We start from the raw sequence: 123,504 nt of genomic DNA on the forward strand, positions 1-123,504 counted from the left end.
TCATCTCTAGAAATTTGGCCGAGTTTATTAGCCGACCTAAAGCCTGACAATCCAGGGTGGGGACCGGGATGCAGAGACTCAGTCTAAAACGCCTCTCTGCAGTTTCCTTAGAGCCGCCGCCCCCCTCAGACCACATAGAGACTGTGTCTGCCCCTCGAACATATAAATCAAATAAATCAGAAGTTAACAGAAGAGGAGTTATTCATAAAAACTTAATAAAAATTAAGACCACTCCTCTTATTGAACAGAAAAACAGAACTGTCAAATGTGGACTATTAAATATTAGGTCCCTTTCATCTAAATCTTTGTTAGTAAATGATTTGATAACTGATCACCAAATTGACCTACTTTATCTTACTGAAACCTGGTTACAGCAGGATGAATATGTCAGTCTGAATGAATCAACCCCCCTCAGTCATAAAAATTATCATGTTCCTCGAAGCACAGGTTGAGGTGGAGGAGTAGCTGCAATCTTCCACTCAAACTTATTATTAAACTTTGTATCGTCTCTCGCATCCAAACTGGAAAACACAAAAACCAGTTCTACTTGTCATTGTGTACCGTCCACCTGTCCCTTACTCAGAGTTTTTAACTGAATTCCCTGACTTTCTGTCTGATTTAGTGCTTAGATCAGATAAAGTCATTATAGTGGGAGATTTTAACATTCATGTAGATGTTGAAAATAACGGCCTCAGCATTGCATTTAATTCTATATTAGATTCAATTGGTTTCATTCAAAATGTTAATAAACCCACCCACTGTTTCAATCACACCCTTGATCTTGTTCTGACCTGGCATCGAAATTGAACATCTAATAGTTTTTCCCCCAAATCCTGTTTTGTCAGATCATTCTTTAATAACTTTTGAATTTAAAATGATGGATCATGCAGCGTTTGGAAGAAAATTCCACTACAGCAGATGTTTATCCGACAACACTGTTAATAAATTTAAGAAAATGATTCCATCTTTATTTACATCTATGCCAAGTATAAACATAGTGGAGGGCAGTTGCTTCAATCCCACTCCCTACCAAATTGATCATGTTGTTGACAGCGCTGTAACCTCACTGCGTGAAATGCTTGATTCTGTAGCCCCTCTGAAAAAGAAGTTAGTGAATCAGAGAAGACTAGCCCCATGGTATAATTTACATATTCGTACCTTAAAGCAGGCATCACGAAGGCTGGAAAGGAAGTGGCGTTCCACAAACTTAGAGGAAATTTTTCTAGCCTGGAAAAACAGTCTACTAACATATAAAAAATCTCTCCGTAAAGCCAGAACTGCATACTATTCATCACTAATCGAGGAAAATAAGAACAATCCCAGGTTTCTTTTCAGCACTGTAGCCAGGCTGACAAAAAGTCACAGCTCTGTTGAGCCCAGTGTTCCCTTAGCTCTCAGCAGTGATGAATTTATGAGTTTCTTTACAAATAAAATCACAACTATTAGAGATAAAATTCAGCAGATGCTTCCTATACCTGCAATAAATGAATCTTCTACTACAGTAGCTCTTGAATCATCTGTAGGACCTCAGTTATGTTTAGACTGCTTCTCTCCCATAGATCTCTCTGAATTTACATCAGTAGTTGCTTCATCGAAATCATCAACGTGTCTCTTAGACCCCATCCCGACTAGACTGCTTAAAGACACCCTGCCATTAATCAACTCATCTTTATTGGACTTGGTAAATTTATCTCTAGTATCAGGCTACGTACCACAGGCCTTTAAGACTGCAGTAATCAAACCTTTACTCAAAAAGCCTAGTCTTGATCCAGGAGTCTTGGCTAATTATAGACCAATATCCAACCTGCCATTTATTTCTAAAATCCTAGAAAAAGCTGTTGCTAAGCAGCTATCAGACCACTTACACAGGAATGAACTATTTGAAGATTTTCAATCAGGATTTAGAGCACATCATAGTACAGAAACAGCACTGTTGAAAGTTACCAACGATCTTCTCTTAGCCTCAGATAATGGACTTGTTTCAATACTTGTCCTCCTAGACCTTAGTGCAGCATTCGACACCATTGACCACAACATCTTATTACAGAGACTGGAGCATGTGATTGGTATCAGAGGAACAGCGTTAAAGTGGTTCCAATCCTATTTATCGGACAGATTCCAGTTTGTTCATGTCCATGATGAACCTTCCACACGAACAAAAGTTAGTTATGGAGTTCCACAAGGCTCCGTGCTAGGACCGATTCTGTTCACCCTGTACATGCTTCCTTTAGGATATGTCATTAGGAAGCACTCTATTAATTACCACTGCTATGCAGATGACACTCAGTTATATCTATCTATTAAACCTGTTAACACAAACCAGTTAACCAGACTTCAAGCCTGTCTAACTGACATAAAGGCCTGGATGACCAGTAACTTTTTACTTTTAAACTCGGAGAAAACAGAAGTCATTATATTTGGGCCAAAAAATCTCAGAAATGACTTTTCTCAAATAATAGCTACTCTAGATGGCATAACCCTGGCCTCTAGCACTACTGTAAAAAACCTTGGAGTTATTTTTGACCAGGACATGTCCTTTAACTCACACATAAAACAAATCTCTAGAACTGCATTCTTTCACCTGCGCAACATTTCCAAAATTAGGAACATCCGGTCTCAAAATGATGCAGAAAAACTAGTCCATGCATTTGTTACCTCAAGGCTAGATTACTGTAACTCATTACTATCTGGATGTCCCAATATCTCCATAAAAAGCCTCCAATTAATCCAGAATGCCGCAGCCAGAGTCCTGACAGGAACTAGCAGGAGAGATCATATTTCTCCTATATTGGCTTCTCTTCATTGGCTCCCTGTAAAATATAGAATAGAATTTAAAATCCTTCTTCTCACATACAAATCCCTTCATAATCAAGCTCCTTCATACCTTAAAGATCTCATAGTACCATATTATCCCAATCGACCACTTCGCTCTCAGAGTGCAGGTCTACTTGTGGTTCCCAGAGTTTCCAAAAGCAGAATGGGAGGCAGAGCCTTTAGTTATCAAGCTCCTCTCTTATGGAACCAGCTCCCAGCCTGGGTTCAGGAGGCAGACACTCTCTGTACTTTTAAGGCTAGACTTAAAACCTTCCTCTTTGACAAAGCGTATAGTTAGGGCTGGCTTCAGGCAACCCTGAACCATCCCTTAGTTAGTATGCTGCTATAGGCCTAGACTGCCCGAGGACCATCGGTGCACTGAGCTCCCCTACCCTAACCCCCTTCTCTCCCACCTCATGTATATTCCACCAATGAATCTTACTAACCTTGTGCTCTCTCTCTCCCCTAGTTTGTGCTCTCTCCCTCCTCTCTCTCTCTCTCTCTGTACCTTCTGCAGGTGTCCCTGGTCCTGGAGCTGTATATTGGTGATGTGCAGTTACTGGCCCCACCAACCTGCAGTGTCTATTTGTTGTTTATTGTTGCTGTTCTTTCTCTCTGCTCTATCCACTCACCCCAACCGATCGAGGCAGATGGCCGCCCAAACTGAGCCCGGTTCTGCTGGAGGTTTTTTCTTCCGTTAAAGGGAGTTTTTTCCTCTCCACTGTCACCAAGTGCTTGCTCATAAGGGAATTGTTGGGTTTTTAGTTTTAGTTTTTGTAAAGTGCCTTGAGATGATTTGTATTGTGATTTGGCGCTATACAAATAAAATTGAATTGAATTGAATTGAAAAAGAAGAATAAGCCAAGTGACTACAAATACAACTGTATTAGCTAGCTCAATATGACCTCCGTGGGCTATCCCTGTGACATTTATGGACACTCCAACCCATTTATGTTGCTAACCAGTGGCCATGAAAGTGAGGGATGTGCTGAGAAAGCTTCCAAAGACAGGACGCTGGCGAAATGTGAACATTATAACCCGTTTTTGTGTGATGATAGCTATGTTAACACACTTGCTAATAGAGGGAAACTGTTCATGTCGCCCGCAAGCTGGCTCAGCCTGAACAAAATTACTGCACTACGAGGCGAGAACTACTAGCCATCGTGGAGTTCACATCAGTACCGGCAGTACCTTCTCAGGTGGCCTTTCAAAGTGCGTACCAACCACAGCAGCCTGCGGTGGCTGTCTAAAATGAAAGAGCCCGAAGGACAATTAGCTATGTTGGTTCTAATCAAACATTTAAACAGAGACTTTCTTTTCTTTGTTCTAGGTTGAGCTCGTGACTGTTAGGAGATACAAACTTGTTGCTATCTCCGGCTGCAGCCACGAGCCCGCTCAGAACACTTTAATTTATATCTGGAGGTGGTTACATGGGTTCCAGGCACCGTCTCACTTTACACAACAGGGGAAAGTTGAAACATAGGTTGACTTCAAAGTTCATACAGAGTTCACATCCATATCTTTACATGTCTTGGTGATTTGCACAGAAAAACAGAGAACATCCTTGACTGTGATATGCCTGGTTGCACCCTTTACATAAATCTATCTGCAAAATGACAATTCTCATAACACAGTCAGCGATTTACAATGCCCTTATTCTAACATTTCCCTCCTGTTTGTCATTTTCACCATAGTATCAGAGTTTTCCATCTTCCTTTTGGGATTTTCTGGAAACTCGTCATTATGACTAAACAAGATTTGGAGAAGCAAGGCTCTGTGAGGGGTTGGGCGAAAACCTTCTGTAAAGGAAAAATTCCCAACCGGCCCCCAGGCTCCTGGGCGACCACCTCTGGTCCTCTATCAGAGCACAAACAGTTACACATAATCAATATTTACACAACCTGTTCATCATCGTCTTCATCAGAGTGGTCCATGGCTATGAGGAGAGGGTACAGCTGATCCACCTGTTTCTCCACCGGGCCCAACGCTCGCTGTATTAGGCGTTCGACCAGGGAGCGAATACAGGGGATACAGCAACACCCACACAAAACTAAAACAGCACAGAACACTGCTACAGAGGTCAGAACTGAAACCACCAAAGCTTTGTATTTCCCAAACACAGTTAACCATCGGTCCCATATTGAGGTGTCCACTCCTGAATGTTCTTTCATTTTCTTACTCAATGTCCTTAATCCTTCAACCACCTCAGACAGTTCTCCTCCAGGAGCTGTGTTATTCGGGATAAACGTGCAACACATGTCACCGAACATGGCACATACCCCGCCCTTCTCTGCCAGGAGCATGTCCACAGCCAACCTGTTTTGGAAGGTCATCAGTGAGGTGGCCTGTAGTTGATCACGTACTGCTATGAATCCTTTTGTGGTGTAATTTGCCAACCTCTGAACATTGTAATGCACATAGTTGATACGGTCCACATTCTTATTTATGGTGCTCCACCAGAACAAAAAGGACTCAAACCCCGCTGCTACTTGATCTACTAACTTATACTCATCAGGTACCCCCCTTGGAACTCCGATAGCATCAATATATGTGGAATCTGGCCCTGGAATGTTGATGCTTCTTTTTGTGAACCAGTCACGATTAGCTTCAAGATAGGCATGTACAAAAGAGGCGTCATTATATTCAAGTACAACTGCAGGCAACATTAAATTAATCAATGCACATATTCCTGATGCGTTCCGTGGAAAAACATCATAGATGCTCTTACCTCCGCACCATAACCATAAATCTCCCCTAGGCACCAATAGATGACTGGGGACAGTTATGTTATGTATTTCATTGCACCAGTGGGCACTTACATTCCCCACTTGATTAATACCTGTTAACCTTATACATGTAAAGTTCTGTTGGGCCACTTGAGAATTGAAGAGGGGGGCGCTTTTGGTTCTCTGTGTGACAGGAAAAACATTATCCCAGCTGGAACAAGTTGATGAAGAACTGGAACTTTGTAGAAGCTCTAAAGTACAATTTCCCATATGTGGTGCAGCTGCTACTCTAAGGAGTGGCCGTGAACCCATGCAAACCACGCAGTCACCCTTGGTTGTATTTGCTGCTTCCTCTGCCAACAATAACCAGTTATTTGTACTCTGGCTCACTCCAGTCATTACGTGAAGCCAATCATCAGTAGTCATGTTATTTAGGCTCCGTACTTGGATTCCTTTTCTTTTTGTTGTGGGGCTCACTTGTGGCTCTATGAGGTTAGTAATAGTGCGATTTTCAGCACATATGATAAGAGTAAACCAAGGGTCTGTGCCAGCTGCATGGGCCCACAGCCTAAATCCCCAACAATCCCCTTGTTCTCCTGCACCTTGAGTTTTTACTCCTGGGGGCCACAATGACTTTGTTGTAAGGTTAACCATTAAACTGAGGCCATCATTTGTCGTTGTCAACTTAAATAATTGTTTTTGATGTTTAGCATACCGTGTGGTGCCCCATGATGGGGTCCATCGATTACCCTGATCGGCCACTAGGGTCGACCAGCTTGTGTCCTGTGGATCATTTGTCAGATACCAATAATAAGCCCTATACTGCTCCCCCTTTGAACCTGTTTTTGTGTTCACTAGGGCGTGGAATGGAATTGTAATTACAGCTGAGCTATTCAACGGTAAGCATACCTGTATGCCGAATTGATAACCCCTTTGTTTGGAGCAAGTGGTTTTTACAGTCACCTCTGTGCTTGCATAACAGACAATACTTAGTGTCCCTAGACACAGAATCAGCCGATGGAGAGCCATAGCTGGGAGTAAGGATCAGATGGTCTCTTCAGCAGCCAAGGGTTTTGATACCGGCTGACTTCCACCTTACTCGGCTCCTAGTGGCTGTAGTATCTTGCAGTGGCTCTGGTGAATCCACGTAGGTCTCTCCTGAATCTTCACTGCAGTGGGAGTGGTCAGGATCACTGTGTAGGGCCCCTCCCACTTGGGAGTGGACCAGGTCTTCCTCTTGATGACCTTTATCAGGACTTGGTCACCAGGTTTGACTCTCTGCACCTGTGGAGACAAAACATCTCTTGGCAGATTATTTGCACTCATGACTTCTCTGGTTTGCAACATCTTGCTCATCCATTCAGCTAAAGTAGTTTCTCCTTGAGGTTTTTCACACACATTTTCACAAATGGGAAGTGTAAAAGGTCTTCCATAAAGGATTTCAAATGGGGTCAGGCCTCTGTCTGTTGGCGTGACCCTCATATACATTTTCACCAGGGGGAGACATTCCACCCATGTCCTTCCCGTTTGCTCCATAGTTTTCCTCAGTCTCATCTTTATAGTGCCATTAGTTCTTTCTACCAGGCCTGCACTTTGGGGATGGTATGAACAGTGGTTTTTCAATTCAAACCCCAGATGTTTAGACATCTGCGTAACTACTTCATTTACAAAATGTGGACCATTATCACTGTAGACTCGCTGTGGGATTCCATGATCCGGGATTATACATTTACACAGCGCTTTGGCCACTGTTAGTGCATCAGCACTTTTGCTGGGCACAATCTCAACCCACTTAGAGTATGCATCTATCAAAACAAGACAATACTTGTATGTCTGACATTGTGACAACTCTATGAAATCCATATGAATAACTTGGAATGGATAGTCCGGATTGGGGAATCTCCCTCTCTTTGGTCTGAGATTTCCCTGTGGGTTATGCTTACAGCAAGTCAAACAGGATTTACAAAAATTTTTTGAGTAGTTATTAAAACCTGGTGCATGAAAATACTTCTCCACTGCATATACCATCCCTCCTGTCGACACATGGCAAGGCCCATGCGTCAAAATAGCTGCCGTATGATAGAGACTTCTAGGCAGGCAAAGTTTGTCTTTAATCTTAAAAAGATCTTGCTCAATTATGGCTCCTCCTTTGAGCCAAAGTTGCTGTTCAGCCGGTGGAGCTCTTTTCTGCATGTCTGAAAGTACTTCATGATCTATAGGCTGTTTCACTTCTTCCATGAGGTAAAGGTTACATTTTCCAAACTGTCCCTGCGCCGCTGCTTTTGCTATAGCATCCGCTCTATTGTTTCCTTCAGAGATTGGATCTAATTTCCTCGTATGTGCGGCACATTTACAGACCGCAAGTTGTTTTGGTAACATGACAGCGCGTAATAACTCCTGCAAGAGTGGAGCATGTCTAACTGACTGTCCTCCAGCTGTCTTCATTCCTCTGCGAGCCCATTGTGCAGCAAAGAAATGAAGAGTTGAAAAAGCATACTGGCTGTCTGTATAAATTGTAACACTCTTCCCCTCTGCTAGCCTACATGCTTGCGTTAAGGCTATTATTTCTGCAGCCTGTGCTGAGAAATGTGAAGGAAGTTGACCTGCTGCACAGACATCCTGTTGTGACACTACTGCGAACCCACACATATTTTCTCCTTTGTCATTTTTAAAACAAGAACCATCTACAAACCACACGTCCCCTTCAGCTAAGGCTACATCTTTTAAATCACTACGGGGTTTACATGTCTCCTCAGTGTTTGTAATACAACAGTGTGGTGTGCCTTCCTCAGCTGTGGGTAATAATGTAGATGGATTGAGTGCAGAGCATCTTTTTATAGTCAAATGTGGCTGGGACATTAGGAGCGCCATGACTGACAGATGTCTAGCCGGTGACAAAAATGACATTTTAGTTTCTGTCAGAAGTAAGTCAACTGAGTGTGGGACTAGCAATGTAAGTGAATGGAAAAGTATTACTTCTGCGGAGGCTTGCACTGCCATTGCAGCGGCACACACAGCTCTGACACAGGCAGGCAAAGCACAAGCCACAGGATCCAGCCTCTTAGAATAATAGGCTACTGGCTTCTGCTTCCCTCCTGACAACTGAGTTAGCACCGAAGTCATGAACTTCCCTTTACAATCCACAGTTTGAACAAAGGGTTTACTATAATCTGGGAGACTCAAGACAGGTGTGGTCACTAACTGTTCTTTTAATTCACAGAAAGCCTTCTCACCTTCTGGAGTCCACTTTATTTCCTGCTTCATGGCCATCGGTGTTTCATAAATCAAGTCTAACAGTGGTTGTGTTACTTGAGCATAATGTGGAATCCACTGTCGACAGTAGTTACACAGTCCTAAGAATTGCATCATCTGTTGCTTAGTGATAGGCTTACAAGCTTGTTGAATAGCTGCTTTCCTGGATTCAGTCAGGGCTCTGCCTTCTGGTGTTAATTTATGACCCAGGAATACAACTTCAGAAGTAGCCCACTGTAGCTTTTTTGGAGATGCTTTGTTACCTGTTCTTTCTAAATGTTTGAACAGTGCTATCGCCGTGTCTTTGTTATGCTGCTGAGTGTCTGATGTAATTAAAATATCATCCACATAGGTCAAAATTTGGCTATGTGAGGGCACATGGAATGTAGATAAGCAATTTTCCAATTCTGATACAAATATAGTAGGGCTATCAACATAACCCTGTGGCAACCTGGTGTAGGTGAGTTTCTTTCCCTCAAAGGTGAACCCAAACCATCCCTGTGAGTCCGGATGTACTGGGATAGAGAAAAAAGCATTACTAAGATCCACAACCGTGAACCACTTCATCTCAGGTTTTATATGGTTCAACAAAGTGTGAGGATCTGGGACACATGGGGCCCTACTTTCAACTGCTTTATTTACTTCCCTTAAGTCTTGAATCATCCTCCAACTCCTCCCATCAGCTTTTTTCACTGGGAATATTGGGGTGTTACACTGAGCCTCTGGTGCCCTCACCAGGATCCCTGCATCAAGCATCTCTTGTACCACAGGCCTGATTCCCTGAAGGGCGTCTGGTTTAAGGGGATACTGCTTTATCCTAGGTCTATAATCAGATTTGGCCTTAATAATAACTTCTGGAGCTGTAGTCATTAGGCCTACATCAGTTTTGCTTCGAGACCAGAAACTGTCAGGCACCTCAGCCAAACACGGATCTAACTCCTCCAGAAGTAACACTCATTCTCGGTCATCCTCCCCCATGTGAGCACGGGGAGTGGCCGTCACAACCCAATTTAAGTTTTTGTAAAAACAGCTTCCCACACTGTTACTAAACCAGCCTCCTTCTTCTTCATGCCAATCACAAATACTCTCAGCTTTATTCAAAAACTGCTTTAACTCCTCCCAGTGCATGTCATTCGTCTTAGACACTGACAAGTGAGGATTAGGTGACCATCCCATCAAGAGGCGCTTAGCTTCTGGAGGAAGACTAACAGAGCAGACTGCCTTTCCTTTCCTATCAGTATAAAGGGTCTTAAGTGTTATTCTCTGTGGCCCTAACTTCTCAAACTTCCGTACATAGTCAAAATCTGGACCTGGGGTGTGTTTATAATAGAGGGTGACATGCATCTGCTCTGGGGAGAGGCTTTCTGTGTGTGGTGGTTGAGGATCAGGCAGCAGGCGCAGGAGCTGCTCTCCTGTGCGTCCAGGGTCAGGCATGGGCAGATCTAGGGACCACCAGTAATGTGGTGCCCCTTGTTTCAGCACTACATAAGAGGGGATCTCCTCCCCCGGGCCTATGGCTGCCATCCCGTTTGTAGTAGGTACTAGAGATATTTTTAACTTACTCAACAGATCTCTGCCCAATAAATTCACAGGACAGTTAGGACACAAAACTGCCATTACCTTTTCCTGAAAGCCAGATGCCTCATCCTCAATCACAAAACTTTGGGAGAAACTGCAAGGGGTGACCTGTCCATTTGCTGATTTCACAAAAATATTTTTATCACCTCTTGTCACGCCAGGAACTTTATCCCTCAAGACTGTTCTGTCTGCTCCTGTGTCACACAAAAACTTTATTTTCACTCCATTAATTTTTAGCATTCTAATGGGCATTACCTTATTCCCTTCTGAATTATAATAAGTGTCTACAATTTCTTCAAGGTCCAGCATTTCATCTACAGTAGGGCCTAGTCATGCTTGGGGGTTAAAGGGTCCTGGTCTCCTATACTCTTCTGATCGTCTGCCTTCATCTCTCCCTGAGCTCTGGTTCTGCTCATCACAATCACGGGCAAAGTGTCCTGGTCTACCGCAATTATAGCATACATCATCCTTCCATTTCCTATTTCCAAAACCTCTTCCTGAGCTCCCTCTACCTCTGCCTCTTCCTCTGAATCCTCTCCTGTTGTACTGTGAAGGACCTCCTCCTCCCCTGTCACCCATGACATCCAGTAGTGCAAACACGGCAGCTTTTGATTGTTGTTCTGATTTATGCTTCTGTAAGTCTTGGGCATGCTGTGCATAATTCATTATTTGAGTCACTCCATCTGTGGGTGTATTAATATTTAGCTTTCGGATGTGGTGAGTGATGGACGGAAGAAACCCACTCAGCAAGGCCTGTTTCAGTTGTTGCTGATAGGGGGAAGCGACAGTGTCAGAGGGATCCAAACCACTGTTTGCTTTAAACACTTCCTCTAGCCGTCCTCTATAGTCCTGCACATCCTCACCTTCTTTCTGTTTACATTGGGCAATAGCTTGGTAATCAGGAGGTTTAACAAATGCATTTTTTACTCTATCTGTCAGTAATGCAACTTGGTTGTCTAAAACTGGATCTCCGGGGGCCAAAACCTCCCCCCCTGGAGTCCGCCCTGTATATCCTCCCCTCACTCCTCCATATCTGTGTCCTAAAGCTTTCCTGCACACTGAGTCAATCTCCTGCCCGTCCAAATTGTAAGTTTGTCTAAGTTGTTGCAGATTTACAATCCATTGACGAACATTAGCGAAGGGGTCCCCTAGCCCTTTTACTGCATCCTCTAGCTCCTTACAAGACCACGGTCTCCTTACCAGGAGAAGGGGCCTATTATCATTCCCTACTCCAAAATGAGGGTTAGGCACCTCTATGGCTGGAAAGATGCTGGCTGGGTCAGTCAATGGTGGCCAGGGCGGCGGATCAGGACGGGGCCCCATCCTTGACCCATCACCCTGGAGGTCCCTAAACGGACTTAATTTTGACATAGCCTCTGCCAGTCCTTGGACCTCATCACTTAAAGGACCATACAGATTTCCTGATCTGGTGTGACTAGGACTGATTAGAGCAGGTCCAGCCATAGGAGGCGGGGCCGCAGCTGTCCTCGCTGCCCCCATCACAGGTGCGGCAGCCGCAGCCGCTGCAGCAGCCATAGCAGCCGCAGCCGCTGCTTCTTCTTGTTGAATTAACGCTTGTGGACGCCCTACAAAATCAGCTGGGTCCTCTTGGAGGGCTGCTATGAGGGACTTTTTATCTCTTCTCTTCTGCCTTCTCTTCTCAGCTTGCTCTTGCCACTTTACTGCCTCAATGAGCTGCAATTTAAATTTATCAATTTTCTTAGGTTCTACTATGGCCATTTCTGCTTTTAACTGAGTTACCAATTTATCGCATGCGCAGGTTTCCAATTTTCCAGGAAACTCATACTTTTTCTTCCATTCCCCTAAATATCTCGCTGATCCGGGAGAATAAGTGTTCATAAATTTAGGATCCCCCATTAATTGGGGTTTACTGTTCCCCTTTCCCATAGTTGCAACTTTGGCACAAGCAAACGATCAGTCACAACAGCGCGGGGATCGTCCACTGTATCAAGCTTCTACAGGTACTAATTACCTGCGGATACAGCCGTCCACCACACTCAACTTCTCAATTTTTACTTGTGCCCAACAAAATACACAGTTTTAATAGGTAGTGACACTGCTCTATTCAGCCGACAATAGTCCGTCAACTACCATCAGTCACACGCTCTCATTCACTCACACGCTCTCATTCACTCACACGCTCTCATTCACTCACACGTGTTTCAGTATCCCTGATACTTTCTTTTCGTCCCTGACGAATAGCGCTTTTACTTTTCAAGTGTCCCTGACACTACTATGTCCCTGACATAGGTTTCGTCCCTGACGAACTTACAGCTGCTTTCTAGTGTCCCTGACACTGCTATGTCCCTGACATAGGTTTCGTCCCTGACGAACTTACAGCTGCTTTCTAGTGTCCCTGACACTGCTATGTCCCTGACATAGGTTTCGTCCCTGACGAACTCTGCAGCTGCTTTCTAGTGTCCCTGACACTGCTATGTCCCAGACATAGAAGTCAACGCAGCTCACCTATTTCTGCAGAAACGTCTCTTGTCCGGCCTCCGTCAAGCAGCAGAAGTGAAGAGGATCTTTTCAGGCGAGTAGACACCGACCTCCCGTCGAATTCACGAGGGTGGATTTTCCTCGATCCCCTATGGGACCGACTGCGCGCAGTTTTCCAGCGTCCTCGTCCTCCTCTTCACCGTTGATGCTGTATTGGAAACCGGGCGGAAACACCAATAAATGTTGGTTCTAATCAAACATTTAAACAGAGACTTTCTTTTCTTTGTTCTAGGTTGAGCTCGTGACTGTTAGGAGATACAAACTTGTTGCTATCTCCGGCTGCAGCCACGAGCCCGCTCAGAACACTTTAATTTATATCTGGAGGTGGTTACATGGGTTCCAGGCACCGTCTCACTTTACACAACAGGGGAAAGTTGAAACATAGGTTGACTTCAAAGTTCATACAGAGTTCACATCCATATCTTTACATGTCTTGGTGATTTGCACAGAAAAACAGAGAACATCCTTGACTGTGATATGCCTGGTTGCACCCTTTACATAAATCTATCTGCAAAATGACAATTCTCATAACACAGTCAGCGATTTACAATGCCCTTATTCTAACAAGCTAGATAGCTTTAGAGGCTTGCCAAGTATGACTTCGAAATCATTCACCGTCCTGGTCGCACGCACACTAATGCAGATGATCTCTCCCGAAGACCCTGCCATCAGTCATGCTCTTGTATGGTGCAGGATCCTTCCTCACATCCCGGGAACAAGAGTCCTCAAGCAGTTCAGTGCAAATTGGACACCAGCTCCCTGATGCTGAGTCCAGTGGGGGTAGAGAGAGATGCCCAGCTACTACAGCAGTGAGACCAGTGGGGGTAAGTGGAAACACCCCAACCAATGCAGACATTTTAAAGCTAATTGAGAAAATCTATGTGACAAAAACCACTGAGACGGCACTGTTTCCTGACATCATGAGCCAAATGCATGATGGCGGACATTTTGGTGTGGAAAGTACCTGCCCAATGTAATAAGCCATAATACGCTTCAGGATATAACATATAGCTAATGGTTTTGTAGGGTCATTCATGCATTGGATAAAAACACCATACACTTCACCCAGGGCCACACCACATAGTTTCACACTCTGCCAGGGAAACAGACAGGGATGCCCACTCTCATTACCTCTCTGCCATTTTCATTGAACTGTTAGCAGCAGCAATACAACAAAGCAATCAAATTAACATCAGGAACATCAGGCACTAGCCCTAAACATAAAATTAATTTTTACACAAATTATTTATTACATTTACAGGATCCCTACAATTCACTAGAATAAACTTTCAGAAATATTAATACATCTTCTAAGATTTCAAACTACACAATAAACTAGAAAGGGCAGTTACTGAAGAAATTGCAACGGGATTGCTGACTGCTGAAAAACGCTTGAGCTAAACTACTGGCTTGAGCTATTTAAGCTTCAGCTAGCTTCAGCTTAAATAGCTGAAGCTAGCTCTCTTTTCTTGCTATTTTTTCCCCTGATTTGTGGCGTGTTTTTCTATTCTTTCCCTATGTGGTCAAATCCTGGTGCAAATGTGCACACAGGGAGATCACTTTTATTACTTTAGTGTTCTACTTTCTACTTTTTTCCCAACTTTTTGGGGCCTCCCCAGGGGTCCCATCTGTCTTCAGCCATGGCTTCTGTTGTGGCAAAAAGTACTAGAAGACAAATCTCAGGTTATATATGGCAAGTTTAATAGGCAAAAGCAGCAGAGCATACGATCTGCAGAACAGGTCAATACCGATAGACCCCAGACAAAGGAAATGACCAACTTTTATATCGGCTCAACAGTATTAAGTTACACATCAGAGTCACTCATGTAAATCACGCCGGCATGGCAACATACGTAATATGATTAATGTATCCATAAACTAAACTGACTACCTGTCTTTTCATCTGCTTCCTACTGAAATACAAAGCAGTGTCAAAATCTTTGTTGAATTCACACAGGTCACACTGGGAGGTAGCAGGCATACTGTCTGTTGCATTCACACAGGGAGTTGACAGACGTGATGTCTGTCAAGGTGTAAATTTCCCTCACACATCCCTCATTTTAATTATCATTCTATGATAACCACAGCTAAAAAACAAAAGTAAAAATGATCAGGATTTCTCAAGGCAGAGCAAAATTCACGATGTTTTCTCAGAAATGTTAATTTCTCAAAGATTTTCATAACATTTCGTCATTATTTTCCTAGAAATAATGCTCACTGATGATGTCTTCTTTATGAGAAGGAACTTCCCAATCAGAGATGTGAACAGATACAGGCGAGGCGAGTAATATTTGTATCATGCCAAATCGCAATGCAATCATCTCAAGGTACTTTACAAGAACCAAACAGAAACCCAACAAATCCCTTATGAGCCTTTAAGGGAAGAAAAAAACCTCCAGCAGAACCAGGCTCAGTTTGGGCAGCCTCGACCAATTGGGGTGAGTGGATAGAGAGAGAAAAGAACAGCAACAATAAACAACAAATAGACATTGCAGGTTGGTGGGGCCAGTAACTGCACATCAGCAATATACAGCTCCAGGACCAGGGACCAATATACAGACAGACAGAGAGAGAGAGAGAGAGAGAGAGCACAAACTGTGTAAAGAAACAAGAAAAGCTTTCCATTTTCCAAACATAGCATCAAACCAGCCCCAAATACTGGTGTTAATGTAGTCGGAATGTCTGAAAAGATTCAGTCATACTCCTTGTCAGTCTGGTATTGGTGGGGAACTGCTGAGTGATCTGCTGATCTTGCCATAATTCGTAACTCATTCACATCATTGTTAAAATCACAGTGAAAAGAGGATGCACTTGTGCATGATTCTCCATCGTTGGGCACCAGTTATCGCCTTTGTCACCTTCATGTATTCACTTGTCTTCACGTTTATTGGAGCTTGAAGAACGGGACGCGCCCAATCAGCACTTCTCCCCCCTCACTGAGGTGAAAAATTCAGGTTACCAATTTGACTCTCTGTGCCTTGTTCATCGTCTTCCATGGCAGCTGTTTCCTCGTTTGGTCAGGGTATGTCTGGGTGGGGGTTGTTGTCCGGTGTTGGAATCCTCTTACAGTGACTGGCGTGGACCCACGAAGCACATCCCTCCACCTTTACTGCCATACTCAAAGTCAGCAGCACCTGATGTCGTCTCTGCTTCCACTGTTTCCTCCAGTGGTCCTTGATGAGCACATAGTCACCTGGTTTGAGATCATGCAGTGTGGTATCTGCAGGGCTAGACAGGGCTGCTTCACCTGTCATGTCATTTTCCTGGGAAGATAAAGACCAGCATAATTGTTTGGACTTGTACCCAAATGCTGGACACAAAAAAGGCTTTATTTCTCCTGGGATCACCAGGGCACAGGAAAAGTACAAACCAAGAAACTCTAGCATCCACAACTGGTAACTAGTGTTAAAAAAAGAGGGAAGTCTATATAGGGAGCAAAACAAAAGGCAGAGAAAGAACAGGTGAAAATAATTGAGGTTGATTAATGTAAAGCTGCCGGGGACCAGTACAGCGAAAACAGGAACTTAAATAAAAAATAAAGGTCCCCGGTAGGAAGTCCCAAAAGGGAATCATGATAGGATTAAGTCCTACACTAGGAGGTTTCCAAAAAATGGACTTAGCCCATGTGCATTTTTTTGTTCTTGTACGCATGTAGAATAGCATCAGTGGTAGTGCTTGAATCGATGTCAAACCTGTTTCTTCACAGTATTTTGTTAGTTTGCTCTTGAGTATGCCATTCTGTCGTTTTATTGCACCTGCAATCTGTGGATGTTAAGAGCAATGGTATTTGAAATCAAACCCAAAGTAGTCAGACAAATCTTTCGACACTTTGTTGGCAAACCCAGGACCATTGTCACTTCTGATCCTCTTTGGAATACCCCACCGTACAATGATGTCTCTGATTAGGGCTCTTGCTCCTGTGGATGCATCCTGTTTGGAAGAAGGAAAAACCTCTACCCACTTGCTGAACATGCAGACCATAGTCAAGCAATATTTCTTATCCTGGCATGTAGGCAATTCAATGAAATCAATCATCTAATGTTGAAAAGGACCATCAGGTGGGGGATGGCTTTGGAATGGCATTTTAATGGCACCAGAGGCATTCTGTGCTGCACAGATTATACATCTTCTGCAGTACTCAGCTGCATATGTTGAAAAACCCCTGGTATATCAGTGGGTATTGACATACAGTGGGTACGGAAAGTATTCAGACCCCTTTAAATTTTTCACTCTTTGTGTCATTGTAGCCATTTGCCAAAATCAAAAAAGTTCATTTTATTTCTCATTAATGTACACTCAGCACCCCATCTTGACAGAAAAAAACTGAAATGTAGAAATTTTTGCAAATTTATTTAAAAAAAAAAACTGAAATATCACATGGTCATAAGTATTCAGACCCTTTGCAGTGACACTCATATTTAACTCACATGCTGTCCATTTCTTCTGATCCTCCTTGAGATGGTTCTGCTACTTCATTGGAGTCCAGCTGTGTTTAATTAAACTGATTGGACTTGATTAGGAAAGGCACACACCTGTCTATATAAGACCTTACAGCTCACAGTGCATGTCAGAGCAAATGAGAATCATGAGGTCGAAGGAACTGCCCAAGGAGCTCAGAGACAGAATTGTGGCAAGGCACAGATCTGGCCAAGGTTACAAAAGAATTTCTGCAGCACTCAAGGTTCCTAAGAGCACAGTGGCCTCCATAATCCTCAAATGGAAAAAGTTTGGGACGACCAGAACTCTTCCTAGACCTGGCCGTCCAGCCAAACTGAGCAATCGTGGGAGAAGAGCCTTGGTGAGAGAGGTAAAGAAGAACCCAAAGATCACTGTGGCTGAGCTCCAGAGATGCAGTAGGGAGATGGGAGAAAGTTCCACAAAGTCAACTATCACTGCAGGCGCTTTATGGCAGAGTGGCCCGACGGAAGCCTCTCCTCAGTGCATGAAAGCCCGCATAGAGTTTGCCAAAAAACACATGAAGGACTCCCAGACTATGAGAAATAAGATTCTCTGGTCTGATGAGACCAAGATTGAACTTTTTGGCGTTAATTCTAAGCGGTATGTGTGGAGAAAACCAGGCACTGCTCATCACCTGTCCAATACAATCCCTACAGTGAAACATGGTGGTGGGAGCATCATGTTGTGGGGGTGTTTTTCAGCTGCAGGGACAGGACGACTGGTTGCAACTGAAGGAAAGATGAATGCGGCCAAGTACAGAGATATCCTGGAAGAAAACCTCTTCCAGAGTGCTCAGGCCCTCAGACTGGGCTGAAGGTTCACCTTTCAACAGGACAGTGAACCTAAGCACACAGCTAAAATAACAAAGGAGTGGCTTCGGAACAACTCTGTGACCGTTCTTGACTGGCCCAGCCAGAGCCCTGACCTAAACCCAATTGAGCATCTCTGGAGAGACCTGAAAATGGCTGTCCACCAACGTTCACTATCCAACCTGACAGAACTGGAGAGGATCTGCAAGGAACAATGGCAGAGGATCCCCAAATCCAGGTGTGAAAAACTTGTTGCATCATTCCCAAGAAGACTCATGGCTGTACTAGCTCAAAAGGTGCTTCTACTCAATACTGAGCACAGGGTCTGAATACTTATGACCATGTGATATTTCAGTTTTTCTTTTTTAATAAATTTGCAAAAATTTCTACATTTCTGTTTTTTTCTGTCAAGATGGGGTGCTGAGTGTACATTAATGAGAAATAAAATGAACTTTTTTGATTTTGGCAAATGGCTGCAATGACACAAAGAGTGAAAAATTTAAAGGGGTCTGAATACTTTCCGTACCCACTGTATGTGCACATCCCTCCTTTGGATGCATGATCTTTACAATTTTCGTTGAAATTTCTTTAAGGTTTGAGAGTTGCTAATTCTCAAGAACAAACACAAGTGAGATGAATCATCTCAGGTTTATGGAGAGAAGAATTCTCTGTCCTTCTCCTCAAAATTCAGGTATATATAGCTTGACAGAAAGGGGTGGACCCATATTGGAAAAGACCCCACATGTTTGTTCAGGTGTCCTCTATCTTCAGGCCTTTACCAGCACTAAAACAAATTGTTGGCAGTTATTTACAGGCCTCTAAAACACTAAAACCCTAAAACACTAAAACCATGCATTCTTAAGCCCATCACATTTAAAGTGACCCTTTGATCACCTGTTCCATGCTGTGTATAATTATAATTATGTATTGTGAGGGAAATTTATACATTGAGAGACAAATGTCTACTACCTCCCTTTTGTGTCCTATGTTAATTCAATAAAGACTTTTAACACTGCTTTGTAGTCACAAGAGCGGCCGGAAAGTCAGGGAGACGCTAATTATATTATGTGTGCCATCCTGCCGGCATGATTTACATGTGAGTGACTGATGTGTAAATTAATGCTGTTCAACTGATACAAAAGCTGATCATTTTCTGTGCTCGTGGTCAATCAGTATTGACCCGTCCTGCAGGCCGTATGTTCTGTTGTGACTCTGCTGCTTTGCCCGTTGCCTTGCCTGTTAAATTTGCCATTCTTTGACCTGAGATTTGCCACCAAGTATTTTTTCCACGACATGTATGATTCTTATGTTCTATTGTATTGTTCTGTCAAGATTTCAGGTTCCTTCTGTGAGGTTGTACAGTTCCCTGCTGGTGGTACATTAATACATTACAATGAGTTGTTGTGATCCCACTGTTGCTGTGGTTGACCATGTTGCGGGTCTGATGTTTGCCCATCGGAGTTTGAAGAACCTGTGACACACAGCATCTGGTGTATGTCCCCTTAGTTGTTTTGGCTCCTCAGCCAGTAATCGAATGTAGCTGCTGGTGAGACACTGTTCTTCTTGTTCTTCTTCTGAACTCCCTAGGTACTTGCTGATGCAGCCACCTGGGCCTGGAGAAGCTGTGCTGCTGGTGGAACAGCCATGAGCATATGGAGCAGGCAGGTTCCTATTTCTTGCCCTACATTTCAATTTATCCTTCTTATTTTCCTGAACATCAGACTTTTCTAATTTTACGATTAATCCTGCAGCAGATTTTTTCTTTTACTTCGGCCTCCCTCTACCACTTTTTGGAAAAAAGTGCCAATTTATTCTTTCCTTCTTTGCTTCCATTTTCTTTTTCACTTCCTCTTCTCTTTCTTGTAACAACATTCTACAACCACACATTTACCCCATTTATCTGCCATTATTTTAGCAGGGCCTGGTCTATTCCCCATGTTCCTAGACTCGCTGTGGCTAGTGCTTAAACTTTCCTGGGCTTATAACATACACACAATAAGTTCTTACTCACACTGATCTTTCCATCTCATCGTATGGTCAGATCTTATCACAAAAACACTAACTTTAGATAGTGGTAGATAGTAGTAGTTTCTTTGTATGACACTTTCGTTCCAGCAAAGTACCCCTTATTGTATACACGTTGTTCATTCAAGACACTGAAGAAGTCACTACAAAGCTTATGAAATTATCACCTCATTCATATACCCAATCCATTATGTGGGACACATTCTACTACGGTTCTCACAGACAATAATACCTTACTTCTACAGTACTGTATTAATTTTCATGTTTTTCTCATACGGGTCGTTTCCTTTATAAACCATATGGCTTCCCAATGGAAGACTTACTTTTGTAATCCTCAGCCAGGGTGTTTTTTCGTTGTTTCTTTTTTTCTTTTTCTTTTTTGTTTTTTAGGCTTATTTTTCCATCATCTGGCATCTGTCCCTCAGACACTCAATGGCAGACTACCATGAAGTAATTACAAAAATCATGTGACTACCTTGTCCTTTAAGGCTAACATACACGCACCTAGGGTTTTCTTATTCAACACTTAACAGAGACATACAAAAGAAATGATTCATAACACTGTACTCACTCACCAAAGGAATGGAGCATCCACTGTCCGCCACCCGTTCTGACCTCAGGTGGGATCCAGGGCCCCCCCCCCCATCGCCCCACTTGGTCGCTCTGATCATAACCTTGTTCGTCTGAACTCAGGCACAAAATCGGGCGGGCCAAGGACAGCTTCAAGTGTAAGCTGGAGGAGCGGCTGGAGTGGAACAACACGCGAGACATCTGTAGAGGCCTGAACACCATCTCAGGACATGGACAGAGTGTGCTAGAGGGACAGCTGATGGAGACAGCTTTAATCCTCTGGGTTACTCTCTTGGTTCACACATGACCGGTGAGATTTAAACCAATCACCTGCAAGGATGCAGAAGTTCCTGGACCAATCACATTGTGCCACAGTCATAGGACAAACCAGATAGATTCCCCTGCCCAGCAAGACACAAAAAGACAATACACACAGACACACCCTGAAAAAAGAAAACTGAAAACTGAACCCTGAACTCTCAAAAAACTGAATGGAAATCTGGAACTGAACACCACGAAGATAATGAACTGAACTGAACTGAAAAGAAGAAGAGAACATTATTTGGTGCCCTGTGCGAAGCCCGGAACAAACAAAATTATGGTGTGAAATACATTAAGCCTCTGGGGTCTGAGGGTGTTTTGGGGCTCTGGACAAGTTTTGACATGCCCTGACATTTGTGCTTTTTTCAGTTGCTTTTAAACATATTAATGGCTAAAGTCTGATAACACTGTAATCAGCACAAACTGGGCTACAATAATATGTGAGCAGCAAGTTTATACATGATTGTGTTTTTGAGAAAACAGTGTTTATGCATGGTTAGTGAAAAACTACAATTTTTCAGTCACTGAAATAAGACTATAAAACACATACACACATTGGTTCACAAGACTTTTGAGAACTGCATCCTGTAGCCTAAAGTGTTTGCTTCAAAATGATGTGAAAATCATCTTGTTCACTCATTCACAGAAAACAATACACTGATTTAAATTTTCTAAGACACTTTTTGTTTAGAAAGGAGCTGCAGAGATGAAGGAGGCAACCACTGGGGTGGTGGTGAAGGGAGCAGCCACAGAGGTGGAGGGAGCAGTTGTAGAGGATAAGGTCTAGTGAGGCGCCACAGGGGTGGAGCAAGCAGTTGAGGTGGAGGGAGTGGTGGTAGAGGGAGTAGCTGCAAAGATGTAGCCATGTTGTCAAACCTGTTGTAATACTGGTTGAAGGTATTGGCTCTATCCACATCACCATCCACAGACTGAGAGTTGTTCAGTTTGTAGCCAGTGATGGTCCTTACCCCACTCCACACCTCCCTGTTATTATTGTTCTGCAGCTAATTTTCCAACTTGTTCCTGTACTCCATCTTAGACCCACATTCCACAGCCTCGAGACCCGTTCACGCTCTTCCTGCTTTCTCCCGACTTGGCGTTTATCATACGGAGCAGTTGGGAGAAATGTCATGAATAAACCCTTTACCCACGCATTACTCACACTTCAATCATGTTCCACCTATGACCAATACGCTTAACTTACAATACATACAGTATATACTTAAACCCAAAGTCAGTTGCTGTTCAATTTACTACTAGGTCCCGTTTTTACCCGATCAATTACGCTCTGTTACCATCCTACTTACACTGTAGATACGACCAACAAGGGCATTCCTGCTGTACTTACTCCTACCCTGACGCTCTTTTTTTCATGAAAGCAGCTGCTCTCTGCCATTCAACCATTATTTGCCTACCATTGTCTCGTGCACACCATGGATCGAGCTAAAGGTGTGCTGCTAAATATTGTACTTTTGGAACAAGTCCTTCTCCAACAGAAGACTGCTATTGCTTTTTAGACAGCTGTCCATCTGGCCCTTATAAGGGCTCTTGGACATCGACAGCATGTGCAACATCAGCGTGCTTGCCAACACTAGAAGTACTAACACCTCTCTCTTATGTTTGCCTATGCCTCCTGCGGCATTTTGTGATAACAGATGTGGTTGGTTGATAGGAACTTGGGGGTGTTGTTTGGTCAGCAGTCAAAATCTGAATGAGCAGCAGTGGTCGGCTACCTGTTTTATAAAATGCAGATGGCGTGAGTTAGTCCGCAGTTGGATGTGGTTTGACCGGCAGTTGAGCGGAACGGCTCTGATTGGGCGGTGGCAGGGCGTGATTAGAATGGGAATTAAATGGTATCGGTGCCATGTTAATGAGGGGGTAATTAGCAGTGGTCAGTAAGCGGAAGAGAGTCGGGTGTTAAATGGCAAAGATTGCCACAGGCAGGCAGTGAGATTTTGCCTCCAAACTCACTCCCAACCTCATGCTGTCGCTTCACTTCCGTCCAATTCCTGTTTCACTTCTGTGCTTCCATTCTCGCTCTACTGGTGCTCTCTCTAGGTCTGGAGAAGTTTTTGAGCAGGTTCAAAGACAGCTCCCAGCTATCCTGCTTTTGCTGGCTGACATGATTTTATGTGCAACTGTATATAAGTGTCTGTATGCATGAGTGTATGTGTGTTCCTAATGTTGTCTGTTTTTACCTCTTTTATTGTAGCACCTTGAGATTTGTCTTTCACATGGAAAGTGCATTGTAAATAAAATGCATTATTAGTACTAATGCTAAAGCAGCATTCACACTAAGTCATACTTTCAGCTAGAAAAACCATTCAAATATCAAAATGTTCAGCTTTTTAAGGACATTGCTGTTTCCATTCAGCTTTTTGATATCTTTCATATTTTTTAAGATATTCAGCTTTTTTCAAAATTTTTGTCCCATTGAAATGAATGGAGAGAATGTTCAAATCCTCTTCAACTTTGTCTTCTTTCAGCTTTAACTGTGTCAGCATACTTTCAGCTAGAAACACCATTCAACTTTTAAACGGGTCAGAAGGCATTCAACTATTAGTCTTCTATTCAGCTTTTTGATATCTGTTACGGTTTTTGATTAATCGCAGTTTAGGTTGTATGGGTTTTTTTTTAGCTCTTTTCTGAATTTTACATTGGTGTGTATGGGAGAGAGCTAGAGTGCGTGATGTCATCAGTGACATCATGCACTCTAGCTTTTGCCCTTCAGCTTTTTTTTTATTTTTTTTGTCTGTTTTCTTCTCTTCTTGTGTTAACTTTCAGCTTAACAAACAATTTATATATCAAAGTAGTAGAGATAGGTAATGCTGTTCTCATTTTGATAGGATCTATGGTTTCTCCACTAGGTGGCCAAATCCACAGAGAGTGACTGCTCAATCTCTCAATCTCTCAACAGTTCAACACAAAGCAATAGCAGAACAACAGCTGTCTGTGGTTGGTAATTAAGAATGACTGGCTGCCTAATGCCCACTGCTGTTACATATGGGGACCATTCTCAGTTATTTAGAGCAAGTGACTCTGTGGCTGTTTTAAATGTCAGCCATGATGTCATCTCCCAGCAGGCCATGATTGGACTTTCACAATAAACATCTATAGTCATTAATAGGAAGATATTACATTTTTGTAAAGTATAAGGAACATTCAAAATAAGGTCCTGATTCTAATAAAAGGTCCCAAGAGTCTCCTGCAGGACTTTGTCCTTTCAAGATAAAAGCCCTAAAATAGCATTTTCTCAACAGAAAAGCCCTGAAACAGCAACTCAATATTAAAACGGACGTTGCCTATTGGCATACAGCTTCAGGCACCAAGTGAGGCCGTTTTCAGTATTAGCCATGGTGTCTGCTACCAGGACATGGTGAGACTTTCACAATAAAAGTTTACAGTTATTTACAGGAAGTTAATGCAGTGTTCCAAAGAATAACAAATAATCAAAATTAAAGTTCAGATCTTAAGTCATGGTTACATGAGTCTCCTGCAGCAGGCTGCCTTTTAAAATAAAAGCATTTTTATTTCATGGTTTCAAAAGTGAAGCTAAGAAATGCAAATATTTGCTCTTTTCCAGCACATTTTTCCCTTTCAGCCTTTTTATCACTGCACATCTGTTTATTCTTTATTCATACTACTTCATATTGCTTCATTTCTTCCCTTTTTCAGTCTTTCCTTCCATCTTTTCTTCTTTCTCTAAGAAAACCGTCCTTCAAATATTCGTGATTTGCTTACACAGCCTTCACCTTCTTTATTTTTCAGCAATATTTATTAGTTTTTAAACTATACATTGTTTCTGTCTATAGTCTTTCTACAAGTTCACTTTTTTGCTGATTCATTCTTCCCTTTTTTTCTTTAACTCATATATTTAAATCCTTTAGTTCTTCCTTCGTTCACTACACTGTCTTCTTTCATGTTCGTTTAACACTTCTTTCTTTCTACACCATATGATTCTCTTTTCAGCCTTTTCAGCAATGTTGAATAGTTTTTTATTTAAACAAGTTAAGCTTCCAACTCCAGTTTTACATTTCAGCTTCCAGGATTCCTCAGCATTGCATTTCAGCCTTCAGCTTATTCAGCAATGCATTTCAGCCATTTTCAGCATTGTTGGGCAGCTTCATTCAGCTTTCAGCATTCACACGCATCTTCCGCAGGAAATGCAATTTTCTAGTTATTAATGTACAGTGGGTACGGAAAGTATTCAGACCCCTTTAAATTTTTCACTCTTTGTGTCATTGCAGCCATTTGCCAAAATCAAAAAAGTTCATTTTATTTCTCATTAATGTACACTCAGCACCCCATCTTGACAGAAAAAAAAAACAGAAATGTAGAAATTTTTGCAAATTTATTAAAAAAGAAAAACTGAAATATCACATGGTCATAAGTATTCAGACCCTTTGCAGTGACACTCATATTTAACTCACATGCTGTCCATTTCTTCTGATCCTCCTCGAGATGGTTCTGCTCCTTCATTGGAGTCTAGCTGTGTTTAATTAAACTGATTGGACTTGATTAGGAAAGGCACACACCTGTCTATATAAGACCTTACAGCTCACAGTGCATGTCAGAGCAAATGAGAATCATGAGGTCGAAGGAACTGCCCAAGGAGCTCAGAGACAGAATTGTGGCAAGGCACAGATCTGGCCAAGGTTACAAAAGAATTTCTGCAGCACTCAAGGTTCCTAAGAGCACAGTGGCCTCCATAATCCTCAAATGGAAAAAGTTTGGGACGACCAGAACTCTTCCTAGACCTGGCCCTCCAGCCAAACTGAGCAATCGTGGGAGAAGAGCCTTGGTGAGAGAGGTAAAGAAGAACCCAAAGATCACTGTGGCTGAGCTCCAGAGATGCAGTAGGGCAATGGGAGAAAGTTCCACAAAGTCAACTATCACTGCAGCCCTCCACCAGTCGGGGCTTTATGGCAGAGTGGCCCGACGGAAGCCTCTCTTCAGTGCAAGACACATGAAAGCCCTCATAGAGTTTGCCAAAAAACACATGAAGGACTGCCAGACTATGAGAAATAAGATTCTCTGGTCTGATGAGACCAAGATTGAACTTTTTGGCGTTAATTCTAAGCAGTATGTGTGGAGAAAACCAGGCACTGCTCATCACCTGCCCAATACAATCCCTACAGTGAAACATGGTGATGGGAGCATCATGTTGTGGGGGTGTTTTTCAGCTGCAGGGACAGGACGACTGGTTACAATTGAAGGAAAGATGAATGCGGCCAAGTACAGAGATATCCTGGAAGAAAACCTCTTCCAGAGTGCTCAGGACCTCAGACTGGGCCGAAGGTTCACCTTTCAACAGGACAATGACCCTAAGCACACAGCTAAAATAACAAAGGAGTGGCTTCCTGACAGAACTGGAGAGGATCTGCAAGGAAGAATGGCAGAGGATCCCCAAATCCAGGTGTGAAAAACTTGTTGCATCATTCCCAAGAAGACTCATGGCTGTACTAGCTCAAAAGGGTGCTTCTACTCAATACTGAGCACAGGGTCTGAATACTTATGACCATGTGATATTTCAGTGTTTCTTTTTTAATAAATTTGCAAAAATTTCTACATTTCTGGTTTTTTCTGTCAAGATGGGGTGCTGAGTGTACATTAATGAGAAATAAAATTAACTTTTTTGATTTTGGACAATGGCTGCAATGACACAAAGAGTGAAAAATTTAAAGGGGTCTGAATACTTTCCGTACCCACTGTAGTCAGTGATGCTTTTGACTCTCCTGTCCATGTCAGTGTCAATTTCCTGCTCCTCCAGCAGTACATCCCAGTTGTGCACTCAGAGCAGTCTCTCAATGAATCTCTTGACTCTACTGACCATTTTCTGAAACACCTAGTGGTAATACGAAGCTTCTGCACACAGGGTGGAAGAGGTACAGCCCTTTAAGTCTCTTTCACATTAGCATAGAACAGATCTAATGTCCTTTCTCCACGTTGAGGACAGTCAGTCAAGCATCCATTGCAATTACAGGGGATTTGCATTAATTGTAAATCCCCTGTAATTGCAATGTGTATGCTAGGTCTGTAGCCTAGCAACGGCACCATGGATGACATCACATGCCACTGCAGACGTCGCCTTTGGTGGAATGTAAACAACATAGGAATTTCTATTCCTATGCATGGAATTTCCCTTGGAGCATATTATGGGCGGAAACCAACTGAGACCAGTTCAATGTCTGGACAGCAGACCTTCTCTTTCACAGTTACATTTCAGTGGTTATACCATTTGTGATTGAAAAGAAGGATAACTCCCTCACCTTTCATCCTTCCGCTCATCCTTGGGTCTCTCTCCGCTCGTACAGCTGTGAAGCCAGGTATATCCACACAAGTCCGGTATGTTGTCGTTCAATCAGGACCCAGAAAGCCATATCAAACTGTACTCCCTGTACAGCCACGAGTGCCTCTAGCTCGTCACAGCTGTTAAGTAGTGAGTTAACATTCTCAATGAGCACAGAGGGCTTGTATCTCCACCTTCTGTTGTTCATCTTAGTCTTTAGCTCTAGATCCACAAAACTGTCTTCATAGCATAGTCGGAATTGGGTGTTTTTCTCCATGTCCAATCTTCTCCCCCAGGGCTAACAGTTCCTCTCTAGTGTACCCTACTCTACTTGACCCAGTGCCCATTGTAAGACAAAACAAAGGAAACTACAAAAGGACATAGAGCTACTCAGACTTGCTGCCACTCAAATCAATGCAATTTAGCAGTAAGACCAAGTTATCTGTGTTGTCAAGAGGTGGTAAGGTAAGGTTTTATCTGGCAGGACAGTTGACAAACTGAGAAAATCCAGTCATGTGTGAGGTGAGAGTCACATTTATCATTGCGCATGAGCTGCTTTCAAATGTTATTTTGTGTATTTATTATCTGAGGATTTGGTGTAAGATATGCAGCCTCCCTTAACCCAAAATGTTAATGTCCTTTCAACACAAAAATGTGCTTGGGTGCATCAGAGGGTTAACCCTCTGATGGTATGTGGTTCTGTCTGTTTATTGGTTTAGTGTTTTAGGGTAGAGGGTTGTAAATAACTGCCAACAATTTGTTTCTTTGATGGTAAGAAGGCTGAAGATAGATACCTGAACAAACATGTGGGTCTGTTCAAGATTAGTCCATCCCTCTCTTGTCAAACATATATAACCTGAGTACTGTAACACAAAGTGAGAGAATGCTTACTGAAGTCTTCTCTCCAAGTGCATGAAATTAAACCTGAGATGATTCATCACACATGTGGTTGGTTCTGAGACTTAGCAACTCTCAAACTTAAAGAAATTTCTACCACAATCCACAGGATTCCTGTCAGTGATGGTATCTGAATGATCCATGTTTTGAGCACATTGGGCCTAGGATCATTTGTGAAGGATCTGACACCTGTAGATTAACGGGTAGGATAACTTCTTGTAGGAAAACCCTCACTGTCAGGAGTGATAGATTGAATTGTATTGGGTATGGGATCAGTCTACAAGTATGTTCAAATGTCCTGATTTCTGATGCTGGACTGTTCATGTATTCATTGGATGGTCCTGTTTGGACCAAAGGGGGGAATGTTGTGTATTATCCCAGAAATCTAAAGCCATGGGTAGACTGGGTTATGTGTGTATGTGATTGAAGGCATGTTCATGTAAGTCCCAAAATACTCTACGGGAACAGGTGGGATCAATGGCATGTAATGGCATGTATGTAAGGGATCAATGGCATGCACAGGAAACTAAGTATGGACAGGATGGAGACTTGGCTAAAATAAGTCTTAGAGAAAAGTAAATGTCTACCAAAACTAAAACTAAATACAGGAAAGAGAGCAGAGGAAGCCTGTCCATCTATAGGAGAGAGACATGGGTGGGGCATGGTCCCCTAGCATCTTAAAAAAGGAATGAGGAGAAAATAGTATACAGACATGTCTAAAAGAGGGAAACTAATAATGTAAAAACCTGTGTGACAAACCTGTGTAACCTTAAAATGAAAGAAGATGGTTTAAGGGGGTGGAATCCATCCCTCTGACTGAAAGTATAAAGGTAGAGAGTTTAGGAGAACACGGGCAGTATACCCTGGGGTAGATCATTGTCTGTACTATGGTTTGTGAATAAACACCTGAGGAACCTGGATCCAGTTGTGTCTCTGCTGTTTGTGATCCTATAGAAAAGGATTGCCAGCTATACTTAGGAAAATTGACTCAGTTATAGAATAGTCAGATTGGAGTTTTCACGGAACGCATCAAGGTCGTCAACACACGATAAAATACACTCGGATTTAATTGGGCAAACTAACACACTTGAAATTAAATGTACCCTTCCCGTTGTATGTCAACTATTACTCTGAATACTCACAGTTCTGAAATGCTCTGAATAACACTGTATAAACTGATATTGCACACTGTGGGCCCACACACACACTTAACACCTGCACATTCTCTCAACCCACCCTGGAGCAGGCCTGAATCGTGGCTTGAGTACGTAGTGGCCGAGAAACAGGAAACTGGCCTCTTCACTCTCCTGAGTGTACACAAAAAAAGCAAACAAGGGTACCTGAACGCAGACTAGGTGAGTGTGGCAGGTCACAGATCTCCCAAAGACTGGCACCACGGAAACCCAGAGATGACTGCCATACCTCAGGTGGGTGTAGCGGAACACAGGAATCTTGGAGACTTGAAATGCGGGTGCCAGGAGAGTTGACTCAGGTGAGTGCAGCAGAGTGCAGGGATACATGAGATTGGAGAACACAGATATCAGGAGCGACTAACGTAATGAGCTTATTCAGGCCTGATTTACATAGCTCACTTAGTGAGTCTATGGGATTAGGGGTGGACTGAAACCAACCTGGAAGATAAATTGGAGGTTCCAGTCCAGCTTTTTTTCTCAGACTGATGAAGCCACTTGGATGGGTGGTGAAACATTTTGACCAAAAAACTGAAAGTCCAGATGCCATGACTCAACCTGTCACGAGTTGCGTTGAGATGTTGGGTGGAAGGAGGAGAAGCAGGACCCAAATGCAGGTAACACAAGGCTTTATTAACCCTGGGACTCCAGGGGAGAAAACAAACTAAAATACAAACTAGGGAACGCTCGAAAACTTCATGGGCTCAGTTCACAACAACTAACTAATGCTTTGGCAGGGAACAAAGGAAAGAAGGAGGTATAAATGGGGAGAACACAAAAGGTGATAGAACACAGGTGAACATAATAGGACTAGGTGAAACTAATAAACACTAATTACAAACATAAAGCTGCCAGAGACCAGAACAGGGGAAACAGGAAGACCACACAAAATAAGAGTCCTCTGGCAGGAAGTCCCCAGAGGAACTCGTGACACAACCTCCCTAGCTTCCCCTGGACAACTAGTCTAGGAAGTATGAATACATGTACCCAAGTGAAAAAAATCTCTTAAATCTAAAACTGATCCACTAGAATTCTCTATGAATAATTAATTGTGAAATTATCAGAGTGACATGTATGTGATAATATGTGACAAGTAGAAAGATTGTTTTCCAATAAGATTATAGCCCTCATGAATGTGGTTGATCAGGGTTGGCATCGCACTATCTGTCCTTATAGGATGCAGCCTTGTTAATAAGCAAACATTCAACCCCCACATTGGTTAAGTCAGTGACCATTTGCTCTGTTGTAAAATTCTCACAGGATGAGGTGACGTGACAGGGGAAACATCCTCTCACACTTTTCTTCCCCCATCCTGTGACCACATCCACTGTGTACTTCAAACTACAACATCTCATAACATAACTCCTTTCCCCCTTATATAGTATGGTGGAAGAATTGATCATGCATAACATAGTAGTTTGAATAGAAATTATACGTGTTGATTAATTTTTAAAATACCACTCATGATTATAAGAAATAACATAGTTAACCCTCCTGTTATGTTGTGGGTCACACTGACCCATTTTAAAGTTAAAAAATTTTTTAAAAATAGTTACACGTATTTTTTCAGTATGAAACTTCTTCTGCTTGGCTTAATAAGTGTAATCAACATATAAAATAGAAATGATTAATATCATATATTTCAATTTGCAACCCACCCCCCTTGCATATTACAAAGATACTGTTTGGGTCAATTTGACCTGGCAGTGAAAGTGGAGGCTAAAAGGGTTCAGAAGTGTAAAATACTATGTGTTTCTTTGCAACTGTGAGACATATTTCATCCCAGTTTCACACGCACACACACACACACTTTCCCTATTCTCTTGACCTCATCTGTAAAGTGCGAGAATGCAGGTGTCGTTATGACTTTTGACGGGAACCTTTTCTGTGAGAGGTAAAGAACACCACTGCACTAAATATTGATTGAAATGGTTAGTGATGGAGTTAATAATGAGATATAAACAATGTTTATTGGAATTCTTTGGTTTCTGACACTTTTGGATAAACATGCCCCGGGTCAAATTGACCCAGGAACATCATTGCTGTTCCTGAAAAACGAACATAACAGGAGGGTTAACTTAAGCATAGGGCTTCAAATAAAACCCTAGGTACAACATCTTAAGGTTCCTTAGGCACTTCTTAATTTTTATTCTACTGAAACCATCCCTCTTACATTCTTCCCAAATATACTACCATACTTTTCACTCAGAACGTCCTCATTTACCATTTTTACTCATCAAATAGAATAAATCCCTTTTGTCTAACATTTCTAACTACAATATATCCTGTTTATCATACCAAGTAGTAATGAAAACTGTATTACTAAGAAAGTAACCATGTGTTATAACAGATTAAACATAACACATACATAATCCCCATGAACTATACTTTAACAGTCATTAACCATCCATTTTTATTACACAGGCCACCGTTGGCTTTTCTTCGTTGTAGCCATCTACTCAGTCAAATCACTTTCTGTCCCAAAGTAGTCCCATGGTCGTGACAGAAACCTGTTCCCTTGAGCTTTATCTACTGTTGTGATCTCCTCATCTGGTGGATTAAGCCTGAAGCGTTCCTCAAGTGCTGGTATGTTAAATCCTGAATCATCTGATTACTCCTCCTCGATGTCTGGGTCTTGTAACGGCCACTACTATGTTGTATACCACATTATGTATGCAGCCCTTTAAGAGTTGCTGCCCATCCCCCACCGTGTGCACTGCGGAGGTGTGCCTGAGGAGGAGAGAACGTAGGTAGAAGCTCGGGTATGCTGCCGCCTCCGGAACGCTCTATTCTTTTGCCCTCCTTTTTCTTTACTTTTACTTTATGTTTTGTATTATAATTTTGTGACGCTGAAAAAGGCTGATCATAAAGGGATTGTGCTGAACGCCATTTTTTTTGTCTTGAGCTCTTTTTTCCCCTTGGCTATCCGGCGCTAAGCATCACAATTGGTGCCCGAACATCTAATTTTGGACTCGGATCTTGTCAACATGTTCTATTTGATGACCGACAACTGATTTGGGGTTTTTTTTCAGTGGAACTCTTCAATTTTTGTCTTTTCATGGACTCTATTCGAAGTTTTCTGGAAGTTCCATTCGACGCCTTGTGGTGTGGGGGACGGGAAGATTAGCTTGCTAATGTGCACTTCCACATGGCCGACATGTTCGCTGGGGTGTTGAAATCAGTATTATGACTCTTATTTTGTGCTTTGGGTTGCTCATTTTGGATTCGACCGGGGATTTTGATAAGACTTTGAAAAGTTTATTGCCTGATTGTCATATTTTTCATCCACAGACTCACAATGCTGGCCCAATTTATCGCCCTGGGATATTTTTGTGAAGCTGTCAAATTGCTTTTTCAGTGTACATTCGTTGCTTATGTGGATTTTTGGATCTATTTTCAGCGCCGTTGGGATATTCGAACTGTGAAGGAAAGAGGCCTCCTGGTCTTTTTCTTCTCTGTTTTGAACTGAACTGCCTTATATTGAGCTATTTACAGGTCCTAACTCATGTATAGCGTATTTTTTTATATATACATAATTGTACCAATTATGTATATTGTTCATTGTTCAACTGTGACATTTAAGTAGCATGGTTGTGTGACCTGTTTAATTCTAAATTGTCTTTACTGAAGTGAATATTGTTTATTTGCCTGAAATTGAATTATTCTGTTATACATTTAACATTTTCTACTGTTTTGCATCTGCATTGGCGTCAGAATCTCCCCCCTTGCGAAACCTGAAAGGGTAAGCAACAACAGCAAAGATAGGATAAAAGAAACAGGATTACTCTGAATCAAATTCGTCAGTTTGGCGCCCTTCCCCTCCAGATGTGGGAGGTGCATTAACGAATTCCTCATCGCTAGCTGAGGGTCCTTCATCTGAGGATTCAGGGCTTGTAAGCAGGACTACTGCACTACCCTGGTCGGTGTTACTGTTACTAGTTGAGGAGCTTTGTGCTCCCTCTGGTGAGGCTAGTCTGTTTCTGCGACGCTCCAGCAATCGAGCTGAACGTCTCTTTCCTTGAGGTGAGGCTTGTGAGGCTGTTGAGCTTCGTGTGGTGCCTTCAGCATCCCCTTCAGCCTGCTCCGGTATGAGAAGATGACCCGGCGGGTTTGGCGGTCGGTGCTGAGTACAATGATTACGGTGATACCAGACGTCCTTTCCTTCTACTTTTAGAGCAGTAGGAGTAGTCAAAACAACCTTGAATGGACCCTCTCTATGGGGTTCGTTCCACTGAAGGCTGAACACTCGTATGAAAACCTGGTCACCCACTTGAATCCCCCGTGCATCCACTGGGATTCTATTTTCTCCTTTGCTGTTGGCTTCTTTCACCTGTTGGAAGACAAGTCTGTGGATTTGAGTTAGACCCCTCAGATAATCCCCCAATTCTCTTTCATGCTGTTACAGTGTTGGTCCTTGTATGAGACCACGGTATTGTGGGAATGGCATGGGACGTCACGTAAGCATTTCACACGGGGTTAGGTGAGTTAGTTTGTTAGTTTGAGAGCGCATGTGCATTAGTGCTAAAGGCACTGAATCCACCCATGTTAATCTTCCACTATCAACTATGATTTTACATATTTTAGCTTTAAGTGCACCATGAGCACGCTCCACTGATCCCTGTGACTGTGGGTGATACACACATCCAAACTTCTGTTTGACACCTAGGGTTTTAAACATTTCTTGCATTACTCCTGACACAAAGTGAGGACCATTATCCGATAAGATGGTATCTGGCATCCCAAACCTAGGAAAGACTTCCGTACACAAAAACCTGGCTGCTGCCTTATGATCAGGCCTAGTAGTTGGACACACTTCTATCCATCTGCTAAATCTGCACACAACCACAAAAAGATACCTTTTATTCCTGACTCGATCTATCATATCAACATAGTCCATTATCAAATGCCTAAATGGTCCTTCAGGCACAGGTATATGAGCTATTGAGTAAGTGAACATTTTCCTCACATTGTACTTTGGGCAGTGCTGACACAAAGCTAGCTCCCTGTCAACAATTGGTGTCATGTAGGGTGACCACCACACGACTTTTTTCAACACCTGGGCTCGGGAACAATGATCTGGTTCATGCATCTTTCTAATAGCAAATGGCAACAAAACTAAAGGTAATACAAAGTGACCATGGCTACTTCTCCACAACCCTTCGTGGGAGTGGCTGTTCTGATGGCCCCCCTTTGGACCCATAGTCTCTTTTCTGCCTCAGGTACTGAGTTTTGAGCTTCTATTAGTGAGGTCAAACTAGTTATAGGTGCTGCGTCTTCTTCATACAAAATTGGAGCTTGTATTACACTTTTGGTTGCTTCTTTTGCTACTTTGTCAGCTAGGTTATTTCCTTTTGCTATTAAAGAGCTGTTTGTTTGATGTGCTGGACACTTTACTATGGCTAATTCTTTAGGTAGCTGCATAGTTTGAATCAATTGTGCCACTGCTTCACCATGCACAACAGGTGTGCTATCTGCACGGAAGAAGCCTCGATGTTTCCATATACTGGCATGGATGTGACACACTCCATACCCATATGCACTATCTGTATAGATAGTGGCTGTTTTTCCTGCTGCCATCTGACAGGCTGCAGTGAGAGCTTTTATTTCAGCTAATTGAGCTGAGCATGGCTGATCTAAGCTCATTGATTGTACTGTAACACGTGTGCCTTCTGATTTCAGCTGAACAACACCATAACCTGCATGGGTACCTGCTTCATCCCTTATGCATGATCCATCCACAAACAAAGTTAGCTCTGAAGGGATGGGTTGATTATGCAGATTTTCACATACCTGCATAAATTTATCAGTTTCCTGAATACAATCATGAGGACTTCCTCATTTGGCAGTACCATTCTTGTTGCCAGATTTATTTATTCTGTTATTTCTTTTCCAGACAGCATAGCCTGTCCGTCTGGCTTCAGTGACTACAAACCGTGGACTCGTGAGTAATGCATGCAATTGGTGGGACGTGTACAATTGTCAAAACTGATGGTTTTTTGTAAGCAAATGCTGCAGCTGCTAAACCCTGATAGCAGGATGGCAGTCCTTCTTCTATGTTATCCAACTTTGTACTATAATAAGCTATAGGTTGCTTCCCTGTAAGGGAATCCTGCATTAATACAGCACAGGCATAGCCTTGTCGTTCAGCCACATACAAATGAAATGGTTTGCTTCCCTTTTCAGGACTTGGAATGCTTCTTCAGCCTCTTCAGTCCATTGCAGTGGAGTTGAACGATTTGTTTGTCCAGCTGCACGTATCATGTTTCTCAGTGGGGCTGCTTTAATTGCATAATCACAGATCCAGGGTCTACTGTAGCCAGCCATCCCCAGAAAGGACAACATTTGGCCCACCGCTTTGGGGCCTTGGTTATTGCTTCCACTTGACTGGGTGCAATATGTCTTTTTCCACCGCTTAGTTGGCGTCCTAAATATTCAACTGTTTGTTGGCAGAATTGCAGTTTACTTTTACTGACTTTGTGTCCTCCAGCTGCCAGTGCCTTTAAGACTGCAATGGAGTCTTTTTCACACTGCTCTTTGCTATCTGAGCAAATCAAGATGTCATCAACATACATGAGTGTAGTGGACTGAATGTCCAAAAGCTGGAGGTCTTCTGCTAGCACTTGATTAAATATTGAGGGGGAGTGCACAAACCCTTGGGGTAATCTTTGATAGATATACTGTTGTTCTTGATATGTAAATGCAAACAAATACTGTGAATTTGGATAAACAGGCACACTAAAAAATGCAGAGCACAGGTCAACCACCGTATACCACTTTGCCCTTGGAGGAATGTTGGACAACAATGTATGTGGATCAGGGACTACAGGATTTTCTTCAGCAACTATAGCATTAATTGCTCTTAAATCATGCACTAACCTATAATCATTTGAAGTTGGTTTTCTTATTGGAAAGATTGGAGTGTTGCATGCACTTTTAGTTATGATTAACATTCCTGCTTCTAATAACCCATCAATAATTGGTTTTATTCCTTCTATCGCATCCTGCTTTAGGGGATATTGCTTTTTATGTGGTAATCTTGCTCCTATTTTTATTTGGAATTGGAGAGAAGTTACTGATCTCACTAATCCTACATCCGTTTTGTGTGTTGACCATACTTGTCGTGAGACCTGTTTTAGCAATTTTTCATGTTCTTCTGTTAGAATCAGAATCAGAATCAGAATGAGCTTTATTGCCAAGTGAGTGTGCACACACACACACACAAGGAATTTGTTTTGGTACAGGGGGGGGGGGGGGTACTCCAGTGCAAACAGACATAAATACAAATGCTACAAAGGGTCAAACAGTAAACATAAATGCTACAGAAATGCTACAAAAAACTAAAAGACTAAGAGAAAAATGCACAGATAACCTGAGAAACAGGATGAAAGGGGAACTAATTGGTGTGCAAAGAGCAAGAAGGTGCAAGTGTCATAGTGCAGGTGGTGGAAGGGAATGGTGGAGAGCTACGAGTTTAAGAGTTGGATGGCCTGAGGGAAGAAGCTTCCTTTGTGCCGGGCTGTCTTGATGTTTGGAGCTCTGAAGCGCCGGCCAGACGGTAAGAGCTGGAAGAGGTGGTGACTCGGGTGGGTGGCATCCAGAGTGATTTTCCGAGCTCTTTTTCTCACTCTGGAGGTGAACAGGACTTGGAGGGTGGGTAGGGTAACACCGATGATCTTCTCAGCGGTCCGGACTGTCCTCTGAAGTCTTCGGATGTCTGATTTAGAGGCAGAACTAAACCAGACAGTGATGGAGGAGCACAGGACCGACTCGATGACCGCTGAGTAGAACTGGGTCAGCAGCGTCTGTGGAAGGTTGAACTTCTTCAGCTGGCGCAGGAAGTACAACCTCTGCTGGGCCTTCTTCGTGATGGAGTCGATGTGGAAGTTCCACTTCAGGTCCTGAGAGATGGTGGTGCCCAGGAACCTGAATGACTCCACTAGTGCCACAGTGCTGTTCATAATGGTGAGAGGGGGGTGGGTGGGGGCATTTCTCCTGAAGTCCACAACCATCTCCACTGTTTTGAGCGTGTTTAGCTCCAAGTTGTTGTGACTGCACCAGCGAGCCAGCTGCTCCACCTCCTGTCTGTATGCAGACTCTTCACCGTCCTGGATGAGACCAATGACAGTGGTGTCATCTGCAAACTTCAGGAGTTTCACAGAGGAGTCACAGGAGGTGCAGTCGTTTGTGTAGAGGGAGAAGAGCAGTGGGGAGAGAACACACCCCTGGGGGGCGCCGGTGCTGGTGATGCGGGAGCCAGAAGTAAATTTCCCCATCCTCACTAGCTGTTGCCTATCCGTCAGGAAGCTTGTAATCCACTGACAGGTGGAGTCAGGAACAGAGAGCTGGGAGAGTTTATTCTGGAGGAGTGATGGGATGATGGTGTTGAATGCTGAGCTGAAGTCCACAAACAGAATCCTTACATAAGTCCCTGGTTTGTCCAGATGTTGCAGGATGTAGTGCAGCCCCATATTGACTGCATCATCCACGGACCGATTGGATCGGTAGGCAAACTGCAGGGGGTCCAGGAAGGGTCCAGTGACGTTCTTCAGATGGGCCAACACCAGTCTTTCAAAGGACTTCATGACCACGGATGTCAGAGCCACTGGTCTGTAGTCGTTGAGTCCTGTGATTTTTGGCTTCTTGGGGATGGGAATGATGGTGGAGCGTTTGAAGCATGCAGGGACTTCACACAGCTCCAGTGATCTGTTGAAGATCAGAGAGAAGATGGGAGCCAGCTGGTCAGCACAGGTTCTGAGGCATGATGGTGAAACCCCATCTGGTCCTGGTGCTTTCCTTCTCTTCTGCTTCCTGAAGAGCCGACACACATCGTCCACACTGGTCTGAAGTATCAGAGCGGGGGAGAGGGGGTTGATGGATGGAGGTGTTAATGGTTGCTCTGGAGGACAATCAGAGCGGGTGGGGGGTGATTCAAATCTGCAATAAAACTCATTCAGATCGTTCACCAGCGTTTGATTGCCTATTGAGGAGGAGGATGGAGTCCTATAGTTGGTTATTGTCCTCAGGCCTCTCCACACTGAAGCAGAGTCGTTAGCTGTAAACTGGTTTTCCAGCTTTTTGGAGTAGCTCCTCTTAGCTGCTCTGATCTCCTTATTCAGTGTGTTCCTGGCCTGATTATACAAGACCCGATCACCACTTCTGTAGGCATCTCCTTTGGCTTTACGAAGCTGTCTGAGTTTTCCAGAGAACTAGTAGCATTATTATATTAATTTTGCATAACAATCTTCCTTTTTTTCAGTTCACATGTGCTTTGTGGACTTGGAGAAGGCATTCGACCGGGTCCCTCGCGACATCCTGTGGGAGGTGCTCCAGGAGTATGGGGTCCGGGGCCCTTTGCTGAGGGCTATCCGGTCTCTGTACAAACGGAGCAGGAGCTTGGTTTGCATTGCCGGTAGTAAGCCAGACCTGTTCCCAGTGCATGTTGGACTCCGGCAGTGCTGCCCTTTGTCACCGGTTCTGTTCATTACTTTTATGGATAGAATTTCTAGGCGCAGCCAGGGGCCGGAAGGAGTCCAGTTCGGGGACCACAGGAAATCATCTCTGCTTTTTGCAGATGATGTTGTCCTGTTGGCTCCATCGAGCCAGGGTCTCCAGCATGCGCTGGGGTGGTTTGCAACCGAGTGTGAAGCGGCTGGGATGAGAATCAGCACCTCCAAGTCCGAGGCCATGGTACTCAACCGGAAAAAGGTGGCTTGCCATCTCCAGGCCAGGGGAGAGATCCTGCCTCAGGTGGAGGAGTTTAAGTTTCTCGGGGACTTGTTCACGAGTGAGGGAAGGACAGAACGTGAGATTTACAGACAAATCGGGGCATCGGCAGCAGTAACACGATCGGTGTACTGGTCCATTGTGGTGAAGAAGGCGCTAAGCCGGAAGGTGAAGCTCTCGATTTACCAATCAATCTATGTTCCTACTCTCACCTATGGTCATGAGCTTTGGGTCAAGCTTTGGGTCAAGGACAAGATCATGGATCCAAGTGGCTGAAATGAGCTTCCTCCACAGGGTGGCCGGGCGCTCCCTTAAAGATAGGGTGAAGAGCTCAGTCACCCGGGAGGAGCTCAGAGTAAAGCTGTTGCTCCTCCACATCAAGAGGAGTCAGTTGAGGTGGCTCGGGCATCTGTTTTGGATGCCTCCTGGGTGCCTCCCTGGGGAGGTGTTCCAGGCATGTCCCACCGGGAGGAGGCCCCATGGAAGACCCAGGACACGCTGGAGGGACTATGTCTCCCGGCTTACTTACTTTGTAAATGAATCTTACTTTTTCTGCTATTACCCCATCTGCCTGCTTACTAGTGATTCTAATGAAATGTTTATCTGGTGAAATTTGGATGAACTGACTAAGGCCTCTTTTATCATCGGTCCCAAGTTTTGAGATTCATAGCCTTCTGCTAGGAGCAATGTGACATGAGGTGCTGATTCTGGGACTTGGAACCATGCTTTTAGCTCATTCGGGAGTGTAACTATTGCTGCAGCTCCTTGAGGTTCCAATATGATGTAATCATACTGAATGGCTGAGGTTGTGTGATTCATCAATCCATCCCATTTTTGTCATACAACATGGTGCAGTGGAGTGGGAGAGTTGGCTCTCGTGCCTTTTCATGGTAATGAGTTATGAACAATTTCCAAGTTTCTGTCACGAATCAGGGTTATCAGAAGTATCGGACCAATAATGACGCCCACTCTGGTACTCCAGGTTCAGAGAAATCAGGCTTTATTAAACAAAACTTGAAAAACAAGACACAGGAGAACTAGGGCAGGAAATTAAACAAGAACTAAACTACGGAAACAAAAATACAGAAAACTGGACAGATACAAACAGAAGAGCAAAGGCAAAGGATCTGGGCCACACACACACTGGGGTCACACAGGTCTGTAAGGGTTCAGGGACAAGACAGGGGATTTAGACACCAATAGAGAACACAGAGGACCGGGCATGAACAAAGAACACCGAGAATGCAGGGGAATCACATGAACATGAACAAGACAGGCAAGAACACTTGAACTAAGGGAGTGAACAAGAACAGGGCAGCTAGACACAAAAACCTGAACATAAGAGGAACTAGAAAAACACACAAGACATGGTGAAAAATACTCACAGAAAAAACCAGAAACAACTTAACTTAAACCGGAGAAAACTAAAAGTAGTCCATGATCGAAAATCCAGGCACTGAAAGAAAACAAGCTTAAGGCAGGCAGGTAAGTCAAAAAAAAAAAAAACTCAAACCACGGACATTAGTCTCAAAACGGGCTTTCTCAGCAGAATCACGAGATGATGTGAGACAACCTGGCAAAGACACAGTGACTGAACAAAAGAATATAAAGTGAGGGACAAAACAAGGTACAGGTGAAAACAAAGAAATCAGGTCAAAGTAAAGTGAACCAAAATCAACCAAAACCAGATCCTGCATGATCCTTTCAAAGTAAAGGAAAAAGGACGTCCAAAAAACACACATCATTACAGTTTCCCATTTTTGCTTTAGGAATGAATATTGCGGTGTTATTTTCATCCAGTATACTTGTGCTTCTTCTGTCTTGTCTGCCGTGTCTTGATCCATTATGGGTTCGATCAGTGACATCATAGTGCTCTGACCGTCTTCTGGGAAGAAACTCCCTCTGGTGTACACAGTATTTTTGCTTTCAGTGAGCATAGGATATCTCTTCCTAACAGATTTATTGGTGTGTTTTCTGAATAGAGGAGTGGAGCATAGACAGTTTTTCCTGCAACCTTCATTGGAACCGGTTCTGTCATAGGTATTACTTGGGTTTTCCCAGAGAGGCCAACATTTCAAATCTTTGAAGTAGATAGGGGAAGTTCAGCTCCTTCGTTTCCAATACATGAATATGTTGCTCCTGTGTCCACCATAAATTGATATTGTTGATCTTGAATTGTGATTCCTATGGTTGGTTCACTTTGTGGTTGCATCGTGATGACAGGTGCAATTACTTCCCCTTTAGGCTTCTCTAGGCATCCCTATTGCCACTGTGCTGCAGGGCCCATCCATGGGTTGTTGGAATCCATAGTTCTCATCCATGGGTTCCCTGGACAGTTTCTTTGTAAGTGGCCTAGTTGTCCACATCCCCAACATTGTATCTCTCCTCTCAATGCTGTATAGGCAGTCCTGCTGGAAGCTGTTGTTGTTGCTGTTGGTACTGCATTTGGGGAGGACCCCATCTCCATCTTTCTCTCTGAGGTGGTCCTCCTCTTTGATTAAATCTTCCTCTACCCTGGAGGGGATAACTTGTGTTTCCTCCTTGGTTAAGACGCACATGTACGGGAGCAGCCTGTTGCACAGGTGCGGACATTGGAGGCCCATATGATGGATGCTGTGTGGCAGGTGGTACAGGTGGTTGCAGGTTTCGGTTCTTGTTTAAGTGCTGGTACTGCAACAGTCACTGATGCCTGTGTCTTCACTTTTTCTCTCTTTTTTCTGCTTTGTCAGTTCTCCTATCTGGAGTTGTTTTAGCTTACCAGCTAACATTTTAGTTGTTTCTTTTTTTCTGCTCTGTGTGCTTCCACATAAAGCACAATGTGTTCAGAGAACATTGGCCAGTCCATTTTAATTAATCCAACCACACTGTCTAGTTTCTTTCTTACATCTTCTGGCATGTCTTTCTTCACCATCAGCTTGAAAAGAGATTTAGTTGTTTAATTTACATTCCATTCACTTCCTGTTTCATCCTTCCATTTCCTCTGGAATCCATGAAGAAATTGAGTTGGACTTTCTTCATCTTTCAATGTCTTTTTCCAGCTTTGAGGGATCCATCTTAGATGGGTATTTTTCTCATAGCGCCCGCCATACTTCTGATCTGTAATTTCCAAATGGTACTCCATCATAACGATTGTCTTGGACCACTGCTATCGTGCCTCCCTCTGTCAGGATTTCCATAGTAGTTTGTTTTCCTACTATTTGCATCAGCAGAGCCTTGATGTCTCCCATAGCCGGCGTTATTCCTCCTGTGTTTTCTTCAAAAGCTGTGATCCATTTGTCTGCTCCATCTGTCAGGGCTGGTAAGCGATTTGTCAATCCCACCATATCCATGAAACTCCATGGTACATATCTGGCTGCTTGATTGGGTCCTTTTTGTAATAATGGTGCCATGTACGAAGTTCCTTCTCTCACTTCCAACTCCTGGTCCTCTTCCTCCTCTTCTTCTGAATTTGAGTTTCCTGTCTCTGCTGGGAATTTTATCCTTTTCCCACTTCTCAGAATCATGGGTCTAGTGACTTCTCCTCTTGCTGGCTGAATGTCACCTTTGATGTGTACGCTGAAGTTTTGTGGTGCTTTCTTTGTGTGAGGAATTCTCTGTTGGCTGTTTTCCCTCTGCTCTGCTTCTCTCATTTCCCGCTGCACTATCTCTTGAAGTTCATCAATGTAACGGGCTGCTTCCTCTATGTCCATGGAACCTCTTCTTTTACTTTGTTGGGTTCCCTGTTTAATTATTTTATCCCACTCATTCTCTTTCTCCAGACTCTTCTGTCTGTGGTTGTCTATAGAATCTCTAAGTTGTTCAGCTGATTTCTGATATTTGTTGGAGAAAGGGTTCTCTGGTTTCCAATAGGCCCCATGTTGCCGTCTGTTTCTCTCTGTTTCACACTCCTGTTCTGCTCAGATCCATTAATGGACGTGTTTCTTTAATGTCTATTTTATTTAGATCTGGATACATATGTGATGTAACTTTTCTACTTATTGTCTTCTTTCCCAGGTCTGGCAGCTCTGAGGAAGTGTCATGTCCTGCTTCTGTAGATCTATTTAAGTGCAGTGGAGTAACTTGATCTCCCACTCTCCATTTCTCTCGTGTGTGTGTGTATATTCTTCTGTCATGCATTCTTCTTTTTCTCTTAACTCAACAGTAAAAGTTCCTTCTATACTACCCTCCATTTCTGTTTCTACAGTCAGTGGACATTGTCTAACTTTCCTCCGGGCCTCGTGCGGTGGTTGGGCTTCTGCTTCTGGTGCTGTGGGCTTAATTTTCTCTGCCTCCAGTTCAGGCTTTACTATCTGCTTTTGTGCTCCTTCCATTTTGAAATAACTCAATATTTCTCTCTGTTCTTCATTTTTCAGTCTTTTCTTCTGGTGCCTCTATTATCATTTTTTTTTATCCTTATTTCTCAACTCTGTCTCCACTCTATCACAGTATACCAATTCAAAGGTCCCATCCATAGGCCATTGTGTGCCTCCTGATGTTATTCTGTGCCATCTTCTCATGCACTGTTGAATTTTCCGTCGTCTGGTCAGGTGTTTTAACATAATTAATTCCACCGTTCTTCTTCGTTATCTATTTCATCAATTATATTTTACACTTTCCAACACACCCACTTTACTATTCATTAGTTATTTTAAACTTTATAGTTTATACCTTACCAATTTTTACACATTACGAGCAATAGTATACATTCATTATTAGCAGCTTTTCATAAGCAACCTTTTTACACACTACTCATTTGCAACTTACTCTTTATTTATAATCATCAAGCAGCTTTTTACATATGTATACAAGGCCTTAATTCTACTTCTACTTAGATTTGACACAGAGGTCCATCTATACCCACCTATTCCTGGAGCCTAGCTCTCTTTTGGGTGAACGGCATTGTAGGTCACCAGTCCATCACAGGGCCACATAGAAACAACCTCTCACTCCTATGAGCAATTTAGAGTCACCAATCAACCTGACATACATGTTTTTGGAATCCACGCAAGCACGGGGAAAACATGCAAACTCCACACGGAAAGGCCGGGTTTCAAACCTGGGACCTTCTTGCTGTGAGGCAATGGTGCTAACCTCTCATTCACCGTGCTGTTGTGACACACAAAGAAGTTAGTCTGGACCAGTGTACGTGTGCGAACAGATTTTATTCTGAGTAACTTTCCAAGTATTTCATTCAGTGACATCAGAGGGGCCCTAATACAATATCTCTTTGGCATTCATTTTTTTTAACCTGGAGCTGCTCCCCACTAAACTGTTATAAAACAGGTAGGGAGTGCTACATAAATAAATGAAAAATTACAGAACACAATAGTGACTTGATTTTTGTTAATAGTCACAGGAATTCATGATGCATCCTGCATTAAGTCATGTCTTAAGGCATTGTAAATTCATTAAACATTACTTAGTATATGCGTTGTAAAGTTGTTGCATAGTGTTACCATAAAAGTTTAAGATTTAGCCCTTGATCACTTCAGAATGGAAAAATTTCTCTTCTTTGTTGTGATCAATGGAAGCTGTCCATATAGTCTGGCAGCTGTTAAAGAAAAAGCCACGTACTGGCCCTTTAATGAAAGGACCACCCCATTCATATTCATGGGGGAGAACTGAATTAGATAGACTCAAATAAAAAAATCATACAAAGGCTGACCTGGATATAGAAAAGGATAGACCTTCTTTTACTATATCATTATTTCATTATTATATCATTATTAATATATCCAGTCAGCCCCCGTCTGCTCTCCCGTTGAGCCGCATCTATGTGTCATTGCAGGGACTGAGCTGCTAGCAGCTGCGGCAAGATTGTCAGCAGTAACAGTGACATGGGATTTCAACCTTCAAAATAAAAGCCAAAGCAGTATTCCATTTACTCTTAGGAAACAGTCACTGCATACTATAAAAAGTATAAAAATAGGGTATATTTAATTCGGTGCATTGCGGGTGGAGATACAAACATTTCGCATATATTTTGGAACTTGTTTAAAGCTTAAAATTGAAAGATTTTTTTTAGTGACGGTGCACAGCTTTTATTGGGAGTACACAGTACAGCTGTAGGCGCTTGAAACAAAGAACAACAAGGGACGCAGTGGTATTAATTAATTATACTTGGCTGAAATCAATCTCATTTCCCTTCTTCTGTCACATGGGAAAGAAGGTTAAGGTTTCTTTCCGTTATGTTAATCAATTCACATCTTCCCATATTAACATGAGTTAGAGCCATTAGAAACAAGCATGGAGTTAGCAGCTGTTATTCTGAATAGTCGTAGCGGATGTGAGGGCGTACAGGCACGGTGGAGCTGCTGGTTAGGAACAGGATGCTGTCAGGACGAAAAGACGTACCGAGCTAACGGGGACAAGCCGCAGCAGCATCCTTTGTTTTCTGGAGCTCTTTAACCAGGTAAGGGCTGCTAACTAGCATAGCTGTGATACTGACCTGTTTGCCCGACATGTTTTTAATGGTCGAAACGTTGTTGACACTTGACGTACGCAGGACCTGTTCCTTTCTATTTCAATTTCAGTCGAAAATACGGTTATTGTTCGGCATACTGTCAGACAGGCAGTAGCTAAAGCAAATGTATTCAACGGTCCGTTCCGCTAAAAGGGCCGTGCTAGTGGTGGTCGTGTGTAATGTAAAGAGTAGCTGGAGTTGTTGGTGTATTGTGACAGAGCTAGCTTCCAGCTCAGTAACACAGACGTGATGTGATACATGGTTGTGCTGCTGGAGTCTTGTATGTGGGAGGCTGTGCATTGCATTGCACCACCACCGTGGCATATACGCACGCAGGTGTAGTTTGTGTGTAACCTGCTTATGTTCTGCTTCTTCTAAAGCATGTACGCCCTGCTCTTTTCAACGGGGCACTGCATGATTCGGATGTGTTGTAACAATTGATTGTAACAGTATTCTGATTTTCAGCCGTGATGTAAGTAGTGACTTTTGTGTCCGCTCTCCGTTCATACAATCCAATGTGCATCCTACTTTTATTCGTGACGTGGCAGATTTGGATTTGGTTGTAACAAAGGCTGAGTCTATTATTAAAAGGTTTCACTATTTGTACCAATATGTTATAGTGGTTTTAATACCAAAATGGTATCTGTATTGACATGTTATCATCATCATGTGTTACTTTAAGTGCATACTGGGTTTTAGTGGTTTGGTATGTTTTTAATACAGCAGTGAAATCCCACTAATTGGAGGAGCTGTGGTCCTTCAGTCCAATTGAAATCATAGAGCTTAGAGATTCCAACTATTACTGACCAACATTATGTCACAGCAACAAACCATTCAACCATCCTTCAGTGTTTTTAAAGTTTATAAAACATCAGCCACAGAAGAGTTTTGTTTTGCTGCCACTATTGTGTCAAATTCAGTTCTCCTGTCAGGATTTGTTTGTTCTCTATTGAAACTGTGTTTCAAACAAAGCTCTCTGTGGTGGGTAGGGTTAGATTAAGATGTTGAGGGGGAATGCATCCAAATAGGGAAGCATACTCCAACAAAATGTTTCTGTCCCTAAAAAAAAAATGCAGTGGTGGGAGAACCCACCACCTGGGGAGCGCCAGTGCTGATGGTCCAAGTTCTCGATGTGATGCTCTCCAGCATCACCTGCTGTCTCCTGTCAGTCAGGAAGGTGGTGATCCATTGACAGGTGGAGGCGGGTACTGTAAGATGAGTGAGCTTGTAGTGGAGGATTTCAGGGATGATGGTGCTGAGCTGAAGTCCACAAACAGGATCCTTGCGGATGCCCCTTGGGAGACAAGACAATGCAGGATGTAATGCAGTCCTATGACAGCATCACCCACCAAGCTGTTAGCCTGGAGGGAAACTGTGGGGGGTTCAGTAGGGGGCCTGTGATGTCCTTCAGGTGGCTCTACACCAGTCTTTCAAAGGATTTCATGACCGCAGACGTCAGGGCCACAGCGCTGTCATCATTTAATCCTTTGATGGAGGGCTTCTTGAAGACTGGAATGATGGCACGCAGGCAGTCCATTCACATGGGTGAGTGGTGTGAAGGGACTTTTCAAACCTGCAATAGAAGCTGTTCACATTGTCTGCCAGTCTAAGATTTCTCAGGGTGGGGCGATGGTCTTCTGTAGTTGGTAATGTGCTGCAGCCCTCTCCAGACTGGCACAGTCTCTGGCAGATAAGTTATTTTTTATCCTCTCACTGTAGCTCTTCTTAGCTACCCTGATCTCCCTTGTCAGCTTATTTCTAGACTGTTTGAACAGGGCCCAGTCCCCTCTTCTGTAGGTCTCCTCTTTGGCCTAGTGCATTTTCCTGCAGTTTGGGTGTGAACCATGGTTTATTGCACAGAAGATCTTGGTCTGTACACACATCCTCACAAAAACTGATGTACAGTGAGTTCATTGAGGTTTGTGGCTGCAGCTTCAAATACTTTCCCATCTGTGCAGTCAAAGCAGGCCTGTAACTCCAGCTTTGACTCCACTGTCTATTTTTTCACAGTCCTTACCACAGGCTTAGAGGATTTTAGCTTCTGCCTGTAGGTCGGGATGAGATGAAGCAGACAGTGATCTGAGTGTCCTAAAGCAGCACGGGGAACAGAGCGATAAGTGTCCTTTCAAACTGTGTAACAGTGGTCTAGTGTGTTCGTGTCCCTCATGGGACATTTAATGTGCTGTCTGTATTTGGGAAGTTTGTGGGTGAAGTTTTCTCTGTTAAAATCAACCAGAATGAGGAACAGGCAATCTGGGTGTTGTTTCTCCACATTTGTTACCTGCTCAGCCAGCTGTTGTGTCACTTCAGTGATGCAGACCTGAGGTGGAATGCAAACTCCGACCAGAGTGAACGAGATATATTCTCATGGAGAATAAAATGGTTTGCAGTTTATGAAGAGGGTCTCCAAGTGAGGACTGCATGACTGTGACATTTGTCACCAACCTTCCCTATAAATAGAAGGTATAGGAAGGTATACCCTTGTCTCAGTCTGGTCTTACAGCCCACTACAGCTACCAATGTCAATCCAAAAAAAAAAAAAAGAAATATCAAAACTCTTATTCAGTAATAAGACAAAAATGTGTGTGTTTTGATACTATTTAAAAAAAATTGTAGCCCTTTCTGTAGCGGGAAACTTTGTTTCTGAGGTAGCATTGAACAGTAATGCCCAGCCTCACTCTGACTGGTCAAAGTTTTAATCACCCAAACTGCAACCACATTAATGATAGGTGTGTTTGTGTTGATTTCATTGATCAGTTTCACTGTTAGTGTAGCTGACAAACCAGGAACAAATGGGAGCTTTATTGTTGCATTGATTATTTTCCAATCTCTTCTCTTGTACTTAATGTTTTAAAGGTAGCTCTATTAAATATATATATGTTGATACAGAAAGTGGTTCTGGTAAGCCGGTTCGACTCCCGAGCCGGTCGTCATATATAACCTGCATGTCTTCCCTTATCAAATAAAGGCAAAAACTGCCCAAAAGAAAAAAAGCACAGCATCAGGTATTGTGCAGAACCTGCCTTGATAACACCTACCTCACAGGGCAACAATACTAACCTGCATCAAAAAACTGCTGACCACCAGTGTGTCCAATAAGCCAAATACCACCTGACAGGGATCATTGACCAAAATGTTTGAAAGTACAACTCCAAATGAACATAATTCAAAATAACGTGGAAATTACTCAGGCAATAAAATAATTCATAGCGAAAGATATGCTGCCCCTCAGTACAAGCCTTGGTTTATGGCTATGATTAATATACTGGATAACCAGTACAACATGCCCTTTCATACATATTTTACAACCATGTGGTCAAGCTGGACAGCAGAGTCTCACAGAGCATTTTCTTAATGAAGACTTCGACCTTACACCAGACTTATTTGTCAGTGTTAAGTTGTCATAATAATTATTACATGTTTAGAAGGCTGGACGTTCAACAAATCAGGCAATATACCACTGTGATTGAAGTACTGAAATTAAATTGTTTTTCATATCAATTCATACATCACCTAATTTAGGCCATATAGGCCCATACATTTTTAAATTATCTAATATTGTGTTGGTCATATTTGGTGTTTGTGTTTGTTAAATAATACAAAACAATACAAAAATAACAAGCATGAAATAATTACAGTGCCAACATGATTTATGTGCAGTTAATCACCATAAACTCATCTTCATGTGAACAAATCTTTTTCAGTCTCCAAGCTAGTTTGCTCAGAATATTTTAATTAATTTTTCTAAGGCAGTGTTAGAAGATGCATATTTAATACAAAAGCACTTACTAAAAATAAGGCCAAGTGCCCAAGAAAATGATAGTTAACCGGTTAACTTACTCTTATGGATGAATGTGTTGATTATTGATTAGATGAATGAATTTGTCTATAAAATTGCAGAAAACTGAAAAATACAGTTGTCTGTTGTATGACTACTGTGAGACAGGGAGGTGAGAGGGGTTCCCGGACTAGATGTCAACATGGCTTTGTCTTCCCACCTTTATCTAATTGCGTTTTTTTTATTTATTTTTTTGTAACCAGTAGTGCGATTAGAGTAGGCTGAGGTCAGAAGTGAGCATTTGTGAGCAGCAATATGGTTTCATGCCAAGAAAGAGTACCACAGATGCAATATTTGCTTTGAGAATGCTGATGGAGAAGTACAGAGAAGGCCAGAAGGAGCTGCATTATGTCTTTGTAGATTTGGAAAAGTTCAAGGTGGAGGTGGGACTGCACCAAGGATTGGCTTTGAGCACCTTCTTGTTTGCTGTGGTGATGGAGAGGCTGACAGATGAGGTTAGACAGGAATCTCCGTGTACCTACATTGTCATCTGTAGTGAAAGCAGGGAGTAGTTGGAGGAAAATCTAGAGAGGTCAGAGTGAGGTCAGAAGAGTGTCAGCAAGAATGAAAGGAAAGGTGTACAAGACAGTGGTGAGACCAGCAATGTTGTATGGTTTAGAGACAGTGGCACTGAGAAAAAGACAGGAGGCAGAGCTGGAGGTAGCAGAGCTGAAGATGTTGAGGTTCTCTCTGGGAGTGACGAGGATGGACAGGTTCAGGAATGAGTACATCAAAGGTACAGCTCATGTTAGATGTTTCGGAGAAAAATCCAGGGAAGCCAGATTGAGATGGTTCACAGGAGGGACAGTGAATACATTGGTAAAAGGATGCTAATGTTCGAGCTGCCAGGTAGGAGGCCTAGAGGAAGACCAAAGAGGAGGTTCTTGGATGTAGTGAAGGAGGACATGAGGATAGTTGGTGTGGAGGATACAGAGGACAGGGTTAAATGGAGGCAGATGATTTGCTGTGGCAACCCCTGAAGGGAGCAGCCAAAAGGAAAAGAAGTCACTTTATACAGTGATCCACTAACGGACTAATTCCATTTATCATTATCACAACAGTTATTTGCTCTGATGCTAGCCCATCTCACTCCATCTAAACATCTAGATGTACAGATGTTTATGGCTACTCTGCTTGCCTTACATTGCCCCCTGGGGATAAATTGTTTTTTGTATTGAATTGAATTGAATTGAATTAAGGTGACATTTTCCATGCAGCATTTAATATAAAACAGTACAGAGCTATTTCAGTCAAGCTTAAAGTTTCCTCTTTATTCCCAAGTGACATGTAAAGACGTAAGGTTTATTTTGATTTAGATATATTTTCTTTAAAAAATGAACATGGCAAACATAGTACATTATACAACTGTATTTCAAGTAAATAAAATGTATATATATAATAAATCAATCAATTCAATTCAGTTCAATTCATCTCAAGGCACTTTACAAAATCAAAAAAACCCAACAAATCCCTTAAGAGCAAGCACTTGGCGACAGTGGAGAGGAAAAACTCCCTTTAACAGAAGAAAAAACCTCCAGCACAACTGGGCTCAGTTTGGGCAGCCATCTGCCTCAACCAGTTGGGGTGAGTGGATAGCAACAATAAACAACACACCTCATTATAGCTAATGTGATGCCGCCTCGCACTGAGCGCACTGGTAATATGGAAATAAGCTGAGGTGAGCCTGGTACAGTAGTTCTGTACACGCCCCCGAGACATGACATAAAACGTCAAGCGTCATCGTAGAATTCATTCACTTTTCCTGTGCATTTCGAATATGGCACGTTATGTGGTATGTTTCAGACAGCGATGAAGAGTTCACTTTGTCCTTAAAGGAAAAATGTGACTCAGATAACGAATGTTTGTATCTACATTGTATTGTATTGCACTAATTCCCTCTCAGCCACATTCCCGACTGAAAGGCTCATTATGCGGGTCTTTGTGCTGGTCTTTGTCTTCTAAGATACAGTATTGTTCAAAATAATAGCAGTACAATATGACTAACCAGAATAATCCAGGTTTTTAGTATATTTTTTTATTGCTACATGGCAAACAAGTAGGGGGTGCAGTAGATTCTCAGAAAACAAACAAGACCCAGCATTCATGATATTCATGTTCTTAAGGCTGTGCAATTGGGCAATTAGTTGAAAGGGGTGTGTTCAAAAAAATAGCAGTGTCTGCCGTTGACTGTACAAACTCAAAACTATTTTGTACAAATGTTTTTGTTTCTAGGATTTAGCAATCCTGTGAATCACTAAACTAATATTTAGTCGTATGACCACAGTTTTTTATAACTGCTTCACATCTGTGTGGCATGGAGTTAACCAATTTGTGGCACCTTTCAGCTGTTATTCCACTCCATGATTCTTTAACAACATTCCACAATTCATTTACATTTCTTGGTTTTGCTTCAGAAACAGCATTTTTGATATCACCCCACAAGTTCTCGATTGGATTAAGGTCCGGGGATTGGGCTGGCCACTCCATAACATTAATTTTGTTGGTTTGGAACCAAGACTTTGCTCGTTTACTAGTGTGTTTGGGGTCATTGTCTTGTTGAAACAACCATTTCAAGGGCATGTCCTCTTCAGCATAAGGCAACATGACCTCTTCAAGTATTTTGACATATGCAAACTGATCCATGAACCCTGGTATGCGATAAATAGGCCCAACAACATAGTAGGAGAAACATGCCCATATCATGATGCTTGCACCACCATGCTTCACTGTCTTCACTGTGTACTGTGGCTTGAATTCAGAGTTTGGGGGTCATCTCACAAACTGTCTATGGCCCTTGGACCCAAAAAGAACAATTTTACTCTCATCAATCCACAAAATGTTCCTCCATTTCTCTTTAGGCCAGTTGATGTGTTCTTTGGCAAATTGTAACCTCTTCTGCACATGCCTTTTTTTTTTAACAGAGGGACTTCGCGGGGGATTCTTGAAAATAGATTAGCTTCACACAGACATCTTCTAACTGTCACAGTACTTACAGGTAACTCCAGACTGTCTTTGATCATCCTGGAGCTGATCATTGGCAGAGCCTTTGTCACTCTGGTTATTCTTCCATCCATTTTGATGGTTGTCTTCCGTTTTCTTCTCTCTGGTTTTGCCCTCCATTTTAAGGCATTGGAGATAATTTTAGCTGAACAGCCTATAATTTTTTGCACCTCTTTATAGGTTTTCCCCTCTCCAATCAACTTTTTAATCAAAGTACGTTGTTCTTCTGAACAATGTCTTGAACGACCCATTTTCCTCAGGCTTTCAAATGCATGTTCAACAAGTGCTGGCTTCATCCTTAAATAGGGGCCACCTGATTCACACCTGTTTTTTCACAAAATTGATGACCTCACTGATTGAATGCCACACTGCTATTTTTTTTAATACAACCCTTTCAACTAATTCCTCAATTGCACAGCCTTAAGAGCGTGCATATCATGAATGCTGGGTCTTGTTAGTTTTGTGAGAATCTACTGCACCAACTGGTAACTTGTTTGCCATGTAGCAATAAAAAATATACTAAAAACCTGGATTATTGTGGTTAGTCACATTGTACTGCTATTATTTTGAACAATACTGTAAATCACATGATTATTCATGATCAGACACGCCTTCCTCCAGATGTCTTTTCTAAACAAAAAGTGGACAAGTACAGAGATGAGTCCATTATCTGAGGCTAAGATAAGATCATTGGTGACTTGTAACAGTGTTGTTTGTTTACTATGATGTGCTCTAAATCCCGATTGAAAATCTTCAAATTGTTAATTTCTGTGTGTTTTTACCTTGAGTTCTTTTTCGTCTTTTTTCTTTACTTTTCCAACTTTAGCTTTTACACATTGAACTAAACTAGGGAATTTTAAAATTTTTTATGTGGTTTTTTTCTGTTTCTTTCGAGCCTTTTTGTGTTTGGCTGTAGTGCTGAGCAGAGTGGCTCCTTGTTTGTGTACACACAAGATCAGATGTTACCACTGTTCAGATCCCCAGTGCTGCCTGGTGCAAGGCCTGAGATCCACACTGAACTCCGAAGGAGATGTCGGCATGGATGCAGAGCTAGGGCGAAGATGAGAGCGAAGGAGGAAATTCAAACTCGCTGTCCCATTTGTCATCATGTGGAATGTGCGGTCTGTGGGAAATAGGACCCCTATCAGGACCCCTGGTAGTCCCTGCCCTGGACCCGCTTAAATTTGCGTATCAGCCTCATGCTGCCGTGGTCGACACCGTCATCTACCTGCTGCAATGTGCTCCCTTTTACCTAGATGGTGGTAAGGGCATTGTGAGGATCATGTTCTTTGATTTCTCCAGTGCCTTTAACACCATTCAACCCTTTCTGATGAGTGAGGAGCTGCTAAGGATAGGTGTCAGCTCCTCCCATGTGTCCCCCCAGTTTGTGCAGCTGGGGGGACTCCCTGTTAGATACTGTGATCAATAATGTCGGGACATGACAGGGGGCGGTCCTGCCTCCACTGCTGTTCACTCTGTACACCCCAGATTTCTAGTAGAGCTCTGGATTCTGCCACCTGCAGAAGTTCTCTGACAACTCTGCAGTGGTTGGGTATATTAGAGATGGACAGAAGTCGGAGTACAGGACATTGATTGGAGACTTTGTGCTCCTGAACGTGGGCAAGACGAGGAGCTCATCCTAGACTTGAGGAGGAAGTGGACACCAGTGGAGCCATCACCATCCAGGGCCAGGAGGTGGAAGTAGTCGACCACTACAAGTACCTGGGAATCCACTTGAACAGCAGGCTGGACTGGTAGGACAATAGCAATGCTATGTACAAGAACGGCATAAATAGACTGTGATGAGGTCCTTTAATGTGTGAAGCAAGATGCTGGAGATTTTCTACCACCTGTGGTTGCAAGCGCCCTGTACTTTGCTGTGGTCTTTTGGGGGAACAGCTGTGGTAAAAGGAACATCAGTAGCATTAACAAACTGATCCAGATGGCTGGACGTGTTATCAGCAGTGACTTTGATCCAGTGAGTAAGGAGGACACTGGACAAATTGCTTTCCATCATGGACAATCCTTCACACCCTCTTCACCACACTATGGAGGGGCAGTGGAGCTCATTCTCCAGCAGACTTATCCAGCTCCACTGCTACAGTGAACAGTATAGGCCTTCATTTGTACCGTTTTCAATCCATCTGTAAAACAACTCACACCTTTGCAACAGATAATTCCATCTTGTTCGTGTTTGTTATGGCATGTTATTCACTCATCCCACTTGTTATACATGTATGTATAGTGTGTGTGTGCGCGTGTGTGTATATATATGTATATATATTTATATACTTCTATTTTTCCTTGTGGAGTTAAATATTATACCTTTGTGCTTATAATATTGTATTACATTTATTTTATTTTTATCTATTACTATTTATCTTATTTTGCTATCGAGTGTTTTCTATGTAACTGAGCTATTGTGATCAAGCAATTTCCCTTGTGGATCAAAAAAGTTGAGTAACTCTAAGTGGTTTGATAGTTGCTTAGCAACAGCTTTTACACATTTAGGGGGACAGTCATGGATAGGGAGTCGGACTTGTAACCCAGAAGTTGCAGGTTCGAGTCTCAGGACCGGCCAATGCTCTCTCCACCTCTGCACCTTCAATATCGTGACTGAGGTGAGACCCTTGAGCAAGGTACTGAACCCCCAACTGCTCCCCAGGTGTCGCAGCAATGGCTACCCACTGTGTTTGGGTGCGTTAAATGCAGAGTACTTTTGCAGAGCACAATTCTGAGTATGGGTCACCATACTTGGCCACAAAGTCACTTTCACTTTTTAAGGATTTTAGAAATAAATGGTAGGTTGGATTGGTCTAGGATTAGCCAAGACTCCTGGATCAAGACTAGGCTTTAGTGCAGTCTTAAAGGCCTGTGGTACGTAGCCTGATGCTAGAGATAAAATTACCAAGTCTAATAAAGATGAGTTAATTAATGGCAGGGTGTCTTTTAAGTAGTCTAGTCGGGATGGGGTCTAAGAGACACGTTGATGATTTAGATGAAGCAACTACTGAATTCAGAGAGATCTATGGGAGAGAAGCAGTCTAAACATAACTGAGGTCTTACAGATGATTCAAGAGCTACTGTAGTAGAAGATTCATTTATTGCAGGTATAGTAAGCATCTACTGAATTTTATTTCTAATAGTTGTGATTTTATTTGTAAAGAAACTCATAAAGTCATCACTGCTGAGAGCCAAGGGAACACTGGGCTCAACAGAGCTGTGACCTTTTGTCAGCCTGGCTACAGTGCTGAAAAGAGTGATGTGTGGGTTATTTCAGAATAGTTATTAATCTGGGCCTGTATTAAAGGTGAGGACACATGACTGTAAAAAATTTTTTTTCCACGCCATTATTCTTTGGACATGCAAACATTGTCACCCTCTAACTGAGCAGACGATCACACTATTTATTTGTGAGGAATCTGTCTAGCTCTTGAACATACTTAAGAATATACAGGTCATGCACAATTCTGAAACTGAACATTTCAAAAATGTTTACAGTAATAACTTTCTTTTTTCTTTGTTTGTGCCTTTCATGGATTAGTGTCCATCTTGGCACTGCTTCCCCTCACATTCCTGATATTGTCACACAGGCCGGAAACACACCATGGACCTAACTATCAGACTGCTTCTTACAGCCTATTTTTCTTTCTCCCTCATCCTTTTTAGTAAAGAGGCCTCTCTGTTTTCCTGGTTAAAAAGAAGAAGCATCAGACCAAAAACTAATGCCAATCAAGAAATGTGGAGTAGACATCCATATTACAATACTTATAACATGGTTTTGAACGTGTTTATTGAGCCTGTTTGATTCTGAACATGTCATTACTTGACTGGAGTTTATAAAAATAAAACCTGCCCTCTAATACGGTGATTAAGACAGCAGTATAAATCTTTAAGAAGTGACCTGTGGATCTCTGGTAAACCCATTAGCTCAGGGAGACATCAGCTTAACACTTGTGCTTCTTACCTGAACAAGGTCTTCTTCCTTCCCCACTTCTTCTTTAAAATATTTAAAATGCATTTATCTTGGATTTCTGAAGATTAGTCTTTCAATTCGCATTTTATTTCATCACTTTCGTGGCATCTGGCTTCACAGACTCTCATGTCTGCTGATACATTTTGCATGCCATATGTAACTTTTAGCTTCTTGTGAGTCTGTGGATGTACTGTTGCCATGGGCAACAATGTGTACTGTGATTGCATGTTTTCTCCTTCGCCAAGTTATCAAGTGCTTGATAGCCATGTGGAATTCCAGGAACTGTTCTTGTGGTAAGTCTACCTGTGTGCATCTAGCATGTAGAATCATGCTATTCTCCAGAATTTGATGTTCTTTTGAAAATTTAAGTGTAATGAAACGAGGACACAAATGTCTATTGGAATTGGTCAGTTTGTCTCATATGAGCCAATTATGCAGGTTTGTCATTCCAACAAGACACTACTCATTGTAAATCATCTTTTCATTCATCTAAATAGAATAGATCAAGTGCATCATCAGTCTACTGTGCTGTGTTTATGGTGATAGCATTATTGGTTTGACAATGTTATTGGCTGTCATGAAAATAAACAAGTCTGAGCAGATTTCATGTTTTCAGAAAGACCAGATAATATAACTACATCTATGACTGCCATTGTTCAGCTGTCAAGTTTTTATTTTTTTAAGTCCCATTCATAATCTGACTGGGATTTGTGAAACCAAAATTTGAACCACATGAGATTTTTTTTCAAGAATTCCATTGGCACACCTTGGATTGATGTATGCCCCAGTATTTAATCTAGGCGCTTTTCAAAAAGGGGTAGAGGGAAAAAGTGGGAAAGTAGAGGGAAAGTGTCAAAACACTTGCTTAGTTTACGCAGAACATATCTATTATGTCTGTTATCACAATAAAAATTTAATTGATGGTGATGATAAACTGAGGCATACTTTTCAATTGATAAATGTGTCTGTTCTGCATCTGTGCAATTTGCTTCACAGTCATCCTACACAGTCATGCAACTGAGTTGCATAGAAGATGTGTACGACCAACACGAGGGAAAAGCTGTTGGAAACAAAAAAATAAGCGATTGTAAGGTGACTCAAGACACTGCACAGGACAACAAAATTGTGCTGACTAGAGGTCACACAAATGTGATTTGGGAATGGTTTGGGCTAAACACCAGTACGACATCCATTCGAAAATATGCAGGTCGCTTTGTTGACAAAGACAAGAATGACAAAACAACAAACCTTTTCCTCACTCGAAAAGGTACCCTCCTACTAACATAAAAAACTCTCAAATTGCAGCACTGGCAGCTATGCTTGCTACATTAGGCCTTATTGTTAGTTGACATCCAGCAGCATTTACTTTTGGTCCTGTTTCTTTTGTCAGCCATTATCCAACATGTTAAAAGCTCAAAAAATGCAATACAAGCGCTTTCATCTATGCCTCCACCCATTTTCTAGCTGATCCCAGCTGATATTGGATGAGAGGAAAGGGTACACCCTGAACAGATTGCCAGTCTATCATGTAATTTTATATTTGTATTTCACTGGAAAAGCCTTAAAAAAACCCTTTAGTTCCTAAAGCCACTAAAAGTGGTTTGCTGTGTGTGCAGTGCCAAGATGGAAATATTTTTTTTTACAGCTTTATCTAGAATGTAGTAGAAATGTGGAAGAGCAGCTCTACACACTTTACAAAAACTTTTAACGTGTAGTTTTGCTGCAGAGAAAAGCCATACATAAGCCTAAATCAGGGGTCACCAAACCCTGGTCCTTGAGATCTACTGTCCTGCTTATGTTTTAACTATCCCTGCCCTTCCAGTTTCTGATTGGCTGAACACATCTGATCTAGTTAATCAACAGTGGGTAGGGTAAAGAGAGCTGGAAAGTAAGCAGGGCAGTAGATCTCGAGGACCAGAGTCTGTGGCCTATTAAGCCAGGCTGGCTGCAGAGACAGAACATATACACCATGGTCTAGAATCCAGGCTCTAAAAAGGCTGATAAGTAAAACGCACAGAAAAAGTTTTAATTTAATTTAAAAAAAAAAAAAAAAATTTGCACTGACAAAAATATGACTTCACCTTTCACGGTTCATTTATTTTGGTTTTATGTTATATATATATATATATATATATATATATATATATATATATATATATAGAATATACTGTAGGCTATAGGCTGTCATTTGGGGAGCTTTCATCATTCAAGTATGTATCTTTTAAAATGATCTCCCTCTGTTCTCTACATAATCATTTACAAACCTCACCAATGTTGCCAAAATTTTATTGATGATTTTACAGAGATGCTGTCATGTTTGGATGACCTTGATGTTTTAGCGAAGATTCCAATCTGACTAGACTATAACTGTGTCAAACTTCTTAAGTATAGTTGGCAGTCCTCTCCAATAGGATTACAAACAGAAGAGAAACAACTGAATCCAAGTGCACAGGTGTTTATTCACAGAACACAGTACAGACAAGGTGAGTTATCCCAGGGTATACTAACTGTGTTCTCCCAAGCTCTCTGCCTTTATACTTGTGGTCAGAGGGATGGTTTCCACCCCTTGGACCACCTTCTTTCATTTTATGGTCACCCAGGTTTACCACTATTAGTTTCCCATTTTTAGACATACCTGTGTCTCGCTCTCCCCTCATTCGTTTTTTTTAAGATGCTAGGGGACCATGCCTCACCCATCACTGTCCCCTATAGATGGACGGGCTTCCCCTATTCTCCATTCTTTATTTAGTTGTGGTATACATTTACTATCTCGTACTTATTTTAGGCAAGTCTCAGTCGTGTCCATACTTGGTTTTACGTGCATGCCATTGAGGTCTTACATGCATGCCATTGATCACACCTGTTCCCTTAGATTATTTTGGTCATTTCCTGCTTTTAGCTCCATTCTCTAATATGGCCTTTATATGGACATGTCTTCAATAACATGCACACAGGATATATATTCAGCCTACACATGGCCTTAGATTTCTGGGATAATACACAACAATGCTTTTCAGTCGTCTTCACAGAGTTTAGTTATTACAGGTGATTTAAATGTACACGTGGATAAGGTCTGTGACAGAAATGCCAGAGAACTTTCTGCTTTCCTTGAAACCTACAGCCTTAGTCAGCATGTTAGTGAGCCGACACTCTGGACCTTGTCATCACTAAAGGTGTTAACATTTCAAATGTCACTGTGATTGATGTGGTTTTGTCTGATCATTGCTGATCTGTCCATAATTCCCAAAGATGCAGCTGTAACTCAACTGTCTCTGGACTCTTCTCCGGACTGCACACACAAACTCTGACCTCTAATCCCCGTGAGTCCCTCTCCGCAGTCTCTCAACACACAACCAGGAATTTGGCAGGGCTGGGAGCTTTGTGTGTTGATCTTGCTGAATGATTTCTTTATGCTGTCCAGGGACAGTGTCAACACCAGGTCTCCAGTGGGGTGGGGTGTTCTGCACAGGGATGTTGTTTTGTGCCTTAAAGTGAGCAGAAGTTGTTCAGCTCATTCAGTAGGGAGCTGGTACTGTCGCAGGTCTGCGGTGGGGGCTTGCAGTCTGTAATGGTCTGTATTCCCTGCCACAGGCTCTGGGTGTCTCTGCTGTTTTTGAAACGACGGGCTATCATCCTGGAGTACTGCCTCTTAGCCTCTCTGATGCGGCAGGATAGGTCTTGGTGTCCATTATATCATCAGTGCACATCAGTGGAGATGTAAGTAGTGACAGTATGTAGGTAGTGACAGTCTCTGTGTACTCCTGGAGGTCTGTGGTGGTGTTGTAGGTGGCAGCGTGTTTAACCCTCTGGGGTCTGAGGGGGTTTTTGGGGCCTGGACAAATTTTGACATGCCCTGACATTTGTGCTTTTTTCAGTGTTTTTTAAACATATTAATGTCTAAAGTCTAATAACACTGTAATCAGCACAAAATTGGCTACAATAATATGTGAGCAGCAAGTTTATACAGTATTGTGTTTTTGAGAAAAAAGTGTTTATGCATGGCTAGTGAAAAACTACAATTTTTTACTCACTGAAATAAGACCATAAACACAAACAGAACATTGGTTCACAAGACTTTGGAGACCAGCATGTTGTAGGCTAAAGTGTTTACTTCAGAGTGCTGTGAATGTCATCTTGTTCACACATTCACAGTAAACAATACACTGATTTAAATTTTCTAAGACACTTTTTGTCCAGAAAAGGCCAAGAGGGTGTGTCTGAGGATGAATAGTCATGATTTACCTGAGAACACAAAAGACGCACTGAACGTCCAGACAAAGCCGCGCATAATGAGCCTTTCAGTCAATGTAGATGGGACGAATTAGTGCAGCACAATACAAAACAATGAGGAGCCAAACGATCCTCATTTGAGTTAAAATCAGTGTTTTTACTCTGAGGACAAGCTAAACTATTTGTCTCTGTGTGGAATGTAAGGAGCGCCGCTTCACGTGCGTAACGCGCCATCATCCAAACACGCCGAAAAAGTGAGTAAATTCTATGATGAAGTTTGATATTTTGTGTCATTTCTCGGGGGCGTGCACATATTTACCTGGTTCACCTGAGATTATTTACATGTGAACAGTGGACAGGGTACAAGGCGGGACCGCATTACCTGTAATGAGGTGAGACAGGAAAAAACGGACTTCTCCTTACGTTCATACGGATTAAATAAAAAGTGATGATTTGTTTTTGACTTGAATTGTTTCACTCAAAAGAAAACATTTCAAGCTTTCTAGCCATATAATTCTTATTTTTATGAGCCAAGTATTCGCTGAGATTCTGGTTGTTTTATTTACGCGTCTGTGAAGAGAAATGGCAGAGACAGAAAAGTCAGGGAGCGCACCCTGTCGGCTTTCTTTATTTAAAAAAAGCACAACGTTTTGTTTTTATTATGATGGTATACCACTAAAACTAGACCCTTTACAGATTTGAATGATATACTTCTTTTATCTGTACGATCAGAATTGACGGAGTAATATAAGTTTGTTTCGGCCTTATCAGAAAAAGATGCGTCAAAACGCGCCGGCGCGTGCGTCGACCCCAGAGGGTTAAACATGCTCAAGTCTGTGGTGTTAAAACAATCCTGAAGTGCTTCTGGAGACAGAACTGTTCTGGTACCGGTCTTGGTGTCGTTGGAAGGCAGCTGGCCCTGATGGTATATTTCCTAGGCTGCTTAAGAATTGTGCTGCCCAACTGTGTGAGCCGCTACAGAGGATCTTCAACCTGAATCTACAATTGGGGAGGGTCCCAGTTCTGTGGAAAACATCTTGTATGCCTAAACTTAAGTTGGATGCTCACAAACCACAGACTGAAAAAAAATAAGACTATAAATGAGGGTCTACACAGTCTACACACAGGTAGGGAAATAAGTGGTCCTTTGATCAGAATCATCTTTATTGGCCACGTTTGTGCACAAAAACAAGGAATTTGACTAGTTCACTAAGCTCTTTCTATGTACAAGAATTAAAGTTTTTTTTTAAAGAAGATAGGAGGTTAAAAAGAAGGAAAAAAGAAATTGTTAAAAAAAAGGCTAAAATACAATTTTATTTTTATATAAAATCTATGTAATGTGTGAACTAGTACAATAAGAGTGCAAGGATTTAACTAGAACTGAAGTATAGCTTTGACAGTGGTGTGACATCTTATATGAGGTAGGTACAGATGTGCCAATATGCATGCAGTATTAATGGGGTCGACGAACGCGCCGGCGCGTTTTGATGCATCTTCTCCTGATAACGCTGAAACAAACTTAAATTACTCCGTCAATTTTGATCGTACAGATAAAAGAAATATATCATTCAAATCTGTAAAGGGTCTAGTTTTAGTTGTATACCCTCATAATAACCACAAAACGCTGTGCTTTTGTTAAATACAGAAAGCCGACAGGGTGTGCTCTGTCTTTTCCGTCTCTGTCATCTCTCTTCACAGACATGTAAATAAAACAACCAGTATCTCAGTGAATACTTGTAAACATACTTCATAAAAATAAGAAATATATGGCTAGATAGCTTGAAATCTCCTCTTTTAAATCAAACAATTCAAGTCTGAAACAAATCATCACTTTTTATTTAAAACACATGAACGTAAGGAGAAGTTTTCTCCTGTCTCACCTCATTACAGGTAATGCAATCACGCCTCGTACTCTGTTCACTGTTCATATGGAAATAATCTTAGATGAACCAGGTAAATATGTGCACGCCCCCGAGAAATGACATAAAACGTCGAACTTCATCATAGAATTTGCTCACTTCTTCTGCGCGTTTGGATGATGGCACGTTAGGGCAGGTGAAGAAGTGCTTCTTATATTCCACACAGAGACAAATAGTTTAGTTTGTCCTCAGAGTAAAAACACAATTCAAATGACGAACGTTTGGCTCCGCATTGTATTGTATTGTGCTGCACTAATCCCCTCTCAGCCACATTGACTGAAGGCTCATTATGCATCTTTGTCTGGTCGTTGAGTGCGTCTTTTGTCTTCTCAGATAAATCACATGACTATTCATCCTCAGACACACCTTCTTGCATATGTCTTTTTTAAACAAAAAGTGTCTTAGAAAATTTAAATTAGTGTATTGTTTACTGTGAATGACTGAACAAGGCAAAGGCAAATTTATTTGTATAGCACCTTTCATACACTACGCAATTCAAAGTGCTTTACAAGGCATATAATTACATTAAAAGCTTTGAAAAGAGCATTTAAAAATAAACACATTTAACATAAAATAAATTTAAATCAAGTAAAGTAAATTAAAATAAAACATACAAGCACATTAAGAAAACAAGGATGAACAATTATTCGAAGGCAGCAGTAAACAACAGAGTTTTCAGTCCTGATTTGAATGAGCTGACAGTTTGAGCAGACCTCAGGTGTTCAGGAAGTTTGTTCCACAAGTGAGGAGCATAGTGACTGAATGCTGCTTCACTTTGTTTGGTTCTGGTTCTGGGAACACACAGTAGACCTGTCCCAGATGACCTGAGGGGTCTGGAAACTTCATAGGGAACCAATATATCTTCGATATATTTTGGTCCACAACCATTTAGTGCTTTATAAACTAGCAATAAGATTTTAAAATCTATCCTTTGACTAACGGGAAGCCAGTGTAGTGATCTAAGAACTGGTGTGATATGGTCCAGTTTCTTGGTGTTTGTAAGGACTCTGGCAGAAGCATTCTGGATTAGCTGCAGCTGCCTGATTGACTTTTTGCTAAGACCTGTGAACAAGCCATTACAATAATCTAACCTACTGAAAATAAATGCGTGAACAAGTTTTTCTGCATCTTGTTTAGACAGAAAACCTTTTATTCTAGCAATGTTTTTCAGGTGGTAATAGGAAGATTTAGTGATGGATTTTATGTGGTTGTTAAAATTCAGGTCTGAGTCAATAATTACACCAAGGTTTCTGCCTTGATTTGTAGCTTTCAATGACATGGAGTCAAATTGAGCAATGACCTTTGACCTTTCATTTTTGGGGCCAAAAACAATCACTTCTGTCTTGTCTGTATTGAGCTGGAGAAAATTCTGGCGCATCCATTCTTTGACTTGATTAATACACTCACATAATGAAATTAGAGGACTATAATCATGAGATGATATTGATATATAAAGTTGGGTGTCATCTGCATAGGTATGGTAGTCAATGTTGTAGTATTCCATAATCTGAGCAAGGGGCAGCATGTAGATATTGAATAAGAGAGGACCAAGAATAGACCCCTGAGGAACCCCACATTTCATTTTTGTTCGCTCAGACTCATAGTTACCAAGTGAGACAAAATAGTCTCTATCTTGTAAGTAAGATTTTAACCAATTTAACACTGAGCCAGTAACTCCCACCCACATTTCTAGTCTATCAAGCAGCACATCATGATCAACTGTGTCAAATGCAGCACTGAGATCCAGTAGTACTAAAACAGAGGTTTTGGATTCATCATTATTTAAATGTAAATCATTTAAAATTTTAATAAGTGCAGTCTCGGTGCTGTGGTGTGCGCGAAATCCAGACTGAAGTGCATTAAAAAGATTGTTTTGCACCATAAATCTGTGAATTTGTTGAGAAACTACTTTTTCAATTATTTTTCCCAGAAATGGAAGATTTGATATTGGCCTGTAGTTACTTACTGCTGAAGTATCTAGATTAGGCTTTTTAAGAAGAGGTTTTATAACAGCAGTTTTTAAGGCCTGGGGAAACTGCCCTGACTGAAGAGAACTATTGACAATCTGCAATACATCTGGAGCTAAGCTGTTAAAAACATTTTTAAAAAAATTTGTTGGTAAAATATCAAGGCAGCATGATGTTGATTTTAATTGTAGAAGCGTTTCTGCCAGAGCTCTGTGATCAAGGAGATCAAAATGTTCTAGATTCACTGGAGAACAAGGAGGCACAGGTGATATTGTCATGTTCCTAGGACTGCAGCTAGAGATAGTTTGTCTTATCTTTGATATTTTGTCTGTGAAAAAGGCTGCAAAATCATTGCATGACTTTTTGGACAGCAGTTCAGAAGGAAGAGAGGGTGCTGGGTTTGTGAGTTTGTCTACAACAGAAAACAATGTGCGGGCATTACTGCTGTTTCTATTGATAACCTCTGGAAAAAAATGATTGCCTTGCATTTTTTAGTTTTTGGTTATAGTTGTGAAGACTCTCTTTGTACAAGTCGAAATGTACCTGGAGTTTGGTTTTTCGCCACTTGCGTTCTGCTTGTCTGCATATTCTTTTCTGAAGTTTAACCTCTGTGGCTTTTCTCCAAGGTGACTTTGACTTTTTTCTTGCTGACAATACCTTGGTCCTAATTGGGGCAATGGAATCAATAACAGTCATAACTTTGGAACTGAAACTTCTTACAAGATCATCAACAGGGGCTGATGGCATGGTTGGTGATGGTGCAAAAACCTGAATAATTAATGCACAGCTCTTCTCATTAATATTCCGCTTTTTGACTACCTCTGTTTCACCTATGTTCAAAACAGCAGGGGTGGTTGTTTTAAAAAAAAAAACACAGTAATGGTCAGAAAGAGCAACATTGGTCACCACCACCTCAGAAATATTAAGACCTTTAGAAATTATTAGATCCAATGTGTAGCATTCCCAGCTGAACCAATGCACTTTACTCTCTGATAACTGATGTTTACAAAAGCTTTTATTCCAGGACACCATCGAAATCCACTTTGATTGTAAAACACCGTAAGAGCTGATTGAAAACAGAACGAAACATACACTAATTAGACATTTGCCAACTAAAAATACAAAACATGCATAAATCTTATCTATAATATGTATGCATATGTAATTCAATTATGCTAACAGCCGACTGTTAACTACCTGCTTAGCGTTAGCCCATAACTTCAATTAACCATAAACGTAAATTGTTTATAAGTCACTAAATAAGAATGTGAAAACGATACCTTGTGCGCTTTATCAGACAGGTGCTAGAGAAACCTTTCTAACTTAAGTTATCCAAAATTGAAACTTCATATATTCAGTGTAGCGTACTTCTAATTTCGGCGCGACCGTGTTCACCTTCACCGGAATCGCCGTTTTACTCCCTGTATCCTGGATTTCAAAATAAAGGCATGTGTGATCTAAAACGTACCCAAAAACCAACAAAAATTAAAGTCCACTTTAAATTTGTCCCACATTGAGTCCCTATCATGCCAACATATTTCAATAAAGTGTTCTTCAGTAATATTTGGCTCCATTTAATAATAAAGTCCTTTCTTGAGAAATCTTTCGTGGAGTAGTCTTTGAAGCTACACCGCCCTCTACTGGAGGATGCCAAGATGCCAAGCCAATTCAATGAATGGGGGATTTAATGGTCATTTACAAAGTGTGTGTCCCTTGATGTGTGTTGGATATGTTACATGCTGAGAAAGCCCAAAGTTGTCCAGGATGTTCAACAGTTCATTTGCACTTGCATCATTGAGATTATCAACATGAATGTTAAAGTCACCCACTAAAACAATACAATCAAAATCAATGCATACAATTGATAGTAATTTAGCAAACTGGTCAAAAAAATGTGCATTGTACTTTGGGGGTCTATAAATAGTTACAAATATTGCTCGACAGGAGGATTTGGTATGAAGAGCAACATATTCAAAGGAGTCAAACTTTCCATATGATATGTTTTTGCATTTGAGGCTATCAATAAATAAAATAGCAACTCCACCTCCTTTCTTGTGTATTCTTGTTTCACTCATGAAACTGAAATTTGGAGGGGTTGATTCAATAAGAACTGCAGCATTATTATCTTGTCCTAACCATGTTTCGGTTAAAAACATAAAATCAAGCTTATGCTTAATAATAAAATCATTGATTAAAAATGATTTGCCTACCAAAGACCTGACATTTAAAAGAGCTAAATTTAGTGCCTTAAAAACATTGTTTTCCCCATAAATTTGCAGAATGCGTTGGGTAAGTCTTATTTCTCTGTAGATTTACCAAACTTTTTCTGTTACCTATCAAAACTGGGATTGAAACAGCTATTTGCATATTGGGCCCCGTCTTTTCCTGGAGAGAGCCATGACTAACAGTATTGCAGCCTGGACCCAGTACATATCAGTTAGAGCTTACTGTGCTGTTATCAGGCTGTGGAGACAAAGAATGATTTTGGTGACGGCGTGGAGGAGGGGGTGGTGGATGCTGCAATTGTGATGATTGCAGCAGAGCTTGCTGAGGAATTGGTGGGGCATGCCACTTTGAGGGGCTTCTGGGGGTGAAAATTACACTGGGGGAGGAGGTCAGTTTGGGCCCAGTAGTGATGTGCTTCATCAGGTTGGCAAGGTTCTTGGTGATGGGGAATGGGATGCCCCGGGAAGATGGTGAACTAGGTAGGGTTTGTGGGGTTGTGGGAAGTGAATCCTCACAGGCAGTGTCTGCTAGTGGAGTGGGTGTGGCCTCCTCATCTTTGCTCTGACTTCTCTCCATGTTAGAGCATTCGGGGGGAAGTGTTGGCTTTAGATGTTTTGATGTTTCTTTATTTTTTTTTGGATTCCCATATCTTGTCCTTGGCAAGATATGGGTCACTTGGCAAGAACAAGATACTGTGATATTTCAGTTTTTCTTTTTAATAAATTTGCAAAGATTTCTACATTTCTGTTTTTTTTCTGTCAAGATTGGGTGCTGAGTGTACATTAATGAGAAATAAAATGAACTTTTTTGATTTTGGCAAATGGCTGCAATGACACAAAGAGTGAAAAATTTAAAGGGGTCTGAATACTTTCCGTACCCACTGTATTATCGTAGCCCAGTTTGTGCTGATTACAGTGTTATCAGACTTTAGCCATTAATATGTTTAAAAGCAACTGAAAAAAGCACAAATGTCAGGGCATGTCAAAACTTGTCCAGGGTCCCAAAACCCCCTCAGACCCCAGAGGGTTAAAAATTGCACAGTAGTAATTTCAGCATTATAATATTAAATCATCATCATCAGAGCAACATACTGGGGGAGGAAACTGTCTCTGTGCCAGGTGGTTTTGGTGTACAGTGCTCTGTACCGCATACCGAGGGGAGGAGTCGGAAAAGTTTGTGTCCAGGATGTGAGGGGTCTGCAGAGATGCTCCTTACCTCTTTCCTGACCATGTACTGGTACCAGTCTTGGATGGAGGGAAGATCAGCTTCGATGATCCTCTCTTCAGACCAGTTTGTCCATTATAGTCTGTTACTGTCTAGTACAGTTACAGTGATAGAAGTGCAGAGGACAGACTGTATGATGGCGGTGTATAAGGTGACCAGCAGGTCCTATGGTAGGTTAAATTTCCTGAGCTTCCACAGGAAATACAGACTCTGCTGGGCCTTACAGATGTGGTATATGTGGGTGGTCCATCTCAGATCCGTGGTGCTGAGGATGGTGCGATGGGAGGGATGATGGCATTGAATGCCGAGCTGAAGTCCACAAACAGGATCCTTGCATATCTCCCTGGTGGTCTGTGTGGCCCTCCAAGGATATGTCTCCCCAGACCATCACTGACCCAGCACCAAACAGGTCATGCCCAGTGATGTTACAGACAGCATAATGTTCACCACCGCTTCTCAACACTCATTCACACCTGTCACATGTGTTCAGTGTCAACCTCTGAAGAAAATGGAGAGGCAGTGGTGTACATGCCAATTCTGGTGTTCTTTGGTGAACACCAATCAAGCGGCACAGTGCTTCTGCACCAGATAAACCATTGTTGCAAATGGCAGATTCTGTGGTTGTGATGTAGTCCACAGGTCATATCAGGGAACCTCAATCTTTTTTGCCACCCTTATAGAGGGACTAAACTGTCAGAAACATGAATATGAATAACCTGCTGGAGGATATCCTCTAGGCTCTTGCAGTGCTTTTGTTCTTCTTTGCAAAAAGGAGCAGATACCGGTCCTGATTCTGAGCTGTTGCCCTTTTTAGTCCCCATCTAGCTGTCCTAGTTTAACATCCAGTTTCTTAAGACTGTACTGGGTGGCAGAGCAAACCTTCTTGCTACTGCTTTTGCCTCTCCATTGCACTTGTTGTCACTTTCATTTGCACCAAAGCAGAAGAAATTGATTAAAATTCACTTTTGCTCCCTAAATAGACAGATTGATATGCCTGTAGTTTGACTGACTTGGCGTTTTACTGTGATGATTAAGTGTTAATTTTTAGTTCTTTTGAGCAGTTTAGAGTTGTAGGCACACCATGTAGTGTCTCTCCTTGATTGGCCTGACTGGATAGCTCTGTCAGTCACACTGGTGGAGAGGAAGTTGTACCAGTGTCTCATTCAAACAGAGTTTGGTTCTTTTCACTGCATTCAAAACCAGAGCTGAGACAACAGAATACAACTGCTCTGCATCATGCTGTCCTGAAATTTTGTTTTCTTGCTGTGCCATGGGACAGTGCCATGGGTTGCAGAACCATGCTGTGACCTTCTGTTTGTATATAACACAGCTTAAAAAATACAAAAATTTGACTGATAAATAAGCATCAACTTTAGGGTGTCTTGACTATGATTTGAATCATCCACATTAAGCAGACAGCACTTTTGTGTGTGTTTAGTAGACTGCAAAATAATTAAGGTTTCAGCTGTACTTATTTTCACAAAGACACAAAATGAAAATGTGTCATTTCCTGTAAGGCCAGGGCTTCTTTGCCACAATTTAAGACAGTAACACAAACATCTTCAAAGCTTGTTATTACATTGTACTTTTTTGAGATATTGAGAAATATGTGTGTGTGTGTGTGTGTGTGTGTGTGTGTGTGTGTGTGTGTGTGTTGTGGTTTCATTTTGGAATGTTAACTAGATTCTAGACTTGTTTCACCTTTAAGGACACTCCTATGCAGCAGCTATGCTATTACAATTGATACTAAATGTTAAATATTATTGATTTGACCAATCATTATACTGTGATTCTAAAAACTGCTATTGGATGACTACTCCATAATGTTTTGTCATTTGTGCATCTCTACAGCTGTAACACCCACTGAGAACCTGCAGCACCTAGAAGAGAGGGGGGACAGTTCAATTTCCAACAGCCAGTAGAAAGAGCTTGGAGCATAGAAGGAGTCACTGAATCACAACTGTTGTGCTAACCTGTAGGACATCCGGTAAAATCTTTTTTTAAGTGACAAAAGCATAAATGCTCTTCTTGTCTCTGTTTAGCAACTGATAGTCATTAAAGTATGGGAATTTTCTGTATTTATGGTTGTTAACACAATCAGATAATTATCTCAAAAGAAATGTTTTCATTTGAAATGTTTTTTTTTTTGCAGAGACAGAGTCCTCGGCTTGTTCCTTGTAGTGACTATGATGTTTGAATGAGTTGAATTTTGTAGCTGTAGAAATGGAAACAGAGCAGGCTGATGCTTCTCCAACCGTCTTCCTTAATCCTGTTTATATTTTACAGATTTTTCTCTTTGAATCAAGGTAGCCAATGGTATAAGCACCATATGTGTGAAGGTGTTGAACAAATAAAATGTTAGAGCTCTCTGGTAGACAAACAGTGCCATGGAGACAGTTTTTTGTGACCTCAAATATATCTGTGGCAGGTCTGATATTTCTTGTTACTTATCGGCTGCCATCCCTGATGCTATTTTATTAACTGTGATTTCTACTCTGAAAGTGAGCCTTTTTCACAGCATACATTGTGGCTTGTCCAAGCAGAAAAACAGGTGCAACCCCAAAGCAATCTCATTAGATAGATAGATAGATAGACAGATAGATACTTTATTCATCCCCCATGGGGGAAATTCAGATTGTCCTGCAGCTCTTAACTTCAACATAGATATTTCACGAAAAAATATAAAATTTTAAATATAATTAACAGATAAAGGCACTCAGTTAATAACATAAATAGCATAACTAACATATCAACAATTACTATTAAACAGTCTACTGGCTGTGGGGACATCAACCTTTCAGTTCTGCAGCGCAGTGAGATGGGCCTCCCACTGCAGCTGCTACTCTTTAGTCAGTATATCGTAGAGGGGGTGTTTATTATTGTTCAATATAGAAAGCAGCTTCCTCCACATCTGCTGCTCCACAACAGTTCTTGAAGGGTCCAGGCCGCTGCCTAGCACAGAACTGGCCTTTTTCACCAATTTGTCCAGGCGCCTACAGTCTCTGTCTATTATGCCACTCCCCCAACAGACAGCAGCATAGAACAGTGCACTTGCCATGACAGTGTGCTAGAACATGCACAGCATGTCAATGCAGACACTGTACGAACCGAGTCGTCGCAAGAAGAAGGCCCCTTTCTGCCCTTTTCTGTACACTGCATCCGCATTGGCAGACCACTCCATTTTTTTGTCCAGCACCACCCCCAGGTACTTGAAGGTCTGTACAGTCTCTATCACCTTTCCATCAATGCAGACTGACTGGTGTGGTGCTTTCGATCTCCTAAAATCCTCCACCAGCTCCTTAGTCTTGGTGATGTTCAGGAGAAGATGGTTCTTTTTGCTCCAGTCAGTGAAGGCTTCCACTAGGTCCCTGTACTCCCCCTCCCATCCACCACGCACACATTCCACAACAGCCGTATCATCAGAATACTTCTGAAGGTGGCAAGACTCTGAGTCATACCTAAAGTCCGATGTGTAGACCGTGAACAGAAAAGGAGCAAGAACAGTCCCCTGTGGAGCCCCGGTGCTGCATTCCAGTGTCGCAGAAACACATCTCTCCAGCCTGATATACTGCGGCCTGGATCTCAAATAGTCCATAATACATAACGTCAGGGCCACCCCCATACATAGAAGCTTGTCTCCCAGTATGGGAGGCCGGATAGTATTGAAAGCACTGGAGAAGTCAAAGAACATAATCCTCACATATGAACCAGGCACATCCAGATAGGCATATGCCTGGTGCAGCATGTAAAGCACCGCATCTTCCACTCTCATGTGTTTCTGATAGGCAAACTGAAGGGGATCAAGATCCTCCTCAACCTGCAGCCTCATGCGACAGACAAGAAGCCGCTCCAAGGTCTTCATGATATGGGTCTGTATCCTAGCAATGGCATCATGTATGATGTTGCACGCTGTTGCAGGTGCCGCCTTCGGTGCAATGTAAACAACAATGGCGACTATGTATGTAAACTCCCTTGGCAGATGGTGGAAACCAACTGAGACCAGTTCAATGTCCGGACAGCAGACCCTCTCTTTCACAGTCACGTTTCGGGGGTTAACCCATTTCTGATTGAAAAGTAGGATAACTCCCCCAACTTTCGTCCATCAGCTCGTCCTTGGGTCTCTGTCCGCTCGTACAGCTTAGGTAGGTAGACTAGGTATATCCACACGAGTCTGGTATGTTGTCGTTCAGCCAGGACTCAGAAAGACATATCAAACTGCACCCCCTGTACAGCCTCTGGCTCCTCACAAGCACCTCCAGTTTGCCACACTTGTTATGTAGTGAGTCAACATTCCCCATGAGCACAGAGGGCAGAAAAGGCTTGTATCTCCACCTTGGCAGGTTTTCCTCTTAGCCTTTAGCTTAGCCCCGGCTCTACATCCACAAAACTGTCTCCTCAGCATAGTTAGGATTGGGTGAGTTGCTCTGTGTCCAATCTTCGACAGGGCCAATAATTCCCCTCTAGTGTACACTACTCTACTTGAGCCAGTACACATCGTAAGAAAAAAAAAACATTAGTTGTTCTTGTTGCAGTGAGTGGTTATTCTGTAAGCTGACTCGCTGGAATCTCTCACTAGCACATTGCAATGGAATATAAAGGGCTTCATTATTGGTATTAGTAACATTGACGTCTTACCTGCTTTAACATGTCAGAATGTGTGTTTTGAAGAAGAAAGAATGAAGTTCATCAGTTATTCCTTAGTACCTGTCTTTTGGCAATAATAGACTAACACTGAAATACAAATATTCAATTCAATTCAAAAACTAAAACAAAACCCAACAAATCCCTTATCAGCAAGCACTTGGTGACAGTGGAGAGGAAAAACTCACTGTACAGGTTGATGGGGCCAGTAACTGCACATCAACATTATACAACTGCTTTGGGAGAGGGAAAGCAGTCTCTCAATGAATCCCTTGCCTCTAGTAACCATTTCCTGAAAGACCTGGTGGTAACAGGAAGCTTCTGCACACAAGGTCTATATGTGGGCTGAAGATAGAGTGGATAGAGCCAATACCTTCACTAGAGCCGGGGCAAAGCACATTCAATGGTGGCATATACATGGGGGGTGGGGGGAGGGGATAAGAGGAGAGGAGAGAAGGATAGGAAGAGGAGCAGAGAGGGAGAGAGAGAAGAGGAGAGGGGAGCTCAGTGCACCGATGGAAAGTCCTTGGGCAGTCTAGGCCTATAGCAGCATAACTAACCATAAGCTTTGTCAAAAGGAAGGTTTTAAGTCTAGCCTTAAAAGTACAGAGAGTGTCTGCCTCCTGAACCCAGACTTGGAGCTGGTCAATCTGCCAGCAGTACTTTGCTTCTTCTGCTTAGAATGCTAATACAGGAAATAGAAAGGGCTAGATGGTCTGTGTGTGTGTTTTCTATTGTTTCTTGGCTATATGACTTGAGATGAGACATCTCTGACAGAGATGAGTTACAGCTTAGAAATGCAAACCATACTTGCTTTACAGAAATAAAAGGCAAGTTATAGTCTTACATAGGCAAGAATTAAAATAAAATATAGGCACTACCTGATCATGCCGTATATAGAGATGTTGCACACGCTTTAGATGGTCAGGTCACCATCTGTATTATCTGTATTATTTCTATTGAATATTCAGTGTTAATTTGATTATATGAACGGCTTTATTTAGAAAATGTGGGAAAATGGTGTCTTCCATTAAGTACGGTATGCCCAGGAGAGAGGCTAAAAGGTTTTAAGGAGCCGACTTTGCTCAAGTTGGCAGTCTTTTCCTTAGCTGGTTACATGGCAGGTAACATTTTTATTATACACTCATAACACTCGCTGTTGGAGTACTTCCTTGAGAGTTTTGTGTTTCTTCCTTTGAGAGTTTTGGAGTTTTTTTGCACTCATAAGTTGATGGATTCATAGCTTGTAAATTTTGCTAATTTTTTTATTATTATTTTTTCATATATATTTTGTGACATTGTACATAAATTTCCAATACAATAAATTACACTGTTTATTTGGAGAAAGTAATTTTGCACAGTTCAATGAAGTGACACAGTGAATCAACTGGTCCATATTCACCTGCTGTGAGTGATATGTAAATCTGAGTGTCATCTGCATAGTTATGGTAGGACACATTGTTGCTGCGTGTTAACTGGCCTAATGGAAACATCTGCAGATTGAACAAAAGGGTTCCCAAGATGGACCCGTGGGGAACCCCACATGTCAGGGCCATGTGGTTTGAGACATATTTACCAATTTCAACAAAGTACTTCCTGTCTTCATGATAGGACTTAAACCATTTAACCCTCTGGGGTCGACACACGCGCCGGCGCGTTTTGACGCATCTTTTTTGATAAGGCCGAAGCAAACTTAAATTACTCCGTCAATTCTGATCGTACAGATAAAAGAACTATATCATTCAAATCTGTAAAGGGTCTAGTTTTAGTGGTATACCATCATAATAACAACAAAACGTTGTGCTTTTTTTAAATAAAGAAAGCCGACAGGGTGCGCTCTCGGCCTTTTCTGTCTCTGCCATTTCTCTTCACAAATGCGTAAATAAAACAACCAGAATCTCAGCGAATACTTGGCTCATAAAAACATGAATTATATGGCTAGAAAGCTTGAAATGTTTTCTTTTGAGTGAAACAATTCAAGTCGAAAACAAATTATCACTTTTTATTTCATCCGTATGAACGTAAGGAGAAGTCCGTTTTTTCCTGTCTCACCTCATTACAGGTAATGCGGTCCCGCCTTGTACACTGTTCACTGTTCACATGTAAATAATCTCAGGTGAACCAGGTAAATATGTGCACACCCCCGAGAAATGACATAAAACGTCCAACTTCATCATGGAATTTACTCACTTTTTCTGCGCGTTTGGATGATGGCGCGTCACGGGCGTGAAAAAGCGCTTCTTGTAGAGAACAGAGACAAATAGTTTAGCTTGTCCTCAGAGTAAAAACACTGATTTTTAACTCAAATGAGGATCGTTTGGCTCCTCATTGTTTTGTATTGTGCTGCACTAATCCGTCCCATCTACATTGACTGAAATGCTCATTATGCGCGTCTTTGTCTGGTCGTTCAGTGCGTCTTTTGTGTTCTCAGGTAAATCACATGACTATTCATCCTCAGACACACCCTCTTGCATATGGCCTTTCTGGACAAAAAGTGTCTTAGAAAATTTAAATCAGTGTATTGTTTACTGTGAATGTGTGAACAAGATGACATTCACAGCACTCTGAAGTAAACACTTTATCCTACAACATGCAGGTCTCCAAAGTCTTGTGAACCAATGTTCTGTTTGTGTTTTATGGTCTTATTTCAGTGAGTAGAAATTGGTTTTTCACTAACCATGCATAAACACTTTTTTCTCAAAAACACAATAATGTATAAACTTGCTGCTCACATGTTATTGTAGCCAATTTTGTGCTGATTACAGTGTTATCAGACTTTAGACATTAATATGTTTAAAAGACACTGAAAAAAGCACAAATGTCAGGGCATGTCAAAACTTGTCCAGGGCCCCAAAAGCCCCTTAGACCCCAGAGGGTTAAATGCAGAGCACAGATTCCAAGTATGTGTCACCATCCTTGGCCACAAATCACTTCAAAGTGCTTTACAGAAATAAAAGACAAGTTAAAAATACATAGGCAAGAGTTAAAATAAAATATATGCTGGCATAATAAGCTGCCCAAAAGAGGAGACAGAAGCCACTGGTTCTTTTCTCACAATGCATGGAGGGTTTCACCCCAAATCCAGCATCCTGAGACTGTACATTAAGAGGAAGGAGGCCGAGGACTGTTGAGCGTCAGAGCGTCACCATCCGAGATGAAACAGCAAAGATCCATGAGTACATCAGGAAGATGGGGCCGAGCGATGAAATAGTGAATATCTCAAGCAACAGAAACCCGAAGAGGAGCAAGAATCATCATGGCAGGACAAACCCCTGCACAGTATGTACCACTGACAGATAGATGAAGTGGCTGATATCGAAAAGTCCTACCAGTGGCCGGAAAAGGTTGGACTGAAAGACAGCACAGAGGCACTAATCATAGCAGCACAAGAACAGGCCCTGAGCACAAGATCAATAGAGGCTGGGGTCTACCACACCAGGCAGGACCCCAGGTGCAGGCTGTGCAAAGATGCCCCTGATACAATCCAGCACATAACAGCAGGTTGTAAGATGCCAGCAGGCAGGGCATACATGGAACGCCATAACCAAGTAGCTGGCATAATGTACAGGAACATCTGTGCCGAGTATGGGCTGGTGGTCAAAATGGGATACACGTCCAAAGGTGGTGGAGAATGACCAAGCTAAGATCCTGTGGGACTTCCAGATACAGACTGACAAACAGGTGATGGCTAACCAACCAGACATAGTAGTGATGGACAAACAGGAGAAGAAGGTCGTAGTGGTAGATGTAGCAATCCCAAGTGATAGCAACATCAGAAAGAAGGAACATGAGAAGCTTGAGAAATACCAAGGGCTGAAAGAAGAGCTAGAAAAGATGTGGAAGGTGAAGGCAACCCCAAACTGGTAGAATGGTTCCAACAGATCCCAGGAACAAAATCAGAGCTCTCAGTTCAGAAGAGCACAGTGCTAGTAACAGCTAAGATACTTTGAAGAAAACTCAAACTCCCTGGTAGAGGACCCGAGACTGTCGTCAAATGAGTGTCCTGTCTCTTTTTAATGGAGGTGCACAGCTGACTGTAGTCCTGAGGAGCTGCTCTTCCTGTGCTGGGCCATCCTCCTGTTAAGTGGTTGCTTGGCTTCTCCAATGTAGAGTTCTGAGCTTTCTTCCTTACACTGGATGGCATATACTACATTGCTCTTCTTTTGTTTAGGTGTCCGGTCTTTATGGTGAATCGGTCTCTGTCTCAGTGTGTTGAGAAAGCTTTCTGCCCTAGTGCTATTGCTCCAGTCAAAAGTCGTAGAGTCGATAACAGAGTGAGAGGCTGTCCAATCAGAGAAATCTCATTCATAAACAGATAGTTTCAGGTCTTACTTGAACACATTTACAACTTGCAGCGCTCAATGTCAGATCTTTATGTAACAATTTTTAATCAATAATGCTATATCCTCCTATAATCTTGATTTTGTTTTTAACAGAAACATGATTAGACAGCAAGACAGGAAATGCAGTTCTTGTTGAATCCACCCCACCTAATTTTACATTTCTATCAGAAACACAAGAAAAAGGGTGGTGGTGTCTGTGCCTTTTTTAGGGATAATATAACCCACAGGCTGTCATTTGGGGAGTTTTCATCATTCAAGTATCTATCTTTTAAAAATGGAACTGAAATTACATTGGTTTACAAGGTTTTTGTTTTCTTCATAATTTTTAGTGTGCCAGATAGATTTTGAGATGCTCTTCACAGAAATTACTTTAAATTTTTCCCATCCTGCAAGATTTTTGCCAATTTTGTAATAAAAATTACAGCCAAGCAAGAACTTCACATTACATGATCAGGAAGTGGCCACCTTGCAGGAAATTGTTGCCAGGGCAGAAGAATGTTGCACATGACCGAAGAACATAATTCGTCTGCCACTGCACATCAAACTTGGACTAATGAAAAATTTTGTGAATCAGTGACGCAAAGGTAAAAATATCCGAGAGGTGATGATGGATAGTCACTTTGATACTGCAGGGTGCCGAACGTGTTGCATGGACTGCCTTCAAGAATGTTGTGTCAAACTTTGTGGGCAACTACATGGCACAAAACTATGCTGGACTGGTTGAAATTCTGCTTCAGGCATACAAGTCGATGAACTGCAACATGTCACAAGATACATTTTCTTCACTCGCACTTGGACTTCTTCCAAGCCAATCTCAGAGCCGTCAGTGATGAACATGGTGAGAGGTTTCACCAAGACATTGCCACGATGGAGAAACGCTACCAGGGAAAGTGGAGTCCATCAATGCTGGGAGACTATTGTTGGACACTGATACGTGAAGCTTCAGACAGTGACTATAAGCGAAAATCTGCGGCAAAACATTTCTAGTTATCTCTCATGTTGCTTTCTAGCAACATCATAGCATAGGCCTATGCAATACTGAAGACATTACAGTGTTAATGTGTTAATGCATTTTTCTTAAAAACCCTACGTGATAGAGAAATTACCAATACACATTTGTGTTCAGCATATAAAAATCTATTGGCTTTACCAAAAATTGTACAGGAAACAACGTTTTCTAAAAATCTGCTGACCAGTCATCCCCTCTACATAATCATTTACAAACCTCCCCAAAGTTGACAAAATTTTATTGATGATTTTACAGAGATGCTTTCAGTCGTCTTCACAGAGTTTGACTGTTATTACAGGTGATTTTAACCCTCTAGGGGTCTAAGGGTGTTTTGGGGCCCTGGACAAGTTTTGACATTTGTGCTTTTGCCAGTTGCTTTTAAACACATTGATGGCTAAAGTCTGATAACACTGTAATCAGCACAAACTGGGCTACAATAATATGTGAGCAGCATGTTTAAACATGACTGTGTTTTTGAGAAAACAGCGTTTATGCATGGTTAGTGTAAAACTACAATTTTTAAGTAACTGAAATAAGGCCAAAAAACAAACAGAACATTGGTTCACAAGACTTTGGAGAACTTCTTGTAGCCTAAAGTGTTCGCTTCAAAATGATGTGAAAATCATCGTTCACTCATTCACAGAAAACAATACACTGATTAGACTTTTCTAAGGTCCTTTTTTTGTAGAAAGGGCATATGCAAAAAGTCGTGCCTGATCCTGAATAATCATGTCATTTACCTGGGAAGACAAAAGACCCGCATAATGAGCCTTTCAGTCAGGAATGTGGCTGAGAGGGAATTACTGCAATGCAATGCAGATGCAACATTCGTCATCTGAGTCAAGTTTTTCCTCTGAGAACAAAGTAAACTTCGTTGCTACCTGGAACATCCGAAGCGCTTCTTCACCCATGTAACGTGCCATCATCCAAATGTGCAGAAAAGTGAGTAAATTCTATGATGAAGCTTGACGTTTTATGCCATTTCTCAGGGGCATGTACAGAACTACCTGGCTCACCTCAGATTATTTCCATATGAACAGTGTGCTCAGTGCGAGGCGGGATCACATTAGCTATGAGGTGAGACAGGAGAAACTGTGCCACTCCTTCTTTTCATACAGATTAAATAAAAAGAGAGAGTTTGTTTTTGACTTCAATTGTTTCATTTAAAAGAAGACATGTCAAGCTTTTTAGCTATATATTTCTCATTTTTATGAGGCAAATATTTGCTGAGATTCAGGTTGTTTTATTTACGTGTCTGTGAAGAGGGATGTCAGAGACAGAGAAGACAGAGAGCACACCTTTCTTTATTTTACAGAAGCACAGCATTTTGTTGTTATTGTTAGTGTATACAAATAAAATTAGACCCTTTACAGATTCAAATGATATATTGCTCTGATCTGTACGATCAAAACTGACGGAGTAATTTAAGTTCGTTTCGGAGTTATCAGGAGAAGATGCCACAAAACGTGCTGGCACGTTCATCGACCCTTGAGGGTTAAAGATTCAATAAACTGCATGACACAGATAACAACTCTGCAGCCATGCAGGAGACACTTGTTAGAACTGACATACTTTACACCTGTCAATGATAAAACAGTTGAAGGGATCATCCCCAGTCTGAGTTCATCCACTTGCTGCCTTGATGTTTTACCCACTCGATTTCTGAAATCAATACTAAGCAATTTGTTACCACAACTCACACACACAACTGTTTACCAACAGCTTACTGATTTTCTCCTGCTGAACAACTGCTTTGATGATTTTCAGTCGGGGTTTAGGCCCAATCACAGCACTGAGACTGCACTCATCAATGTGACAGATGACATTCGTCTTAACACAGACACTGACAAAGTCTGTCTCAATATTTTTGGATCTAAGTGCTGCTTTTGCAATGAACCATGTGATCCTGTTACAAAGGCTGCACTTAACCCTCTGGGGTCTGAGGGGGTTTTCGGGGCCTGGACAAGTTTTGACATGTCCTGACATTTGTGCTTTTTTCGGTGTCTTTTAAACATATTAATGTCTAAAGTCTGATAACACTGTAATCAGCACAAAATTGGCTACAATAACATGTGAGCAGCAAGTTTATACATTATTGTGTTTTTGAGAAAAAAGTGTTTATGCATGGTTAGTGAAAAACTACAATTTTTTACTCACTGAAATAAGACCATAAAACACAAACAGAACATTGGTTCACAAGACTTTGGAGACCTGCATGTTGTAGGTTAAAGTGTTTACTTCAGAGTGCTGTGAATGTCATCTTGTTCACACATTCACAGTAAACAATACACTGATTTAAATTTTCTAAGACACTTTTTGTCCAGAAAGGCCATATGCAAGAGGATGTGTCTGAGGATGAATAGTCATGTGATTTACCTGAGAACACAAAAGACACACTGAACGACCAGACAAAGACGCGCATAATGAGCCTTTCAGTCAATGTAGATGGGACGGATTAGTGTAGCACAATACAACACAATGAGGAGCCAAACGATCCTCATTTGAGTTAAAATCAGTGTTTTTACTCTGAGGACAAGGTAAACTGTTTGCCTCTGTGTGGAATATAAGGAGCGCCGCTTCACGTGCGTAACGCGCCATCATCCAAACGCGCAGAAAAAGTGAGTAAATTCTATGATGAAGTTTGATATTTTGGCGGGACCGCATTACCTGTAATGAGGAGAGACAGGAGAAAACTGAATTCTCCTTACGTTCATACAGATTAAATAAAAAGTGATGATTTGTTTTCGACTTGAAGTTTCATTTCAAAGAAAACATTTCAAGCTTTCTAGCCATATGTTTCTTATTTTTATGAGCCAAGTATTCGCTGAGATTCTGGTTGTTTTATTTACGTGTCTGTGAAGAGAGATGACAGAGACAGAAAAGACAGAGAGCGCACCCTGTCGGTTTTCTTTATTTAACAAAAGCTCAGCATTTTGTTGTTATGATGGTATACAACTAAAACTAGTCTCTTTACAGATTTGAATGATATATTTCTTTTATCTGTACGATCTAAATTGACGGAGTAATTTAAGTTTATTTTGGCATTATCAGGAGATAGATGCGTCAAGGAGGACAAGTATAGAAACAAGTCCATTATCTGAGGCTAAGAGAAGATCGTTAGTGACTTCTAACAGCTGTTTCTGTACTATGATGTGCCCTAAATCCTGATGAAAATCTTCAAATAGTTCATTCCTGTGTAAGTGGTCTGATAGCTGCTTAGCAACAGCTTTTTCTAGGATTTTAGAAATAAATGGTAGGTTGGATATTGGTCTATAATTAGCCTAGACTCCTGGATCAAGACTAGACTTTTTGAGTAAGGGTTTGATTACTGCAGTCTTAAAGGCCTGTGGTATGTAGCCTGATACTAGAGATAAATTTACCAAGTTTAATAGAGATGAGTTAATTAATGGCAGGGTGTCTTCAAGCAGTCTAGCCGGGATGGGCGAGACTGTGGCTGCGTAGCCTGAGGCGAAAAGCTGGTTAGTGGCTCCGATGAGTGGCCAAGGCAGAGGCTAAGGTGAGGAGCAGTCTGGAAACAGGTAAGAACAGCTGGCTGGACACTTAGGTGAGAAGACTGCCGGAAACTCAGGTGACGAGCTGGTCTGAGGCTGAGGTGAAGAACTGGCTGGACACTCAGGTGAGAAGCCTGCCGGAAACTCTGGTGACGAACTGGCTGGAGACTGAGGCGAAGGGCTAGCCAGAAACGCTGGAGAATGGCTGGCCGTAGACAGAGTTGAAGGGCTAGCCTGAGGATCAGGCAAAGGAATAGCCGGTGAGCATGGAGCTAACTGCACTCCATGAGCGCCTGGCAGCTCAAATGAACCAGCTGATAATGGATGGGACTAACTCTGAATGGCTAACTGAAGGCAGGACAGTCCTGATCCTGAAGTACCCCCAAAAGGGAGCAGTCCCATCCAACTACCTCCCAATAACCTGCCTCTGTACACAACATGGAAGCTCCCGTCAGGCATCATAGCAGCTAAGATGAGTGAGCATAAACACCACGGAGGCAAAACATCAACTACTGGTAGATAAAGCAGTCGCCCTAGACTGTAAGACCAGACAGACCAACCTGTGCACTGCCTGGATTGACTACAAGAAAGCCTATGACTCAATGCCACACACGTATCCTGGAATGCTTGGAGCTATCCAACATCAATAGGACTCTAAGAACCTTCATAAGGAAGTCAATGGAACTGTGGAAAACAACCCTAGTGGTCAACCTCAAGCCGATTGCACAAATCTCCATTAAGTGGGGCATCTACCAAGGAGATGCTCTGTCCCTGTTGCTGTTCTGCATAGGCCTGAACCCCCTCAGCCAGATTATCACTAAGACTGGCTTTGGATACCGACTATAAAATGGAGCAACCATCAGTCACTTCCTGTACATGGATGACATCAAGCTGTATGCCAGGAGTGAGCGAGACATCGACTTACTGATCCACACCACCAGAATCTACAGCAATGACATTGGAATGTCATTCGGACTGGATAAGTGTGGTCGGATGATAACAAAGAGAGGGAAGGTTGTTAGGACTGAAGGAATTGAACTGCCAGAAGGCAGCACAGCGGATACTGAGGAAAGCTAGAAGTACCTTGGAATCCTGCAGGCAAATGGGAATCAAGAAGAACCCTCAAGGAAAGCAGCCAGAGCCATACCTACAAAGAGTAAGGAAAGTCCTAAGAAGTCAGCTAAAAGGTAAGAACAAGGTCCAAGCCATCAACACCTACGCCTTACTCGTCATCATTGGGGGCAGTCGTGGCCTAATGGAGAGAGTCGGACCCTTGAGCAAGGCACCAAACCCAATGCTACTCCTGGGACGCTGAACCATTGGCTGCCCACTGCCGTGGGTGTGTGTGTCTGTGTGTGTTCACTGCTGTGTGTGCGCACTTTGGATGGGTTAACCCTCTGGGGTCGACGCACGCGCCGGCACGTTTTAATGCATCTACTGCCGAAACAAACTTAAATTACTCCGTCAATTCTGATCATACAGATAAAAGCAATATATCATTCATGGGTCGACGCACGCGCCGGCATGTTTTAATGCATCTACTGCCGAAACAAACTTAAATTACTCCGTCAATTCTGATCATACAGATAAAAGCAATATATCATTCATATCTGTAAAGGGTCTAGTTTTAGTTGTATACCATCATAATAACAATAACACGCTGTGCTTTTATTAAATAAAGAAAGCCGACAGGGTGCCCTCTCTGTCTTCTCTGTCTCTCATTTCTCTTCACAGACACATAAATAAAACAACCAGAATCTCAGCGAATACTTGGCTCATAAAAATAAGAAACATATGTTATGACTAGAAAGCTTGAAATGTTTTCTTTGAAATGAAACAATTCAAGTCGAAAACAAATCATCACTTTTTATTTAATCCGTATGGTTTTTTTCTTCCGTTAAAGGGAGTTTTTCCTCTCCACTGTCACCAAGTGCTTACTCATAAGGGATTTGTTGGGTTTTAGTTTTAGTTTCTGTAAAGTGCCTTGAGATGATTTGTATTGTGATTTGGCGCTATACAAATAAAATTGAATTGAATTGAATGGAATCCTTTCAGTAAAATAATAAGTGTGAGTAGATGGTCTGGTGGCTTGTCTTCTAAGATACTGTGACACAACAAACTGCTAGTTTTTAGTCTGGTATTCAGTTCATTCAGTTTTCCATTGCAACTAGGTAAATAGATACTGCAGTAATTGTTTTATGGGGAGATGTAACTTGATACTGCATGCTACATTGTACAAGGTGTAAAACTGAATCCCATGATAGACTAGTCCACTCTTTTAGACTTGTCCTGCAAAAACATTGTCTACTCACTATTGTAGAGTAGTGTTATTATCACCAAAGTCAACATGACAGCTTCCAGCAAATCCACCAAATAACAGTTGTGTTTCATTGGGCATTATCTTGGATTTAATGTTGAAAATTACTATTAAGTCCAAATGTGCAGATATTAGTATTGAGAAAAACAGAAAAAGCTGGGGTGTTTTTTCAGTGAAAGTTCAGTTTTACACCTTGTACTATGTGTGTTTGGCAGATTATATGGTGTTTTTATACTCTACTGTATGTGCCTTGCCTGGATACGTACTGGGATTTAAGTGTTTTTATGTGTCCTAGCTATGCCTACTATTGTTGCTAACCATATTTATTTCTCCTTCTCTTCTTTTTTGTTTGACCATTTTAGATTGTGTGGTGAATTGAAGGGATATCTGAGGTGAGGGTGGAGAGGCAGCAAGGCTTTGCTTTCCCACCATCCTCTGCTTTTCTGTGGGCCCTGTGGAATCATTCATGTACACCAATGCACTAAAACACATCACTCTTTTTCCTCTCTTTCTATTCTTCTATCTGTCCATCTTGCTCGATGAACCTAGGTATCACAAACCAGTACAGACCTCTCAGTAAAGACCAGTAAAGTCAGGTATATTAGCTTGTAGAGCTAAGAGGTAATCCTGCTCAGGCAAGCCAGTAGTATATTTATATATACTTAGTATATTTTACTTCACTGAACAACTCTCCCCCCACCCCCCACCCTTCCTCCTCCCGAAGTTACATAGTCAGAGGCCATGAGGAGGATCAGTGGCTTCATCTATTTCTAGACTTCCTCCTTTACACCTTGTGGCTTCATGTTTTGGGGGTTCTCCAGTGCCCCCACCCTCTGTCAACCCCCCTGCACCCTCTGCCATCACGGCCGGCCAGCCCAGTCGCCTTGTTGCCATGCCGACAGAGACACTGGCTCCAGATAGCAAGGCCGCTGGCCCTGCAACGCCCTTTAGCTCTACTGTACCTCTCCGCATCCTCAACAAGGGCCCTGACTACTTTAGAAGACAGGTAGTGTTAAATTACTCTGGAATGTGTGTTTGTCATTATTACTGTTCTATACAATTAAATCTCATTTAGAACTGAAACAACTAAGGTTGTACCCAAAGTAGAAAGCTTTGAATAAAAAGATTAAAATAAGATAAGTTTTCAAAGTGTCATTATATGGCAGTAAATCTAGAAGAAGCATGTTCTGATTTGCATATTTATTTTGAATAGACATTATTTAACAAATGAAGCATGTAGCTAAATGGGACATACAAACTGCATATAACAGACATGAAAATATACATTATGGGATGATATTTTATTTTGGAAGGACCTTTTAGCAGTGAACTTAAATATATATATTATTTCTTATATTTTATTGAATAAGCATGATATATGTGGAATGAACAAACTGCAATTTGTTAATCTTGACATGACTAGTTATATAGTCTAGATAGTCTATTATAGTTATACTATTATAGTTATAGTTATTAGTTATAATTGACTAGTTGACTAGTATTAACTAGTTGATTTGTTAATATTTTGGTGAGATCATAGAAGTATCTTGTTGCCCAGTATTTCAGAGCACTTCAGTGTAATTTCTTTTGCAAACTTTTTTGTTTTTGAATGTGCTTTGATGTGTGCAGTTTTACAAGTGTGTTTTTTGACCTTTTAATGTAATCTGTCCCTAAGGGCCACTGTAATTTAAAGTACTGTATTTTGTACAGCACCATTTATAGAAATTTGGAAAGGGACCCTCTTTACAGACAACACAGGCTACATAATAGACAGCTGACTACTGGTCAATCAATGTTTATCAGGACCAAAGCCAGTTTTTAAAATAAATAGATTGCTTAATTAATAAAATTCGTATTATATATTTCACAAATCCCGTACATTGAAACATTGATAATACTCAACTAATAAAGGTGTATTGTGCAAGATTTCATATAGATGGTTTAATGAAGTAGAAACTGTATATTTAGGTAACATGGGGTCTCAGTGGTAAAGTTTCAGACAGACAAATGATCTGATTTGTTGGGTCTATGCATGTTCCCCACATGATCCTGTAGTGGACTGAGTTAACTGTCCATAGACTTGGTTTAGGTGAGTTTCAGAGCGCAAAGTTATTTATTGGTCTGTCTACAAGCAATCCTTCCTGAATGATAAATGTTGGGTTTGATGAGTGGATAGGATGTGTGTATATAAAAATGTACATAAGAAACATTATTTGTAATCTGTCTCAGGTGGAACCTAATCCAAAGCGTCTTAGTGCTGTTGAGAGACTAGAAGCCGACAAAGCCAAGTATGTCAAGAGCCAGGAGGTCATCAACGCCAAGCAGGAACCAATCAAACCTCCCATGTTGGTGAAGCCTCTTGTTGGCCATGCCCTCCTGTCACAGAGAGGCTCTGGGATTGTTGGAGGAGGAAATGGAGGCGGGGTACCTTTCAAAGCATCCAATAACAATGCCAAGTCAGACACATGTGCAACAAGCAGCAGCAGCAAACGTGAGAACTTAAACCTAGAGATCTTAAAAAATCTGCTGAACTCATCATCGTCCTCAGGAGCCTGTTCTGATGGACTAGGAGGTGGAGCAAAGAGTGCTGTGATGAAGAAGTCATCAGGGGGAATGGCCAGGAGTTGGACACCATCAGGGTAAAATCATATGCTATGCTTATGTCTTGTGTAAGTTACTGTTTTCACATTTCAGCAATGGTTATATGCTTTTTTTTTTTTTTTATGCTCAAAGTGCTACAACAAGTTAAAAACTATAAAAACGCTATAAAACAGAAATAAAAGGAATATAAAAATATAAAATATGAAAGCATACAAAAGAATGGTGGTTTAGTATACTTTTCTAAACAGAAGAGCACCCTCAGGTACTCAGGCAGGGCGTTTCATAGCTGTGGAGGGGCTACTTTGAAGGCACGGTCCCCCATCGTACGAAGTTTAGACCTGGTGGGGCAGAGCCAATGGCAGTTAGTAGAGCAAAGATGTTTTGTTGTTGGTGGTACTGTTAAGAGTTCTTGGCACTCTGGAGCATTTCCATAAATGTACTGGTAAGTAGGTAAACATAATTTATATTCGATGCATATATGGATAGGGACCCAATGAAGTTTCTGAAGAATATGGGTGATATGGTCATATTTACGTGACCTCATCAGGACCCTAGCTGTACTGTTGTGGATGTATTGGAGCTTTTGAAGATTTTTGCCAGGCATCCCGATGTGTACCAGACTAGACTACTGCATTGCAGTAGTCTAGTCTGGTAAAGATGAATGCATGAACCAGCTTTTCAGTGTCACTGAGAGAAAGGAATGGGCGGAGCTTAGCTATATTCTGGGGATGGAGGAATGCAGTTTTACAGAGGTGGCCACATACTCAACCCTGTTTGTGAGGTATGATCTGAACCACTCCAACGCAGTCCCAGAAGGCCCAGCTATATGCTGAAGATGGTGGAGAAGTATACCGTGATCAGCTGTGTTGAAGGCAGCCGTGAGATCCAGGAGGACGAGTAATGATGGGAGGCACTGATTGGCAGCCATTATAAGGTCATTTGTGATCCTGATCAGGGCTGTTTCAGTACTATGAGCAGACCAGAACCCAGAATGGAATTTAACAAATTATATTTTTTGAGTTGGTCATGAAGTTGGGCAGTCATTTCCAAAACCTTTGATAGAAAAGGAAAATTGGAAATTGGCGATAATTTGCCTTAACTTCAGAGTCCAAGGAGGGTTTTTTAGATATGGTTGAATTATTGCAGTTTTCAGTGTTGATGGAATTTGGCCACTCTGAAGAGAGTAATTTATGATTTTGGTTATAAGAGGGCTTATGTTGGAGATGTTAGCTTTTATGATTGAAGTAGGGATAGGGTTCAGGGAACATGTAGAGGGTCTGATCCTCAGGATGATGCCCTCAGCTTCTCTCACTGTAATATTAGATAATTGTGGCAGAGTGCCCTCTGGCTTTGATGATAGAAAGACAAAAGGTGGAAGACTAGAGGTGGACAATGAGGAACGAATGGTGTCCACCTTAGAAGTGATATATGTTAGGAAACTATTGCACTGTTCCTCTGTGAGGTTAGTGTCAGTATGGGTCTGAGGCTTTAGCAGAAGATTTACGATGGTAAAAAGTTGTTTTGAGTTACCAGGACTGTTAAGTTTGAATAATACTGCGATCTAGTGGAGGCAAGTGCTCTGGGCAGAGGTGGCAAAAGTACTCACATTCTATACTTGTGTTGAAGTACAGATACTTGAGTGAAAAAAAAAAAACTCTGGTAAAACTAGAAGTACTGACTCCACTCCTTTACTCAAGTAAAAGTAAGAAAAGTACAGGGTCTGAAAGGATCTGAAATGTACTTATGTAAAAAAGTAAAAATGTTTCTTTTGCCGTCAGTGATACACAATACAATTTTTGCTGATAAGTAACTGATAACTTGAAAAAAAGTTTTCATACTGTATTTCGTTGGGGGCCGCTGATGGTGTAGCGGTACCGTTGCCTGTCCACAAACACAGGGGACGCCGGTTCGACCCCCAAGCTGGCTGCATGCCCCCCTCTCTCCACTGTCCTATCAATAAAGGCAGAAATGCCTGAAATTAATAAAAAAAAAAAAATATATATATATATATATATATATATACTGCATTTCGTCAAATAAAATATACATCATTGATCACCCTTGCAATTTCGCAGAAACCACAAATATCCTCCGCAATTCTTTATGGCTTTTTTTCATGGCAATATATCATTTTTCATGCATTTTAATGCAAATTATTAAGAACATGTTATGAGGTGGGTGGGATGAGGTGAAGGATCGAGCAGGACCCAAATGCAGGTCACAATCTTTTTATTAATTCCTGGACACACCAGGCTCAGGTATCGTGGAGAACGCTGACAGAAGCACTATGGCTCCGCCACTCGGCACCGAAACAAAATAAACAAATTGTCCACAAGACAAAGTGTTTTTAGAAGTATATTTGGGGGCATATTTAGGGTTTAAACTATAAAAAAAATAGGCATTTATAGGCATTTTGTTGACCACATCCAAAATTCACGATCACAATTGCCAATTGTGCTCTAGGAATGTAACCCTCGCGGGTTTAATTTCGGGGGTTTACTGTACAGTAAAGAAATTTCAATATCCGCCCTAAGTAACCTAATAACGGATAAATCCAAAAAGAGAAAAATCTTGGAGGAAAATAGAGAATTTAATTCTGCATGGACAGATTTATTTGCTTTCACTGCCAATGATGCTGGCTTACCTGTGTGCTTGATATGTGGTGAGAAATTAGTAAACAACAAAAAATGTAATGTTGAAAGACATTTCCAGAACAAGCACACAGGATTTGCTGAAAAGTACCCAGCTGGAGAGGAGCAAAAAAGATTTTCTGAACTGCTGCAGAAAGCTGAGCAGAGGAAATGTGCATTCAAGAACTGGATCAAGTCTCTTAGCTGCTAGTTTTGTGGCAGCTCAGGAGATCGTTAAGTCGTGGAAAGCTGTTCACAGACGGAGAATACGTGAAAGAATCCATAAAAATTTCACCCCTTCTCAGATTTCAAAAACAAATATGAGATTGTGCAGAAAATTAAAGAGATAGATAGATAGATAGATAGATAGATAGATCAATACTTTATTCATCCCTCTGAATATGATATATGATATAGATATGCCTCTTTCTGCAAAGACCGTCAAAGACCAAGCCATTAAAAGGGCAGCAAACATCACCAGTAAGCAAACTGAGGACATAAATTCAACTCCAGGATACTCAATTGCCTGTGATGAGTCTAATAATGTTAATGATATTGAGCAGATAGCACTGTTATGCAGATATGTGAATTCTGATGGGCCACAGACAGAAATCATTGTGTTGATACCACTGTTTGAAAATCAAAGAAATAAACACGATCCACATGGTGCTACTGATGGGGGACCAAGTATGAGAGGAGCACAGAAAGGATTTGTGAACATTACTTCAGAAGTCGCTGGATTGAAAGCTGCACACGAAACGTGAAACACTGTGTCTTGCACCAAGGAGGCACTGTGCACTCAAACATTTCCCCCCGACTGTATGGAGGTGATGAACCTTGTTGTACAGATAATGAACAAAATAATGGTGAAAGGTTTAAACCACTTACACTTCTTCGCACTGTTAGATGAAGTTGACTGCACATATTCTCTCTTCTATATCTCTTGCTGCATAACAAAGTCGGGCGGCTGTCCAGGTGTCCAGGTTCTGCAATGGTTTACTGCTTGTTTGGAACATGTGAAAATCTTCCTGGAGAGCCAAGGCGTCATCTACAAGATGACAGTGTTCGCCAGATATGTAGAGAGAGGCACGCTCTCTCACTTCCCCTCCCTGTTAAAAGAAGTTAAAAGAAAAACATAATCACATAAATTGTGAGTATTTACAGCGTGTGATCATTGGAATGCAAACTGCATTTGGAGAAAGATTCAGCGAGTTCAAGAAGGGGAAAAAAAACAGTCTTTCCCTGTCACGGCACTAGACATCGACCCATCCCTGCTGAACATGTCTGCATTTACAGAAGTAAGTTAACCCGATCTTGAGCTTGAACTGGCTGACAGCTGATAAAGACTTGTGGGTGTGCAAGTTTAAAAGCCTGACAGCTGATCTTGAAGATGTTGATCATCAGGGGGGCCATTCTCGCTTAATGGAGCAATATTGGAAACCTCCCCAAACCGGACAAACTTGTTTGAAACACATACAGTATATGAATATGAAGAAGTATGCCTTTGGAGTTCTGGAGTCCATCTTTGAATCAATCATCATACGTGTGTGAGCAGGTTTTCTCAAACATGAACTACATAAAATCTAAGTGACAAGTGACTTTGTGGCCAAATATGGTGACCTTACTTGGAATTTGTGCACTGCATTTAACCCACCCAAAGTGCACACACACAGCAGTGAACACACACCCGAAGCAGTGGTCAGCCAATGCTGCGGCACCCAGGGAGCAGTTGGGGGTTTGGTGCCTTGCTCAAGGGTCGGACCTCAGTCGTGGTATTGAAGGTGGACGGAGCGCTGGCTATTCACTCCGCCTCACTTCTGGTCCTGAGACTCGAACCCGCAACTTTCAAGTTACGACTGCCCCAACGACAGTCCTGTGTGAAGATGAAAGTCACATCTTACAGCCCCGATAAAGAGAAGCTTGGCAGTGATGTTCAGAGACAACAGGCTATTATTTTGCAAAAAAAATATTTTTGACCCTGATCTGATGTAGTGTTGTCTGCTGTGTTTTATATTTAGGCTCAAGGGCTGATTGGTGTAGCCTGTGCTGCTGAGGAAAAAAAGAGAAGAGGATGACACCACAGTGAAATGGACTGCAGTCATAATTAAATACAAAGTGGCCTATTTGTTATGTTTTATGTTCAATGTTTTATGTATGTTCAAATATTGAGAAAACTCAAGTAGCCTGCATAGTTCCATGATTTATTTATTTAAAAGTGGGCTGCACTTTATTTTATAAATTTTCTTCAAATAGAATAGAATCAAATAGAAACCAAGAATTCAAATAGCCTGCATTGTTCTGTCTTTAATTTATTTCAAAGTGGGCCAATTAATTTTTTTCCTCTTTATAGGAGTTCAATGTTTTTCGTTGTTATAATGTGTAAAAATAACAATAAAATGTCAACAGTTTTGATTGCAGTTCTATGATTTCATAAATGCAACATATGTAGTTTTTTGTATAGTATAACTATATACAAAACTTTATATGCTTGTATTGTATCTTCACTTTAAGGGACAATTATTTAGAAGAATAGAAAGAATAGAAGATTGACATTTAAAGGTGATAAAAGCAAAAATAAAAACTTTTTAATGTAACAAACGCAAAAGGACACACTTTTTTTTTTTCTGAAAGCGTCATGTTCAAACTATAGGCTTGTTTGCATGTCCTGGGAAGTCAGACATTTACTTTAAGCCAGTGTTCTTTTTCTGAACTCTCAGCCATGATGCCACGCTAGACTTTTATTTGACTGCATTACATACGTTTATTTGACTGCATTACATACGTTTATTTTTCTTTTTTTTTTCTCCTAGAATGCCGTTAACCTACCGGTCTACAATGACACTTAATGAGCAACCACCAGACTCGACTCCCAGTCCAAGCACCTCACATTCCCTCCGATCCTTCTCCCATTCCTTGAAGGTCCCTCCAATTTACAGTGAGGGACGCTGCAGTCCCCAGCAGGGAGGAAACCTTAACCTTAGCAGACGGTTCCTGGGTGAGAGAGGAGGTGAAGGAGGAGTAACTGATCATTCTCGTTCCCCATTACCACCTCTGCTTACCTCACACTCCTCGTCCGACCTCCTGCGATTATGCAATGGCAAACCACTCCGAACTGCTCGATCTAGCAGCTCCTCAGCTCCACCCCTACCTCCAAAACCCAACCCCACCTCTCTACCTCCACCAGCACTTTCCTTGTCACTGCTTCCCCCTTGTCCAACTCCATCACCCTCACTCTGTGACAACACCACCCCTCAGTCTCTACCTTGTGATTTTGGAGACCCTTCCATTACTTCAGCAGATCCCAACGTGGAGCTAGAGATTGGTTCATCAGTGGCCCGTCGCTCCTCACTACACAGATCTAAATCAGATCTTTCAGACCGTTATGCCCGAGCTGGAGCTGATGTGGAGCGCTTTTTTAATTACTGTGGCCTCGACCCTGAAGAGCTGGATGCAGTTGGTCCAGAAAACTTTGCACGAGCAAGCTCAGACATCATCAGTCTGAACTTCCGATCAGCTTCTATGATCTCTTCCGACTGTGACCAGTCAAGGCGATCTTCCAATGGTGGGCTGTCAGATGGGGATGAGGTTGAAGATGAGGAGGAGGGGGCTGGGGAGCGTGTTCCATATGGCATCTCAGCTGTAGAGCGGAATGCAAGAGTAATTAAGTGGCTGTACAGCATCAAACAGGCAAGAGAGACCCAAAAAGTCTCACATGTTTAGAACAAGGAGTAGAGAAAAACAGCCCCATGATTCAGAATAGATAGATGGACCAGTAATCCTTGCAAATTCATTGACTGCAATCCTGGGACTGAAATGAACTTCTGGAATTTGTCAAAATGATTAGCTCGATGAATGAATGGATACAAGAGAAATCTAACAGAATTAAGTGAGAGGGGAAGATTTTGTTAAGAAATTAATGAAGAGGTGAGGAAAAGAACTTTACTTTTTGTAAATCTAAAATAACACAAAAACTAAGAACAGAAAGGAATAGAAATTTGACTTGATGGCTATGAACAAAATGTTCTTGAGAGACAAAGAAACAGGGGAGATGTCTGAAAAGTAAATGTTTCTCCATTAGTACTATATAAGCAGATAGATGCAGTCTGTCAGTTTTTATGAGCAACACAGGAACAAATGTGTAATACACTATGATTGCCTCCCTGCACTGCAATTATAGGCCTTTTTCACAGAGGACATTTTGGCTTGTCAAACAGGTTTGACTAACTTTTAGGTTTGACTAACTCATTTAGGTACAGCCTAGTTTCAGACTTCTGAATCATTTGTCACATCTCTGACTTGATAATGATTCAAACTGGTTTGTTGCTCATTAAGAACCAAATACAGTTGACAAGTCAAAGTGCTGGAAGGGGATGTCAAATTTCTACATAGCTTGCTATGTTTGGAAATCCTAATTAAAAGTGTCATGTGAGCAGTGCATAAGGTCTGTGAAAAGTTTTGTCCTTTAATCCAAACCTAATCCAACCACTTTGCAGGCATTTCTGGTGTCAGAACAACTGTCCAGCTTTTGACGACCTAAGCAGCAGGAGAATTGCATGATTTTCTCTTGACTAAGCATGCCAGAGAAATAAATGTGGACTTGGAGGATTTAAAATAAAAATTTGGGGTCGCAAGGTGGTGCATGTCTCATATGTGTATCTCAGTCAGTGTAGACTGATACGTGATGAAATTGAGGTGTGTCTGTTCTGTTAGTCAAGTGAGTTGACATACATCAAAAGTACTTCTCAAAACATGCACAAAAATGTGGATTGACGTTTTATTCAATATACTTCTTCCATTATTGTCAGGACTGTGTCAAAAATCAGCTTCAGATGATCAAGAAATAAGGCCTTACTTCTTAGAATTATTATTTATTGTTGAACTGACATGATTCTGTTAATTCATAGTGCCTCCACTGCCTTGCTGATAAGCAAACAGGGGATCTGGTTTGTTGTACTTCTGTTACTGGAAAGCAGGCAGCAAACATCTTTAATGATATCCACAGTTATGGTGTCAAATCCAAACTTCTTCTCAGATGGTCTGGTCATAATTGTCTATTCAAACTTGCTAGTTTACTACATTTTGTATTAACAAAGAGTAAAACCATACCCTAGTTTACTCACTGGAAAATAGCATGTAAAAGATCAAAGTGCAATTAAGAAATGACCTGCTGGAGTACAAAAGTACTATACAATTGCCTTTTATTTCAACAGTGGTCATGGGCACATATTGTATAAATGCAATTGGTACTGCAATTTTTGAATTAATTATAGAGAAGATAAGGATGAGTTTCCTCCAGTGACCTTCCTAATCACAGTAATATTAATTCCTTATAGCAACTGCTATTATAGCTTAACTAAAACTTGCCAATTATTACGTTATGGCAAAGTAAAACAAAATAACTGCAAACCCCAAAATGAAATAGTAAATCACTCTAAATGTCAGGCCTGTATCGTCATGCTTGTGGTGTTCCTGCTAGCTCACAGGTATGACATAAGCACATTTAAATGAAAGAGAGCTACCCACTGATTATTACTCTACCTGTGTTCCACCTGCCATGACAAGTCAAAATGTACACTTTGACAAATGCCAGACTATATATAAACTTTAAAAGGTCCCAACATCTAAGCAAAACAGATACTGAACTCTCTCTGTCAAAAACTTGAAATTCCTTTGGAAAGTCAGTGATGGTAGATTTTGTGACCAAAATGATGTCAGCTTCAACAAGAAACTGTTTGTTATAGGCATGAAAATAATTGATCAATTCAACACTAACATAATAGGTCACAAGGATTAGAATATTAAAATAGAATATTAATTACAGAAAATTAAATCATCCAGTTGTCAACAATGGCATTGCAAAACATTGAAAAACTTGCAAAACACAAATGTAAGCTTGGATGGAGTGTGTAACAAGTGTGTGACTGAGGAAGCAGAATGGCTTGTACAGATACACACACTATGAAATACTTGAAATATTAAAGTATTACTTATATGTGCAGCATTAAGGTTACACTGTCATGATAGCCCTTTTTTGACTTTAATAAATTTGTCAGCGTGTCAATCAACAAAAAAATATTTTAATGGAGAGTTTTAGTGTCTTGTGATGTTTGTTCAGCCTGTTCTAAATAAATAAATAAAATATAGTACATGTAATTTGGAGGATTTATTTGTAATAAAAGTATAACTTGATCAAATGGTTAGATGGTTAAATATTGTTTTAACGTGTAATGGATGCTGTTTGAGTGATTTTACATGTACATTTAATATTTTTAGGGCACTTCAAGTGAACTGGTGGAATTGATTTTTGGGTCCATTTATGCTGTTATCAAGAATCACAAAACATTTGATAAAGTTTAATCGTTTAGCAGCATACATTTTATAGATATGTTATTATTAAATGCATATGATCATTAAACCTTTATGTTTAATGTGCCTTTATGACAAATCCACATAATGTCAGCTATCTTATCATAAATTATCTGAACTATCTATCAATTTACACATCCAGTGTTTGGAAAGGCAATTGTATCATTAAGTTTTATTCCATCAGGATTACTGGTGATCTGTCCAGGGTTTACCACTGCCTTTCACCCAAAGGGAGCTGGGATAGGCTCCAGCAAATCCCTGTGACCCTGGTTAGGAATAAGCAGGTATAGATGATGGATGGATAGATGGATGGTTGGATCCATCAGGATTGTGGAAGCTAGTTAGCTAGCCAGACTTCTTTAATGCTTCAGAGCATATATTCATATTTGTTAAGGGTCAACAGTTTCATTTATATTTCAGTTATGACTGAAAGAGTATATTTTTCAAATATGAAGAGTTGAGATTTTTATCATGATTATTTGATTATCTCTTAATACTGATGTATGTCAAGCTTTGGAATATATTAGACATTAGGTAGTTGATTGGTATGAAGACTTAAGCAACTTTGACAAGAGCCACATTGTCATGACCAGGTGACTGGGTGGTCCAGGGCAATAGTGCTGAGGAGGGACAAACTATGAACTGGTAATGGAGTGATGGGGAAAGCACTGGAACATGTCTGATCTGCAGAGTCTGTATCTACAATATACAGGGCACCTTCACGATTCTTGTGGAGTCCATCCCCTAGTGGGTCAAAGCTACTTTGGTGGCACATGAAGGACCAATGGTATATTATGCAGGTGTTCGTTATGTACAATAACAATCTAAGTATAAATATGTTGCAGGAGTCATGAGTTTTGTAAGCATAGAATTTGCCTTCAACAGAGATGATCAGTGATATTCTGGAATAAAAGGAATGCCTCAAGCTTTTGCTAGCAGTGATATTGCATGACACTAAAATTCTCCTTTATAAAAAATGTTGGTAAATCAACTGCCATTACACAACTACAATGAAAATAATATGACTGAATTTGTCTATGAAATATTAGAGGATATACTTCAGTGCAGGAAGTAAAGAAGTAAGGAGACTGGTCACATTATACTCCAAATGCCACCTAGAATTCAGAATTCATAGTTGCTTGTACTGAAAATTACATCCTACAACCACACGCAAATAGAAGGAACTCCAACAGAACATCTGTATTACATCAATGCACACCATAGGCTTCTTTCATCATGAACACTTTCTTGATATTGATGTCCTCAGCTCTGTCCAATGTCCTCAATTTCTCTCTGTCTGGGCCCTAAAAAGCACCCTCACCCTTGTTATATGTTTGGTCACTGACATGTTTCATTGTGACTGCAGCACCTCAGTCAGTATCTACCAACTTTAAGTGTGTCTCTCTGCCTCCCCATCTCCCTTCATTTTTTTCTGCTTCAGTGTGTCCAAAAACTACAATAACTGGGCTGGGTTTACTTCACTTCTCTGGACAGAATATATACTTGTACTAGTCAATTCTACAATTCCTAGACAGCCCTATAGTATGTCATTTTTTATGTATGACCTATTTTATTTGGCAGGTATTGGATGTACTGAAGCTGTGCCCATTATGCCTTTTTGTTGGGAAATATTTTTTAAGCACAAATATTCACAAGTACACACCCTGTGGCTGGATCCATCACGGGCTCAACCTTAGTTATTTAGCAGTTACTATGCTCTCATCTATAACATGGGTTTACAGTTAGATTCCACAGACTCAAAAGTGGGACAAAAACAAAACTGAAGCCTGCCAACATGTAGCCCATGAGTTCCAGAGGATCTGTAGCACTCCTCTGTCTCCCTGGCTTGTACTTGGTTCCAGAAGCTTTTGCTAAACCTGTTGCAGATGAGAATACATATCTAATATGGTGTGGATTGACTGTTTTAATGAAATGTTGTTGTGTTGGGAGAAGTGAAGTGGCACGCTGCATAGAGCAGAATGTTCAGCTGACAGTGTAATATACCAGAGTGAAAACAATCGGAATCAGAGTCCTATTTATCTAATATAAGTCACAACTCACCTCCAGTGAGGATCAGACTTTGAATCTGCATTTGCGTAATACGGCTCATAGCGTTAAGACCGCCACAGTAACTGATCAGGTGTGGAGCAAAGTGAAACATGTTTGAGCACCCTTCTTCCTAATTTGGACTAGAGCAGAAGTGAAGTGAAGACATCTGGGACAAAGACTTTCCCCCTTGCGTTGATGTGAACTCAGGGCTATAGTAGCATGTTATGCCACTTTCCATTATACATTTTTAGCACTCCTCAGCTCTACTTGACTCGACTCAGTTTTGATCATTTTCCATTTCAATTAAGTGCCACCTCAACGTGGGCGGGGTCATCACAGCTGTGGGAAACTGCCGTGATGTCCTAGGACCACGGTGTTGTTTTGCGAGTAGCGTTAGCCAGTTGCTTTGCTAAGGACTATAAAAATGGAAAAACAAACGGTTGCTGTTGCTGGTTTTTAAAAATAGTGGGTTTAATTATTCTCAGACACAGTCGGACATCGTACTCACTTCTAGTGATGTCACTCCCTGGCTAATCAGTGGCCTGCCGCCTGCCGACGTCACATTTTAGTATCAGCCATTGACGGAGCCAATTCAGTCGCTATTTTCGGCCGTTATGGATGTCGCCATGTTTCTTTTGTGGAGCCAGAAGTACCACTTGGACATGAAGCTAGTGTCTAGAGAATGTTCCCATGGCGAGCACTGAGCCAATCAGCACCGAGCTTGTTGAACGTACACGCCCCCTGGAGAGAGTGGCAAAACCTCCAACCGCAATCTGATCTGTGTTTAGGTAAAGCAACCTATCAATACAACCTGTCAATCATTACCACATGGGGGTGGAATGAGGCCACATGGATTAAAGGCACCTGATTGGTCAGTTATTTACCTCAATATCTTGTGTGTCGGAGCAAATGTGAACATTAAAAAATCAGGAATCTTAAGATCGTGCTCAAACAAAAACGACAAAGCCACAATTATTACTGTGACAATAGTGACTTAGTAATTGGTGCTAATTTTTTAATGAAAGTCAATAGGAGCCAGGGCATGTTGGAACCAGTGGCTGCTTCCTATAGCCTATGGCTTCAAACCTGAAAATGGCCTGATATGTCCACCCCTTCTACAGTCATTGCTATCAGGTACTATCTCCTAATGGAAAACTAAAAAAAAAACGGATTGAGTTGAGTAGAGCCGAGTAGTACTAGTGGAAAAGCCCTATTACTGTTCAACACCCTGACCTGTCACTCCCATGTGTTTTCCCAGTGACCCCTATCTGAACCCCATGAAACCCTACTGCTTCTCACTTTCAGCATTAATAAAGACAATATTGTATTCTGACAGCATCATCAGTTTAATTTACATGGTGTGTGTGTTTTGATCTTTGGACTGACAGATAGAGTTCTTCTGGGATATTAGCTTTTTTTCTTCAGTGTAAACAAAAAACATATATATTTGATTTAAAAATGTGTATTGGATTTCAGTTTTTCTCTGTCTGAAGGTTTATGTGTTACAAAAGACTCTGAACAAAGATCTGCTGTTTTGCTGTTGGCCCTCATTACAGAAATATCTGACCAATACCAATATCTGAACTGGGCAGGATTGTTTCAGAGACTTGTTGACTGTGTTTTTAATGTGAAAACTGTTAGATTTTACTTGATCAAAAACAAAACAATGTGTTCATGTTTAGTTTCTTTTGCGTCATTTCAATAAATGGTTTAATTGGCTGTGTCTCTTGCCACTGATGCTTCATTCAGATTTGTATTTATTCAGATCACTGAAAGCAAGACTGTGGAAGTGTTGCTGAACTGTGGTAACTGTGATCACAGTGCCATCATAATGGCACACTGAATTCCAATTTAGTGAATTTAGTTTAGATTCTCCTGAGCCAAACTGAATGTCTGCCTTAGAGACTTTTGTCAGTTCATGAGGGCTGTGACAGGGTTGAAATGTTCTTTGAAATTAAATTTGAGACCTCATCTGTTAGATAAACAAAAACATCTGAACCTGTAACTGAAATACATCAGTTTATTACACATATGTATAATAAATGTATGCCTTTTTTCATTACATAATAGCCATAAGTGAACATAAATATCTTCTTTAAGTTAAGGAAATAGTCTAACATAGGTAACCAGATAATGGTAGCAAAGAGTGTGTTAAAAGCCTTGCAGCAGCATTTTAACCCTCCAGGGTCTAAGGGTGTTTTGGGGCCCTGGACAAGTTGTGACATGCCCCGACATTTGTGCTTTTTTCAGTTGCTTTTAAACATAATAATGGCTAAAGTCTGATAACACTGTAATCAGCACAAACTGGGCTACAATAATATGTGAGCAGCAAGTTTATACATGATTGTGTTTTTGAGAAAACAGCGTTTATGCATGGTTAGTGTAAAACTAAAATTTTTAAGTCACTGAAATAAGGCCATAAAACACATACAGAACATTGGTTCACAAGACTTTTGAGAAATGCATCTTGTAGTGTAGTGTTTGCTTCACAATGATGTGAAAGTCATCTAGTTCACTCATTCACAGAAAACAATACACTGATTAAAATTTTCTAAGAAACTTTTTGTTTAGAAAAGGAAGGTGTGCCTGATCATGAATAGTCATGTGATTTACCTGGGAAGACAAAGACCTAGACCCAAAGATCTTCCCAGTCCTTAAATCAGTTAAGACCAGGTTGAAGACCCACTTCTTTTCTCTGACATTCAGCACTAGTTCTGGCATATCTTGGTTCCTTTTTTAAATAAAAAAGTTTTAAAATTGACCTACTATTGTGCATTTATTGTTGCTTCACTTACCTTCAGTTAGTTATGGAATCCCGGGGTTGGGGCTCGTAGGTAAGCGCCTGGTGGCTGGGTATCCACCCATGGGGCCCAGCCGGGCAAAGCCCAAAAAGGCAATGTGGGGCTGCCCTTCTGTGGGCCCACCACTTGCAGGGAGATCCATAAGGGGCCGGTGCTTTGTGGATCAGGCAGTGGTTGAAGGTGGGGACCTCGATGACCCAATCCCTGGACACTGAAACTGGCTCTAGGGACATAGAATGTCACCTCGCTGGGGGGGAAGGAACCTGAGCTTGTGTGGGAGGTTAAGTGGTACCGACTAGAAATAGTCGGGCTCACCTCCACGCACAGCCTGGGATCTGGAACCGAATTCCTTGAGAGGGGCTGGACTCTCTTCTACTCTGGAGTTGCTTGCGGTGAGAGGCGACGAGCTGGTGTGAGATTGCTTATAGTTCCCCACTCCGCCGTGTTGGAGTTTTACTCCCTGAATGAAAGGGTCACTTTCCTGCGCCTTCGGGTTCAGGGACAGGTCTCTCACTGTTGATTTGGCCTATGGGCCGAACAGCAGTGCAGAGTACCCAGCTTTTTTGGAGTCTCTGGGAGGGGTGCTGAAAGGTGCTCCAACTGGGGACTCCATTGTTCTGCTGGGGAACTTCAATGCTCATGTGGGCAGCGACAGAGAAACCTGCAGGGGCGTGATTGGGAGGAACGGTCGCCCCAGTTTGAACCTGTGTGGTGTTCTGTTGTTGGACTTCTGTGCTAGTCACCGTTTATCCATAACAAACACCATGTTCAAGCATAAGAGTGTCTACCAGTGCACATGCCACCAGGACACCCTAGGCTGGAGGTCGATGATCGACTTTGTGGTCGTGTCACCTGACCTCCGGCCGTATGTCTTGGGCACTTGGGTGATGAGAGGGGCAGAGCTGTCAACTGATCACCACCTGGTGGTGAGTTGGATCCGCTGGTGGAGGAGGAAGCGGGACAGACTCGGCAGACTTAAACGTTATTGTGAGTCTGTTGGGAATGTTTGGCTGAACCCTCCATCACCCTCCTTCAACTCCCACCTCCAAGAGTGTTTCAACCAGATCCCGAGGAAGGCTGGGGATATTGAGTCTGAATGGACCATGTTCTCCACCTCCACTGTTGATGCAGCAGCTCGTGGCGTCAATCCTCAAACCCGGTGGTGGACACCGGAGGTAAGGGATGCCATTAAGCTGAAAAAGGAGTCCTACCGAGTCTGGCTGGCTTGTGGGACTCCTGAGGCAGCTGACAGGTACTGGCAGGCCAAGCATGCCATGGCCTGGGCAGTGGCGGAGGCAACAACTCAAGTATGGTTGGCCTCAAAGAAATTCTGGCAAACCATCCAGTGCCTCAGGACAGGGAAGCAGTGCTCTGCCAACACTATTTTCAGTGGAGGTGGGGAAATGCTGATCTCAACTGAGGATATTGTCGGATGATGGAGGGAATACTTCAAGGATCTCCTCAACTCCACGGACGTGCCTTCCATAGAGGAAGCAAAGGTTGGGAAATCGAAGGCTGATCTGCCCATTACCCAAACTGAAGTCACTGAAGTAGTTTGGCAGCTCCTTGGTGGCAAGACACTGGGGTTGGATGAGATCTGCCCTAAGTATCTCAAGTCTCTGGATGTTGTTGGGCTGTCATGGTTGACACACCTCTGCAACATCACGTGGCAACTGGGGGCAGTACCCCTAGATTGGCAGACCGGGGTGGTGGTCCCTCTTTTTAAGAAGGGGGACTGGAGGGTGTGTTCCAACTATAGAGGGATCACACTCCTCAGCCTACCTGAGAAGGTCTAGGACAGGATGCTGGAGAGGAGATTCCGACTGATGGTAGAACCTTGGATCCAGGAGGAACAATGCAGTTTTCGTCCCGGTTGTGGTACACTGGACCAGCTCTATACCCTCTTCAGGGTGCTCAAGGGTTCATGGGAGTTTGCCCAGCCAGTTCACATGTGTTTTGTGAACTTGGAGAAGGCCTTCGACTGTGTCCCTCGTGACATTCTGTGGGAGGTGCTCTGGGAGTATGGGGTTCAGGGCTTTGTTAAGGGCTATCCGGTCTCAGTACAACCAGAGCAGGAGCTTGGTTCGCATTGTCGGCAATAAATCAGACCTGTTCCCATTGCATGTCGGACTGGGCGGACTGGGAGCTCAGTCACCCGGGTGGAGCTCACCCGTTGCTCCTCCACATCAAGAGGAAGCAGCTGAGGTGGCTCAGGTATCTGTTCCGGATGCCCCCTGGAGTGCATTGCATTGCAATAATTCCCTCTCAGCCACATTCCTGACTGAAAGGCTCATTATGCGGGTCTTTGTTCATGTCCATGATGAACCTTCCACACGAACAAAAGTTAGTTATGGAGTTCCACAAGGTTCTGTGCTAGGACCGATTCTGTTCACCCTGTACATGCTTCCTTTAGGATATATCATTAGGAAGCACTCTATTAATTACCACTGCTATGCGGATGACACTCAGTTATATCTATCTATTAAACCTGTTAACACAAACCAGTTAACCAGACTTCAAGCCTGTCTAACTGACATAAAGGCTTGGATGACCAGTAACTTTTTACTTTTAAACTCGGAGAAAACAGAAGTCATTATATTTGGGCCTAAAAATCTCAGAAATAACTTTTCTAAAATTATAGCTACTCTAGATGGCATAGCCCTGGCCTCCAGCACTACTGCAAAAAACCTTGGAGTTATTTTTGACCAGGACATGTCCTTTAACTCACACATAAAACAAATTTCTAGAACTGCATTCTTTCACCTGCGCAACATTTCCAAAATTAGGAACATCCTGTCTCAAAATGATGCAGAAAAACTAGTCCATGCGTTTGTTTCCTCAAGGCTAGATTACTGTAACTCATTACTATCTGGATGTCCTAATATCTTAATAAAAAGCCTCCAATTAATCCAGAATGCCGCAGCCAGAGTCCTGACAGGAACTAGCAAGAGAGATCATATTTCTCCTATATTGGCTTCTCTTCATTGGCTCCCTGTAAAATATAGAATAGAATTTAAAATCCTTCTTCTCACATACAAATCCCTTCATAATCAAGCTCCTTCATACCTTAAAGACCTCATAGTACCATATTATCCCAATAGACCACTTCGCTCTCAGAGTGCAGGCCTACTTGTGGTTCCCAGAGTTCTCAAAAGCAGAATGGGAGGCAGAGCCTTTAGCTATCAAGCTCCTCTCCTGTGGAACCAGCTCTCAGCCTGGGTTCAGGAGGCAGACACTCTCTGTACTTTTAAGGCTAGACTTAAAACCTTCCTCTTTGACAAAGCATATAGTTAGGGCTGGCTTCAGGCAACCCTGAACCATCCCTTAGTTAGTTATGCTGCTATAGGCCTAGACTGCCCGAGGACCATTGGTGCACTGAGCTCCCCTACCCTACCCCCCCCCCCCCCCCCCCCCTTCTCTCCCACCTCATGTATATTCCACCATTGAATGTTACTAACCTTGTGCTCTCTCTCTCCCCTAGTTTGTGCTCTCTCCCTCCCTCTCTCTCTCTCTCTCTCTGTACCTTCTGCAGGTGTCCCTGGTCCTGGAGCTGTTTATCGCTGATGTGCAGTTACTGGCCCCACCAACTTGCAGTGTCTATTTGTTATTTATTGTTGCTGTTCTTTTCTCTCTGCTCTATCCACTCACCCCAACCGGTCGAGGCAGATGGCCGCCCAAACTGAGCCCGGTTCTGCTGGAGGTTTTTTTCTTCCGTTAAAGGGAGTTTTTTCCTCTCCACTGTCGCCAAGTGCTTGCTCATAAGGGAATTGTTGGGTTTTTAGTTTTAGTTTTTGTAAAGTGCCTTGAGATGATTTGTATTGTGATTTGGCGCTATACAAATAAAATTGAATTGAATTGAATTGAATTTGTTGTCTCATATAAATCACATGACTATTCATGATCAGACACACCTTCCTGTATATGCCCTTTCTAAACAAAAAGTGTCTTAGAAAATTTAAATCAGTGTATTGATTTCTGTGAATGAGTGAAAAAGATGACTTTCACATCATTTTGAAGCAAACACTTTAGGCTACAAGATGCAGTTCTCAAAAGTCTTGTGAACCAATGTTCTGTATGTGTTTTATGGCCTTATTTCAGTGACTTAAAAATTTTAGTTTTTCACTAACCACGCATAAACGCTGTTTTCTCAAAAATACAATCATGTATAAACTTGCTGCTCACATATTATTGAAGCCCAATTTGTGCTGATTACAGTGTTATCAGACTTTAGCTGTTAATATGTTTAAAAGCAACTTAAAAAAACACAAATGTCGGGGCATGTCAAAACTTGTCCAGGGCCCCAAAACACCCTTAGACCCCAGAGGGATAAATACTGAATTGAAGTATGTACATGGGGTGTCCAGAATGCAGACACTGAGACAGAGTTCAGGGAAGCAGCAACCAGGGAAAATCCTGAAGTCCAGAGACATAGAAAGCAGGAAGATAAGATAAGATAAGATAAGAAAACCCAAACCAACATTTGTCCCACAATGGGGAAATTGCCTTGTTGCAACAGCAAAGTACAAGTACACAGCAGAGCACCAAAAGTAGCAAAGATATGAGATAAATAAGAAATTAAAAATATTAAGTGGAATAAAACTATAAAGCTACAAAAACTTACAATATGTGCCTATGGATATGTACAGTATATGGACATCCATGGATAAATAAATAAATACCAGGTAAAGTGACCACAGTATATTGCACTGGTAGTGATTCACTTTATAATACAGTATGCATCATTACAGCAGATGGATGACAAATGTGCAGTGTTAGTAGTGTTCTTTGTAGAGCCTGACAGCAGCAGGAAGAAAAGACCAACAGAATCTCTCCTTCACACAGTCCGTCACTGAAGCTGGGCAGACAGGGCAGACAGGGCATCCTGCAGGGGTGAGACTCATGGTCCAGCATAGATGTTAGTTTAGCCAGGACCCTTCTGTCCCCTCCCCCTCTGAGTCCAGGGGACAGCCCAGGACAGAGCTGGATTTCCTGATGACCTTGTTTAGCTCCCTTCTCTCCCTCTCAGTGATGCTGCTGCTCCAGCAGACCGCACACCTTACAGGTTGGCTGATGCCACCACAGAGTCATAGAAGGTCCTCAAGAGTGCCCCCTTCACCCCAAAAGACTGCAGTCTCCTTAGGAAGTAAAGCCGGCTCTGGCCGTTCCTGTACAGTGCATCTGTGTTGAGGTCAGTCCAGTTTGTTATTCAGGCAAAAACCCAGGTACTTGTAAGAGTCCACTCTCTCAATGTCCATTCCCTGGATGTTCACTGGCGAGGGGAGAGTAGACCGGCATCTGCGGAAGTCCACCACTATCTCCTTGGTCTTCCCCAGGTTGATAGCAGTTCTGCTGACAACAGTCCATGAAGTCCTGCATCAGTCCTCTGTACTCCGCGTCATCGTCGTCAGTGATGAGCCCGACAATTGCAGTTGTCAGAGAACTTCTGCAGAACACAGCTGTCCATGTTGTGTCTGAAGTTCCTCAGAAGCACCGGCTGTATGGTGTTGAACGTGCTGGAGAAGTCAAAGAACAGAATCCTCACAGTGCTGCCGGGCTTCTCCAGGTGAGCCAGAGCACAGTGAAGCAGGAAGATGCGAACTGCAGTAGGTCCATTGCTGACCTCACCATGGAATGGAGGTGGCCCAGGACCAGTCTCTCCAGTGTCTTTATCAGATGGTACGTGAGAGCCACTGGCCTGAAGCTGTTGAGGTCTTTAGTGTACAGTGAGGGACATAGGGATTCAGGAGACTGTGGCGACTCGGGGAAAACAGGAGCCAGGAGAACACAACTCAGGGAAGCTGGAGTCTGGGAATGCAGAACACCGGAGCAGAGAGCGACCACGGAGACTCAGAGGAGTCTCGCATACAAGCATGAAGCCTAAGAGACACAGGAGACGGGAGCCACGCACAGGGAACAGGCAGGTTACAGGCACTCACAGGGAAACAGGAGCCAAGGAGATGAGAATGCAGGGAACAACAGTACAATCCAGCAACTAGGTGGAGCAGAGAGCAGGTCTACATACTCCTGCACTGACGTGAGGCTAACCACCTAGTTGCCTAGGGACAACACTTACACACACACACACACACACACACACACACACACAAGGAGATACACCAGGGGAGCCGAGAAAACACAGGGAACCAGGCAGATACAGGTGAAACTAATCAAAATAAATAAAAAAATAAACAAAGCATGGGATAAAACCAGGCAACACAGGAAATAAAACCAAAAGTCCCAAAACAGGAAATCCAGAACCTGGATCATGACAAAGAGTGCTATGCATAGCAATCACAGCTGCTCTAAAGCATAGACCAGCATAAAAAGCATAGAGTTACACAGAATTTATAAGGCACATTGTGACATCATCAGTTATTTGTTACCAGGCAGAATACATACATAGATGTTTTATTTCCTAAAGCTAACCGAGACATTTTATTTCCTATATGTAACCAAGATGTTTTATTTCCTGAACATAATCGAGATGTTTTATTTCCTAACCGAGATGTTTTATTTCCTATACGTAACCGAGATATTTTAATGCATAGACCTAACCAAGACGTTTCATTTCATAAACCTAACCGAGATATTTCAATGCCTAAACCCAACCGAGACGTTTTAATGCCTAATCCTAATCGAGACGTTTTAATGCCTAAACCTAACTGAGACGTTTTATTTCCTAAACCTGAGACGTTTTAATGCCTAAACCTAACCGAGACGTTTTATTTTCTAAACATAATTGAGACATTTTATTTCCTATATGTAACCAAGATGTTTTATTACCTGAACTTAACCGAGACGTTTTATTTCCTAACCAAGACGTTTTATTTCCTATACGTAACTGTAATGGAAAAATGAATTTTAATGATTGATCATTCTTACTAATTATGATTTTTATTGTTTCTTACTGTATTCTTGACCCAGTTTTGGGTTTTCAGGTTTCACAGGTTTTCAATTACAGGTTGATTCACAGAGTTCACTAACACTTGTGTTTTTCATAATCATGTCTGATGTTTATGTTCTTCCTGACCTAGTATAGTCTGACACTAAGGGACACAGTGTTCTCAAGGATGTTGGTGAAGAGTATCTGGGAGAAAAGTTCCTTAGGGGAAGGGACAAGTACAACAGAGCACGCCCAGGATGGAGGGTTAACTGTCGAATGAGAATATAGAGTTTTAGAATATAGCCTTATTAGGAATCACTTTGTAGAACAATAGGGAAGTACAGACTTAATTATCTGATTAAGCGAATGATTATTTGCATTTACTTTGCATATCTGTATAAGTAGCGGCCTCAGCCTAGTAGGGGCTGAGCAACTGGGAAACAACATGGGAAGACTGATCAATTGTGTTCTATGTTTGCTCCTTTCTTGCAAGAAATATATTCATAAAAGACAGTCAGTCTGCACTCTCTTTATTGCTCATCCCACAACGATTGTTTTGCCACAACAGTAACCCAGATGTTTTAATGCCTAAACCTAACCGAGACGTCTTATTTCCTAAACCTGAGATGTTTTAATGCCTAAACCTAACTGAGATGTTTTATTTCCTAAACCTAACCGTTGACTTAAAATTAAGGACATAACTTACATACTGAATACAATGACGATCATGAAGATCTGTAGGATGGGAACAACCTAATGAACCTTCCAATAGGTTCCTACTCACCTACTGGAAGCAAATGGAAGGTGGGGCTCAACGACCTGATCCCTAGACAATAAAACTGGGTCTGGGAGCCTGAGCTTGTGTTGAGCGCTAACAACTACAGGTAGTTGGGCTCAGCTCCACACACAGCCTGGGCTCTGGAACCCAACTCCTAGAGAGGGGCTGGACTCTCTTGGAGTTGCCCACGGTGGGAGGTGGGAGGTGGGAGGTGGGGGCTGGTGCGCCATGTGCTGGAGTTTTCCCCAGTGAATGAAAGGATCGCTTCCCTGCACCTCTGGGTCGGGGATAGGTCTCTTACTGTTGTTTCACCCTATGGATCGAGTAGCATTACAGAGTACCCAGCCATTTAGAGTCCCTGTGAGGGGAGCTGGAAGGTTCTCCATCATTCTGCTGGGGGACTTCAATGCTCACGTAGGCAACGACAGTGAAACCTGGAGGGGTGTGACTGGGAGGAACAGCCTTCCCGATGTGAGCTTCAACCAGATCCCGAGGATAGTTGGGGACATTGAGTCCGAATGGACGATGTTTTTACTTGGAGATGTGGTTGTAAGGTCTCTGGTGCCTCTGGTTATCACGGCAACCTCTGAAGCCAGTGGTGGACACCAGAAGTAAGGAATGTCCCTATCAAGCCTGGCTGGCTTGTGTGACTCCTGAGGCAACTGATAGGTACTGGCAGGCCAAGTGTGCTGTGGCTTGGGTGGTGACAAAAGCAAAAATTCGGGTCTGGGAGGAGTTCGGTGAGGACATGGAGAAGGACTATCAGTCAGCCTCAAGGAAATTTTGGCACACTGTTTGGCACCTCAGGAGGGGGAAACAGTGCCCTGCCAACACTATTCACAGTGGCTGTGGGGAACACAGCAAATGGTGACATGCAAAGAAAACCTTAAAACCAGGGTCACTGCACACAAAGGAAAAAACAGAGAACAATTTAAAAGGGTCACCTCAAGTGTACAAGTAGCCAATTAACATGATTAATACAATATATTTATTTCTTACAAAACAAAAGAAGCAAAACAAAAAGAAAGTAAGCAAACATTGCTGAATTACTAAAGAAAAGAACAACAAAGGCATAAAAAATCTCTGGCAAGAGATTCTAAATTAATTAAACATAGCCTGTTCTTTCTTTGAAGGATAAATGAACAACTACAAACAACAACAGACACATTTCATTGAGAGTTTAAACAAGTGCACCCTCTTTGCCCCCACATGCACACACATGCACATGTATAATTCAACAGAATCACTGTCGATGTGCTTCGTTCTCCAGGGAGTGTCGGCAGCCAGCTCTCCGAGACCCAAGCGCTCACCTCAAAAGACAGTCGCGCAAACAACAACAGGAGACAAGCATATCATGATAAGACAGCATGCAAACATAAAATTACATGGTACTTTTGTATCAGACAACATTAACTTATATTTTAAATGTGACTACTTAATGTCATCTTTAATTAAACATGCATTTTTTGTCCTCAGGAGAGAAGAATGATGTTGATGAGGCCTTGGTCAATATAGTGACTGAGAATTCCCAGCCCTTCAGTATTGTGGAGGACAATGGGTCCACAAAGCTTGTTAAAGTTTTGAACCCTCCCTATGTTCTCCCCACAAGCCAGATGTGTATGTGAGCACATTAAGCATTTTTCTCCGTTTTCCCATATTTGCTATACCAAGAGTGTTCTATTCTTTTCTTTAGGCTTTGAAAGCTCTGGTGGAGGACAGATATAAGGAATCCAAGGAGAAACCCAAAGCCATTATGTCAAATGCAACTGCAGTTAGTTTAAAATCAGATAGGTGGACCTCTATCAATACTGATGTGTTATGTAGCCGTGACATGCAACTTTATAGATGCAAGCACCTTTTTGCATTCTATTGTTTTGGGGGTGCTGCATTTCCCTCAGGCACATAGTGCTGAAAATGTGGCAAAAGTAAAAGCAGCACTTATATTACAGTGGGATGTTACACACAAAGTTACTTGTCTTGTGACTGATGGCACAGCAAATATGGGTACTTGTGCCAAGGAGCTTCATTTGCGTCACACAAATTGTGTGGCGCATACTTTAAATTTCCTCATAAAAAAGGCTCTTGACCAAATCAGTGTTGACCAAAACAGTAAAAAGGACGATAGGACGGTAGTGGGCTACTTCAAGAGCAGCACCACTGCAAAGGTGAGATCCTTTATTTCCTTGCAATATTCTAAATTATGCTGTTTTTGTTTAAGTTGCTGCTGTGACACTTGAATGAATCACTTTTTGTTGGCTAATTTTATAGGATAGGCTGACACAGGTGCAACAGCAAATGGATTGACTGGCACTGAAGCTAAAACACTCCAATGTGTTTATGACCTCAGAGAACCTGTAGGACAGTGATTCTCAAACTGTGGGGCGCGCCGACGCCGTGACAGGTGGGTCGCAGCGAACGGGAGTAAATTAGCCTAATTTTGTGTCTATCCTAATTCATAATTTTCTTTACTGACAAACACCATACACGCAAAATAAAACAACCACATACAAAGAAACGTGTCATTAAAAAACACAAATAGAGGGAAACAAGGAGAACCATGGTGTGGGAAATAAATGTTTAACGTCGGCACTTAATTGTAGTGGAACAATAAGCAAACCTTCACGCAGCGACGCAATGATTAGTGGGCATAACAATGGATAAATTTGTTACACGGACCCCTAAAAGAACAGGCGACTCCACGCCAGCAGACAAAAACACGACAGGTAAGGTAAATCAAGCAAAAAGCCAGCCAAAAAGAAAATACGATGAAGCCTACCTGGGTCTTGGATTCACAGTAGGGCTGGTGGGGGCAGAGGAGAGACCCATGTGTGTTGTGTGAAGTGCAAAACAGGCTCATTGCAGCCACTAATAGTGATAATACCCACAGAACACCTTGGACACCTTGACCATGTTCTAGACTTTGTTGTCTAGATTTTGTTGTTTTTTCAATCATGTTTAATCTTTTTTTTTTGCACAGAATGCAACATGCCTAAGTAATTACACAATTACACTTTCATTTTATTTATTTTGAACTCTATTTACAACTGTATTTATTTAGAAGTTATTTTGAATAAATTTGAAAGTTTCGAAGTCCAATGCAATGCTGAGAGTCTGAGGAGACAGTTAAGGTAAAAGCTGTACACTTTGCAATCAATGAGCATCGTGTCACTGGTGACAATGGTTGATCCCAGGTTTGAGAACTTAGGCTTTAGCCACAGTAAAGCAGCAGATGCCGAGAAGAGACACTTCTGAATTTGCTGCCTCACTGTTATGTGCAACAGCGCATCTTCCCCCTCCTCCTCCTCCTCCTCCTCCTCCTCCTCCTCATCATCATCATCACAACTGCAGATATCAGAAGCTTCTTAGCCTGTGACTCAACGTAATGGATACATTCAAATAGTGTTATTGTATTTAGTCACTTACAGCCTGTTTGTCTGTCTTAAGTAGCAAACTGTACATTGTTTGGACACCACTGTCCTGCAGACGAGAACCCAAAATATCACTGCAGACAACAGTGGAGTTCCAAAAGTACCTATGTGAACCAAATGTAGGAAGATTAGAGAAAATATTGTCCCTATTTTACCTTACATGCCTAGTAACATAAGCACAGTCACATCACAAACATCTCCCCAATTTGTTTCCACTTTCCATTGTATCATAAAGACAGACACCATATTAATCATCATTTATGTATTGCCATCATAAACGTCATTCACTCATTTCTTCAATTCAAAGCTTCACACACGACAGGCATGGTGTCATTATAATCACCTGTTTTACATTTATTGTTCACTTGATGGCACAGTAGAACAAACGTTCTACCATTTGCTGTCTGCTGCTGCTGTGTTGTTCTACCAGTACCATGAATCTTCAGCCATTGAGTGAACCAATTGGATGCATATCTTCAGTTCTTCATGAAGCTTCATCTCACCATCACTATTTGACAGATATAAAGCCTAAGGAATCTCCACACAATTTGTGGGTACTGTTGGAGCTCATGGTTAGTTTGGTTAGTTGGTTAGTTTTGGTGCTTATTTAAATGAAGCCTTCAAAGAAAAGGACACACTTTGACTTGATCTCTCCCAGTAAGGTAAGTACACTTACATAACATAACATAACATAACATGACATAACATAATAACATGTACAGTGTTTGTATTACAATGTACTTTATTTTTCACAGTCTTTTCTTTCATTCCTAGGTGAAATTCATTTCAATTCAATTTATTTGTATAGCGCCAAATCACAATATATCTCAAAGCACTTTACAAAACAAATTTAAGAAACCCAACAAATCCCTTATGAGCAAGTACTTGGCGACAGTGGAGAGGAAAAACTCCCTTTAACGGAAGCATGAAGAATCGGGCAGTCGTGGCCTAATGGATAGGGACTTGGACTTGTAACCTGAAAATTGCAGGTTTGAGTCTCAGATCTGGCAGGAATTGTTGGTGGCACAGAGTGAATAGCCAGCACCCTGTCCCCCTTCAATACCATGACTGAGGTGAGACCCTTGAGCAAGCACCGGACCCCCAACTGCTCCCTGGGTGCTGCAGCACTGGTTGCCCACTGCTGTGTGTGTGCATACACTTTGGAATGGGTTAAATGCATACCACAAATTCTGAGTATGGATCACCATAGTTGGCCACATAAGTCACTTTCACTTTAGAAAAAACGCTGCAATACCCGACGTCATGACGCCAACCTACAGACGTGTCGTAAGACCATTCAGAAATTGGAAACAAACACTTACATAGGGACAACGATAAAGACATTAGGGAAGGTGAAAAGACTGATTAGTCAAAGGCAGGCATATGAACATTCGCATTATGGGTCTCCAGGAGGGCGTAGAGGCCAAGGATCCTGTGCGTTTTTTCGAGATGTGGTTGCCTAAACTCTTAAACATCGAGACGAAGGCAGGCCGCCTTAAGGTGGAACGGGCGCACCGAACCCACTTGTGGACAAATGCCCCTCAGGGAAAACCCACTTACCTCAGGCTAACATTATGTGAAGAGCTGGCCTGTGTAGATGTGTGGAGAGCACGACATTTGACTGATAAAGAATTCACATATTTCTCCCATGCACACTCATGTTACACAAGGATTGATTATTTTTTCATCCCAACATTAATGCTGCCATCAATCACATCTAGTTCAATAGGTAATATAGTAATATCTGATCATGCCGCAGTCTTCATTGAGTGCAGAATTGGGAGTCTGGCTGTTCAGAACAGACGCTGGCGTTTGGACTCCTCTATTTTATACAATCAAAAATTTATAGATTATTTTACTGAGGAGTTCAAACAGTTTCTGTCAATCAATGCTGCCTCCACAGATGATCCATCACTGCTGTGAGATACATCTAAAGCCTACTTGAGAAGTCTCATTACTTCATTTACAAAAAGTAAAAGATGTAGACAAGCAGAGCAAAGAATGATTCTTGAATCCAAATTGAAGAAAGCAGAACAAGACTATATTAAAAGGTCATCTGCGGTGAAACTTAAAGAAATCTCTGCTCTTCATTCAGCATTAAATTGCTTACTAACGAAAGAGGCAGAGACTAAAATTAGATATGCAAAACAAAAGTTATATGAACACGGTGACAAACCGGGAAAATATCTGGCATATCTGAAGTCAGAAGTCAGACTCTCAGGCTATTCCTTCAGTTAAAGATGTAAATGGTGACCTGTTTTTTGACACTGATACTATTAAAAATATGTTTAGAAACCTTTATGAAAATCCCTATAAATCGCAAATGCAACAGAATCTTCTAGAATCGATGGATGCATTTTTCTATCCTCTCAATCTTCCCAGTCTGACAGAAGATCAGAAATCCACATTGAATTCTCCATTGTCTAAGAAAGAAGTGTCGGATGCTATTAAGGAACTGCAGTCTGGTAAAGTAGCTGGGCCTGACGGACTGTGTGCTGAGTTTTATGAAGACCTCAGGGATGTATTGGTTGACCCACTACTAAACGTATAATGACTTTCAAAAAAGGCCTTCTACCTATGTCTTTGAGGGAGACAAACATATCACTCATACTTAAAAAAAAGTAAACAGCCTGAAGATTGTGCCTCGTACAGGCCAATTTCATTATTAAATGTGGATTTGAAAGTTCTCTCCAAGGTGATTGTGAAACGCTTGGAAAGACTGCTTCCTCTGCTAATTAATGAAGACCAAACTGGTTTTATTAAGGGTCACAACTCGTACAACAATATGCGCAGGTTGCTTAACATTATCCAGTTCTTTCAACAGAAGGCGGTGCATGGTCTTGTGGTCTCTCTTGATGCTGAGAAGGCATTTGATCGTGTCGAATGGCCTTTTCTTTTCTACACATTACGTAAATTTGGGTTGGGCGACAATTTTGTAAATTGGATCAAGCTTCTGTATAATAATCCTTGCTCAGCAGTTCTCACAAATGGGATGCGGTCTCCTAACTTCCAAGTCTGGAGGGGGACAAGACAGTGCTGTCCGCTTTCTCCCCTGCTTTTTGCCTTGGCCATTGAGCCACTGGCAGAGGTGGTGTGAGCTAGGGAGGGCATACATGGCCTAACTATTGGAGAAAGGCAGCATAAGATCTCTCTGTATGCTGATGATGTGCTAATTGTCCTGACTCGGCCTGAAGTATCCATCCCCTCTCTTACTGAGACTATTAATCAATTCAGTGTCATTTCAGGTTATAAAATTAATTTCAACAAGTCAGAGGTGATGCCATTGGGCATCTTAAAACAAAAGCCTCTGACTCCGTCTCCATTCCCCTTTAACTGGTCTCCAGGGGGTTTTGTATACCTTGGAATCAAGATAACACCCAATTTCGATCAGATGTATAAGACTAATTTCACTCCTTTGTTTGAACGAATTAAATTGGACTTGAAGAGATGGCAGACCCTGCCTCTTTCCTGGCTGGGTCGTGTCGCTCTTCTGAAAATGAATGTCCTGCCGCGCCTGCTATATCCAATTCAGATGATCCCAATTCTTTTTCCACATAAGTCTATTAAGACCCTGAATACTTAGCTCATTCATTTGGGCAGGGAGGAAACCTCGTTTAAAATTATCTATATTATGTCTCCCATCCTGAAAGGGAGGGCTTGACCTCCCCGACATTAGAAAATACCAGCTTAGTGTCCATATGCGTGTTGCTGCTGATTGGGTGCAAAATCCTGTCTCTCTCTGTCTTGAAATAGAGGACTCTATGTCCAAATTCCCTCTGAAAAATTTCAGAAAAAAAAAAAATCCTGACAGTGTCCTGTAGTAATCCACTTACAATTGTTAGGGCCTGGCATATTGTCCAAAGGATGGAAGGTAGATTTCAGTTAACTTCACTCTTCACTCCACTTTGCAATAACCCTCTTTTTCTTCCTGGAACCACAGCCAAAGGGATCTGTATCCTTTCCGATGTGCTGGATGGGTCCTCTTTGATGTCTTTTGACCAGCTACGTGATAAATATGATGTTCATAGGCAGGATTTTTTTCGATACCTGCAAGTGTGAGACTACGTTCAGAGAAATACTACATTACTTTCCAACCAAACTATCTCTGACTCTGAGCAGCAGCTATTTAAACCTAAGCTAAGTGCTTTTATAGTCTAATAAAACAATATGATGTCACAAACACAGTTCACTTAAAGAGGATATGGGAAAGAGAACTGCACATGGGAATCAGTGATAAGGACTGGGATGAAGCATGGAAGAATGCCAACTCATTGAACATCTGTAACAGGGTGAAACTGATACAACTTAAAATTTTACATCGTGCACATATTTCCCCTTCATACCGCAATAAATTTAATTCAGACCTTTCTCCGTTATGTCCCAAGTGTAAAATAGAAGTTGGTGATCTTACGCATTGTCTCTGGTCTTGTAGGAAAATACAACAATTTTGGTATCTTATAAAAGTTGAAATTGCAAAGATTCTCTCATTGCCTACAACCACAGAATGTAACCCACTGTATATGTTACTTGGAATAACAAATGTTTCTATCACTGGAAATGGTAAAAGACATCTTTTCAGAATGCTCACATTCTGTGCAAGAAAATCTGTTCTCTTGAACTGGGTTACAGACAAAGCTCCATCTAAAATACAATGGCACCAGACTGTACTTGAATATATGTCTTTAGACTATCTAACCAGTAAGTTGCACAACAGACTATGTATTTCATAAGATCTGGGACCCTTTTATGCTGTACATCTGTTGGATATGTCTGTTTTTTTTCTAAGAGGCTGTATAATGTAAACATACAAATCTCTAAACAGACCCCCTTTTTTTTTCCTTCTCTCTTCTGTCATAGTTGTGATCTCTGGGTTCTTCCACTTGTCTGTATGAATGAGCCGGAATGTTCTGTGTTCTGTTGTGTGCATTTTCTTTGTGAGAAAAATTGTAAAAAAAAACAATAAACATATATTGTAAAAAAGAAACACACAGCCGTTCAGCATTGTGGAGTTCAGGATTTTGGGACTTTGTGGCAAAATTAGACCCAACCTATGTTCTCCCAACAAGGAAGATGCGTTTGATGACATACAGTAGATAAAGCATGGCAGTAATACTGCATTGAAAAAGTTGACCACTATTTTCTTTTCCTTTAGGCTGTAAAGGCTATGGTTGAGGCCAGATACAAAAAGGAAAAAGAAAAGGCCAAAGCCAAGGTCCAGCAGGCCACCACTATGAGTTTGACCTCAGATATGTGGACCTCCATGAACATGGACGCTCACCTGGCCATAACTTGCCATTTTATAGATGGCAACCCATCCTTGAGGTAAATTCTGTTAGGTGCAAGTACCACAAGTACGGTGTATGTTAAAGTCCATGCAGAACGTGTTACGTATCAATGAGCGGCCATTTTTTTAAAACTGGTGACGTTTCTGTAAACAACAAAGTTTAGCAGTAGTTTTAAACAAAAACACAATCTGGAATTAAACTCAATCAGTCAAGTAATACTTTTATACTGCAATTTTTTTTTTTAAGTTTCAAACATTTTGCATAGCAAAGTGCAATGAAGGGAGAGTGTCTGGGGACTGGATTCCGCAGAGTCAGCTTGTCGTGGTGATGGTTTGGCGATGAGAAGAATGTGGCAATGATTCCTCCTGTTGGTGCCTCTCGGATTCAATGACGTAGGATCCTGGTTCCTTGCACACTTCCTTTACCGCGCATTGGTGGTTGTATCCCTTGGTTGTGTGAATCCTGATAACTTGTCCTTGACTACCAGCGGCTGTGGCAGGTGACTTGATGCATCACCGTAACGATGAGTCTCTTCTTCCTAATAATAATAATAATAATAATACATTTTATTTCATGGCGCCTTTCAAACTCTCAAGGTCACCTTACAGAGAGAAAAAGGAAGCATACAGCATGAAATACATAGAGTGCATTAAAACAACAATAAAATCAACAATGCATTAACAGAGGGCCAGAATGTAAAGGCAAAAATGCGGAGCATCCAGGAAGTGGGCGATGTACAGCAAAAGCAAATTGAAACACAGAAACCCAGATGACAGAACAACAAATATGAAACAATATGAGACAATATGAAATAGGCGGAGGGTGGTAGAACATCATGGGCTGCTTTGAGAAGTTAAGACAGTTAGGTGGAAAACGCTATACGGAACAGATACGTTTTGAGTGATTATTTAAAAGTTGATAAGTCCGGAGACGACCGGATGTGATGAGGGAGAATGTTCCAAAGGCGGGGCGCAGTGTGGCTGAAGGATCTAGCGCCCATGGTGGCCAGGCGCACTGTAGGGGTGCAGAGGAGAGTGGAACTGGAGGAACGGAGAGTACGAGGCGGAGAATAGATGTGAAGTAGATCAGTGATGTATGGTGGGGCAATAGAGTGGAGGGCTTTGTAGGTGAGAAGGAGGATTTTATAGTTTATACGGAAGGACACAGGGAGCCAGTGAAGTTGTTTAAGGACAGGGGTAATATGATGTGAGAATGGAGTTCTGGTGATGATTCGGGCAGCAGAGTTCTGGACAAGTTGAAGTTTATGAAGTGATTTGAGAGGTAGACCAGTGAGGAGTGAGTTACAGTAATCCAAACGAGAGGTGACAAAGGCATTAACGAGTATGGCCGTGCTATCGATGGTGAGTGAAGAACGGATGCGGTTTATGTTACGGAGATGGGAGTAGGCCGACCGGGTAGTGGTATTGATATGCTGAGTGAGGAATCATTGCCACATTCTTCTCATCGTCATCAACGTGTCTCTTGGACCCCATCCCGACTAGACTGCTTAAAGGCACCCTGCCATTAATGAACTCATCTTTATTGGACTTGGTAAATTTATCTCTAGTATCAGGCTACGTACCACAGGCCTTTAAGACTGCAGTAATCAAACCTTTACTCAAAAAGCCTAGTCTTGATCCAGGTGTCTTGGCTAATTATAGACCAATATCCAACCTGCCATTTATTTCTAAAATCCTAGAAAAAGCTGTTGCTAAGCAGCTATCAGACCACTTACACAGGAATGAACTATTTGAAGATTTCCAATCAGGATTTAGAGCACATCATAGTACAGAAACAGCACTGTTGAAAGTTACCAACGATCTTCTCTTAGCCTCAGATAATGGACTTGTTTCGATACTTGTCCTCCCTAGACCTTAGTGCAGCATTCGACACCATTGACCACAACATCTTATTACAGAGACTGGAGCATGTGATTGGTATCAGAGGAACAGCGTTAAAGTGGTTCCAATCCTATTTATCGGACAGATTCCAGTTTGTTCATGTCCATGATGAACCTTCCACACGAACAAAAGTTAGTTATGGAGTTCCACAAGGTTCTGTGCTAGGACCGATTCTGTTCACCCTGTACATGCTTCCTTTAGGATATATCATTAGGAAGCACTCTATTAATTACCACTGCTATGCGGATGACACTCAGTTATATCTATCTATTAAACCTGTTAACACAAACCAGTTAACCAGACTTCAAGCCTGTCTAACTGACATAAAGGCTTGGATGACCAGTAACTTTTTACTTTTAAACTCGGAGAAAACAGAAGTCATTATATTTGGGCCTAAAAATCTCAGAAATAACTTTTCTAAAATTATAGCTACTCTAGATGGCATAGCCCTGGCCTCCAGCACTACTGTAAAAAACCTTGGAGTTATTTTTGACCAGGACATGTCCTTTAACTCACACATAAAACAAATTTCTAGAACTGCATTCTTTCACCTGCGCAACATTTCCAAAATTAGGAACATCCTGTCTCAAAATGATGCAGAAAAACTAGTCCATGCGTTTGTTTCCTCAAGGCTAGATTACTGTAACTCATTACTATCTGGATGTCCTAATATCTTAATAAAAAGCCTCCAATTAATCCAGAATGCCGCAGCCAGAGTCCTGACAGGAACTAGCAAGAGAGATCATATTTCTCCTATATTGGCTTCTCTTCATTGGCTCCCTGTAAAATATAGAATAGAATTTAAAATCCTTCTTCTCACATACAAATCCCTTCATAATCAAGCTCCTTCATACCTTAAAGACCTCATAGTACCATATTATCCCAATAGACCACTTCGCTCTCAGAGTGCAGGCCTACTTGTGGTTCCCAGAGTTCTCAAAAGCAGAATGGGAGGCAGAGCCTTTAGCTATCAAGCTCCTCTCCTGTGGAACTAGCTCTCAGCCTGGGTTCAGGAGGCAGACACTCTCTGTACTTTTAAGGCTAGACTTAAAACCTTCCTTTTTGACAAAGCATATAGTTAGGGCTGGCTTCAGGCAACCCTGAACCATCCCTTAGTTAGTTATGCTGCTATAGGCCTAGACTGCCCGAGGACCATCGGTGCACTGAGCTCCCCTACCCTACCCCCCCCCCCCTCTTCTCTCCCACCTCATGTATATTCCACCATTGAATGTTACTAACCTTGTGCTCTCTCTCTCCCCTAGTTTGTGCTCTCTCCCTCCCTCTCTCTCTCTCTCTCTCTGTACCTTCTGCAGGTGTCCCTGGTCCTGGAGCTGTTTATCGTTGATGTGCAGTTACTGGCCCCACCAACTTGCAGTGTCTATTTGTTGTTTATTTTTGCTGTTCTTTTCTCTCTGCTCTATCCACTCACCCCAACCGGTCGAGGCAGATGGCCGCCCAAACTGAGCCCGGTTCTGCTGGAGGTTTTTTTCTTCCGTTAAAGGGAGTTTTTTCCTCTCCACTGTCGCCAAGTGCTTGCTCATAAGGGAATTGTTGGGTTTTTAGTTTTAGTTTTTGTAAAGTGCCTTGAGATGATTTGTATTGTGATTTGGCGCTATACAAATAAAATTGAATTGAATTGAATTGAATTGAAGGAGAGAGTACCGTCTAGGATGACACCCAGGCTTTTAACTTGGGGGGAGGGGTTGACAGTATTGTTGTCAATTAAAATGGAGAAGGTGCTGGTTTTAGAAAGGGTGGATTTGGTGCCCACGAGGAGAATTTCAGTTTTGTCGGGGTTGAGTTTCAAAAAGTTATGGGTGAACCAGGATTTGATATTATGTAAGCAGGTAAGGAGGGAGGGAGGGGGGAGGGTAGAAGATGGAGCAGCAGAGAGGTAGAGCTGGGTGTCGTCTGCATAACAGTGGAAATTGATGTTATGTTGCCTAAAGATATGTCCGAGAGGAAGGAGATAAATAATGAAGAGGAGGGGCCCCAGGACAGAGCCCTGGGGCACGCCACAACTGACAGAAAAGGGCTGGGAGTGGAAGTTCTGGAGATGGACAGACTGGGTGTGGTCAGAGAGGTAGGAGGTGAACCATGAGAGGACCGAGCCGGCTATGCCGATGGAAGCAAGGTGATGGAGGAGAATATTGTGCGAGATGGTGTCAAAAGCTGCAGTTAGGTCAAGGAGGATGAGGATGGAGACAAGGCCAGAGTCTGCGGCTACTAGGAGGTCGTTGGTGATTTTGACCAGGGCAGTTTCAGTGCTGTGGAGATGGCGGAAACCAGATTGAAAGTGTTCGTATAAGCTATTGGCGGCAAGGTGGGTATGGACCTGGTGGTGGACAACTTTTTCCAGAATTTTAGAGAGGAACGGGAGATTGGAGATAGGGCGGAAGTTGTTAAGGTTCACAGGATCGAGGCCAGGTTTTTTTAGGATTGGTGTGATGATGGCTGTCTTGAGTGATGGGGGTACGATACCAGAACTGAGGGAAGTGCGAATAATGTGGGTCAGATGAGGAAGGAGAGAGGGGAGACAGAGCTTGACGAGGTTGGTTGGTAGGGGGTCAAGTTTGCAGGTTGAGGGTTTGGATTTGAGGATCAGTGAAGAGATAACCGTGGTGGGTGGAATGATAAAACTCAAAAGCGGGGAGGATACTGATAGACAGGGTAGGGTACAGTGGAGGCAGTTCGCAGTGTCACAGATAGGAGGAAATTGCTGGTGTATATTTTCGATTTTTGATGAGAAGAAATCCAGGAAGTTATTGCACAAGGTGGTGGAGAGTGAGGGGAAGAGAGGAGTATCGGGAGGGCCCAATAAATTTTTGACAGTGGAGAAGAGGGAACGCGTGGAGCCAGAGGCGGATACAATAAGAGAGGCATAGAAGTCAGATTTTGTTTGGGTAATGGTTTGCTTGTACTTCAGTATGTGGTTTAGGTATAAGTCCTTGTGGGTGGATGAACCGGTTTTTTTGAAGAGACGTTCAAGGCGACGGGCTTGGGTTTTGAGGAGGCGGAGTTCGGGGGTGTACCATGGAGCAGAGTGCGTAAAGGATACAGATCTAGTTTTGAGTGGGGCGAAGGTGTCGAGTAGATTTCGTAGCTCACGGTTGAAATTGGATAACATGTTGGAGAGGGACGGTGTATAATTAGAACATGAAAGGTTGTTGAGAGCAGCAGTGAAGGAGGGGAGGTCGATGTTCTTTAAGTTACGGAAGGTGATGGTGCGGCAGAGGTGGGTTTTGAAGATAGGTAGTTTGGAATTAAAGCAGACTAGTTTGTGGTCGGAGAAGGAGGTGTCGAGGGTAGAACATGACTGAGCTGTGACGCCAGAGCAGCAGACTAAGTCGAGGGTGTGGCCTAGAGAATGTGTTGGGGAGGTGATGTATTGTTGGAGCCCAAAGCTGTCCAGACAGGAAATGAAGTCTTTTGTTGTGGTGTTGTTGGGATTGTCGAAGTGGATGTTAAAATCACCAAGAAGGATTATGTTGGCTGACAGAGAGATGAGGTTAGCTATGAGGTCAGACAGTTCATCCAGGAAGGTCGGGTTAGGTTTTGGTGGGCGGTAGATAGTGGCCAAGAAGGTTGGTGTGTGACCGTGAATACGTGCTATGAGAGCTTCAAAGGACTGAAAGGTGACAGTGGGGTGGATGGATATTTTGTATTTAAGGTTGAACAGTATGGCGAGGCCGCCACCGCGTCCCGAGAGGCGTGGATGGGTGAGATATGTGAAACCAGGAGGAATAGATTGATTAAGTTCAGTGAAGTCGTTGGGCTGCTGCCAGGTTTCAGTTAAGCACAGGATGTCGAGATTGTGTTTTAGAATAATGTCAAAGATGAGGGATGCTTTTTGAGAGAGGGAGCGAACGTTAAGTAGCCCAAAATGAGTGTTATGGAAAGGTGTAGAGTCCATGTGTCTGGGGATGTTAGCTAGAACAGAGTGGTTGATCAGGCGTATACCAGGTTTCCTCGGCTGAGGTCGGGAGGATGACCAGATGGAGGGGATTGGTAGTATGGAGTCAGATAGTCAGGCTTGTGGGACAGAATGGACAGGTTGTCCAGTGTTAGCGTGTGGGGTACAGTGAACTGCATGTTGAATGTTGGTGGAAAGTATATGGGAGCCCAGGCGGTTGGGATGCAGACCATCTCCTGCAAAGAAGGCAGGTCGGTTCCAGAAGAGGTTGAAGTTGTCGATGAATTGGAGATTGTAGGACAGGGAGACAGACTTGAGCCAGGTGTTGAGACTGAGGATTCTGCTGAAGCGGCCAGAGCCTCTTCCAAACGTGGGGATGGGACCAGACATGAAAATAGTCTTACCACAGTTGCTTAGGAGGTGGAGGAGAGAGAGAAAATCCTTTTTAGTTAGTTCAGACTGGTGGAGTGACGTGTCACAAGTTCCGATATGAACAATCATTCTAATGATGGAAGACGGAAGTGTTGGCAGTAATCCAGGAAGCATGGCCAAGATGTCTGAGGTCGTAGCTCCAGGGAAACAGTGAGTAGTGGCGTTGAAAAAGCGTACATTCCTTATAATTGAGTCTCCGATGATTAACGTGGTTGGGGGGAAAAGGGGGCGTGGAGAAGACGCCAGTAGTAGGCCGTTTGAGTCGTGTCGTCTTGCTGACTGGCGGGGAGGCGGGGCGGTGACATCAGGTGCTGAGGTGGAAGATGGAGGCGGCAGTTGGGTTGGTCCGTAGCTAGGGAGCCCGTGAGTGTGCCTGAGCACGGCCTCGCGAAGGATCCTACGGCGCACAGATGTAGTAGCTGAGCGGGATGGAGACTGTTTTCCGCCGGGGCAACGGGCTTCGCGAGGAGCACTTGGACTAAGGCGGGGGCAGCGGGTGTCGTCAGAGGGGAGCAAGAGCAGGTGACGGCGCCGAACGACATTGGCGGGTGACGGGTGTGTTGGGATACCGGAGCGGAACGATCCGGTACGTGATTGGCAGATGAGACAGTATGTAGGTCC

The 123,504-nt window shown here is 42.0% G+C and overlaps 1 protein-coding gene across 3 annotated transcripts; it reads left to right on the forward strand.

Moving 5' to 3' along the window:
* The first annotated feature begins 45,456 nt into the window (after positions 1–45,456).
* On the forward strand, positions 45,457–94,446 carry fam110b (family with sequence similarity 110 member B). Of its 3 annotated transcripts, XM_026312698.1 has the most exons (5): positions 45,457–45,563; positions 69,846–69,981; positions 84,179–84,822; positions 86,046–86,455; positions 91,858–94,446. In XM_026312698.1, exons 3-5 carry the CDS (start codon positions 84,709–84,711, stop codon positions 92,765–92,767), a joined length of 1,434 nt encoding a protein of 477 aa, XP_026168483.1. In that variant the 5' UTR covers positions 45,457–45,563; positions 69,846–69,981; positions 84,179–84,708; the 3' UTR covers positions 92,768–94,446. The 3 variants fall into 3 exon arrangements, with proteins under 3 accessions (XP_026168483.1, XP_026168484.1, XP_026168485.1); XM_026312699.1 differs by lacking the exon at positions 69,846–69,981; XM_026312700.1 differs by lacking the exons at positions 45,457–45,563; positions 69,846–69,981 and adding an exon at positions 71,828–71,863.
* Positions 94,447–123,504: the final 29,058 nt, after the last annotated feature.

This window comes from Mastacembelus armatus, chromosome 17 (assembly GCF_900324485.2).
Source record: "Mastacembelus armatus chromosome 17, fMasArm1.2, whole genome shotgun sequence".
NCBI classification, from domain to species: Eukaryota; Metazoa; Chordata; class Actinopteri; order Synbranchiformes; family Mastacembelidae; genus Mastacembelus; species Mastacembelus armatus.

Coding starts and splice junctions, on each gene's coding strand:
- fam110b (XM_026312698.1), top strand. CDS start 84,709: ATGCCGACAGAGACACTGGCTCCAGATAGCAAGGCCGCTGGCCCTGCA. Junction 84,823..86,045: donor CTGACTACTTTAGAAGACAG/GTAGTGTTAAAT, acceptor AATCTGTCTCAG/GTGGAACCTAATCCAAAGCG. Junction 86,456..91,857: donor AGGAGTTGGACACCATCAGG/GTAAAATCATAT, acceptor TTTTTCTCCTAG/AATGCCGTTAACCTACCGGT.